Here is a 140,594-nt window from a genome sequence, read left to right as displayed (position 1 = left end):
CAATGGCCCGGCCTTCACGGCGCAGGTATCCAGGGTCTAGCCCAGGCATTGGGAGTAAATTGGAAAATTACATTGTACGTATAGACCTCAGAGCCCAGCTCAAGTAGAAAGGATGAATCGGACCCTAAAATTTAGAGACCTTAACCAAATTGTCCCTTGAGACAGGTGAAAATTGGGTTGATGTCCTGCCTTTTGCCCTTTTGCGAGCATGTTGTACTCCATTTGTCAAGGGATTTTCCCCTTATGAAATTTTATTTGGCAGACCTCCACCTATCCTGCCGAGGCTAGGAGACGATGTAATGGAACAATTGGAACAGGACCATTTGCTGGCTTCACTAATGGCCCTGCAACATGTACAAAAGGAAATAACCAGGGCCTTGAAAGAAGCCTTCACTCATCCTCCTGTTCTTCCTCACCCCTTTCAACCAGGAGACTTAGTCTGGGTCAAGAGGCACAAGCCTAAAACCCTGGAGCTGCACTGGAAAAGACCGCACACCATGATCCTGACTATGCCCACAGCCATGAAGGTAGATGGTGTCCGAACCTGGATTCATCACTCTCAGTTTAAGAAAAACTGCGTAAAGGCGGGAACACCCCAGACTGATACGAAACCAGACAACGAACAGCAATGGAAGGTCCAAAGGCACCCAGAGGATCCTTTAAAGCTAAGACTGATGCGGGCATAATAATTGTCTCGGTTTGTATAATGATAAGTTGGGGGGACTGTACGGAATTGCATCCCCTATCTTTTTGGCCATACCAATGGGAACTCAGGGACACTGTCACGGGGAAGGTGATAGCATCTAATACCTCTTCAACTGTGCCTTGTTTTTTGTTTGATTTCTATGACTTGGTGGAAGACTCATGGGAGACTTTAATTACTAATTATAAACAGCCAACGGGCTCCACTCCTCTGGTCCCCAAAAACCCCTATGTGGTTACCTATGGATGTGGACACAGGGATCAAGAACAAAAATTGGCTAACCTACCAGGGTTATACAGTTGCCCTGCAAATAGAAAGGTTGAATGTGAAGGAAAAGGCCAATACCATTGTGCAAAACGGGGTTGTGAAACGCTGGCTCCCTGGCTGGCAGGACAGGGCCATGACTGCTTAATCACCCGCCTTAGAACTCCAGATCCCAAACGTAAGACTCAAAGAAAATGTAACCCAACAAAAATGTTTAAAAAAGGTTTCTAGTTCCAGTAATCTTTCCTCTTCCTGGGACACTAGACACATTTGGGGGGGGGGGGCCTCAGAATATATGCTCCAGGAGATGACAAGGGCATTTCCTTTACTATACAAAGGGTTAAAAGAAAAACTCCACCCAATCCGGTAGGGCCAAACAAGGACATGATTTTACACCCCCCGCTCTTTCCGACTGTCCCTTCCCAACCTACCCAACGATCAGGTGCCCCCACAAAGTCAGAATTACCAACAACAGGTCATATCCAGAACCCTTTCTCCCATGAGATGCATTGGCTAGATGTAGTAGATTCTATGTATGCTTGGCTACATTCATCTCACACCGAGATTGTACAATATTGTTGGCTGTGTTTAAACCCTAAACCCCCATATTATGTGAGAGTGGCTACAAATGCCAGCATTGGACAAGACATAGAAAAGCATGTCATAACATTGCTAAATCCAAGCATGACATTATGCCCTTGGGGTTCACGACCAATTTTAACCCTAGGAGACCTCCAAGGGCAGGGTTGGTGCATAGTGTCCCAAGAATATAATTGGCATACCTCCCTTTACAAAAACTCTTGTGCAGAAGTGTATATTCCAAGTAGATCAGATACTGATAGCCCCCAAAAATGTAGCATACCAAGCCCTTACTGGAGCCTGGTTTTCTTGCTCATCAGGAATTACCTCCTGCATTGCAGCCACATACATTGGGGTTGGCACCCGAGAGATTTGTATCCTAGTTCATATTCTCCCACAAATATACCTATATAGTGAAGAAGCAGGGAGAGAAGAACACTTACTTCGAAGGACATTCCAGGGTGAAAAAGGCAGCACCAGTCCTCATTCCACTCCTAGTGGGACTGGGAATTGCGGGATCCACAGCTATTGGAACTGCTGGACTCATTGTGGGGGACCAAAATTTCAAAACTATAAGCGAGCAAGTAGACCGAGACCTAGGCTACTTGGAAATTTCAATTTCTCGGCTGGAACACCAAGTAGACTCTTTAGCCAAGGTTGTATTACAAAACAGAAGAGGACTTGATTTACTCTTCATGAAGGAAGGGCGTTTCTGTGTGGCCCTCAGAGACACGTGCTGTTTTTATGCCAACAATTCCGGAGTAATCTGAGACACTCTCCGTTTGGTCAGGGATAATAGGGAACGTGCCAGGGAGGCCAGAAATAATTGGTATTGGAGTTTATTCTCTTGGTCCCCCTGGCTCACGTCACTGCTCACCGCCACAGCTGGGCCACTGCTATTGTTACTTCTTGGGTTAACCATTGGCCCATGCATAATCAATTGGTTAGTCAAGAGGCGAGTTGGTGAAATAAAAATTATGATGATTAGGTCCCACGATGTCCTGTTAGTTCCTAATGATGAATCAAGGGATTGATTCACTGGCAAGAAAAGGGGGAAATATAAGGGCTAAATTGTAGTGTAGGGCTAACATGTAGCTTTAAAAATAACAGCTTTGTTCTGACACCGAAGGTCAAGAGAAAACAGCCTTACTTTACTCTTGTAAATCACGTTTCATACTCTTGTAAATCAGGCTTTACCAATGAAGGAAAACAAAAAAAGAAAGCATCAGAGGCAAGCATCAAGGAGATCCACTGGTTGCAACTTAGTGGCAGAAAGTCTAAAATAATCACCTCATTTGGCAACTGTTTCTAACTCATCTGGCAACTGTTTCTAACTCATCTGGGAACTGTTTCTAACTCATCTGGGAACTGTTTGTTCTGTTCCCAGGTGATGGGCTTTAAAAGCTCTGTACCCCGGCTGTTCGAGGTCGCGCTCTTATCAAGAGTGTTGGTCATGATCGGTTGGCCTTGCCTCTCATTGTAATAAACTGTTGTGACTGCCACCGGTGCCCGTAGCATTCTGTTTCAGGAGTCGTGTGGATGCAACAATATCACCTCTAGGGAATCCCAATTTATTCCTAAAAAAAAAAAACCAGAAATGTGTGCCTTACAGGGTGCTAGTGCTCAAATGAGATAATGTCTCCTTAAGTGCTCTGCAAAGTAATTACCATTTAAAAGTTCCTTTCCAGTGCTTCTGAGTTATTATCATCCACCTGGGAAAAAAATGTTCATTAAGTTTAGCACTGCAGCCACTCTATTTTGAGACTATTCATGAAAAGATTTAAATGTAACTCTAAAATATGTTCACTCAGCCTCTAAGCGTATTTCCAGTTGGGTCTCCTTTCTCTCTTCCTATCTTCTTTTTGATTCCATAAACCTGTTCTAGTTTTATTTGTGAATGATAGTTTTATTAGACTCAAATAAAATGTATTTGCCAGTTCACATATTATGTCATAAATATGCCTTATTTCACTAAGTTATTCATGTGGGCTTATTGCCAAAGTATTCAAAATAGAAGCAGAATGGTTTGGAATTTTAGGCCAGCTCATAGGTTGAAAAAGCCCATCACAAATGCCTTTCCCTTTTTTGATTCACTTACATACTACAATGGCATCGGTAATCATAATTCTGATACCCCTTCAGTTCTTTTCTTTACATTTTTTAAAAAAAGAACTGACAATGCCAGCAAGATGGCAAAAAAAATCACTATGACTACACACTGCTAAAACCTTATAAATTGGAATAATTCTTTAGAGAAAGCAAGGTGACAAATTATATCAAGATTTTATAAAGATGTTTCTATTTCTGGAATCAGTAATTCCACACTTGAAAATATACCCTAAGGAAATAATACACAAAGTAGAAAGTGATGTGTATAACAATGCTCAGTGCAGTATTATCTGTAATAGGAAAAGTTATTGGAAGAACCAATTAATAGCTAATGTCTCCATAAGATGTGGAACATCAAAACAGTGGGCTATAGTGGCACCATTAAAAAAAAAATTAGGAAGTCAATGCAGAAATGTGAGCCATTATAGCATTAAGTGAAGAAAAAAAGATAAAGAATAGATAGAATAGATAGAAAACGGTAAACTTAAGCCAACAATATCAGCAATTACATTCAAGATAAATGACATTAATACCGTGATTGAAAACAAAGATTGTCAGAGATAGTAAAAAACCCACTATATGTTGTTTACAAGAGACACCTTTACATACAAAGAAGCAAATAGTTAAAATAAGAAAGAAAGGGAAATATACAAGGCAAAGACTAACAAAAAAGAACTAGTATAGTTATGTTAATTTCAGAGAAAATAGACTTTAAAAATAAAAAATATATTTAATAATTAATTATAAATAAATAATAAATATGAGAGAAAGGAGGACACTTCATAATCTAAAACAAACGAATCAATTCATCAAGAAGGAATAACAATTTTAAGAGCCATAAAAATATGGGCATTTTTAGTAAAAGGGGCACTTATAAGCTAAGTTTCAAACTTTGTAAAGCAAAATAGCACTTAAAGCCACTGTCATCATGGGAGATGTTAACACCCCTTCCTCACTAACTGATAAGACCAGTACACCAAAAGAAGAAAACAAGACAAAAACAAAAACAAAAAACTCACCACCATAAGAATACAGGAAGTATGAACAACCCTATTCACCTAATTAACAAATGAAGAAAATTTTAACCCCAAACTGCATACTTCAAAATTTTCTCAGGTACACATGAACTATTTACCTAAATTGACCACGTTCTGGAACATAAAATGTGATGACATTATAGTTAAACTAGAAATTAACAACAGAATGTAACTTAAAAATTCCCAAAAGATTTGAAATTTTTTTCAAATAGCGTATTTCTAAGTAATAGAGTCAGGTGAAAAATTACAATAGCCATTAAGAAGTATTTTGAACTGAATAAAAATGGAAATTGACAAATAAAAACTTGTGGGATGAACTTAAGACAATGATTAGAGGGAAATATATAATTTTAGATGTGTATGTAAGAAAAGAAAATAAATGTTTGAAATCAATGAAATAAGTTCCCAATCAAGAAGCTGTAGAAAGGAACTGCAAACTAAATCTTAAAAAGTATAAGGAAGGAAATAATAAAGAAAAACAGGGAAAAAAGCAGACATGAATAAAATAGAAATCAGACCTACAATGGAAAAATTCAATGATGTTGAATTTGTACTTAAAAGTTAACTAAAATTGATAAATTCAGAAATAAATCAGAATATTTTTATGGCTCTTAAAGAAAGTTAATGTGTAACTAAAAGCTTTCTACAAAGATATCTTCAAGTCCAAATGGCTTGTGAATGCTTTCAAATATTTAAGGTAGAAGTGATATCAATTTTGCACAAACTCCTTCATAAGTAGAGGAGGTGGAAACGTTCACAACTTGTTTCATGAAGTTAGCATACTCATATACCAAAACCCGATAACATTTGTTAAAAGAAAGGAAAATTACAGGCTAAGATCTGTAAGAAGCATAGATGAAGTAATCACAAAATATCTTATCCAGCTAAATCAGTGATATATATTAAAAGGTAATATGTTGTTACCAAATGGAGTTTGTTCTAGGATTGCAGGAATTTGAAAATCAATCAATGAATTTTGGTATGTTAACATTCAGGAAGAAATTTATAATGTCATGGCAATTGGTATAGAGAAATACTTTCATAAAGTTCAACACTAATGCATGAGGGAGAAAGAAGGAAACAAACAAGGAAACAAAGAAAGAAGCCTCTCAGCAAACTAGGAATAGACAGAAACATCCTTCAGCTAACATCATGCTTAATAATGAAATATTGAATATTCCCCCTATGAAGTTATAAGTAAAAGTAGATTACCAATAATCACCACTAATGTTTAATACAGTTCTGATAGTTTAACAGTGCAATAAGACAAGAAAAAGTAACATTTATATTTGAAACATAAGTAACAGTACTATATTATATACTTGATAGTTTCTAAAAAAGTAGATCTTAAATGTTCTCACCACAAAAAAATAAATAGTAATTATGTGAAGTGATGGAAGTGTTAGCTGATACTTTGATGGTGATCATTTCACAGTATTTAAGTGTACCAATCAACTTGTACACCTTAAATTTACACAATGTTACATGTTACATTGTTACACAATGTTACATGTCAACTAAGGAAAAAAAAGTACAGCTCTCTGTGTGAGTAGATAATATAATTATTAAGAAATCCAAAATAATGTACACGTTATACGAGTTAATAAGTGAATTTGTCAAGGTTGCTGGATACTGGGTCAATATAGAAAAACAACTGTGTTTGTAACAAGCAATTTGAAAATGAAGTTAAATGCCATTTGTAATATCATCAAGCCAAAAAAATCAATATACTTATAATAGTCCTAATCAAGCTAGACAAACCTCTAGACTGAAAACTGCACAATATTGCTGAAAGCACAGATCTAAATAAAAGCAGAGATATATTAAGTTTGAGGGTTAGCCGGGAGCAATCCCATTTATACTCACATCAGACATTTTGTGTGTGTGCGTGGTAATTGAGGAGCTGATTCTAAAATCGGTATGGAAGTACAAAGGACCTAAAGCAATCAAGACAATTTTCAAAAAGAACAATTGTGGAAGACCTACACTACCAGAAGTGAAGACTTACTACAAATTCCTACTAATTACAAGCCAAAAAAGAAAAAAAAAAAAAAAAAAAAGAAAAACAAAATAGAGAGTCCAGAAAGAGACTCAAAGATATTTCATCGTTTCATTTACAAAAAAAGGAACCATTACAATTCAGTAGGAGAAAGGATGGTTGGCTCAATAGGTAGTTGCTAGAGCAAAATGAACAGTGCTAGAAAAATGAGTTTTCCCCCCATTTTACACCATATACAAATTAATGGTGGCACATGTACTTAAATGTGATAACTAAAACAATAGATCATCTGAAAGAAAACAGAAAAAATATTTCATGAACTTTAAGTAGGAAAATATTTCTTAAACAGGAAATAAAAAAAGATTAAAAAAAGTTATGTTATTTTAATGAAACTAAAAGCTTCTGTTTATCCAAAGGTCTCTGAAGAAGATACTAGCTATCTGTACCTATGTATAAAAAAAGAATCATATTTGGAAATATCACAAATGACTACGAGTCAAAAAAAATGAAATGTATACACAATAAAAAATGAGCAAAAGACTTGAACAGTCATTTTACAAAAGAGGATTTCCAGGATAGTATCCCACAAGGTGCTCAATATCATGTCATTAAGAAAATGCAAAATAAAACTACAATAACATATCACAGCCAGAATAGCCAAGGCAATCCTAAAAAAAGAACAAAGTTGGAAGACTTAACCAGATTTGAAGGCTTACTCTAAAATGACACAATGATAAAATGACACAACAATGATAAAATGACACGATGACATAGCCACAGTATAGCTAAAATGGAAAAAACTGATTATACCAAGTGTAGATAAAAATGTGAAGCAATGGTACTCATATACATTGTTTTGGGGAGTGTAAATTGGTATGAACGTTTTGAAAAACTGTGTTGCTAAAGATAGGATCACTCTATGAGCTAGTAACTCCATTCTTAGATTTTTACACAGAGAATTGTATATGTTCACCAAAAGATTTGCACAAGAATATTTGTATCAGTTTTATTCATAAGGGCCCCAAATTGGAAATAATCTAAAGGTACATCAACAAGAGAAAGATAAATATTGTGTTTTCGTATAATGTAACACTACAAAATAATTTTTTAATGTAACTTTTAATGCGAACAACAATAAATGTGAATTTCACATACGAGTAAATAAAGGATGGTAAATCAAGACACAATTCTATTTATAGGAAATGAGCAAAAATAACTGATAATAGAAGTCATTGAACTGTCTAAGATCAGTGCACTTTCTTGACACCACTGAATTTATATATGTCAACAAAAGGTAATAAAGGGAGGGTGTTTATTAGACACTCTGTTCCAAGTTGGTGGAAGTTACTTGAATTACTTTAATGGAGTTATATCGAGAAAGAGAAGATAACAGCAAAAAGTCACAGTAACTTTCAGAAATATGTAGCTCCTTGAGCAAAGATGAATAGAAACAATATTTTTGCTTCCTTGATAAATTGGCCTCATAACCTTGGTAAATTTCCTATCATGTCTGTTTTCCCAAAGGTTATAAGCTAGACGTGGGACTTGAAGTTTCGGTTGAATCATTCTTTCATCTGGCATTCTTTTAAATCAAATCCTCTCAGTCAGCTTGCCAATGTTTGTGTAATTTGAGTTTATCCTAGTGTATATCTCCATTTTGACCAATTAATCTCAAGTATAATTTTAGTGTTCTCAATGATTATTCTTCTGATGCAGTTAAGAGTCACTCAGATGTCTCCAAAGTACTGAACACCCGTGGGTACAATCCACTAAGAAGTGCAGGGTAGAGGAAGGAATATGTGTGCTGTTAAGAGGAAGGTAAATAGAAGCTAGAGGCCTCGTAAATGTAAAGACATTGGGAACAGACAGAGGAAGGATCGGAACCTCAAACGCACTACATGTAGTTCCTTGCAGTAAAGTGGCTTTTGCCGCCTATAAGCTATGTGACCTCAGGACTTACCTTCTCTAAGTCTCAGTTTCCATCTCTGTACGTAGGGGATAATAGCACACACCTGGAAGCATAGTTGTGACGAGTAATAGAGGTGGAAGGTGTTGAGCACAAAGGAAGCTTTCAATCAATGTTAGCAGGTGATGTGATAATAGGTTCAGCCAAAGGTGGAGAGAGTTTTTGGTTTTGAGTTGTGAGATACTGAAACAAGGTTGGTAATGGGAAGCGGCTGTGTTCCACAGGGTGAGGAACCCAGATCTACCACCTACTAGTGAGTTGAATAGCACAAATTTTCTATTCTCTGTTGCCAGTAATGTTCCCTCACTTTTTCGTTTCCTACTAGAATTCCATGCTCCCAATACCAGGAGAGGTACCACATTTCTAATGGTCTTTTCCTTGGCCCAAAATACAAAAGGAAGCAGCCTGGATTCAGAGTAACAATGAAATATGCACGTGCCTTTCAACAGAGGTTGCTGCTAAAGGGCACAATTTAGAGCCCTATCCAGGTCTACCAGCAGAGCCTCTGTTCTTTATACCCCACCCCATTGCCTTCTAGAAGCTCTCGCTTCTGCTCCTTGCTCCATCACTTACTAGTTAATACGATCTGGGTAAATGATTTAAGTTCACTAAATTTTTAGATTCCTCATGTGAAACTGTGGCTGCATGAGAAAACTCAGTTCAAATCATCCCTCTACCACTTAACCCCATATAAGTCCTTGAGCAACCCACTTTATTTCTTCTGATGACTCACTTTCCCCTTCCATAAAGGAAAATAACAGTATCTTCCAGGTTTGTTCCAAGAAACCAATGAGTTAATGCATGGAAAGCATTTAGCAGGGCTCTTGAAACATTTCAAGTATGTAGTATACATTAACGGTTAATATTAGCTTGAGTAATACACAGGTCAACAAAATTTCAGTAGATTAAAAACGGCTAGTCCCATTGGAGTCATTGTGAAATGATTTGACCACAGGCAATATCCAGAACTAAATGCTATTAGAGAAAACCGTTGTTGTATTTCTAAAAGTGATTGATCCAATGGCTTAAGTGGAATTTTTGCTTTTCCCACAGAGCATGAATTGTCAAAATTGAAGTCAAACACAGGCCAAAAAGAAAACTGCTCACCTTCGTGATACATGAAACTGGGAAAAGAGCTTTAAGATAAACGCCAAATTGATTGAAAAACTAGCTTAGTAACTAATATATAATCTATATATGAATCATGCATTAGAAATTATATGTACATATGTATTATATATGTATATATATGTATATATATATATATATATGAGCATACACACACACACACACAGTACAATCATCTTCACTCATACAGGAGGAAAACCGTGTAATAGGGGATCCTCCCCCCCCCCCCAAGGTAATGTGACTTTGCATATGTTACTTAACTGAGCCTCATTTTCCCAGTATAAATGTCTGAGTGGCTAGCTCATGGGGATTAAATGAGAACATACAATATGGAGTTCTAGTGCATAAAAGGCACTTTTAAAATCATTTTCCTTTCTTTTTTAAATAAGTAGGTCTTATAATTACCATCAGAGATGGAACTAAGTTTGGCCAAATTCCGCAGGAAAGGAGAGTTACAGGGTGCAGCTTCATCTAAACATTGTCTCTTCCCCCGAGTCCTCTTTTGGAGAGCTCCTCTTAGTTGGGTGCAACCATCCCCCAGCTCTCTGCTTATTTTTCTTCCTGAATTTTCATTGCATCTAGAGCACTAGCATTTGTGCATGACTGGTGTTGTGAACAGGTCCTTTTGCATTTTTGTAAACGCTTTTATTCTTATGCTCACCTTTCATGTGTTTATCTAAATATTTCTTTTCAGCAATGTTTAAAGTTTATTTTTATTTATTTTGAGAGAGAAGATAGAAAGAATGCAGGAGGGGCAGAGAGAGGGAGGCAGAATCTCAAGTAGGTTCCGCCTTGTCAGCACAGAGCCCGATGCAGGGCTCCGTCTGTCTAATGAACTGTGAGATGGTGACTGGAGCTGAAGAGTCGGAAGCTTAACCGACTGAGCCACTCAGGCGCCCCTACTTATCTACATATTTCTTGCGTACTTACCATGCACAGGCACCGCAGTATGTGACTCAACTGTTTTAGAATGGGTCTCTGGGTTACAGTTTGCAACACATTCACTTACTCAAACCCACATTCTCGCAGCACCAAGTCAGTATTTACTCAACCAAGACATAACATAAATAATTCTCAGTACGCTAATTACCCCTGGGAATGGCAATGCCAGTTTTTTGCTGTGAAGTGTTAAGCCCTTCCATGCAGAGGTGCTCCAATAGCCTTAGAGTAAGTTAGCTTTTTCTGGGCAGGCCTCAAGCTTTCCCTTGAACCATGGCCAAGGAGATGATACCTCTGAGTCCTTTTATGGGCCAAGAATTCATCGTGTTTGTCCTCTTTTTTCTCAAACAGCAATCACAGCACCATGTTTCCATTCATTATTCACAATCTACCCTTTGTCATCTTTATCTGGAGACCCAATTGTGTTCCTTTGTGTGATAGGTGAGTGAAGGTTCTCCTCTGCTCTCTTGTCTCCAACTCTGCCGTGTTCCCAGGTTCTTTTCTTTAATGTTAGGGTAAATGTCTCTGGTTCATGGATCATGTTAAAATTTTTAAGCCTACTTGTTAATTTTGAGAGAGAGACACAGAGAGCATGAGTGGGTTAGTGGCAGAGAGAGAGTGGGAGAGAATCCTAGGTAGGCTCTGCGCGGTCAATGCAGAGCTGGATGAGGGGCTCGAACTCATGAATCGTGAGGTCATGACCCGAGCCGAGATCAAGAGTTGACGCTTAACCAACCGAGCTACCCGGGTGCCCCAATTAATGGATCATGTCAGTATAGTCATTGTTCCTTACCCCTCTATTACTGCTTTCGTTTGGCCGCATGTAGTAATTTGTGTTAGTCATCACTGATTAACAAGAAATTTTAGTTATAGTTTCATATATCTTGTCCTGTGTTCACGCATGGAGTGTCCCTTGAGCAGGGGGAGACAATGTCTTGGGTCACTTTCTCTTTTGTCTGCATTTGGCAATCAGAGCTAACCTTTCTCAAGCACTTACTCAGGTACCATTCAATCCTCACAACTACTCCATGAAATAGGTGTAATTATTTATGAAAATAGATACTATTATTCACAGTACTTATAAATTATTGTTTGTAGATCAAAAAATTGAGTCTTAAAGATGTTCAAAATAATTATTGAAATAGGTCAACCTCTTAAGTTTTCCCTGTACGCTTCTTTCTGGAATAAGAAAAGCCCTTTCCTCTTTAGCAGTGTGAATCAAAACCCAATACCGAAGAGATGAACATATTATCACACTCAGCTCCAGACATTCCCATAAAGTCAACTACTCTAACAAAAGTGCTACTTCCTGGAAGTAAAAGTGCAAGTAAGGACTTTTGTTTGATGCAGCTAACAGCAAAAAAGCAGAAAGCGTGGGTCAAAAAGTAATGAGATGCATGGGCTAATCAGCAGAGGCCATTTCGAGAGCCAGAATTTGCCTTAGACCAGGACATGGGACAACATGGCATGTTCTGTTAAATTTTATTCCTGAAATGAGGGCATCAGTAATACAAGAGGGGTATCTCAGAAATGATATGGTTCAAATTCCTTTCCTGAAAAAAATAGCTATAGACCATCCTTCACAATGAGCATCCAGAGGCTACCAAAGTTAGGCTGCTCACTAATTTATAGGGCTATACCTTCCCTTGTTGGATAGCTGTGGTGTATTAGTTTTTATTGCCACATAACAAACTTAGTGGTTTAAAACAACACAAATCCATTATCTCGCAGTTTCCGTGGGTTAGGGGTCTGACTGTGGATCCTCTGCTCAGTGTCTCACAAAAAGATCAAGGTGTCCTCTGGGCTGTGTTCCTTTCAGAGATCAAGGACCTCTTTCCAGATCACACGGTTATTGGCAGGATTCAGTTGTTTCTTCTAGCACCGAGAGAGAGAGACCACCACCCCCCCTTCTCTTGCTGGTTGTAAACTAGAAGTTGCTCTCAGTTCTCAGTTCTTAGACACACTCAGAGCTCTTAACACACAGAGCTTTCCATTTTCAAAGATGCAATGGAAGAAGGTCCCTTGCATCAAGCCCCTATCACGCTCTGAATATCCATAACTCCAGAAAGAACGCAAGCTCTTTTCTGTGCTCACCTGATCAGATCAGGCCCACCTAGGCAATCTCCCTTTTGATTAACTCAGCTGAGTCTATGTTAATTACATCTGTAAAATCCATTTTGCCACACAACATAACATAGTCACCGGAGTTACAGCTCATCATATTTATGGGTTCCACCACACTCAACTGAAGGGAATTATACAAGGGGAAGAGTCAATAGAGAGGTATCATGTTAAGATTCTGCCACCACAGATGGTTAGGAAATTGTCCTGTAATGAAAATAAATCAGGCTGGATTCTGCCAACTTATACTCTGTTCTCCACATCAGCCTCTCAACTATTGGAAGACAAGTGCCTTGATTATTCTTTGGGTAACTATTCCCAATATCTTTTAAACGATTCTATTTTTTTTTTATTTTAAATCCAAGTTAGTTAACATATAGTGTAACAATGGTTTCAGGAGTAGAATTTGGTGATTCATCACTTACATACACCCAGCACTCATCCCAACAAAAGTGCCATTCCTAATGCCCATCACCCATTTAGCCCATCCCCCCATCCAACACCCCTCCAGCAATCCTCAGTTTGTTCTCTGTATTTAAGAGTCTCTTATGATTTGCCTCCCTCTCTGTTTCTTTCTTATTTTTCCTTCCCTTCCCCTGTGCTCATCTGTTTTGTTTCTTAAATTCTACATATGAGTGGAATCATACTGTATTTATCTTTCTCTGACTGACTTATTTTGCTTAGCATAATACATTCTAGTTCCATCCACATTATTGCAGATGGCAAGATTTCATTCTTTTTGATCACTCAGTGATACTCCATTGTGTGTGTGTGCGCGCCCACGTGTGTGTGTGTGTGTATACTACATCTTCTTTATCCATTCATCAGTTGATGGATATTTGTGCTCTTTCCATAATTTTAGCTATTTTTGTTAGTGCTGCTATAAACACTGGGGTGCATGTGCCCCTTAAAATCAGCCTTTTTGTATCCCTTGAATAAATACCTAGTAGTGCAATTGCTGCATTGTAGGGTAGCTCTATTTTAAATTTTTTGAGGAGCCTCCATACTGTTCTCCAGAGTGGCTACACCATTTTAAATGATTCTTGTTTGTGAAATCCAGATATCTTTCTAAATACACTATACTTCTTGTTTGATTCTTAGAATTAAATATAACTCCCTAGAAGTTTCCTAAATATTATAGATTATAATAGAACTGTTATTTCTTCTATTATGCTGAATGGGCTTCTAGTGAGACATCCAAGTACTAATTTTTTATAGCTATATCATAGTGGTAACTAAAAATTCAGCCATGACCAAATAAAGCACTTTAATTACTTTTTCACACATAGCTACGAAGCCCAAGTCATTGATATCCCCACCTTGTAGTTTGAGAGTAACTTTAAACACAAACTCAATACCAAGGCCTGTTATACCACATTGTCAATTTCTCTCTTACAATCAAGTCTAGAAAACTTTTTGAATCTTGGTTCTGTCGCCTATATTGTTACCTTTCCCTCATAGTGGGGCATCAGTCACAGATTAGATAAGCTTGCCTTCATCCAAGCTGTTAACATGACAAAAGACAGGAAAGAGGCCAATAGGGCGTGATTTTTGATTTTCAATTTTAATCCTTTGAGTAGGGTTTGTGTGTGTGTGTGTGTGTGTGTGTGTGTGTCTTTAAATTAAAGATGAGAAGTACATGCTGTTGTTTAAAATAATTCAGGGTCACCTGGGTGGCTCAGTTGGTTAAGCATCCAACTTTTGCTCAGGTCATGATCTCATGGTTCATGGGTTTGAGCCCTGCATTGAGCTCCACACTGGTGTGGAACCTGCTTGGGATTCTCTCTCTCCCTCTCTCTCTGTCCCTTCCCCCATTCATGCTTTCTCTTTCTCTCAAAATAAATAAATAAACTTTAAAAATATATTAAAATAATGCAGACGTTCCAAGTTCCTGATTTTTCGTACTAATTCATCACATACTGTTTGGTTTCGTAATGGTAGCTCTCAAACAATTATCACTCCCCAAGTTTAATCAGACAAAGGGAGGATATTTCCAATACTAATTTCACTTACTATTTGAAAATTTCCCATAGTAAGTCCTGCCTCCTTGGATGTAAATGAACTCCTTATATTTTCACAGCACTTTCCACATTTCATATATGGCACTCGCAAAACTTTCAAATCAGAGAGGTTAACGTGATATTGTTTTCAGGCAACTAGCAAGGCCCCAAAAGGTGTCCACACTCGTGGTTAATAGCAGGTCCTTGACTAAAGCCCAGATCTGTGGTCTTAGAGTCCAGGAATCCTTCACTGTTTCGCAGAAAACAAATTAATGTGAAGTGAAGAGCTCTCCTGTCAAAACTGTATCTTCCACACCAAGTAGCCCTTTCCTCCCCTGGAGCTGCTCCCAGTTGTAATGTTGACATTTAGTTGGCAGGCGTCAGTAAAGAGGGGGAGAGCACCAGTGGAAAGATTGGCTTTGCAACTCATGTGAACAAAGCATCTCTTGTCTCAGAGGCAGAATCAAGACCACCTTTAGAAAGCAAATGCAGCACGAATGGCCTAAGAGAACCCTGAAACAACGGCTGACATGCACACTGTATGCCTCAATACATGCCTGGCTAAGGAGAGAGACCTATGCCCCCCATGTGATTCAGAAAATTAAAACACTAGGCTACAGACTTTATAAATACATCACAGAGTTAGAGAAAAAATAAAGAGCGACCAAAGATTTTCATGAACAGTCATCTACGTGTTGGGGAAAAAAACCATCACAACTGGCACAGAGCTGTTTAGTAGTGAATACAGGTAAGCAGGTTTTAGTTCTTTGAATCCCTTCAAGATTTGAAGCATTATACCATTGTCCAGATCAGTGTGGTATGATAATAGAAGTCGCTGATGTGAACCATGTTTGTAATTGAAATTTCCTAGTGGACGCATTAAAGAAGTAAAAAGCAGATGAAATCAATTTTTATAACATATGTTATGTAACCCAACATATCCAAACTATCATTTCAAAGTGTAACCGATATAAAAATTATTAATGAGCTATTTTACTCTTTTTTCTTTCACTATCTTCAAAATCTGGTGTGTATGTTACGCATAGAGCACATTTCACTTTGGTTCCACTATGTTGCTAGTATTCAAGAACCATGTATGACCAGGGACTGCCTTCCTGAACAGTGTCGGTGTACATGAAATCACTTATTTTTATTAGGTTAACAAAGAAGGGTGTGGAGAGAGGGTGGGTGTGGATTTCCCACAGATCTCATGGGGAACTGGAAGACCAAGCAGGAAACTGACACCCTTCTGCTATGTGACCCACATCTCATGGGCCCTTTCCGTCTCCAGTGTTCCATCTCTGCCTGGGCCCCCATTCTCCTTCTCTCCCTTTGTCATTGCCTACCTGCAGACACTATTGCAGTGTGAATAGCAAAGAGTGTGAAGGGGGAAGAAGGGGGCTCGATTTCCAGCCTGTCCCTTGTAGACTGAAGAAGACCTTTTACAAGTTACTTAACCTCTTCGATCTCAGATTTCTTTCTATGAAATAGGATTAAGTCCTTCATCACTGAATTCTAAGCATCAATTAAAATAACAAATGTAAACTTGTCAGTCCCAAACAGACCCTGCAGTTTCTAAGCTTTTAATGATTATTTTTCAAGATGGCTATATGTTTGGTAGAAGAGGCAGTAGGGAAAGAGAACTGGAGAAGTGAAAACTTTTAAAAATATATATATATACTTAGTACCAGGCCACAATGTTCTTTTTTTTTAGTACTTGGTGCTTAAAACCTCTCTATACTTTTAGCATAACTTCAACCCAAAGCACACTAAGCTTCACTAATACAGATATACCAAAAACATAAGAATTAACAAAAAACTTTCAGGTTTTGCTCGAGTTTGTCCAAGTAGATGGAGACCCAGATGATGAGGGGGAGACCCCTTCCTGAGCACGATGTGGGATATACACTGAATACTCCACAAAATGTCTAAGAAGGAAAGTTCATTCTGTCTGATGCATATGGGGTTGGCAAGAACTCCATCATCTAGAAGACAGTCTTCTCAGCCCGTTCCCCAACTATAAAATTGTGCCCTTGGATCTCAAGGAGCCTTACAATAATTAAATCTCTGCAGTTCCTAAAGCCAGTACCACTACAGTTGCACCTACCATAGCCTCAGATACTTTGAGAAGTCTGTACTCCAAAAAAGGGAAGACTCACCTGTTCATTCTCCTCTCCTTGGTTGAGCAGAGCCCGGTGGTCCTTCTTACTCTTCTCCTCCATCTAAACCAGACTTGTTAGGGTCCCTCCTGACTAACTGGGGAAAAGTCAAAGCTGCTTGAGACTTATGTGAACTCAGAACAGTCACTACTTGTCACTGCTTTCTCAGGTGCTTTTAAAATCTCTTACCACAATCCTCACCTATTAGGCTAACAAAGAAAAGAGAGGAAATACTCTCCTCAGCCACAGGATTGGCCCATTCATCTCTCCGCTTAGTGTGTTTCTTTTTTTTTTCCCCCCTCCCTGGTGTTTATTTGCTGATGTGAGATGTGATAGGCTCTAGACTTAAGTTGTTGAACCAGAAAGGTTAATAATTTCGTGCACTGCCCGTAAGTATCTCAGCCAATGAATGAGAATGGCCACTTCACTAAAACCCCAAGGCAAAAAGATTAACTAGTTAGAGATGAGTAAAAACCCTGTGGAACTTCGGGATATGGATATGTTGGGGTGACAATGAGAATCTAAGGAAGGGGAGTTGGTTCATGATGGAGAATGTAGCAATCATTTTGGAATCAGGAAAACTTGAACTCTAGTACCTGCTCTACTGATGAACCTGAGCAGATCACTTAAAATCTGAATTTTAGGTTTCTAATATATAAAGTGTCAATAATAATTAAATAGTTGATATGACGATCTAAGATATTTGTAAAAAATCAACAATAGCACCTGTCACACTCAATAAAAGATAATCATCACCATTATTGTAACTCTAATGAAGAAAAAAGAAGTTTCTAATAATTCACTCCTTTCATTTTCTTTTTTTAGTTTGTAAAAAGTTTTCAGATAAGCATATAATGCAGGAGGAGCTAGAAAGGCTGATTATCGGAGATATCATCTAAATTTCCACAATTGTATAATTACCACTGAACTTGATATTTTTTTATCAAAAAATAGGTGCACTGGGATCCACTCAAAGTTTAAGTTGTTCATAAGAAAGAATTTTATCTTTTTTTTTTCTTTTTATTGCATCTAGTCCACTGAGAAAAATCCTTGCCACTTTGGCTATGGAAGAAAACTTACCAGGAGTGAAGGATGACACTTGACTCTCTCTTCTGCCTAAGAGAGTCATCGGTTGCCTTCAAGGGAACCAGTGCTGCCTTGAAGTTTAGGAGAATCCAACATGCTCTCTGGCCCAGGAGGAAGTGGTTGATGGAAACAATTATAGCTTTGCATGCCAGAGAGGCTGCTGAAGTGCCCACAGTAAAGAGAAATATGTGATCACAAATGTGGCATTTTAAGTGTTACCAATCTGAGGTAGAGCTCAGATTTGGAGAAAGTTGTCTTGGGTTTTAGTAAAACGCAATTAAAGATTTGAGGAGTAGCTGTCACTTACTTCTTATCCATCCACTATTCACTCATATTTCTGCTAAAAGAATAGCTCCTTTGTCTGGGCAGTCTGACTTCAGCTGAAAGCACCAGGATGAGTCACGATTTACCTAAGAGTGGGCATGTGACCCAGTTCTCAACAGTAACGTGCAAAAGAAAGACAACTAGGGACAGAGGTCTTCTGGAAAAGATGAACCTATTGATGAAAAAGAGAAAATAGCTTATTTTCTATCTTTTACTCCCTTCCTTTGAAAGCGATAGGTGAGGATGTGATGCTTGGAGTATGGCAGCCATCTTTCGATCATAAGGAGAATGAAAATCACCATGCCAATGATGGCAGAGCAAAGCGCAGAAGAGCTTAGATCCTTATGATACCACTGAGCCATGGCACTAAGCCTGGGACTACTCGCTCCAGACACCTTGTTCCAAACTTAATGAGATGTTCTTAATAAAGCTGCTGCTGTTTGTGGTTTCTGCTACGTACAGCCCAAAGACACAAAAATGTAACACCCATCACAACTCTGTTCAACACCTACTCAGTAATTACATGTTAAACAACAGATACTCCAGACATTCGTGCTAGGCCTTTGGGATTTAGTGGCAAAAAGGAAAGTCACTATCCTGAGGGAGTTTACGGTTTCTTGGGAGAAACAGACAAGTGAGCATCTGCTTAAGTAGAAAGGATCTAGAACTCAGAGTGAATGGGATAACAGCTTCCTGAAGGAAGTGGCATCTGTGCCGACATCGCAAAGATGAGTGGAAGTTAACCAGGTGGAAGGAATGGGGGATAGAGGTGGGTGGTGAGCACATGTTAGGCCAGAGAACAGAAGGACAGAGTGTGTGAAAAGATTCAAGAGAGGTGAGAAATATACCTGTGTGGGGTATCAAGAGAAATCAATGACTTCAGAAGAGAGGCAGAGAAGGGATGCACAGAGCAATGACGATGGAGATGTAAACAGGGGTGCACCTGGCCTTGAAGAGCTTATAAATCAAGTCAAACTGGTTGGTCCATTCTTTGAGTGGATTGCATGGGTGCCCGTGTATGTGTACGTGTGTGGGTTCATTTGTTTTGTTTTGTTTTGTTTTGTTTTGTTTTTGCTTAGTATGTGGCTAAAGAGTTCTCCTTACTAGCTAGACCCGAGACCTTTCTACTAATGAACATTCTTTCCATTCAACATAAAGTCTTCTTTGTTTTTCATGTTTACTTGCTTATTTTGAGAGAGAGAGAGAGAGAGAGAGAGAGGAAGAGAGTGCAGGGAGAGGCGGAGGGAGAGAGAGAGAGAGAGAGAGAAAATATCAAGCAAACTCTGCACTGTCAGTGCAGAGTCCGTTGTGGGGCTCGAACTCATGAACGGTGAGATCATGACCTGAGCCAAAACCCAGTATTGGATGCTTAACCGACTGAGCCACCCAGGAGCCCCCAACATAAAGTCTTCTAATAATTACAACTGTTCACAAATGGCCCACAGTTCATGAGCTTCCGAGCCCTAGCAGTGTGCATGCTGACATTTGGCCTGCTCACCATACAGATAATTGAGTCACCAGGTCAAAGTTTGTATTAGATGCTCTTGAGGCTTTGTAAGTACTGAGCTGTTGCTTCAGCCACCAGAGGACATGCTCTGCAGAGAAAATAATCACATCTGCCTTAAACCCTAACTCCCAGAAGATCTGCAACTGATAAAGGTCAAAGGATCCATTGTCAGATGTCCATAAGCCAGAGAAAGCCAGTCACACTCCTGTGGCTTAGCCAGCCCCTTGCAGGCCCACGTGTGGAAGAGTCACCAGTTGAGTTTATGTGTGTAGCAGGGAAGTGGGGCAAGGGTGAAAGGATCTCTGGTGCGAGAAGCCACATCAGCATTAGTAGGAATGACTTCCTCCAGGCTGCACAGCCATAGTGCTCAGGAGGTGATAACTTACGTTGGGACATTGGGACGTTAGGACTCTCAGATCCTTTCTATCTGAAGGCAGCAGATTCTTGATCCCCTGTGGCTGGAAGCAAAACACAGTTCATCCTGTGAACCCCGAAGGCAAACTCTTTACTAATGACAAGAAGTTGTCACCACCATATGCCATAAGGTAAGGCTTCCAGAGACAGGAGGGGAGGGAGGAGCAGGATGAGGAAATGCAAAAGGAGAGGGAGGGAAAGGCTCACCTCACACACAGTCTTGGAGAAATGATTCCCCTCAGAGGCCTAGTCTTAGACCTTACAAGGACTTACTGTTCAGAGTAAAGCCAGAGGAACTATAGAACTAAGAGAGTATCTCATTTCCTCCCACAGTCCCTGACTCAGAACGCAATTTGGTTAACTGTTCAACTCTTGGTTTTGGATCAGGTCATGGCCTCTCGGTTCATGAGTTCAATCCCTACACCAGGCTCTGTGCTGACAGCCTGGAGACTGGGATTCTCTTTTTTTTCCCTCTCTCTCTGCCCCTTCCCACTCATTCTCTTCTTCTCTCTCTCTCAAAATAAATAACCTTAAAAAAAATCCACAAAACTTCAATTTTAAAGATATTATTCAAAGTCAGCAATATATTTCAAGTATCAACTAAAATTTGCACTTACTATACAAAAATATTTCAGCTCACAACATGTACCTTGCTTTATTCTTTTTGAAGAGCCTTGGAAGAAAAAAAACTAGATAACCAAGTTGAAGCCGTGGATGGAAATCTGATCGAGCTAAGGAATTAGATTTTATGTGGTTGGCAAAAAAGCATCCCTTAGAGGTGTACAATGACTCACCGACCTGTTCAGCTCCATTCCATTCTGCCCACACATGTGAAAATCTGCCGTATGCAATGCACTGTTCTAGGCCCTAAAATGAGAATCTAGAGCTGAATGAGCCTCAAACCCTGCCCTTGAGCTCAGACTACTGGAGTCATGTTCCAGAATCTAAATCTGTATTTTCTGCTTTCCTCCAGCTGCTCTTGTGACCCATGTCACAAAAGGGCTTTGACAAGCTCGTCTTTCATCCACAAGCTCAGTTCCAACTAGTCATTGATATGTTAACCATTCACTGCTCAGCTAGATCCTTTGAGATGTCTTCCTCCTGTAGAAACTGGATGATTCAGAATCTGTTGCCAGAAGTTATAATGTTTGAAAGTCACTGATTGTTAGAATATCTGAACTTATAGTAGGAAACAAGGCAGCTCAAGGATTTCTGATTAGAGAATGTGAAGCAAGGGGGAAAAGGTATTCCACCTCCCCCACTTACAACTGACTCCTGATTCATGAGGTTCTCATTTCTGCTCTTGTTCCAGGCCTGGCTCCCCATTCAGCTGCCCTCTGTAGGGGACAGAGACACAAGTTAGGTAGCTGGGCCAGCTCTTCCATGGCCCTCATGGGGGTCAAGTATGAGAGCCGGCATCAAACCTTAGGATATTCTCGGTCTTGATTATAAAATTAGTTGGGGCGCCTGGGTGGCTCAGTCAGTTGAGCGTCCGACTTTGGCTCAGGTCATGATCTCGCAGTCCGTGAGTTCGAGCCCCGCGTCAGGCTCTGTGCTGACAGCTCGGAGCTTGGAGCCTGCTTCGAATTCTGTGTCTCCCTCTCTCTCTGCCCCTCCCCCACTCATGCTCTGTCTCTCTCTCTCTGTCAATAATAAATAAACATTAAAAACAGTTTAAAAAATTAGCTTCAGATGCATTGCAGATACCGTAATTTGGTGTGGAGCATTGAAAGTTATTCTTTTTCATGCACTTGCTTATGCTGTGATTTTAAAAGTATTGTATCTTCAGTCATTGAATAAGTATTAATTGATTTAATCTGTTTATGGAGTCGATTATATTTTCCTAACGGTTTATACGTCCAGGTTTGGTAGCCCTCGTGGCCCGAGGGTTCACCAACTTTGCTCTGGGGTTCATTCCCATAGCATTTTATATATGTATAAAATAAGTCAGTAACAAAACTCTTACCACATTCAAGGGAAAGGACCGTTCTTCAAATCCCAGCATTAAGTTCAGGGAGTGGCAGATATGGTAGGTGCTCAATAAATAATGTGTAAATGAATAAATCACTCTGTTCCTGCCTAGAGAATCTGCTTTACAATATTCCATTTTTCAGATTGGGCAGATGCGTACAGAGTTTTTCCTTTAGGATGGTCATTGGCAGAGTGGAAAACAGAACTAGAGCAGATACTATCTGTGGTCTGTTTAAATCCCTGTGGATGCCTTTGAAGCCTCAACAGGTGTTTGCATGTTCTTCTAATGACCTGCATTGGCCATTCTCTGCAGAGGATTGCCTTTGAGCCCCTTGCCTGTCCCAGCAAAGACCCCAAAGTGCCTGGAAGTTACTCCCCACCCCCACTCTCCCCAAGCAGTCCTGAGCCAATGATGAAGGCTGAGTCTGAGCCTTTTCTCCCTCACCAAGAGTTAGGACACTGTGGTGAAATTTGCACTCCCAAGCTCCCTGGCAGCATCAGGTTGAGGTTAACACTTTGCCAAAAATCACATTCTTACTTGTCTCTTCTTCCACTACTTTACCAGTTTCTCCTGGAACAGTTCCTTAATAAAATATTTGCACATAAATCCCTGTCCCAGCGTCTGTTTCTGGGAACCCAACTTCAGGAAAGAACGAAGGCTTCCTGATATTTGTATCCCCTGAATCTACGTAGGTACCATCAACCCATTTCTACTGGGGGAAGGAAACCACCGGCTATATAAGCAGATTTCACCTTCCCATGCTCTCACCTGGCTTTTACCCAGCAACCTCACCTCAAGGCCTCCAATTTCTTCTCTCCCTGCTGTAAAATTTTCCATAAAACACCTGAGTTTAGTTTTACCATTTTTTCTGTCTAAGGTTTTAAAAACTTTCCAAGAGAAGTCGTAACTTATTTTATGCTGCTGGAAATGGATTGACTATTGTCAAGGAACTTAAGCTTGCCAAAACTTATGCCACATTGCCCAGGGTACTCTGTGTATTTAGTAGCTGCATAAGAACAGAATGTCTGTGTAATTTAATATTTGGGAGGGCTTTCCTGATGACTGGTCACAAGAACAAATCTACACCGACTGCCAGTTGCATGGCTTGTCAGCTGAGCACAGTAAATGCCAGTGAGAATGATTGTCAAGTGTTAACTGTATTTGTCAGGTAAGTCACCAACTGGAATCTGACTAGTGGCCAAAAATGCCCCGGTGCTGTCAGATCACTACCATGGTGAACACTAAACCCCCACTCCTGCCTCCCTCATTGCTACTGACAATGCTGATGACCACTGAGACCAGTGATGGATGCTGAACAGAAGGGCAATAGCATTTCTGAAATTGATGTTGTCTCCGCTCAAAGATCAGAGTTTCGATTATATTTGTCAATCCAGGAGGTTTCCCTGGGAAGAAAACAGCCTGGATGAGGCCAGACGATTAAAAACATAGGGAATGGGGGAGCCTGGGTGGCTCAGTCGGTAAAGCGTCCCACTTCAGCTCAGGTCATGATCTCCCAGTTTGTGGATTCAAGCCCTGAGTCAGGCTCTGTGCTGACAGCTTGGAGCCTGGAGCCTGCTTCAGATTCTGTGTCTCCCTCTCTCTCTATCCCTCCCCCACTCCTGCTCTCTCTCTCTCTCTCTCTCAAAGATAAACAAACATTAAAAAATGAAAAAAAATCAAGGGCACCTGGGTGGCTCAGTCGGCTGAATGTCCGATTTCTGCTCAGGTCATGATCTCGCAGTCTGTGAGTTCGAGCCCCACGTCGGACTCTGTGCTGACAGCTCAGAGCCTGGAGCCTGCTTCGGATTCTGTGTCTCCCTCTCTCTCTGCCCCTCCCCTACTCATGCTGTGTGTGTGTGTGTGTGTGTCTCTCTCTCTGTCAAAAATAAATAAACATTAAAAAAATTAAAAAAAAGAAAAGAACAGAGGACTTAGAGTTTTAACAAAGAGCAGGGATAACTGGACTCATCTCAAGGGAGAGAAGTCTGTCAGTGGGGTTTCTTCCCACCAGAGTCTTTTATAACATGGAGTAGAGAATGCAGGGTGATAAACACAGTATTTCCAAAGGAATTACACCAAAAAAAAAAAAGTTCTCTCCTCACTGCTGGAGTTGGCAGGAAAATATTGTAGATGTATCTCTATGGGGACAAGGGCAAGATAGCACATTTAGGGACAATCTAAGTTATTCTTTTAGGATCACAGTTCCAACACCTGATTCATCATCAGAATCACCTGGAGAGCTTGCTAAAGATACAACTCCTCTGGACTCATCTCAGAGATTCCGACTGAGTACGTGTGAGGTTGGGCCCAGGACTTTATTCCTAATAAGCAACTTGGGGATTTTCATGATGGCTCAAGTTTGGGGACCAGGTTCCACAGGAAGCCTATAAATTGCTGTGAACTATTTCCTGGATAGAGTGAGCTAACACATAATGGGACGGCCAAGAGGCCAACTAAACACTACCTATAAATATGCCCCAACTTGGACTTCCTTGCGCAGGTCTTTGCATCTCATTTCAAGATCCAGTAGACTTGAAGGACCAATTGTAAAAAGCCTTCACCATAGTCATATGCTGGGATGACAAGGACACAAAACGAGGTCTAAAATTAAGTTGACTCTTTTGAATTGCAAGTGACTGATTCTATAAACCAAGGCTGGACGTTGGTCATTCTCTACCTTATTTTACATAACAATCAGGGGCAACTGGGTAGCTCAGCTACCTGGGTAGCTTCTTAGGTCAAGCACCTTTAGTTCAGATCATGATCTCATGGGATCCAGCCCTGGAGTTGGCGCTGTACTGACAGTGTGGACCTGGCTTGGGATTCTCTCTCTCCCTCTCTCTTTCTCTCTGCCCCTCCCCTGCTCATGTTCTCTCTCTCCCTCTCAAAAATAAATAGACACCTAAAAAATAACAACAAATAAATACATAAATAAATAAAATAAGAATCAGCAGACTACATAAAAAAGAATAATTTTAAATAATTAGTCAATTATGGATAATTACGTTTTAATTAAACTAGAATTACACTCAATGCCTAGAATTGTGTGTTCGTTAGTTTGTTCCTTCTTCATTTATGCATATTCTCTTATCCTCCTTTACTGATTCACACAACACATTGAAGAGCTATACTATGTGTCAGGCCAAGACTTAAGGACCCTCCTTAAAGTTTTAGAGATGAAGGAAAAGAAACTATTGCCACATTTAATTTTCTTTGACTTCTGCAGTTATGAAGAAGGGAGTAAATAATATTCACGTGCCAATAGTCAAGATGTAGACACAGTGACTAATTTGCTCAGGTCGCAAATCAGGAAAGTCTGGATTAGAGCTCAGAAGGGTGTAAGCTCGTACTCTTAACTGACATAGGCCATTGCCCAAAAGGAAATTTGAGGTTGATTTTCTCTATCCGAGTACTGTGTGGTTACTGGTAATGTGGTCAGACATGGGGCTCTGAATAAGAGCCAATGACTTCAGCTGGCACGACTGCTGTGCCAACAAAGCCAGCTCTGCCCTTACCCCAGCCCCAGGTGCACGCCCAGACTCCTGCTGGCTGGAGCCACCCCACTCTTCTCTGGGACACTTGTGAACTTTCCCCACTGTGCTAGGCTGAGCTGTGGGTGGATACACAAAGATTTGGCCTTTCCCAACTACGACTCTTGGCATCCAGACCAAATCAGTTTCTGGGATCCATTTAGGGAGGATCCAAACCTACAAAATTAGCCTCAAATCAAACCGGTTTCCAATTAGTCATGGATGGTGGCTTGATTCTTAAGACTGTCAAGTTCATCAAATTCTCAGGGCTAGCCTTGGGTTAGGTGAGGACAGAATTGGCTCAGCTTTCAGACCACAGGATCCAGCCAGTTGTGCAGTCACCTCCTCTTGTGCTTTGTTCTGTCCCTACGCAGGCCAGGGACAGAGTGGCTTTAGGGCTCTGTGGAGCTTTGTCAGAGTGTATCCCTCCTACATGTTCCTGTATGGACTTCTAAATAGGCATTCACCTAGGGGGGAGGAATCTTTCCTATCTTTATAAGTTATGTTTTCTGGTTACATAAACCTGGAACAACCTGGATCCCAGATGGCCTACCACTCTGAAGTCCCTCCTGAATCATTAAGAATTTCCACAGAAGCCCTCTGCAAGTGATGCTGCTTGCAGGGCTCCTACTCACAGCATGCTCTCCCCTCCTGCCACCAGGCTTGGCTCTAGGTACCACAGGTCACCACTCTGAGATGATCTCTGCTCCTGCCCGAGGCTTCTGTGGGCCTTGTCTGACCCTGAGATTGGTTGCCAGGGTCCCCAGACTTCTGTGACCGCATGGCCACTCTGTGTCACTTGTCCATTCTTCATCCCCTTCAGGCACTTTCTATCTCCTTTAGCCATTTGGAGACATGCTCAGACTGTCCATGTTACCTGTTACCTATGTATCTGAGCATGATACGATCAGCCATTAGCAACATGCATCTATGCTCCCACAGCCACGACACTGTCAGGATTCTCTCCATCCGCCTTTTATTGCACTGTGACACACAGAACACAAGACGGTTTAGCTCTTCCTCTCTTTCTCTCTCTCCCTCTCTGCACCCCCTCTCTCTCCATCACAGCTTCCCAAGTCCTTGCAAAAGTTCTGAAAGTTAGGGTGAAACCAGAAAACAGAGAGAATACACACCCAGTCGTACTCAAACTTCCCTTGTCCTCCAAAACCTTGTCCCTTGGTTTTTAAACAAAGTGCACTGCCCCAGTTTTCCCTCCCCTTGGGTTGAGCATATCCCTGAGAGAGCTTTTGTCCCTGCACACAAATTCACTCCTTGGGTCCCCTACACATTGAGAGTGTCTTTGCAACACATGCCTAACCCATCTAACTCCACAGCATACCTCCGCACTCTGCCATGTAAATGGGCAGCTGGACTGATGAAGCTTCCATGTTGGAATCACTATACTTTGCACTTTGTGTTTTTATTCACAGTCCTATTGTTTTAGTTCAGCTCCTTTGTACTGCATGGAAAGCAGACGTTCACAAAGCAGGAAAAATAAATCAACAAAATGTCCTAGTGTTTATATTTTTTATTCAATCATGCCACAGCTGCTTGCCGAGCCCCAACCACTGCCCTGTGTTAGGTGCCGAGTAGGCAGATGAGAAGAATCAGGCTTGGTCCCTACCCTCAGAGAATGCGCACTCTAGTTAAAGTGGAGTTGGGTGGGAGTTGGAGGAATCCAAAATGGCACAGGACCATTATGCATGATCAAAAGAGGTGCCTGCCACACAAAGGAGATATTTGAGGAGTGCGAGCAGTGTGTAGACAGAAGACATCTCCCTTCTGGCTTGCAGACCAGGTGGCATTCTAACTGGGTCTTGAGAATGGGTGGTATTTGGGTATGTGGGGATGAGAGTAAGAATTATCAATGCCCCCAAAGACAAAGCAGCATGAGCAAAGGTATCGAGTTGGGAAAGTCCCTGTATGCCTGGAGTGAGTGAGTTACCGAGTGCTGGCAATAATGAGCTACCGACTGGCGTAAGGGAGGTTAGCCTAAAGCCAAGACAGAGTCCATATGACTCGAAAATGCTGGACAAAGTGGAGGCCGAGCAAAATTCAAGCAAAGATATAAGTTTCTGCTTTTGGAGACCAAAATCACAAACCAGAGCTATATATGCTCCCGCAAAATAGGCTGTAGGGCTCTGGTTATTGGATTTTACTCCTCAGCAATGGGAGTTGACCTTCTGTGACTGATGATCAAATTCAAGAGAACTTCTATGAGAACTAAAATCTCTTTCTAGAAGCAATTACACTTGTCACGGCAGTCCACTGGATGGTTACCTTGCCTTGATTGCCTTCTTGTTCTTCAATGCTACAAAGATTTTATCCAGGAGAAACATGGGAGAGTGACAGAGCAGAGAACTCATTGGCAGAAGTCCTGCATCTGAACGCAGCTCCAGCTCCTACATGCCCTTGTACAAGTTACTGAGACTTTTGAAGGGTCTGGTACCTCATCAAAAGAAAGAGGATAGTAATCCTTGCCCTGCCTTCCTCTTTAGATTGTCATGAGACTTAAACAAGAGAATGAGTGCAAAAGTTTTTGTAGACGGTAGTGCCCTGTTACCAAGCGGAGAATAATGGTGTCTACAGCATTAGGAAATGTCTAAAACTTTGTAAAGATGTGATTTTGATTCCACATTCCTGGAGTATTAGCCACAGTGAAAGACCCACTGAAGAAAGGGAAAAAGGTTGATTTTATAACACAAGAATTACAGATTATGCTTGCCTCTTTTGCACAGAATTACTTATTACAGCATAAACTAAATACAGGACTCTGAATAAATACTTGCTTTTCTAGTCATTGCATCTGCAAGTGTGCACACGCACCCTTCTATGAGCTCAGAGGATGCAGATGGCACAGACCTCTTTCCATTCTCAGATCATTACGTGTTTAGTGAGAAGAACCCAGAGCCAGAGTTCCTCTCTGTGTGTCAGAGCTGCGTACCTTGGAGTGAACATACAGCGGACCTTTTAAATGATGTGGATCAGATGACTGTGTTCTTTTCTCCTCCAAGTCCTGGTCAGACAAGCGTATCAGGCGCAGGTACTCTGACCCCAGGTTTGGCACACTCTCCCATATTTTTTTTACTGAATTTTTTCAAGCAGCTCTTTCTATGAAAACACACACATCAGAAGTATGTCCCAGCTGTCAGTTTGGTGGTCAGGACCCATCAGTGGGTACCTGTATTCTAGAATCTTATCCCCAACCAAAGCCACCTTCCAAAGTACAGAGCAGTCAAGCCCATTTGACTGCGGGACCTCACAGGGCTATAAACCTGTCCTCCCCAGCCCATCTCCCCACAATAGGCAGCCTGATATTCTATGTGGGCAGTGACAGCAAGGGTTCACATCACAGCATAAGATTGAGACATGTGCGAATCAAGTCTGAAAAGGATCTGGCAGGTAATTGAATTCCATCGGAGAGTTGACTTCCACCTCTAATTGGCCTCTGAATATCCCCTTGTATTGCCAATGTCATGGGGCACACACCTCATGGGTCACCAGCTTCCACTGCTGTTTGAGCTGTTGGGGCAGTGGTCTTCGTGTCAGCCTAAAGCCATTCCCACTGTGCCCTTTACACACTGAGCATGCCACCAGGCACAGGTGGGAGCCTTCTCTCCCACAGGAACCCTTCAAGTATTTGAAAACAACTCTCACATCCCTTGACAATACCCCCCAACCCCATTTTTTCAAGTAAAGCATTTTCTCACTACCTCTCAGTTACAGTTAACTTCAAGTACAGTCTTCAGAATAAGACTCTTTTGACAAAGATTTTAGGGCTGTTTGGCTGGTGAGGAAATGGAGTTTTCCCTCTCTGTTTTCCTGCCGGTCTTGTTGAATCACTGAGGATGGAACTTAGGACCAAGGTAAGAGCAACTCAGAGTCTCAGAAAGACAGACACTCATTGGTTTTAGTTTAGTTTTGTTTTTAACCTGCCTCTAGCCCAAGCTTGGCAGGGTGCCTGGCATTCATTTGAACATTAGGCCCTGGTATTAGCAAAAGGTTGCTTCCTTCCACCTGGTGAATAAGAAACCTATTCTTTGTTTGACTGTGAGATCACCCCAAACACCCAGCCCTGCTGGAGCTTTGTAATTAGGAGGTATTGGGAAACAACAGAAGGTTTGCTCAGAAGATCTGTGTCTAAGGCCTGGGTCTGCTCTCCTTACTCTGAATCTCAGTTTCCTCACGTGTAAAAGTGGATGATAAGCCTTTCCTTGCCTGAGTCTGAGTGAATCGTGCAATGCAAATGAGACAAGAGAGGTGACAGCACCTGGTAAGGGGATCTTCTAGGTGGGAATGCCCTTGCCCAGGACTAGGTTGTAGACCATCTCCAGCTTGCCCTGTTGAAAAATGAGAAAACTACGAGTTTTAGAAAAAGACATTCAGAGCTACCATATCTCTGCTGTGGCTAACTTTGTAAAAGGAAACATTTCTTTCTGTACCAAGGAAGACAATGATTCTGCAGCCTATTTACATGATTCTTCACACCCTATTTTAAAACCAGAAGCAACAAGATACTTTCACGGCTGAGAAACACTGTGTTTCCAGAATTATCTGCAGCCACAGAGCCTCCAGCCATGCTCCGGAATTCAGCCAGGGAAGGCAATGCTTGCAGATGCTATTGATAAGGAGAAAAGCCAGCTTGGGACACACCCCCTGTCCAGAACCTTCACCTAGGATTTGAGGTTTGTAATGAAAATTTTGCTTTTGCTTTAAAATACTATCTGTGGATGTTTTCCTAAAACTCAGAGTTGTCTGCTGAGCTAACAGAAATCTGGATGTTTTCTATGCTAAATGAATCCGAGATAACAAAATTGTAATAGTGATAAAATAAGGGCAATTTCTGTTTCCTGAAAATTGAAGCCTTTTCAAACTTAAGAAATGTGTAGATTGCATAAGCACTTACATCAATTGATAACATATAATGTTGTGGTACAAGACTAATTTTTCTCAAAAATAATTTCCATTTTGTACTCAGCCCCACAAATTATGTAGTTGGTCCAGCTCGGGTTCCTGGGAGAGAAACTAAAGTAGCATGTATCAAAGAGCATCAAAAATTAAGAATTTCGAGATGGCAGCAGCAAAGCATTAAACCAAATGTGGGGCCCTTCTAAGCATGGGGCCCCAGGTGACTGCACAGGTCATGTGCCCATGAAACCAGCCCTAAACACAGGAGACTGTACTTCCCGGTTCCTTTGCCAAACCCTTGATTAATGAGATGTGAGTAGTGGAAGAGAGGCGTTCCACTTTTTGGGTGAGGCAGTGAAAAGCCTTTGTGCCTTCTCCAGTCTCTTCCTTTCCCATCATAGTGAACGTGGAGTACTCGTTTTCAGCCGGTGGAGCCAACAGATTGAAGCAGTCACCACTGAGGAGAGCTAGTCTACAGAGTCACCTGGACCACGAAAGAAGCTCTTGTGTGTTAAGCCATTGAGACAAGGGACTTGTTTGTTACTGAAGCATGAGCTTAGCCCATCCTTCCAAATATGTAGGAGAAGGCCAGAAGCAGAAGAAAATGTCTCAACTCTGAAAGTACTATGCAGGAAAGGAAACCAGACAGTGAGGACTGGTATAATGGCTCTCATGCACTTGTTTTTCCATCAATAAAATAAGAATTCAAAGGTGATCTTTCACATGTTACATTTCTATGGCTACACACAGTGCTACTTTCTCTCAATTCATTTAAAAAATGTTACCTAAGAAAAGAGATTATATACTCTCCTTGTCCTTTAGCCTCCCAGTCTCTGGGCTGATTGCCATCGTTGGCTCACTCTTGATTCACCAACACCATCAATACTTTCAGAATCAAGAGGAAGGCACTCTTCTGGGGGCAGTGTTCTGCTCTGTAGAAAGTATTTTATCAGGTAAACTTGAATTTGCGATCATGATTGGATAGTTTTTTTTATTCCAAAAACTCCAGCTGATTTTGTAAGAGTCCCATTGTTTGAAAATTACTGAACTGGTCCCTTTTGTCATTGTTTCTATGCTTTATCACCTTAGAGATCACTTTGGCTTCAGAGTTGTTCCTCATTGCTCTCAAACACCGGATTGCTGTAAGACACCCCCCTGCCACACTCTGGCATGTCAGAGTAGGACGTTTGGTTTAGCGGGGGCCAGCTGGGGTCATCTGCCACGGCCCTCTGCCATATCCGATACTGGCTTTTTGATTGATAGCCAAAACACCTTTTGAATGTTGTCCACAGGGCTCGGTTTTCAATAATGGCCTCCTGCAAAATAAGAGAGTTCTTCTTTACAACCAGAGGTTGGCTATGGTCCTCCATAGACCCTACGGAGGAGCTACCACATTAGCTGCTTAGATCCAGCTTGACAAAAAACTTGAGGCCTGTACGAACAAATCCAATGTGGTTTCATGAGATAGGTCTCAGCCTCTCAAGCTTTTCCACTCAAGGAACTCTTCTGGGAAAAGAGAGAGTTCCCAGTTTTAAGAATCTGGAAACATAGCTTGAAGTAGTCTGCCTCGAGGATGAAATTCCTTTTGAATCTCATATATAAATTAAATTTAAATTCCTTCAAATTCTGCAGTCCACTCCCTACCACACCCCATGGAATTACCTTATAGAAAGACGTGGCTTTGGTGTGCCCTGCCATAGGACTGCATAGTCCCGAATACAGGTCAATAAATTGGAATGTGGGCCACAGTCTTACACCTGGACAGATCTGGATTCAAGTTCCAGCTCTGACATCTACTATGGACAAATCAGTTACCTTATCTGAGCTTCAGTGATTAGAAATAATAATTCCTTCTTTGTGTAACTCTCCTTACAATGTAGGGCAGGGCATGGTATAGATGCCTCCCTCTACCACCTTTATGAATTATTTACTTAACAAATAGCTATGGGGGCATCTGGGTGGCTTAGTCAGTTAAGCTTCCTACTTTGGCTCAGGTCATGATCTTGTGGTTTATGGGTTTGAGCTCTGTGCTGACAGCTCGAAGCCTGGAGCTTGCTTCAGATTCTGTGTCTCTGTCTTTCTCTGCCCCTCCTCCCTCATGCTCTGTCTCCCTCTCCTTCAAAAATAAATAAACATCAAAAAACATTTTTTTAATAAATAAATAAGACAATAAGCTATGTACTGTGGCCCTATTCACTGTGGCCTCTTTCATCTACAAGTATTTCACTACAATGCATTTTTCTAAGATTACAGAAGACATGTCTCTTTGGAAACATTTTGGACTGCCATTTTATTTCATGAGTTAGACTGAGCCTCAAACAGATCTCAAGTTATAACATAATACAGAGTGTATAAGAGGTTATTGTGTTATTTTTTCATTTTTATCGTAAGTCATAAAAGTTAACCATCTTAGAAGTTATCTTGAGAAAAACAAAAAATATGAGAAGCCTGCTGTCCCACAGAATGAGAACTCATTTTGGTGTCTATCAGTGGTATCTTTGCTAGACTAGAAGAATCAATTCTGTGGGATTCTACAAGCACCTTTGCCAGGGTAGTAGTTTTCCTAAATTCCACCCATCTTTGATATTGGAGTCCCATTGCCAATGGAAATAACAGAGAACAGCTAGTCTGAATCTTTCTGCCTCAAAAAATGGATCATCTGTTAGCAGGCTGTTAAAGACCCACACAGCCATCTCAAGAGCATCTTGTAAACTTCAGGGCTCACCTAGCCAGACTTATTCTACTTTTTCATTTTGTACTCAGCCCCACAAATTATTACTTTCCCACAGCAGGTTGCTTTTTTGTTTTTTGTTTCGTCCTTCTTAATTAAAAAGAGAACAGTAGTTCTCCATCGAGCTGGAATAGGGCAGGATCATAGGTATCCAATTACTGGTCTTAAAGTCTAACTTACCTCTAGGATATCTTACCAGGTTTTAAACAAAAAAACAAACAAACAAAATGAAACAAAACCAAACACACATACAGACACACACACAGAGACTTTAGTGCTATAAGACATGCCTTGAGTGTTATCACAATTCTAGAAGTATAATGGCCTGTCTCACTTTGCTGGTCTGGATTGGGAAACTGAAGGACCGAGAAGTAACCTGTTCTGTCACTCTACATTATAAATTAAATGTAGAACTAGAAACAAAAGGAAACCCTTGAAGAAATATGATTTCTAAAACAAAACAAAACAAAACAAAACAAAACAAAAAGCATAAAACAAACAAACAAAAACTTCACCACACAAGCTCTTCAGATTGGCTACTAAAATAATTCACACATACATACATACATACATACACACACATATATACACAAACACATAAGTGATAAAAACGAGAAGAATTAAAGCTATCCAGATTAGCTCCTATGCCTTTCAGTTGGAGGTTAGATCATGAGAAAGCAAGGTGAGGATCAGATCCCATTCAAAACTGCTCTAAGATTAGGGATAGGCTTAGTCCTCTCAGCAGACCAGGAAATATTTGGAACTGTGCAACAGGAGGCCAGTCATCCCCCATGCCTGTCCCTTGAAACCTCTCTGGACCATCTTTGTCACAGGCTGGCCACCAATCTTTAGTATCTCCTGTCAGATATACCTAGAGCTATGTGAGGAAAACATCTTGCTGCATCCGTGATAGCCTGGGGTCTTTATCTACTCTGCTCACCTCATAGGGCATGAAATCTTAGTGCCTGTAATTCTCCATTACAACTTCCTTCAACCACAGACTCAAATGGCTTTGGTTTGTTCCTGAATGCCTACTGACAGCAGAAGGTAACTTCGAATAAGTGAAGACTGCCATGCAGGAGCCTGGGGGTGAGAGCTAGGACCCCACAGCATCATTTCTCAGTGTGAAAGCTGCTGGGAACCCCCACTGAACATCTACGCAGGTCTCCATTTCTCAGTGGACTCGAGAAACAAAGGAGAAACTTAATCTTTCATGAGTGTCAAATTATCCTCTCCATCTGCTGGAGGCGAGCAGCGTCACTTCTTAACATTTAATAATTGAACAAAGCTTTACCCAGCTTCTATTAGAATAAAGCAGGGTTTTAGACACTGTAGATACTGAGATGAGTTCTTGCCAGCGCCGTTTACACAATCTACACACAAATAACTGTAGCACTGGTCCTCTTGCTTGCTGTAGACTGTGAGCAGCACCCCTCCATCATCAGGATCTGCCTCGAATTGCACCCTAGGTCATGGCACAGGGTCAACAAATGTTTGTGGAGTGAATGAACAAATGAAAGCCTGCATGACTGATAGATACAAACTAAGAAATGCTAAGTATCACAAGAGATAACATAATGATAATAGTTTATGTTTATCAAACATTTACTACATGCTTTTCTGTGTTCACCTTTCATGCTCACAGTAACCCTGTAAGGTTAGGTACCCTTATATTCATGGCGTTTCAGATGAGAAAATGGAGACATAGAGAAGCGGAGTTGCAAGTGCTGCCCAGAGTCAGGCGGCAAGAAAGGATTCCAACCCAGGTGAACTACTTCCGGCTTATGCTTTCTTTTAACTGCAAACATGGTGACATTCGAATGGCTTCCTGCTAGAGGATTATGGGAGACTTTGTTGCTCCATTACCTATAGCACAATCCTCCCAACTTTTTCCTGCCCACCTAAGAGGAAAAAACTCACACACAATCTCAGCAAATCTGTCTAATGTTTGGCATAGATCCACTTTCCCAGAATCCTTTTCTCCTCAGGATGACAATAAGACACAGTTCTGACCAATGAGGCATAAGAGGAAGTCTGCAGGGTGGCTATAGAAAATGACTTTGTTTCCTTAGAAAAGTTTCATACTTAAGGGGAAAAAAGCTTGCTGGTGCCTCTCCTTCCATTTTTTTTTTTTTTCCCTGCATCAAAACACAGATAATGCCCAGCTATGTGGCAGCTATCTGGACACCATAAGCAATACATGCAAACATGAAAGGCCCGTATCTAAAGATGGGGAGGCAGAAGAGAGAAAGATTGATGATCCCCAATGACACCACTGAGTTGCTGAACCAACTCTATGGCCACTTACCTCGAATCTTCCAGTTAAGTGAGACAATAAATATCTTGACTGTTTAAACCACTGACTCACCCATCCAGGCTTTGGGAAAGATTCATGAAGACGATACTACTACTGCTGTGCCATAGAGCATGGAATAGCATTCCCATAAGGAGATATTGGGGGAAGCTATACCAGGCAGAGGAAATAATGTGATCACTGACAGGGACAAGGTACGAACACAAGATTATCCTTTAAAGGGCAAGGTTCATCCTTCTGCAGCTGGGTATGAGGACACTCATGCGATCCTCTCTTATTAATTTGGTGGCTTTGGAGACCATACGGGTTAGCACGGTACTTCACAGTGTGGTCCCTCCACCAGCAGTATCAGAATCACCTGACAAACACTTGTGCCTATTCTAGACCTTTGAATCGGAAATGCTAGGGGAAGGGCTGGGCAACCTGGGTTTTAATAAACCCTCCAGGTGACTCTGATGCCCACTCAAGTTTGAGAAGCCCTGGATATGCACACAGAGAGAGGCTCTAGTACCTTAATTCTATGTTCTTTTCTGCCACTGGCTCCTGTGTGGTTTTTGCCCTGCCTGTTAAGGAAGGTGCTACAGAGAAGTCAGGTTCCAGGGATTCCCCCCTCACTGGCATAAGGCTGTGTTTGCCACTGGAAACATTGCCGCCCAGATTAGGGACAGATGGAATCTGATGCTCACCTCCCCTTTGACACAGATGTCTTTTCTAGGAGTGACCCCTGTTCTCCAGGAGGCTTTGAAGAATGAAGCTTTGGTCTAAATAACAGCGCTGAAGGAGGAGAGTGAACCACATAGCCAAAGAAAGGAGACCACGAACTCATTTCACTGAGGAAATGGAGTAAATGGGAGATGAAGAATCCAATCTAAGAAAAGCTCACTATGAATCTTATTTCCCATGTGTAAAGTAAAAGAAATAGACGTTGTTAAGTGAAAGAAGCCAGACATAAAAGGCCACATATTCTATGATTCCCTTTATGTGAACTGTCCTGATAGGTAAATGCGTGGAGACCGAAAGTAAATTAGTGGTTGCCAAGGGGTGAAGAAGGGGGAAGGGGGAATGAGGAACGACTGCTAATGGGTACAGGATTTCTTCTGGGGTGATGAGAATGTTCTGGAATTAGTGGTGATGGTTGCACAACTCAGTGAGCTGCACACTTTTTAAGAAGGCGAATTTTGTAGTATGTGAATCATACGTAATTTCAAAAAAACGAATTGAGTCAGTTCTCTACTTGTGGATTTTAGAAACGAACAGGTCCTTAGACATCATAATCCCATCCTCTCCAGGTCCACCATGTAGACGAGAAAATTAACACCTTGTTTGGAGCTCACTAGAGGAAAGCACCATTGCTCATGTCACCAGGGCAGGGAACCTCTTGGACTGCTGACTCTTATCCTCTAAGGCTGTTCCTTTTTTCAGACTCCCAGAGAATGCCCCGTCCATCCCTACCCACAGTGATCAGAAGCCGGAGGGCACTTACCTCCACCACAAGGGACACAATGAAGTTGGAGCTGAGCATAATGATGATGTAAACCCTCCACAGAAGAGGAGTGCAGAGAAGCTGGTGGGAGATGGAGAATCACTGTTAGTTTGAAGACAAATAAATGTCAGAAAGCTTTTCACACATTCACAGTGTACATTTTCATAGGTTATAAATCACGTGTGTAATAGACATGCTTACATGTAGACATTACATGTATGCATATTAGAGGCACACACAAAATAACAGAAACTATGATTGCTGCTTTTGTTCTTTTATCTTTCTTTCTTCTCCTTTTTATTTTTTGGTGCCCCTGTAATTTCTCAATTTCCCCAAATCAATTCGATCAAAATTTGACAAATTTGATAAAAGTGTTTTTGTTTGCTTGTGTTGCTCGCTTTTACGAGGGAATACAGGAATGTGGCTCTATTCCCAGGAGGCTCTGATGATACACAAGTCGAATGTGACAGGGGCAGTGTGGCCCTTGTCTCTCTGGTGCCACATCTCCCCTCAGCTGAGCCCTGCTTTGCAGCCCCGAGCCAGGGCTTTACCCTCAGGGCTGTGTGCACAGCTGCACAGATGGTGCCATGACAAGGGTACTCACCAGTGGGGCAAGTGGAGCTGGATGGGAATGGATGTCTGGCTAGATAAATGAATGGATGGATGGATGAAATGACACCAAGTGCACACTGCTGTACCCGGCACTGTCTCATATACTGCCTTCTACACTGGGGGGATTATAAACTGGTACAACTCTATGGAGGGCAATGCCATTAAAATTAAAAGTGGAAAACCATTTCCGGGAGTTTATCCTAGAGACAGACTTGTACATGCCTGAAATGGTATATGTATAAAGTTATTTTATTGCAGCTTTGTTTGGAATAGCAAAACATTGGAAGCAACCTAATGTCTATCAACGGGGCTGCGTATAAATTATGGTACCTATATGCATATTGAAACAATATATTAACGTAAAAAGAGGAATGAGGAAGCTCTATGTACTGTCGTGGGACAATTACCAAAATACACAGTAACATGAAAGATCGTGGTGCGGAACCGTGTGTGGTCGGGGCAGCCATGGGCATGCCCCATGAGGGTCTCCTGCCAGGAGAGTAAGTAGCAGGTGCTCCAGTGCTACCCTTGGAATCTCCCACCACATCTACCCTGAGCCCACACTCCTCATGAGTTGCTCATAGCTAATACCTGAGGATGGCAGGTCTTCTAATCACACTCATTCTTATAAGATACTAGATACCTGTGATGGGCAACTGTGGCCGGGCTTTCTTAGAACTGCACTGCAATCTGAAACCCTACCCCTCTGGCCCTCCTTCCGTCACTCCTTCATGGGGGTCAGACCTACATCATAAGGTGCCACCCTCCCCTTCTCTTTGGGCTTCCTCGTCTTTTTGCCCCTACAGGCATTTCCTCCATAGCTTGCTCACACATCTCATCTCATTTTGCCATCTTCAGCTCAGAAGACCTGGACAAATTTAATAGTCTGCTATTTGTGTAAGAATGTGGCAGAATACACATATAAGAAATATATATATGGGGCGCCTGGATGGCTCAGTCGGTTGGGCATCCGACTTCGGCTCAGGTCATGATCTCACGGTCCGTGAGTTTGAGCCTTGCATCAGGCTATGTCTGTCAGTTCAGAGCCTGGAGCCTGCTTCGGATTCTGTGTTTCCCTCTTTCTCTGCCCCTCACCCACTCACGCTCTGTCTCTATCAAAAAATGCATAAACATTTAAAAAAATTTTTAAAAGGAAATATATATATGTGTCTGTGTGTGTGTAGGCATATGTATAAAATATGTGTATAAAAATAAAAGTGTATAAAATAAAGTGTTGTCATCAGTAGCCTCCAGCGAGGAGACCTGGTAGCAGGGGAAAAAGGATGAGAGGACAGAACTTTTTAACTTTTGAATATTAAACGTTGTGAATGTATCTCTATTTTTAAAAAAAAATGCAATTTTTTAAAGTGAGCAATAACTAGATTACAAAACAGCATGATTCCATTTAAAGTAAACTGGATAAATCAGTCAATGCACTTTTATAATATACAAAGTTTCAAAGATGGAAGGATAGAGTGAATACTGTTATAATTTTCTCTGCCTGCATATTCACATTTTCTAGAATGTACCCACAATTTTATGTAATAAGAAGAAAAATAATTATTTTTAGGGTGAGCAATAATTCTCTGCAGACTCCTTGGCAGTCATGTTGGCAATGACCCCACACAGGTCCCCCCAAAACTAAATAGGCTCCCTATTTTGTTGTACCAGAGGAATCAGCCTCTCTGTAAGACTCTTTCCTCTTAAAGAGTGTGACTAAACCCAACATATCTTAACCCTAACTTCTGCAGGATTAAGAAGTTTTAACTCACTTAGAAGTCTAGCAGCCAAAGACTATCTCCATGACTGCTTACTCAAATTCATGAACATATTTAACAATAGTGGCAATTACACTGTTAACCACAGTGATACAATTATCACGAGGAAAACCGAATGTAGACATGAGTTTGTATGTCACATGTCAAGAAGGGTTGGTGAAGGTTTTGCTGGTTTGCAATGAACTGTGAGCTTCCAGTGCTCATCTCCATTTAGGAACCTGATCTACAAGGATCAGTCATTTACTGCCCTTACGTGCCATGGGTTATGTTAGGCACTGGTAATATGAAACTGAATAAGATAGGACCTTGGCCTTCATGACACGTGTGTTTGAGTTGGAGAGGTGGGCAGGCAGGCTCACGTAGCACTAAGTAAAAAAAGTCCATTCCCTTTTACCATCTCTTCTGTATTCTATTTATTGGTCTAAAGGACATTTGGTAATAATAAACTTCTAATTCAAAAGTATAGGTTAAAGGAATTGAAATACACATTTCCCCTAGCTTGTATATGTAAAAATTGTCTCATAGATTTTGATATTTGCCTCAAAATTACACACTCTAAGAGAGTTCATGAGGTAAGTTATGGCTCTTTGCAAACAAGTTTTGCAGACATTAAGTATGAACATACAAACACATCTTTATTATAGAGATTTTTTTTTTTAAGATGTAAGTACAGATTTGAGAATTAACAGAAAAAGTGTTATAGGCAAACTGTTTTCAACAGCTTCAAAACAGAAGCGCTTAGGGGAAAAAAATTTCTTACGCTTGAAACAGTGTATGTATATAGATTTTTCCATTCTTACAGGGATCTTTTAAAAGAAAAATGGTCAATGCTTCTGAAATATTTGAAATCAAGACTAGACAGAATCTTATTTCCTGGCTGGCTTAAATTTAAAAAAAAATACAAACAAATGTAGTATTCTTTTTTAACTCTACTATTCCAAAAGGATAATCAGTGTCACGAGTCCATGTCAATTGCCACCGTGACCTGCTTCTTGCAGTCAGGGTATTCTATAACAGTAAACCATCATCATAGCCCAGAGATAAGACTTACATCCAAACGCCTGTATAATTCTGGAATATCAGCAAATAGAATGAATAGACACACACCCAGCTGTATGACCAGCACAAGGACAAACATATCTGAGGAAATAAGAACACAGGCTATCATTTAGAGAAATTGGAGTATATACGGAGTTTCACATCTATTGACAGACATATTCTAGATTAACACTGATTAAGCTTACTTGATTCCTACATCCAAACACAGCATAATAAATGGAAAGTACTCATTTCTATGCAATGGGTCTCACCTCCACAATTTCTATGCATGTCCTTGAAGCAGATGGAAATTTTCACATGCATGTTGTAAGTTTCAATTAATAAAAGTGGGAAATATAGAGAGAGCAATTTTGACCTAAAGTATTTTCAAAAAATGCCTTGAAGACAGTTAAGTATCCAAGGCTTTTTATGCAAATCCCCTGCTTCAAATTCTATTCTGGAAAAAAAAGAAGGCTGTAAATAAACAAATATTTAAATTGCAGTAATGTAGAGGTAAGCATTTGACTGCTTTCTCATCCCAAGAAGGAGAAAGGCAAAATAATTTTCTCTAAATAAACTAATTCTTATGAGGACATTGATCCTTCAACTTATGCTTCTAAATTTTCCCAATTAGGGGTGCCTGGGTGGCTCAGTTGTTAAAGCATCCAACTCTTGATTTCGCCTCAGATCACGATTTCATAGTTCATGGGTTCGAGCCCCACATCAGGCTCTGCACTGACAGCACGGAGCCTGCTTGGGATTCTCTCTCTCGCTCTCTCTCTCTGCTCCTCCAGTGCTCATGCTCTCCCTCTCTCTCTCTCTCTCTCTCTCTCAATAAATAAGTAAAGGTAAAAATAATTAACTAAATAATTAATTAATTAAATGTTCCCAATTTGAGAGGTAGGGATGTATACAAATGAATGTTCCACAGGGTAACCAGGTCACCCACTTCTCCTAACACACACCGCACTCCAGTCCAGAATGTAAGGAGGTAGCATGTACTTTGGCCAAGAGCCTCCACAATTACCATAGCCAGGTTCCTTCAGGCTGGACCCCCTCCCAGGCTGCCAACCACACAATGCCATCTTAACCATTGTCTTCATGGCAGGAGACATGTTCCAACTGAGTGTTGTGACACTTCTCTCTCTCCACCTCCTCCCAGATGAATTCCGACAAGTACTGACACGTGAGGAAATAAATGACTCGTCCCAATTTACAGTGGTGCCATGAAAGGACACCTGGAGACAAACTTCCGGTGAAGGAAAGAGGTAGAGGAAGAAGCCCTAGAATTTAATGCAGCTTTGAGGAAAGGAGCAAAGAATGAGGCTGCCAAATGTGTTTATAGAGCCCTGGAGTATAAAGTCAAGGGCTCCAGATAAGCATCAACTCCGCTGCTGCTCCCCGAGTGACCTGGGCATGTCTGTTCCTTCTGATGACCCATCACCTCTGATCTGGTACAACGCTACTCACAATTTTTATATATGGGCTGCCTAAATGGTTTTCCTTTAGAGAAAATAAGAGCCACGATGATACAGTTGATTGTTCCCAAGAACCATATGGTAGTGTTTTCGAAGCTTGTGAAGGCACCATTACTTCCAATTTTTTCTGGAGCAGTGGGAGAAATGGTTAACTTTGAGATGCTTTCATTTTGCACTGTGCAGGCACTAAAAAAGAAACAAAAAAGGTAATGAACGAAGATGACAGGTCTTTATGGAGCACTGGTAACTACAGGATTCCATGCCCTCAGTGCTTTTGTAATTACCTACACTTTGGGAAAGAATATACTGAGAAATAAGGGGAAAGAAACCAACACAGATAGATCTATATTTTGGATAGATGAATAGATAAAAGATAGATAGATGATAGGTAGATAGATAGATAGATAGACAAGTTATTTATTCAATAATTTGGGTACCCTTCATGTGTAGTAAGGTTATGTGGGAAAAAGATGAGTAAGCCATGAGTTTTTCCTCTTGTGGCTTAAGATCTTTGAATATTGATAAATAGGGTGACCATATAATTTATCATCCAACAGGAGCATATTTGAATGTGAAAGGAAAAGACTAGTAGCATCAGCAAAACCGGTAGTTGCCAGAGGAGACATGCGTGGAAGGGGTGGGAAAAATAGATAAAGGGGATTCAGAGGTCCAAACTTCCAGTTATAAAATGAATGTTATGAGGATGCAAATTACAGCATAGGAGCTGTAATCAAAAATAGCATATTAATATATGGTGACAGATGGGCACCACATATCATGGTAAGCAAGGAATGGTGTATAGAATGGTCGAATTGATAACTTGTTATTAATGCAACATTGTATGCCAAACATACTTCAACGATTAATTAATTTAAAAAATTTCACTGGGATATCAGGCTCAAACTGGGGCTGCCTGGGCAAATTATAACGCATGGTCACCCTAGGTGTAAAAGAAGGTCATGGATCATTATCACACAAGACAGGCAAAAGTAAGTGCCAATGGATAACATCCTCAAACTGTGCTACAGAGGAGAGAAGATCACTGGAAAATTCCCCAAGGGACTTGAAAGAAAGCCAACGCCTCCAGAAGAATGAAGAACCCTTTGCTTCTTGTCATAAGGGCCAGACCGTGTTTGATAGAAATTAGGATGTGAGAAGCCGGCATCAGAGCTGTGATAGTACCTGTGCATCTCCATGGAATACCAAGGCTGCCTCTGAACCAGAATGAAGCCCACAATGTGCATGGCTAAGCTGAGAAGAATGTTGAGAATCACAGAGAGCAGCAGAGGTGGGGAGATCAGCCGTCCTGCAGGCCTGAAGGGCACCAGCTTGGGGTAGGCACCATTCAAATTCACTACAAAATAAATTCAAGTGTTACGCTTGTGAGAGAAGGAAAATACTGTATTCTTCATCAGAAGAACAGTGTAAATTCTTGGGCCCACACAGCCAAGGAAACTGACAAACTGGAGTACATCAGGGTTTTGAGGGAACAAAATAAAATGAATGGCTTCAAACTCAAGTCATAGGAGCAATTCTTAAGGGAGAAGACAAAAACAATCATGAAATGCTTTCGGTTTGGGCTATTGTTTTTAATATATGAAATTTATTGTCAAATTGGTTTCCATACAACACCCAGTACTCATCCCAAAAGATGCACTCTTTAATGCCCATCACCTACCCTCCCCTCCCTCCCACCACCCATCAACCCTCAGTTTGTTCTCAGTTTTTAAGAGTCTCTTATACTTTGGCTCTCTCCCACTCTAACCTCTTTTTTTTTTCCTTCCCCTCCCCCATGGGTTTCTGTTAAGTTTCTCAGGATCCACATGAGAGTGAAAGCATATGGTATCTGTCTTTCTCTGTATGGCTTATTTCACTTAGCATCACACTCTCCAGTTCCATCCACGTTGCTACAAAGGGCCATATTTCATTCTTTCTCATTGCCACGGCACTCTGTACAATAGCCAAATTGTGGGAAAAGCCTAAACGTCCATCAACTGATGAATGGATAAAGAAATTGTGGTTCAGTTTTGCCTATTAAATAGGCAAAGTCCATCAAATTATAGGTGAGGGCATGATGATAATGTGCACTCTTATACACCGCTTCTGGAAACGTACACTGACACAAACCTTCTGCAGGGCAATTTGGCAATAAATATGAAAACACCGGAAAATGTTCATAACATTTGACATGGTTATTCCATTTCTGGAAATTTGTCTTAAGCTAAAAATATCAGAGATGTAGAAAGATGTTCTTTAGTGCATCACTGACAGTAAACTATGGTACATCTACATAATGAAACAACAGGCAGTCGCTAAGAAGCAATGCTTGAAAATATTCAGTGACAATGGGACACCTGGGTGACTCAGTTGGTTAAGCATCTGACCCTTGATTTCGGGTCAGGTCATGATCTCGTGGTTCGTGAGTTCGAGCCCCGCCTTGGTCTCTGCACTGACGGCGTGGAGCTTGCTTGGGATTTGTTCTCTCTCTGTCCCTCCTCTGCTCACTCTCTCATCCTCAGATAAATAAACTTAAGTAAAATAAATTAAATAAACTTAAAAAAATATTCAATGACAAAATGAGAAGTGACATTGGAAAAAATGGCAAAGCAGACAGCCCTAAGGTCCCATCCTTCCACAGAAACATTGAAAAACAAGCAGAAACTATCAAAACTAACTTTGTCAGAACTCTGAACAACAAAGGTTTACAGCAGTCAAACAAATGCTGAATCAAGAAAAAGGCAACTTAAAAATGGTAGGAAAGCTTTGTGACATCTGTACTTGCCGTTGCCCTACCCCTCCTCAGCTCAGTGGCAATCTCAAAGTCAGTCATTGGCCCTCCCAGTGGAGGACTCTGGTCTCTGGTCACAGAGAGGAAGAGCAAACTGTATCCATTGGGTATGTCCGTTCTAACCTGTCTGGGGGTACCTGAAGGACTGGTGCAAGGCGCTCATCTCTGTTTCACCTAATGCAAGACTGAACTCAGGGCAGCAGCATCCACTGCTTGAAAACAACTGTAAGGCTCACCAACTACCCACAATCACCTGGGGCAAAAGATGGCAGTTGAGACAAAAAATAATAGCTATGATAAAGAAAAGCTAAAGAACATTTCTTTGGAAAATTATGGCTTTCAAAAACATATGTGTATTTTGGGGACTATAGAAAACCATGCACACACCTAAGGCAAGTTACTCACTCAGGAAAGACTGGAACAGCCCCTCCGTTTTGAGCTCTGGATGATCTCTGCACTCAGCACAAGACTGGCTGAGTGTTGAAGGGCCCCAGCACAGAACAAATGTGCAAAGACTGGGAGAGGTTGGTCTTTGTTCATGGTTTTACACTCATGGAAGTCAAGAAAATCTCTGTCAAAAACACTAGCTAAACAAAAGCTAAAGGAACAGAGATTTCATTGACCATACATGGCAACTGATACAGTCTGCAAAAAATAGTTTAGGAAAGTCACCAAACAAATGGACTATGACAGCCTTCAAAAACTAGCAGAACAAAAGCCATCAAATCCTGGGGAAGGGGGATTTCCAGAGTTATCTGGATTTCCAGAGTTACGACATTATAATATTCAGCAGAACAAAATAAGTTCACAGAAATAACCTCTGAGGACACCCAGACATTGGACTTACTAGACAAAGACTTTGATTATTTTTTTCCAAATCCCAGCTTTTTTTTTTTAAATTTATTTTTAAAATTTACATCCAAGTTAGTTAGCATATAGTGCAACAATGATTTCAGGAGTAGATTCCTTAATGCCCCTTACTCATTTAGCCCATCCCCCCTCCCATAACCCCTCCTGTAAAGCTCTGTTCTCCATATTTAAGAGTCTCTTATGTTTTGTCCCCCTCCCTATTTTTATATTATTTTTGCTACCTTTCCCTTATGTCCATCTGTTTTGTATCTTAAAGTCCTCATATGAGTGAAGTCATATGATATGTTAGACAAAGACTTTATTTATTTATTTATTTTTTTAAATTTATTTTCAACATTTATTTATTTTTTGGGGGACAGAGAGAGACAGAGCATGAACGGGGGAGGGGCAGAGAGAGAGGGAGACACAGAATCGGAAACAGGCTCCAGGCTCTGAGCCATCAGCCCAGAGCCCGACGCGGGGCTCGAACTCATGGACCGCGAGATCGTGACCTGGCTGAAGTCGGACGCTTAACCGACTGCGCCACCCAGGCGCCCCTAGACAAAGACTTTAAAACAACTGTTTCAGGGGCGCCTGGGTGGCTCAGTCAGTAAAGCGTCTGACTTCAGCTCAGGTCATGATCTCGTGGTTCGTGAGTTCGAGCCCCACGTCGGGCTCTGTGCTGACAGCTCAGAGCCTAGAGCCTGTTTCGGATTCTGTGTCTCCCCCTCTCTCTGCCCCTCCCACGCTCATGCTCTGTCTCTGTCTCTCAATAATAAATAAATGTTTAAAAAAATTTATAAAACAACTCTCTCTTTTTTTTTTAATGTTTCTATTTATTTTTGAGACAGAGAGAGTCAGAGCATGAGCAGGAGAGGGGCAGACAGAGGGGGAGACACAGAATCCGAAGCGGGCTCCAGGCTCTGAGCTGTCAGCACAGAGCCCGACGTGGGGCTCGAACCCACGAACCATGAGATCGTGACCTGAGCCGAAGTCGGACGCTCGACTGACTGAACCACCCAGGCGCCCCTAAAACAACTCTTTCAAATATGCTCAAAGAAATTAGGAAACAATGTATGAACAAAATGAAAATGTCAATAAAAAGACAGAAAATATGAAAAGTAGCCAAAAGAAATTCTTTCTAAAGAATCTTTTTTATAATTTCTACCTCTTCATTGACATTCTTTCTTTTGTCCAGTAAAAGTAACTATTTGAGTGCACCTGGGTAGTTCAGTTGGTTAAGCATCTGACTTTGGCTCAGATCATGATCTCACAGTCTGTGAGTTCAACATCTGTGCTGACAGCTCAGAGCCTGGAACTTGTTTCAGATTCTGTGTCTCCCTCTCTCTGGCCCTCCTTCACTCGTGCTTTGTCTCTCTTTCTCTCTCTCAAAAATAAATAAAAATAAAAAATGAAAACATTTTTAAAAAGTAACTATTTGAGCAAATATAAAAGGCTGTAGGGGCACCTGGGTGGCTCAGTCGGTTAAGCATCCAACTTGGGCACAGGTCATGATCTTGCAGTTCATGGTTTCAAGCCCCACATTGGGGCTTGACAGAACAACGGAGAGCTATTACTTAATGAGTACAGAGTTTCTGTTTGGGGAGATGTAAAAATTTTGTAAGTAAAGAGTGGCAATGATTGCACAAAACTGTGAATGTAATTAATGCCCCTGAACTATATGTTTAAAAATGGTGAAAATGGCACATTTTATGTTATGTATATTTTACCACAATAAAAAAGAATTAAAATATTTAATGACATGAAAATTTATGACAAAGTTAAGTGAAGAAAATGTACGCACAACTATATACAGAACATAATTCAAATTTCTTCATCTATATACATACAGAATGCTTTAATTTGTTAGTTCTGAATGGTAGGATAAAGATGGATTTTTTCCTTTGTTATATCTTGCAATGTTTTCCGTCTTTGTTTTATAATGAATATATATTAGTAACCATAAGAAAAAAATAATCAAGTTATTTATCAAAATATAGAGGAAAACCTGGAGATGCTTGTTACTAAACAGAGAACAATTAGAGCAGAAATGAGGACTGTTTTCAAAAATGTGGAAGAAAGACTGATCTAGGGAGAAAACATAGATGGCTCTTTGCCACCCTAAATCGCAGAGCTGGGATGGGTGCAAGTTACATAGAGATAGGCTTGGCTTCATAAGAAGAATTCTGTTAATTCTTTCCAGAGATTTGAGTGTTCTTTCCAGAGGGTGTTCTTTCCAGAGATTTGAGCCCCTTGGATACACCTGACAGTCAGAATTACAGGGAACACAGCAGTAGTCAAGATAGACAAGGTGCTGTTCTCACAACGCACACACTCTGGGAGAGGGGAGGCAGGGAGAAGCAAATAAAAACACAGATAAAAGCATAACTTCAGATTGTGATGGGCACCCCCCCACACACACACAGAAATAGAACACAATAGTGCTTTCTGCCTCCACTGCCACCATGGTGCCCGTGAAAAAGTTTCTGGTGAAAGGGGGCCAAAAAAAAAAAAAAAAAAAAAGAAAAAAAGAAAAGAAAAAGGAAGAAGCAGCAAGTTATGAAGTTTGCCCTTGACTGCACCCACCCTGGAGAAGAGGGAATCATGGAGGCTGCCAAATTTGAGCAGTTTAGAGAATCAAAATGAATGGAAAATCTGGGAATCTCAGTTGGAGGGGCTCTAACCACTGAAAGGAACAAAAACAAGATTACAGTAACTTCTGAGGTGCTTTTTTCCAAATGGTGTTCGAAATAACTCATCAAAAAAATATTTGAAGGGGGCACCTGAGTGGCTCAGTTGGTTAAGCATACAACTTAGGCTCAGGCCATGATCTCATGGTTCCTGGGTTTGAGCCCCACATGGGGCTCTGCACTGACGGTGTAGAGCCTGCTTGGGATTGTTTCTCTCTCCCTCTCTCTCTGCCTCTTCCCCACTTGTGCATGCTCTCTCTCTCTCTGTTCCCCCCCTCTCTCAAAATAAAGAAATAAACATAAAAAATATATATATGAAGAATAATCCCTGTGATTCATTGCGAGTAGTTGCTAACAGCAAAGAGAGTTACAAACTGTGTTACTTCCGGATTAACCAGGATGAGAAAGAGGAGGAAGAGGTGGATTAAAACTCATTTATCTGGAACATTTTGTATGAATTCTTGAATAAAACTTGGGAACTAAAAAAAAAAAATAGACACAAATATGTGATAGAGAAAAATTGGCTTGGTGACTACTTAAAGTGAACTTCCTGAGGTGGTGACATTTGAGCTAAGATCTGAATAAGAAAAAACCAAAGCCATATAAAGATGAAAAGGGAGAGTGTTTTAGGCAAAGAAAAGAGCAAAAACAAAGGTACTGTGGTGATCACAAGCTTGACAACGCTCAAGTGACAAGAAGACCCTGGTGCTTGGGATAAGAATGTAACAATGTGGTTGTAAGTGAAGCAGAAGAAGGCAGGGGCTACAGCATTTTAAGCAAGTAGGTAACAATAAAATTTACTTTTCAAAATTAACACTCTTACTGCTCTTTGAAAGGTAAATGGGGAGGAGGGGAAGCAAGATGAGTTGTGAGGCTGTTGTGGGAATCCGTAAGGGAGGTGACATGGTTCTGTGTCAGGGGGTACAGAACTTCGTAAAGCAGAGCCAACAGGAGCTCCATCCAAGGGGATGTGAAGGATAAAGAAAAGAGAAACCAAGGATGGCTCCAGGTCTTTGAACAACCAGGTTGTTTTACCAGAATGCAAGGAAAGGAAAATTTTTTCCCTTTCACTGATGTGTTCTAAGTGCCTTAATAGGCACTTAGTAGTACAAATTAGGCACTCAATAAATAGCTAATAATTCTGGTAGAAGATAAGAAAATATATTTATATGCTGATCCAGCAGACCAGAGAAAAGTTGATGACAGTGAAGAAGGAGATTACAACAGAAAATCCCCAAGAAGGTAGGAAGAGGTAGGATAAACATATAAGTGGAGCTGTTGGCGTTTATATGTAACAGAGAAGAAAGCAGAGAATATGGTGGATGGTGGGGAGTGGATGGGTTGGGGTGAAAGCCTACAGCAGGGAAATTGGGAAGACGATTCATGTTAATCAAGAAGTGGAAATGGGAGTGGCCTAATGGCAAGATTATCTTTAATCTTCATTCAAAATCCCCAAAGGCTAGGATTTAAAGATCTAAAACAAGGGCACCGGATGGCTCAGTCGGTTAAGTGTCCAACTCTAGATTCCAACTGAGGTCATTATCTGAACACAGGTCATGAACTGTGGTTCATGAGATTGAGCCCTGTCAGCACTGACAGCATGGAGCCTGCTTGGGATTCTCTCTCCCTCTCTGTTCCTTCCCTAATTGCTCTCTCTCTCTCTCTCTCTCAAAGTAAATAAACTAAGAAAAAAAAAAGATCTAAAGCATAAAAGCTATCCAGCCTCTATAAACTGGGCATATATTAACTATAATTACACCTGAAAGCATACTGAACACAGCATTCCTGATTTTCAAAGTGCACTTGAGAAACTGAACAAGAAGACCATGGGAGAAGGGAAGGGGGGAAACGATAGTTACAAACAGAGAGAAAGGGAGGCAAACCACAAGAGACTCTTAAATACAGAGAACAAACTGAGGGTAGTGGGGGGAAGGAGTGGTGGACAGAGGGGAAAATGGGCGATGGGCATTGAGGAAGGGTACTTGCTGGGATGAGCACTGGGTGTTGTATGTAAACAATGAACCACAGGAATCTAACCCAAAAACAAGAACACATTGCACACACTGTATGTTAGCCAAATTGACAATAAATTATATTTTTAAAAAATGAAAAGCAATAAATTATCCCAAAATATAAACAAACAAACAAATAAATAAATAAGTTTAGTGACCATTATGGAAGCCCCGTATTTTGTGGAAAAAAGAAAAATAACTAACCAGCTTTTCCATGGCTAATACTTTTATTTCAATCCAAGACTCACAAATGGGGCTCCTATTTCCTCTTTCCCTCTCTGAATAGACCCTTGGGCATAAGTCCCATATCCCTGAGGCTGCAACTGGTGTCCCTTCTAGTGGACCAGCCCTTCTGGGAAGAGCCAAGAAAGTTTCAAAAATGTCTTACTTGTTACACCAATAAGAGTTGTGATGGCCAGATCCTGGAACAGAAACTGGTAATTTGAAAGGCTGTTTGTCTCCTGAAAAGAAAAAGGAAAGCAGGTCAAAAAGGTTGTGACCCTCTGGATGAAGTCTGACATCAGTTGCATTCATTTTTGTTCCTGCAACATGGGATTTTACAAGAAGAAGGTGTGGCCAGGGTCCAGTTTGTGTTGGTAGAAGTACCAAAGATAAGGCTGTGAAACCCTCTCCAACCAGGAGGCCACCTTTGTGTGCTTTCTAGGCTGGGTCCTTTGTACATCAACATCCTCCTGTTGAGGGAGATGTCTTACTCTACTAGATCCATCTCTGATTTCTTTTCTACCTGCTAGCAGAAAGTCAGGGTTTGGTCTGGCACAACAGGACAGTGAGTTCCCAGTAGTAACAAGAGACAAATGTGTGGTGATCTTACCCAAATTTTACCAGTGGAAAAAGAAAAGTGAACCCACTATTTGCAGTCTTGGGTGTTATTAACAAGTCCTGATAAGGCATCCTTGATATTCTTGGGGAAAAAAAGGTTAAGATCTTACTGATTTCAAGTAACTTGCTTCCTTGCCCCCCTTTTAGTGGAAAGGAGATCAAGATGACCCAAGTTCAACTCTAGTTTGTAGCATGAGTTGTTGGGATTCCAAAATAGGACCAAATTTCTGTGCACAGCCTCTCCTTCTCCATCTCATTCATTGTGAGCGGGAAAAGACATAAGCAATCTGAAAATAACAAAACTAAAACCTTCAGCCCAGAAGCAAGAGGGCAGGACATAGAGATGAATCTAACGAATCATCCTCAGGCTGCTTATACTTGCTCATGAGAGTCAATTGCAAAATTTTCAGGGATTTTTTTTTGAACTGGCTGTTAAACACAGCCATTATAGAACCTGAAATTATACAAATCTACCATTAAATACATTATGCTAAAACAAAGCTAATAAATACCCCCAATCCAGCACTTCCTAATCCTTTTCCTACATTGTGCTGTTATCTATGTTCTTTAAGATATTTACAAGTCTTCTATCTTGGGGGTGCAAGTACTACATAATGACATGCTATGTGCACATCTCTTCCCAACTCCATGCTCAGTGACGTCAGGCAGGCAGCTCGAAACCAGCCATGGTGGGCATATTTACACCACGGAAATCAGCAAACATGAATAACCAGGGCTTGCTGTCCCAGGGAGAGCGGCTCTGAAACATTTACCAGCTCCCCAGTCCCAGATCATCTCGCTACTGAATGGTACGCTCGGGTAGACTCACACTGGAACAGAGAAGATGGAGACCTCGTCCAAGCAGCCAGAAGCAACCGGGAGAAAGTGCTATGCCTTGATCGTCAGCTACTGCTACACACAAAATGTCTCTGTCAGAGAGTCAGAGAATTGACACCTTCAGCTTCTGTGTGCATCTATTTCTGATTTACTTTCACCATAAAGGTAGTTTCAGAGGGGCCCTTGGCCCTCCAAGCTCCCCCACGTGCACTCTTCCTCAAGAGGCACTGCAGATTGGGAGGATGCAACTCCTTGTTTCAGTTCTAACCAAGAGCTCGGGTCACCAGTCATACCCAGTAGAGCAGCAGAACACCAACATACTGGATCATGCTGTACAGTGCCATGTACTTGAACATGCAAAATGAGGTAACGAGAGCGGCACGTCCTTCCCTGTGTAAGCAAAGAAAGGACAGAGTAAGGAGATGGAAAGAAAGGTCAGTGACTCTGTTGTTCAGCTGAGCTTAGGAGAAACACTCCAAAGCCTGATTATTCAACAGTTTGTCTGACAGACTGGACAGCCTTGAGCCAGAGGGAGCTGCCTGTCAGTATGCTAAACGACTAGACTTTCAGGAAAGACCAATTCCGGGCCCAGATGCCCAGCCTTGGTCCAGTTCGGGAGCCCAGAGTGCATGGTAGCCTCGTGCTCTCTGTGGGCATCATGTCAGAGTGGAGTCAGAGGACCTGGGGATGCGTCCTAGAGCTCGTACCTACTCACAAGTGTAATTGGGAAGGTCATTTCCTTCTGTCAGTCACAGTTTCTTCATCTGTAAACTAAGGAATTTACATAAGATTGCAGGCTTGGGGGCTCTTTTCATGAAGGTGTTTCATTTCATTCAAATCATTTGGCCATCCCCGCTTTTTCTAAAACTGCACTGAAACAGTGTCTATGCTCAAATACATCATATATCGAATTTAAATACACTGAAAACAACGAACGTGTCTGTTTCCATTACTGTTGGTGGACTTTGAGTAAATGGTATATATTTAAAGCATAAAATAGATTATTTATGAGATGCCACTTTTATCACTTTCATTGGAAAGAAACGAGTTTAAATTTGCTTCTGGTCATAATGTTTTCCTGGGATTCCAAAGCCTGATTTCAGAGCGGGCTATTCCCTGTACTGGGGTTCAGCTGCTGTCATTTGCTCTACCAGAAGGTAGTTTCTCGTCATCTCTCACCTCCTTAGAAAGGGTTTTCGCATGCCACACACCTGCAGCAGCCAATTCCACCTCCCCAGCCGCCTTCTTACTTTTCCCATTACCCTTGATTTATCTGTGTATGTGTTTATTGCCTGACTTCTCCACCAGAAGAAAGCTTTATGAGGTCAAGGAATGCGTGATTTACTTGCTTCTGGGTCTCTGGTGTCTCCACCAGTTCCTGGCACTAAGTGCCTGCTCTATAAACATTTGTCAAACACACACATAAATTTTTAAAAATTTGGGAGGAGCCAGCGAAATCATCATTTTAATGTGGTGGGAATAGTATGACATTTGTAGAGAAAACATTTAAATAGCATCAGTTCTAACATAATTTCTAATCCTATATGGCTGTGTGAGCTTGGGAACCTCAGTTAAGTTCTCTAAACCTCCATTTCTTTATTTGTAAAAGGAAACAGTGACCACTCCGACATCTCCAGGCTGTTTGGAAGTATAATGGGTATTAAAGCACTTCACAAGCTGTAAGTACATGCTAGTTATAATCACCCAAAGCGGCCACAGTGCTAACCATCTCTATCATCCCAATAAAATACAGAAGTACATCTTCTGGGAGGCACAGATAAAGCACCAAGGGAGATTTCAGTAGAAGCAGCAAAGATGAGTTAATATTTTGAAAACTGGGCATGAGAAGGATATTCCAAAGAAGCATAAAGAGGCAAGAGGAAAAGAGGGCAATCGGGGAAGGGAAAGTTTGTCTCTACCCCCCATTATAAAGCACCTATGGAGATATATGTAAAAATAACAATAAGATCAACACTTTCAAAGCAGTTACAAGTTCCAGATTCCAGGGGTGCCTGGGTGACTCAGTGGGTTAAGCATCTGACTCTTGATTTAAGCTCAGGTCATGATCTCACAGTTTGTGACTTCAAGCCATGAGTCAGGCTCCGTTTTGCTCATGGAGGCTGCTTGGGATTCTTTCTCTCCCCCTCTCTCTGCCCCTCTCCTGCTTCTGCCCCCTCCCCTCCTCATGCTCTCTCTCTCTCTCTCTCTCAAAATAAATAAACAAACTTTAAAATTAAAAAAAAAGTCCCAGATTCCAATTTTCTAAAAATAACCTATTGAGTGGTTTTCATTATGCCACTACTCTCCCACAGTTATTTTTAACTATTGGTAAGTCCACCCAGGAGTAGAATGGCTGACTGCATTGTGTCCAGGGACACAAAATTTCCCTGTTGTTTCCCTGGCCGAACAATGGGATCTGAACTTACAAGTCAAGAGAGATTAAAACAGTGCTGGTGGAAAGCGTCTACTTGATAAGGTGAGGTACACACTCAATGTTTGGAGTTTTAGAAGTGAAAGGTGAGGCCACAGATGCCTCCTGTTCTGATAAAGAGATGCCCACGTGAGCCATTTTCAAAGCCTGAAAGCAAAGAGTCAGCTTACTCTGCTTGCACACTCACAGATGTCTCTCCTGAGGCCACACGGGAAAAAGCCCGTCAAGCTAGCTACAGGATGGCCCGTGGACCCAAGCATGAGCCAGGAGGGGACCAGAATTTGTTCTGCCTATTGCATAACAAAGAGACGGCACTGGGACATCTGGCCAAAGAAGTCAGTATACTGATCACTGAGTCATTGTGTGGCCTTGGTCAAAACCCTCCCAAACCCTCCACATCAGTTCCTCCATCAAGAAGAATGGAGATAAGTGTCTCCCAGGGATATTATGTCTAAAGGACTCCAGGCAAGTGCAATTAAGTGTAAGTCCTGGTGTGTCCTGGTGTGATCATGGCCCCACACACCGGCAGCTACTTACCCCGCAGTCATTGGCTCCATCACCGCATATACCTACAAAGTAACTAAAAGGGAGCCATGTCAATTGGAGGGGAAATCAAAGCAATTTTAACTGCTAATTTCTCTAATTAAAAAAATAATAAAATGAACTTCGTTACTTAGGGGACACTCTGATTCTTTATTTTAAGGGAGTTTTCTGAAGGGTCCAGTTTGACTAAAAGTAAAGTGTGACTCAGCAGCTCCCCGATGGATTAGGAAAGCCAGCACACCACCCTGACTCCAAGCATTTCAGGGAGACCCTGTACTTCACTGCTTAGAAAGCAGCTTTGTTGGCTGTAAAATGGGACGTTCACAATTTTATGACATAACACCATGGCACAGTGGAGAGGGCACCAGATTTGAAGCCAGATCAAGATCTTTGACCTGATCACTTGACCATTTTGGCCATTATTTTTCTCTCCTACAAAGTGTTATGAGTATTCAGTGAGATGCTGTAGGGAAAATTGTCTTCTGATTTCTAAAGCAATAAACGAAAATTACTTGGTGCTGTAAATAGTAACAGGGCAGGAAATTTGCCATTTTAGCAGTCACTCAACTAACAAATGCCCAGACTTTGAAGAAAGAAAATATATTCCTGCATCAGGATCGCTCTTTGAGGGTGAGTGCATCCCGCTGGCTTTAATTCTTGACAAAGATTATGGATAGTGTGCTTTTTAAGGTAGGAGTGCTCTGACAGTATTTATAGGATTTGCTGTACTTGTCTTCCACACTGTCCTATGAAGGCAACTAGTTTACTATCTAGGTTTTCAACCAAGTTAAGAAGACAGGACTTTCTGAATCAAGAAGCTTGCCTGGTGACTAAATCAGGGGGGATGAAGTGGGAGTGAAAAAGATTAGGAGTCATGTCTATATGGTCCAGCACCAGAAATGAAGAAAACTTACAGGACTCCATGGGTTCTGTTAACAGGAAATAAAGGGTCTCAAATGATGGGCACTTTATTTGAACTGTTCTCTATTGGAGAACCTATTCTCTAATGGAGACCCTTTGTGTTAAAAGCGAAGTATTATTCTGATTCAGGACAGAGAAGATACTTTGCCATATAAATATTTCAGTATTTTTAAGGTTATGTGAATCCCTTGCCATACGAATCTCCTTATATCACAGCTGTGATGATAATTTATAATGTCTAAATTCTCATTGTACCTTCAGGAGCTGAACTCAAACTATCCTTCCAGGTTCATTTCTCACCACACACTTTCACGTCCCATATGTTCTAGTCCAGTGGTTCTCAACTCGGCGCAAAATTGACTCATTTGAGGGACGCTGAAAAAACACTGATGTCCAAGCCTCACATGAACAACTGAATTAGAATATCTGGACAGTGGGGTCCTGGGATTGTTATTTTTTCAAAGCTCCCAGGGTGACTGTCATAGGCAGTTAGGTTCAGAACCACTGCCTTAGGGGACTTCTTGTACCTCTTACACTCTCCCTGACTGTCATGCTCCAGGCACTTCATACCACCTGAATTGGTAAAGAACCTACTCCAGTTTCTGAAATTCTTCCACCAGACTGGATTTCTGCCCAGGAGACATTCTTGCAAAGATTGTTCCATTTATCAGTATCTGTAAGGAACCCAAGAGAAACTTTATATCACGTCAGTTGGTCATACATGAGATAATTGATAATACTTAGAACGCTGACTGGAAAATAACATCCATGAATGGCAAAACACAATTTGTTTCCAAGAAGTCTTTTTTTTTTTTTTAAGACATTGAGACCTTGGTCATCAAGCAAGCGACCAAGGAGACCAAAAATCAGTCAAGATGACTGCTTAATAAAAATATTGGATGAAAATGATGACCTTCAGATATTTAGCTGAACTGCCATCAAGAAGGTGGTCAAAAAGTCCTGAGCTTAATGGAATCTTGAACCAGTAGAGTATGAGAAATTGCAAGATATCAAGAGGTCAGCATCCTAGGGAAAGGAAAGGAGGCAACAGCTTCTCAGAAAATTGTTCAGAACGAGCAGAAAAAACAGCCTCGTGATGAAATAGTGACAATTAGTGGTCTTGGATTTAACCATGCCATCTGGGCTTGACCAATTGTGGAGCTCAGCTGATATCCCAAGTCTAATTTTGGCTATGGAACATTGCTGGTTTGGAGATATAATAAATCTATGCCAGCTCCATCCACCTGAGCTTTATTCTACAGAGTCTGAATTCTTCTGTTAGATCTCTGTGCTCCTTGCTCTTCTTGAAAGTAACTCAGCTTAATGTTTGATCAGCCTCTACGTCTTTAATCTTTTTGTCTTAAACAGTACCTAAGATGATAAGCAATTGAATACAAATAACTTATCTTTGGATTACACTAGACACAATCTTTCTCTAGTTTGTCCACCTGTTATGTATATAACGTACCTGCCCCTGCTATGGGTTTATTCTTCATCAGAAAATTGTTAACTCTGACCTTTTCTTGTGTAGACTATCAAAAACCTAACAGAATTCCTTTCTTGGGCTGCTTTCCTCTATAATTGATGGATTTCCCCTTCACCGTTTGACCCCTCACCATGGCAGTATGAAGACAGACACCTTATGACTTGAGAAGCTCCTAATACTTTATTTCTCTAGATGGTGAGAAATGGGCTAATCAAATTTACTAATTTTAAACCTATCTAGAAATGAGACAACAAAATGTTTTTGCCCCTTTATGACATATTCAATAGGTATTTCTTACCTACTTAAAAGTTTGAAATTACTTAAGAACATGCTCTGTAAGTGACTTCATTGGCATCTTTATTGGGAGAGTGTGGGAGACTGATACCCTCTTAGAACTTACCTTTGGGAGTAGGCTACTGAAATGTTGACTTATAACCTGAAAGGATTTTCCACTTAAGGCAAAATGGTAACTTCCCTCTCTGCCATGATCAGAGACTTCTTCCTTGATATTAATGTAATTATCCTGCAAAAGCAAAACACAAGTTATTTTAGACACTTGATAGAGTGGTAAAGGACCACAAGTATATCAGAGTCAGTGACGACTGGCCTCTCTCTTTAAGAGAGACTGGGGTCTCTCTTTAAGAGTCACACTCCAGCACCAATTCCTCAGAGAAACACTTTGTCTTGGCTGGATCAATCTTTGCACATCACAGCCTCTAGTGAATAGGAGAATAACACTCATGTCCTGTTCTCATCCTGATTTGATCTTGGTGAGTCCCAGAGAAGAGCACATTTCACACATTTCAAGTGTAAAATACAAAGCACTACACCTTAACAAATCTCTCCCTGAAGTGAGAACTTACCATTTTTTTTTCTTACAGAATTAATATTGTTCCACAAGGACACAATAGAGATAGGATACTGAATGATTGGGAATACATGGATAAAACTTTTTTTTCCCCAGCGCAAAGACATAGTCAAATTTTCCAATGTGCACAGCAGTTTCTCTCCCAGGGACTAAATCTCCTTAGGACCCAGTGGGATGGTTAGCAAGCAAGAGGAGGATGAGTAATTAGATTCACAGCCCCCCTTACTACATTCTTTCTCCCATAGGGCCAACAACATTATTACACTTAAAATAATGGATCCTTTCCAGGACCCACGACGGCACTATACATTAAAGCTCAGTAGGAACAGTGTGAGAAATGGATATGAATTCTTCGAACTGCATAGGTATTAGACATTTGGGGAAATATGTTGACCCTAGGTCACCTGTACATCTCTGCCAGTCAAAGCTGCTCAGAAGCCGACACTATGAGTCAACTTAGATAAGTCTGTTTTTAGGTGTACCTGATTGCTGTATGCAATGGACTTCTCTTCTACTAATTTCCAAGATACAGATGCTGACGAAGACCCAGTGATTTCATTCGCTTCAATCAGAATGACTTGTTGGCTTTCAGAAACCATTCCAGACTTTCTGGCCACTGTTATTGCAGTCTGAAGATTGTCACCTATAAGAAAGGAAGGGTATAGCAAGGTGAGGTTGAAAAGATAGAACCAATTCATGCAGGGCCTGGAAAACTAGGGTAAGGAGTCCAGAATTTATTTTAGGTGTGAAAAGAAATAATTTCTAAGTCTCTCTCATGCTGATTCTCCATGAATCCATGATCCCTTTCGTGATTCTTATTGCTTTTTATCTGGTTCCTTCATAACCCACCAGTTTTTCCAGAGAGTGGAAAGAAAAAACAAAAAGGCAAAATTCAAATCTATTTCCATCATTTTTCAGCTTGGTAAACATTTATCAAAACCCTACTGATTTAATATAGTCCCAGGTGTTTCCACTTTCAGCCGAATTGGAGTAAGACCACTAAAACCTATCTCTCCCACTGATTACAATGGGAAACTATGGGAAAAATACAAAAAGCAACTATCTGAGGACTTTGAAAAGTAAACAAAAGCAGGTAGAATGTGGAAGGGAGTCAAATTTGGAGAAATAATCTACAAGGTGGTGATATGGTTGGTTTTATTTTTTTCTCACATGTGTGACCTGAGTGTGAACCCCAGTCCCAGCGCTGTGAAGGATGCTAAATACAACTCCAAAAGACACTTAGTCTTTCTGACCAGAGAAACTAGAAAAAGAAAAAGCTTGAAGGCTGAAGAACTATGGGGCAGACCCTGGAAAGGAGACAGCTAGACAACAAGACTAACTTACTGTGTGAACTCAACCCAGAGCTGTGCATGTGCAGAACAAACCCAGGGAAGGAGAGTAGAAGCCTCAAGAATTGAACTAGGATATGAATCACCTCCCATGTCCTAGAGTTTTGCTTGCTCAAACAAACAAAAATCACCCTCACCATTCTCCAGGAGATTTTAACAAGATCCGAAATCTCACACTATAATATTTTAAATGTTCAAGAAAGTCAACCTACAAAACACCTGGAAAATGTGGTCAATTCTCAAGAAAAGAAAAGACAATCAACCATTGCTTGTACCAGGATGACCCAGATGCTAGAATTACCAATGTTCTTAAAGCAGCTGTTATAAGTGTCCTCCATGAGGTAAAGGCTACCATTCTTAAAATAAACGACAAGATAGAAGTTCTTAAGAGAAATAAAATATATATACTCTATAAATAAGAACCAAATGACTGCTTTACAATTGAACAATATAATAACTGAAATAAAAAATTCCTTGGATGCTCTCAAAAGCCGAATAGAGGTGACAGGAGGAGGAGGCAGTGAATTTGAAGATAGGTAAGTAGAAATTATATGATCTGAAAAACGGAGAGAAAATTAAAAAAACAAAAGAACAGAGACTGGAGAATGGCAACAGTCATGTGATTAGAGTCCAGGAAGGAAAGGAGAAAGGAATCAAAACAGGAGAAAATATTTTGAAGACATAAAGCAGATAAGTTCCCAGATACGGTAAAAGATTTAAATTCATAGATTTAAGAAGCCCAGCGAATCCCAGTAAGATAAACTCAATGAGAACCATACCCAGAAACATTACAATCAAACTTCTAAAAACAAAGATAAAGAAAATACCTTAGAAATGGCAAGAGAAAATAACACATTATATATTAGGGAATGATTATTCAAATTATTACAGATTTGTCATCAAAAAACATGGAGGCAAAATGACAGTGAAATATCTTTGAAGTGCTGAAGAAAGAACTGTGAAGCTCTGAAAGTACCCTTCAGAAAGGAAGGAGAGATAAGACATTCTTAGAGGAAGGGAAACTAAGATAATTTGTTGCTAGCAGACATACTCAAAAAGAAATGCTAACAGTTCTTTAGGCTGAAAGGAAAGGACACCAGAGGGAAACTTCTAACATTAGGAATAAAAACATAGCAACAGAAATAATGAAGATCTCGGTAAATATAAAAGTCTATTTTTCTTCCATTTGTGTGTAACTCGTGCCTATTGAAAGTGAAAACCTTAGCATGGTATGGTGGGGTTTTCATTGTCATATACGCGACAACCATAACATAAAGGAGAGAAGGCAAAGGACGTTCATGGTTGTAAGCCTTCTTGACAGGGTAGGTACAGATGTGATTCCTAGAGCAACCACTGAACAATAAATAACATCTGACTGCCTATCCCTAACATGGCTTTCTTCAGGTCTCTACCAAAGTACGTATGAGGAAGCCCAGAAGAGCTAACAGTGGGCAGGAGTTTCTCTACCCTGAGGCCAGAGCCCTGAGAGCTAAGAAGTGTCCACAATGCCTCAGCAGGTCACCAGTAGTTGGGCTGCTTTGCAGCACAGGACACTTTTGCCATCCACTACCTGAGAAGTTCCACGCCTGAGCCTCAGTCATCTGACAGAGAATATAACAACCTATTTTAGAAGTCTCAGAAGCTAGACAGGAAAATATCAGGCAGAACAACCAGAACAACACATGACAGACAAAATAGAGCAGTTGTTGGAGATAGATAAAACCTGCAGTAACTCCGGGAGCCTTGCGGGGGCTCAATCTGTTAAGTGTCCGACTTCATCTCGGGTCATGATCTCACCACGGTTTGTGGGTTCAAGCCCTACCTCAGGCTCTGTGCTGATAGCTCAGAGCCTGGAGCCTGTTTCAGATTCTGTGTTTCCCTCACTCTCTGACCCTCCCACGCCTGCTCGCATGCACTCTTTCTCTCTCTTTCAAAAATAAATACACATTAAAGAAAAAAACTTTGCATTATCTCATTAAAAATAATAAGTGCACTTAAGAAAACTCAAATGTAGCCCTTCTCCTCTAATGCCCCCCCCTTAAAAAAGGTTTTCTAGAGCTATTCCCACCCCAAAACGTGATTTCAGATCTCAACATTAAGAGGTAATTTGAAGAAGATAATGGTCATCTTTGGAACCTGAGTTTATGGTTTGCAAAAACTGGATGCAAAAAAAATCTTAAAACATGGAGGCAAATTATAAAAATATGAGAATAACAAGAAAAAAGATAAGAGACTGAGAAGATAAATCCAGAAAGCCTATCATGTGAATAACAGAAATTCCAGAAGGGAAAAAGGAAGAGACAGAGCAAAGGCCATAATTAAATGAACAATAGAAGAACTTTCCTTGACAGGAAGAAGATAGATTAAAAGTGTTTACTTTTAATTAATTAATGAAATCAATGGGACAAAAAGACAAACATATAGACATACTCTGGTAGTATTTGTAAACTCCAAAGTTGAAGAAAAGGACAATATACAGAAGAGAACAAATTACCTACAGTGGACTGGCATTGGACTTGTAATAACACCTAGAGATCATTAAGGAAAAAACAGGACTCTAACCCCCAAATCCTACACCCAGACAAGAGGGCATTCACCTGTCAGAGCCAAGAAAGATACTCCAGGGTATGTAAGAAATTAGAGAGCATAACATCCTTCTATCCTATCCAAGGACAAACCTTGAGAAGAAAAATTTAACCCAGCAAGCAAAGAAACAGAACAGAAATTCCAATATGAGTGAAGAAGTGAAGAAGCGGGGTACAGAGTGATGTGTCCTTATTCTATCTAAATCTCAATACTAAGGATAGATTACGGAAATGTGTAAAATAAGTGCTAAAAAAAGATTTTTGAAACAGACGGGTCATGATGTAAGGGCAATTCTAAGTAATAAATTAGCTCAGCAATACCTACAAGTTGGATTGAGGGACTAAAAAGGAAGAAGGTAAAAGGGACCCCTAAGTCTCTTGTATTGTGGGGTAGAATGGGAGATGGGAGGTACAGAGGAGAAAGTAGAAGTATCCTAGAGCTTCCCACAGTGAAGCTGGATTCAGGGGAAATGGGCTGGGGAATAAGGGCTCTGGTGGAGAAATAGTGTACCTTGGCGACACAACTATCAGAGTTCAATGCACCTGACTGGAAAGCCGGGAAAGAAAGGCACACACTTAAATTTGAACACATGAGGAAATGATCTATTCTCCACTAAGAAGCATTCATTAAGAAATTTCACACACTTTTCTTGCATGATCCTTTCTCACCACTCCCTTGATTTGGGGTTTGAGAGAAGCACAGGGGACAGTTTTTTGTTTTTGTGTTTGTTTTGTTTTTGTTTTTTTTACCACCAGAACAATAAATGGGCCTTCAGGGTAGTTTACACACCATGCTGACTAAGCATTTCTCTTCCTACTAACATTTAATAAAAATTGTCATCTGTGCCTGACCCACATCTTCTTGTCAGTCAGGGGTTATTTCAAATGGCCTTTCTCAGAGAGGACACCACATATAAAGTAGCCAGTTAAGACATCACCCTGTTTTGTTTTATGTACCTCATAACTCTTATTGCCAGCTGCTTGTTTGATCAACTGATTGATTTTCTATCTCATCCCACCTGGATAGAAACTTGGTGAGAGCAGTAATTTTGCCTTTTCTGTTGCAGATCTCCAACACCTAGAATGGTGTCCCACCCACAGTAGGTAGTCAACAGTCTTTGTGAAATGAATGGATCTTGTCTATTTCTACATCAAATTCTTTCTGTTTCCATGTACAACTTTGTTATATACCTGTGATCATTACAGTCCTTATCCGGGCAGAGATGAGCTCTTCCAGAACTGGTTTTGTTTCTTCTTTCAACCGATTCTCCAAGATGAGCAATCCCAGAAATATCAGGTCTGATTCTACTTTGTCCCTGGAAACATATATATAATTGAACAGAAATAACACAATATGGGGGCGCCCGGGTGGCTCAGTCAAACATCCGACTCTTGACTTTGGCTCAAGTCATTGGTTCATGAGATTGAGCCCCACGTTGGGCTCCACACTGATGGCATGGAACCTGCTTGGGATTCTGTCTCTCCCTTTCTGTCACCCTCTCCTCTGCTGGTTCTCTCTTTCTCTCAAAATAAATAAATTAAAAAAAAAAAAAGAAATAGCACAATGTGGTCTTTCTTAGGGGAAGCAAAACCAAAGCAAAGGCAAATATGATTCTATCAGAAGTGGTTCCCATTCACCCACTTAAGCACCATTCCTTAAAAACCAAATATGTGCCCGTAAATCTGCAGAAAGAAGACAGGAAGGGACATGAAGGATACTGAGACATTTGCTCTGACTGAATCAATTGGAAGAGAGAGTATTTATTAAACAAAACATTTGCTTTAACCTTCCTAGAGAATGAACTAAATGACCCCAAGTCTTCTTTCTGCTGTGGCTAGTCTGGTTTCCAACACCTCACCTGTTAGCAACCCCCAGAGAGGTATTCTAGAATGGAAACATGAAAAGCAAGTGAGACTCAAGAACAATAAAACAAAATGCTAGTCTCTCCTGAATCCAAGCCTATATGCAATATTATTTTAGCCCCAGGAGTTCTCAGACTCAGAAAACAGCCCCTCTTTTATTTTTATTTATGTATTTATTTAGTTTATTTATTTGAGAGAGACAGCACAAGTGGGGCGGTAGGGGCTGGGGGAGAGGAGAGAGAGAGGACCCCAAGCAGGCTCTGCACTGCCAATGCAGAGCCTGATGTGGGACTCAAACTCACAAACTTTGAGATCATGATCGAGCCAAAACCAAGAGTCAGATGCTTAACCAACTGAGCCACCCAGGCACCCCAAAAGAGCCCCTATTTTAAAGCCAAGCTCCTCCCTCTCTTCCTCCCTCAGCAGAGAGCATTGTTCTTCTGCATATGGTATGAATGTTTCTGGAAAGAAGAGGGGCTTCTGAGGCTCCCGTCCACCTCAGTAAAATTTCCAAGACATTCCACAGGATTAAGTGCAGGGAAGTATATCTGGGGTTGGAGCTCCAAAAATTCTGCCATGATTCATTTATCTGAGACCCAGACACCTCTAGCAGACACAAGAGCAACATACCAGCATTGCCTAATTCTGTCTGAAATATGGGTGAAAGCAGCACCCAGCAGGACCCACCTTGCCCTACTTGCCACGGGCGTCTCAGAGCTGGGTCTCCTGTCAGCCAGCGGCATCAACTAGAGTTAGTCATGCTTCTAGGACCCTGCTAACACCTCCACCAGAGTGGTCAGAAGTGGGCACAGTTTGCACTACTCGCCCCAGGCATTCCCCAGTCTTCTGAACCTGGCATTGAAATCTCTCCATAATCTGGTTCCAAACTACCTCTCCAGCTTTACCTATCACTAAATTCTTCACCTACCCTAACCTCCTGACAAGGTGGACCAGCCACCATGGCTATGTTCTGTACTCAACCATCTCTAAACATTGGCTCTGAACTGCCATGAGACATTCTTTCTTCACGGAAAAGGTTGTAAGTTCACCATGATCTGCCATTGAAGAAACCCTGCCTGTTTTTATTCCGAGGCCCAATTCACAGGCCCGTCCCCATAAAAACCTTCCCATGGGGGTAAATATAATTGCTCCCTCAGGATCATACCTCTAGCACAGCGTAGCACACATTTTGTTTGTTTATATACCTCTTGCCATTCTTTGTTATCTGATCTGTCTCAACAACCTGAGGGCAAGCCTGCCTAGTTCAGAGACAGGCTCAACAACACGTGCGCGGTGCCCAACAGAGGAAGTGCTCAGCCAGGGTTCCCTTAGTTGAAATGCTTTGATGCCTGATGTGACCTTTTTTTTTTTCTCTTTGACAAGCAGCCGAGGAAAATGTATTTTCTCTTTCAGAAATTCTGCTGCCAGAAGAGTTTTTATGGAAAGCAAAGCCAGTCAGTTTGTCAAGTGAATGACCATAAATACCTAAATGAACACTGAATACCTAAATGAGGGCAAGGAACAGGGCTAAGGAGAAGGGGGAGAGAATGTACAGAAACTATAGTAGCCCCTAATTCTGGGGATTTCACATTTAACCAGGAGGAAAAGATTAGACTTGATTGCCTCGTTTGTATGGAAGGCTGGGAAAAGTACCAAGAGGTACAAATAATGGTCCTATGGAGTCAGATAGGAAGGTGTAATCATGTCTGGGTACAGTGATTGGAGAAACTTTCCTGGAACAGGGGATATTTGCACTGCTCTTTGAAGGATAACTTAGTTGATGACTGAACGAGGTCCTCCAAACTTTCTAGTGGCCCTCGTATCCAAACCTCAGGCTTTGGCTATTTTCAGAGATATGACATAAGCCAACCACAAGGCACCAGGTTGGGTCAAGAAAATGGCCACAGAGTCAGCCACCTGATGTAGTCTGCAGCCTATCCCGGCACTCATGTTTCTGGTTCCCCCGGCACATGGCCTTCATAGGTTTCCATGCACAGTAATCAGGATATTAACTAGTTCATAACCCAGATCTGCCACTACCTTTGCTGTGTGATCATGGGCAAATCACTTTCTCTGTCTGGTAATCTACTTCTTCTTTTGTAAAAGAAGGTAGTAAAACTAATGGATCTCCAAGATCTCTTCTAGCCCTAACACTACATGATTCTTCTTTTCATGAGTTTCAATATAAATCAAGAAGTAGAGAAGAAGTGGTCTCTTGAGGGATCTGAAGCTCTGCAACCTGGAATAGTGAGCTATTTTTTCCTACTTCCTGAACAGACAGTATATCTCCTCTTGATGCATCTAAAAATAATCAAGAATGGGGAATGTGATGCAAAGGGGATATTGTCATCCATGAGATTACATTTCCTGTCCTTGGAATCCAGGCTGTTTTTAAAGGTTGAAATATGCAAAAAGTGGGCTGAGAACCCTCAAAGAAATTATGGTATCAGGGTTGGAAGCACTCTGCACGCATGCACGCACACACACACACACGCACACCCTAGAAAAAATTTTCTGCTCTAATTAGAGATTAGCAAAGTTTAGGTAAATTAACGAAGCTAGGAGTAGATGTATGGTGATGTGGCTTTAGCACAGGAGGGGCAAATTGACAACCTAAGATTAGATCCTATGGGATCCTATAAGGGTTTAGATCTTGCCAGACTTTGAAACGTTGGAATTTCAATGCTGTTAGCCCAGGCATGTACTCTCCTGTGTGCCACAGCCCTCACAATTCCCTATTGGTTATCCGTCTTCACCATTAGTGCATTGTTATACGCACCAGCTCAAAAATCATGAGTTTGAAACTGGTAGATATGCAACTATTTATCATCATTAGAAATGGCAGCATAATAGCCAGAGTCTTAATATATATCTGTCAATGGGTTCTCAAGAAACAAAGTTCCATTCCCAATTCTGCCACAACCTGACCCCAAGTTTGTTTGTTTCTTTCTTTCAAATGTGAGATCCAGTCTCAAAGTTCACACTCTTAGCTCTCTGACTTGAGTAACTTTAATGGCCCGAGTCAATTAAATTACAACAAATACCCAGAGTTGTAATAGCCCGAGTTTTCAGGATCAATCTAAGCCGGCCTCAGGACTCCAATACTCAGTAATCTTTGATGAGCCATTTCCCCCTCTGGACCCCACTATCCATTCACGAAGTGACACAGTTGGACCCTGTTGGTGGTTTTCAGCAGGAGGGGTGCTGCCTCTAGAAGGCATTTTGGAAACCTTGTAGGCATCCAAGCAAGATTTCCTGCAATGACCAATGCACCATGAAGAATTCCCCTGCATCTCACATGCCTCTTGAATGTTTTACAGGTCATCCATTCATGGACATTAAAAAATCATTTATACTTTCAGTACTGGCTTATACTGTTTATAATGTACTATTATTATACTATATGGCATACTGTGTTATTATAGCATATCTAATACTACTAATATTATATTAAACAAATATAAATTGTTATACTTCCCCCGTGCTGTGTTTTACATATAAACACAAAGTATTTTTTGCACACTTTTGTTATTCTATTGAATTTTTCAGAAATGTAACTGCCATGTAAAGTGAGAAGAGATTGTACTGTTTGATTCAGTTTTACCAAGTGTTTGTAACCATTTCAGAGTCACCTCGCTGACAGCAAGCAAGACTGCTGGCAGTATTTGCAACTCCAATATGTAAATGCACCTGTATCAGTCATCCCAGTGATTCCGCACACAGGGGCAAGCAACATATCGCTTCATTTAGATTTAGTGGAGTCAGCTGAGCATTCACTGGAATATGACTTTTTGTCATGAATTGCACGTTTGCTTCTATGTTTACTATATCACAGGGCATGGTCTTTATTTCTATTTTTTTTATTTTTATTTATTTATTTTTTTTACATTTTTATTTATTTTTGAGAGACAGAGAGAGACAGAGTATGAGTCGGGGAGGGCCAGAAAGAGAGGGAGACACAGAATCCGAAGCAGGCCCCAGGCTCCGAGCTGTCAGCACAGAGCCCGACGCGGGGCTTGAACCCACAAACCGTGAGATCATGACCTGAGCCGAAGTTGGACACCCAACCAACTGAGCCACTCAGACGCCCCAATTTTTATAGAAAATACGTGCCAATCAAATTACATATGAATTTCATTTTAAAGGAAGTGGTACAAAATATAATGACAATAGGAGTGTTGAATCTGATAGGATTGAGCACAAGTATGTTAGACCTCCCAAATTCAAGATTCAAAATAACAAAATAAGTCCTGATTATCTCCACAGCAGTGTTACCCCCAGAAGCTGACACGGAGTACTGGACATGGCAGTGAAGGTGAAATAAACAAGGTAGCCTATAAATGGTGGAAAATACAACAACAAATTTGAGCGCATAAATACTTGAGTCCATTTTAGTTTTTAGGCACCTCTTTTACATCTCAAAACTACCTCCTGAATGGCTCTTCTGATTCTGTGTAAGTCTAAGCTCTGTTCATTTGTTTCATTAAGTTGCAAATTTATCAATTGTTTTTCAGACAGATGTTATGTTTTCTAGCAACTAATTTGCTAACTCTAACAAAAAATGAGCTACTTGTATTTGTTTCAAAACAGGGTCGTCACCACCATTTCAAACTCTCTGAAACAGTTAATTTCCTATGTTTATTTTTACAAAGCTGTACAATGATGTCATATTTTATAGTTTATACAGTTTTTTCTCAGAAATTCTCCCAGTGTTCACATCAGCTTTGTGGCTGAGGCAGGACAGGGATGACTATATCCCTGTTTACCAAGTTTAGAGACATTTTATGCACACCAATCCAGCAAGCTGTGTTGTTCAGTCCACTGCCCAGTCCACTGCCCAGCAACCCATTCCGCTTTATCAAATCCTCCCTACTTACCTGGTGAAGGCAGTGGTGTGATGATCCATTTCTAGCTTCTTGTAGGCCAGTGCTATGACCCGGAAGCCCTGTGTCGTGTAAATCTGAAGTTCACTAACAAAACTAGTTGGTACTGTTCAGAAAATAAGGCAAGATTAGTATGCAACATTTATTCCGCTGATACCGGTGGAAAAATTCTTTACAAACAGATCCAACTCTTTCCCAAGAAAACACACCTCGTAAAAGATACACAAATAAGTCAGTGAGAACCCTAGATATAATTATACTGTCAGGGTTGGGATCCAGTGAAGCTGAAATGAGAAAAAAGCAGGACCAAAAAAGAAAAAAGAAAAAAAGATGGGAAACGTGTGTAATTCTTTTTTCTCCAGTTTGACCAGCAAGCATTCATTGAGAGTCTACTTACCATGTATGTGTCAGATACTGGCTCTACAGAGACTGAACGGCAGACCCTGCTTTAAAGATCTCTGTCGGGTTAGTAACAACCAGTGGAATGAGATCATTGCCAGTGCAATGAGATCTAAGCAATTGCTGTGTGCTATAGAAACATTTCGAGGTGCTTGTATCATACTGCCGGGAAGTGGGTAGATGAAGGAAGGGAAAGGCATTTTGGCCAAGGGAGCATCATATGCTCAAACATAGAGACACAAGACAGCAAGACTTGAGTAGTGAGTTCAGCTCGGGGGAAGCATGAGGAGAGAGGATAGGAGTGGCAAGGCATATCTGGAAAGTGTGATAGGATCCAGATCATGAAGGACTTATGTGTGATCCTAAAGGAGTCTGAGACTATCCTGGAACCTATGGGAAGTGACCGAAAGAATAGCAGCATGAAAGTGACAACACGGTTATACTATGTGGTGGAAAAACCTATCTGGCCACAGTATGAAGGGTGAATCAGAGTAGGGGAACCTGGGACCAGGATTCACCAAACACTGAAGTGATCCAGGGGAAAGGTGATGAGGGTCTGGGTGGATGGAATGAGAGGGCCATGGATTAGCAATTGATAAAATAGAGGCTCTGAAAGAGAGGGAGGAATCAGGGTTGAGTCCTAAATTGGGAGTAGCGGCAGAAATTCTTAATACCATTCACCAAGATGGAAAAGACAGGAAGTGAGAAAGAGAAGTATTGAGTTTGGGATGCCAGTTGGGTTTCCGAATTAGCAACGGCCAGTAGGCAATTAAATTTATAGATCATGTGCTGATGGGACACATTTAGGCTGGAAATAACAGATCCGTCTGTTGAATCACAAGTCTATTCGCTTACCTGTCTCAGGTTGGCAAAAGCTGGCCACCCTTTCCGGTGCACCTTTCATGAATGCCAGCCGGTCACCCCCCATCTCTTGGACAATGACTGTCATCCTCTGCAGTGCTGATGAGAATGGGAACAGATGCAGGATTGCAATTCCTTCCACCGGGACCTGGTGAGGGAGGGGGAATGGAGAGGGACATACCAACATAGCTTCTAGCTAGTCAGAGTTCACTACTCCCTCAATTCTTATTTTAGCAAATACGGGAAGCAAGGTCTTAGCAATTTCACCTATGGAATTTAAAGAAGACACGTCTGTCTTCAAAATTTTCCCTTCAAAAATTTCCCTTTGAGTCTGGGCATTTGGGGGCAGATAGCAGGCAAGGCTTACCTGGCTGGCTGTTTTGCAGGGCTTAACCACCATGGCATGTGCTGGCACTCCCTTGATGTGGAAATCGTCCCCAGAAACCGCCATCTCCTGTTTCACAAATGGGATATTTCTTTGTAGAGATTCAGTTCTTATTCGTCCACTGATACCACGCTCAAACCCCCTCTTTGAGAAAATCCTCAGGCCACCTTGATATATTCTCAGTGTCACCTCCCTCAGTCAGATGGAGGTGAACCAGACTTATTCTGCCACGGGGCTGGGGGGGGGGGGCGGAGTGCATTGGAAATGCCACAGAACTTGCAAGGCAGACACCTCTGAATTATTCATGCAATTTATCCTGCTTTCTCTGTTGGAATGTGCTGCATAAAGGTTCATTCTCCGCTTCTGAAAAGCTTAACTTGAAAATAGTGGGCATGAAGAGGCAGGCTTGTGTGAGGCAAGCACCATACTGTCTTTGTTTTCCCGGAGTTCGACACTGTTCCCACCCTTCCTTCTCTGTCTAATTTGAATCGATAGTCCTCAGGGCCAGGCAGGGCAGGGACTGTGATGTACATGGCTAGCGTTCAGTAAACGCTCAGTAATTGGTGTAATAATAACCCTAAATTATAGTCAAAGGAACCTTTTACCCAAAGATGTCAAAATGCTTTGTAATCATATCATCCAGCAGCTGAAATAATCTCAGAAAGGAAATGGTAATTCCTACTTAAAGATACAGAAAAACAGTAACCCAGAAGAAATGGGGGGACTGGCAGAGTGACATCAGACTGCTACAGAGCCATATCCCACTAGCGCTGGAAGGGACCCTAGAGACTGTCTCCTTTAGCAGGGTAGCACGCGGGGATCACTGAGGCCTAGAACTGCACAGGGCTTCCGGGAGTAGGAGTGGGCTTGTGGCGAGTGTTTCCTGTACTACACAGAGTCTATCTTCTATGTCAACCACAGCAACTCCAACTGTTGGTTTTTTAATAGAATGTTTCTGAATAGGTTTCCTTTGGAGAAAAGATTCCAGCTCTGTTATTTCATTTTGTTTGTTTGTTTTATATGAACACTGCTGATCTAATGCAAACCCTTTTGCTTTAAGGTCATGGGAGCCAACACTTTAACAAGAGGGATGCCTTCACAGGGTCAAGCAGTCAGAGCAGAGCCAAAACGGGAACCGGGAAACCAGAGACCTGGTCCTGAACTATACGTTTTGCTCTTAAATCTACTTCAAAATCTCAACAAAAGCTCTTTCACGGTTTCCCTTTTTATTTCTTCCAGTCTTAGAAACAAAGTCAATATTCAATTAATAGGAATAAAACTTTTGGTAACAATGAGTTATCCTAAGCAGTGGAGACAGTGCTGTTTCCTAATCCCCATGTTCTAAAAAACTTTACAGCCAGACATTGCTCAAAAGTTGGAAAATAATTATACAGCAATTATGTTGTCTCAAGAGTTGGAAGATATAGAGTAATTGCATGAATATGGTTAACTTACAATGTCCCAGGCATACTATCAGGGATTTTTTTTTAAATGCATCATTCCATTTATCCTCATAATAACGCCACAATGGAGATACTGTTATTAGTTAAATTGTACAGATGAGGAAAACAGACTTAGATTAGTTTGTCCATCACTACTGCATGTACCTCTCTCTATATTGAAAGTATTGAATATGATAAAATCTGTGTTGCTCTGGCATTGAAGAAGCTTCTTAGGTTCTCTGCAGAGCAGGATCTTACCCAGGTAGTGGCTTCAAACATCTTGAGATCCAGAGGATCTCCCTGGATGGTCCCATCAAGAAGAATCAGAGAGTGGCAGCTGGCCATGGCCGCACACAGCGGGCCCCATGGCAAAGACCTGCCGGACACAAAGCTGTGGACTTCCTGGAACCTGAAGGAGAAAAGGGAAGGGCCTTCAGTCTATCCATCCATGCTCAAATGGAGCTTGTGGAAGTAAATATCTGTTGAAAACTTACTGCAGCATGCATGGTTACACTAGCATGCATCTTCTAATGCCCCCAAATTAATCATGCTTTATTTAGCCATTATTCTTCTATAAATTCAGCAAGCGTGAGAAAGGTCTTTGAGGTTTGTTTCAAACTCTTTCTTTTCCTTGCTCTTTCTCTGGCACTGATTTAATCCCAGAGGTATAGAAAAAACTAGAAGTATCACCCTTAGTTTGAAACACATCCACTACCACCCCAACTACCAGACCACTTCATTTCCAATGCGGTGAGAAGCACAGGCTAGCTCATTGTATGGCTGTGTGTGTATATGTGCATCTCCTTCACTCAACCCTTCGGGGCAGGCATACATTTTTCCATCTTTCTCTCCAACATATCTGATGTTTGGCCCACAGCAGATACTCAACAAATGTATGAGTGAATAAATGAATGAGTTAGTTACTGGAAAACCGAAAGACTTTAATGATAAAGAACTTTATTTATTTATTTATTTATTTTTTCTCAGCGTTTATTTTTATTTTTGGGACAGAGACAGAGCATGAACGGGGGAGGGGCAGAGAGAGAGGGAGACACAGAATCGGAAACAGGCTCCAGGCTCTGAGCCATCAGCCCAGAGCCTGACGCGGGGCTCGAACTCACGGACCGCGAGATCGTGACCTGGCTGAAGTCAGACGCTTAACCGACTGCGCCACCCTGGCGCCCCAATGATAAAGAACTTTAAAAAAAAAAGCATTTTTGAAAAGGACATTGTGTCCCCCTCTTCCATCCTGACATCTAGCGTCCATCATCACCATCATTTTTTTATAGAAAGTAGCCTCGTCTAAAACCTACTGAGGTACAACTCCAATTGTCACATGCAGGGTTCTTTCACTAAGTCAGAGATGAAGTCAAGTGTGGCCTCAGGTTCACTAGATGCATGTCCTTTGAAGCCTTGCTGTCGTGTCTTACACGTGGAGTATCGTAGGTGGTCCACAAAGCAGCCCATCGTACATGGGGGACCTCAGAGGGGCAGGTGCTTCCAAGCGGCCAGAGTCTACATGCTCTTGTTTCAGATTTGTGGACCAGCTCAGCTGTGGCCCTATTATCTCTTCTTCCTCTGGGGTTACCATAGGGCCTCTAGCTGTGCCTCCAATGTGCAGTTTCCAGACCTCTCTACCACCCTAATTACTCATTACTGGAAAAGTTTTTATGTGTCACATTTTGTCTTAAAACATGTTCTCCAGGATCAGATTATTATTTCCCATGATATGGACACTGAATTTCTTTACATATGGCCTTAGTTTGCTCTAGCCTTTTATTCCTGAAAGCCTCCCCATCACAGAGCTAACTCATAATCCAGGCGTATTTCTTCCTGTCTTCCTCATTCAAGTTTCCCTACAAGTTCAAAAACCTCTTGGCTGATTACTGACCCTGTTGATTATATTTATTATTATATATCAGTAGTTCAAGTGGTCTTAGTGGTTTCCAACACGTCCCCCAGTATTTTAGTACACATTAAGCAATCACCAGCAGCGTGATTAACACAGATGCTTAAGCTCACACTGAAAAGCAAACACAGATTAAGGGAAAAAAATCTTATTTTTAAGATGGCACACATATTGTCATTGCTACGTAATTCTGAATATATAATTCTGAGTTCCTGGGGACTGGGCCAAACTCTTGTTTGTATAACAAATAAATAGAACTCTCTCTCATCCTTGTCCTTGTATTTTTATTTGAATGTTTATGATTGATCCTGCTCAAGTAGCCCAGGTGGCCTTCTAATGGTTCTTGAAGTATCTGGCACATTGGGCAGGACTTTTTGGAAAAGAATTATTAAAGATGAGCTTACCTTTTACAAGAAGATATTTAATAGCCTGTAAGTCAGATGCTGACTTCTACCTAGTATTGAGTAGGTTTTCTCTGATGTTATCTTTCTTTTCAAATTTTAAATTTCCCTTTTAGGAAGCAAGAGTAGCAGGCTTAATTAATCAATAATAAACATTGTATCAATGTTTTTATTTCAATTTGACAGGTTACTTTTACTTATTTATTTATTAAATTTTTTTAACATTTATTCATTTTTGAAAGGCAGAGAGAGACAGAGCGCGGACGGGGCAGGGGCAGAGAGAGAGGGAGACACAGAAACAGAAGCAGGCTCCAGGCTCCGAGCTGTCAGCACAGAGCCCGACGCGGGGCTCGAACTCACAGACCGCGGGATCACGACCTGAGCTGAAGTCGGCCGCTTAACCGACTGAGCTACCCAGGCGCCCCTGACAGGTTACTTTTAGAAATAGAAAGTTTTGTGAATAAGAAGATGCCTGAATTCAATAAGTGGAAAAGCATTCAAAAGATGGAACATAAAAAAAAAAGGTGGAACATAGTAAGTTCATTTTAATTAAACTTTTGCTGAGCACCTCTTGTGTGTGCCCATGTGCCTAGTATTGTGCTACAGCACTAGAAACACAAATATAAATAAAAGACCAACTACTCTCAGGATGCTCACGCATTTGAACAAAAACATACATTTTTTGTGGAAGCTGAAGCGGAAACATACAAATGAACAGGAAGACCAGGTCTATATCTAAATCTATGTTTGAGACAAAATGAAAAGAACTTGAGAACGTTTAATATTTATAAGAGGTTTCTCCTGTGGACCAAAGTGGCTAGAAGCACTGAGATCTATTTGTTAACCCAGGAAATAGACTTGCTTATAAATAATATTTTCATATAAGACTGTATTACACACATGTAATTAAAATATTTTGTGGATAAATTATAGGTCACCTGCATATAAGAAGAACCACAATGTACCTTTTATGTATTAGATGCTTTTCTGATGGAGGATGTGAGGATACCGGGGAAATACTTTCGTTTAAAAAAAAAATGTAAAAGTCAGATGGTTCGTGTTCTGTTCGCAAGTAGAGGTAGTGACCACAAAAAGCAGACGGGGGGGGGGAGGGGGTGCAATGTCAGACATGCCCACAAGAGGGCCACACAAGAGAGCCATGCAAATCATACCACCCCGAGCTGAAAATTGCCAAACACCGAGTCTTTTCTGGCCAGAAAGGAGGAGTTGCCCTGCACCCAAAAGGTGGAGTTTCCAGAACTGCAATACCAAGGAAAATTAGTGCATTAGCTACGGGTTCACGGCTGCTGCTCTTCCTGAAACTCACTGTGCACAAGTCAGTGCAGTGTTCTCCTTCCAGGCAAACTGAAAGGCTTCAGTTTGTAGAAGGAATGTTACCTCCCTGAGGGACCGTGTCCTGGTATTCTCCAAATCAGGTACACTGGGTCAACTTCAGGCCCCTCACTAATATGCTGACAGCAAATTACAGTTTTAGGATTTTTTTGCAGGGTGCCTGGGTGGCTTAGTTGGTTAAGCATCTGACTTTGGCTCAGGTCATGATCTCGGGCTCTGTGCTGACAGCTCAGAGCCTGGAGCCTTCTTTGGATTCTGTGTCTCCCTCTCTCTCTGCCCCTCCCCTGCTCTCTCTCTCTCTCCCTCTTGCTTGCTCAAAAATAAATAAACATTAAAAAAAAATTAAAAATGGTTTTACAAATCACATCTTAGCAAAGACGCGAAACCCCTGTCTCCTAGGTTTGCGAGTGGAATGGGGCAGGGGATAGGGTGTAGGGAGCTATGCATGTTTCAGTAAGACTTGGAAGTGCTCCAAAGAGACATTACATGAAGCACTCTGGCAACCGACTGCTCTGAAGCCAAAATGTCTTCATTATTAATTTTCAGGAGAAAATGCAGAGTATTTTCTCTGGGAAAAGAGAAACTCCAGTGCATTCAGTCCCAGGTACTCACCCACTCCTATCGCAGGGCACAGCTCCCCAGAGATCCAAACCATCCCTTGTTAAGGTGCCTGTCTAAACAGAAACGAGAGCTCGGTTTACTCTGAAGCGACAGCCCCTAAGGTATGTTTTAACAGGGAAATACATGTCACAAACACGTTACTGAAATCAGCACCTCAAGGAAGGACACAGTCAGGTGGGAATCCTGGGGTCCTCGGCAGAAGCTTGGACGGCTCCTACCAGTTGTACCACCCACCAAGCTGGCGATAAAGGAAGAAAACGGTATCTGTCTTACAGACTTCAGAGGCTGGTTGTGAGGATCTAATGGGAAAGTCTTGGTAAGCCTGTAAGAGCTATAAAATGGGTGAGTCCCAGGTTTTACAGCAGAAGATAAAAGTAGGTCATCAGAAATAAGTAATGGGAGTAGACTTTTTCCCTGCTCTAAACAGGTGGTTTGCTCTTTGACACCTGTTAGGTTAAAGAGGGTGCTTTTTGGTATTTCTCTCCGTACAAGATAATGATGAAGAGCTTGGACTCGTTTAAAACACTAGCTGTATGACCTGGGAGAGTTATTTAATCCCTCTGAACCTCAGAGCCCTTACCTGTACAATGTGCTTATAATCGGATGAGGTTATTGTGAACGTCAAATTGGATAATACAAATAAAGTGCTTGATTTAATGTCTGACAGAGTAAGAGCAAATTATGATAATTACCCCTAATTATTACTTATTTTATGCAAATTCATGTCATAATGATTTGTCCCACCCCTGCTTCTTTTGCCAAGTGCAGGGATGAGATGACCCCACAAATAGAACATTCTTCTTTGTTATGCTAATTGGATCACAAAATAATTCAGAAATGCTGGCAAGAGCCATGTTAGCCTTCTGATCGTGGTAGGTCTCTCTGATAGTCCAGTAACCATGTAATATAGCTCTGATCCTATTACTTTTCTGTCCTCAAGAACTTCAATGTCCTGTTTAATGGACACAGGGTTTCCATTCGGGAAGATAGAACAATTCTCAAGATGGATGGCGGTGATGATTGCGCAACAATGTAAGTGCACTTAAAGCCACTTAAAGATGGTCAAAACGGTAAATTTTATGGAATGTTCATTTTGCCACAACAAAAGTAAGAAAAAGGAGAACAACAATTAAAAAAGCAAAAACAGAACCAAAAACCACTTTCAAAGGTTCAGCACTGCCTGAAAGGTATGTACAAATGTCTTAGCCAGATAGCAAAGGTGTACAAACCTCTCCCATTACTGACGTCTTGCTCTGGTCAAAACCACCGGCTCTATTGCTTTCCTAAATCCACTCATTTGCCCATATTCACCTGCCTATTATACCCTTGTGTTGTATTAATTTTCTATATATTATGATGATTTGACATCTTAAAAAACCTTTCTAAGGAAAGACTCCATCTCCTGGGCTAGCCAATTCTTAGAGATAGTAAGGGACTCTGCGTGCCTTTGACATGCAAACTAATCATCTACCTGGCCCCTACTCCTCAGGAGGCAATAGTCCTCTGCCTTCATCATCCTGGGGCCAAGGGCCAGAGACCACCCTGCAGCCCAAAGCTCACCCAAATCGTTCAAACTAGCCAGTCATAAGCTGTTTACCCTGCCCTGACCTGCCTTCCCCGTAGAGACCCCAGTAAAGGCCCTGGTCTAGGCATTTCCTCAGATCCCTTATCCAAACTTGCCATTCCTCCCATGGCCCATAGGACTGTGCCTTTCCTTACCAGGAGAACTGTAATGTTAAACTCCTTTCAAAGGCATTGACCTCTGTCTGCAGTCATCAATCCCCTTTATAAATGAAGACCTGGACACAAAACAGCCCATCATCCCTGCCTTACCCTCTCACAGCCCCTCCCCTCACTCAGTATAGGCAGACACCAGACCGAAAGAATATATTCAGGAGGAGGTAGAATAAGAGGCTGGTTGGGAATAACTGGCATATAGTCAAGAATAATTTTAAGCAATATACTACAGATGGGAAAATACAGTAAGGATTTGATTGGAGCTTTCCTATAGCCAAGTGCAACTGCCCAAGGAAAATACAGTTAAATAAATTCTTCCCTTTTTTATTCATTATTTATTATGATTAATTATTATTTATTCATCATTATGCATTATTCATTATTCATCATTGTCTATTATTATCCATTATTTATTTATTCATTATTAAACCAATAAATATTTATTGGGCACTGACTATACGCTAGGCAATATTCTTGACCATGGTAGTGGTCAAGCAGGGACCATAGTGAAGGGTTTAAGTTTTGTTCCTTGTATGTGGTTTTGTCTGGGGAGGGACAGAATGTTACCTTAATTAACTGTGTTTTAGAAAATACTAGAGCTGGAAGGACTTTCAAAGACCCGCTTATTCAGTACCTACTCTCCCTCTTCTAAACCCCAGAATCTGGAAGCTCGAGACGTGCCTTTCCTAGATTACGCATCCAACCAGAGATAAAAGGAAGGCAGATAACACATCCTGTGTTTCCTGCCCCAGAAAAGTGTGAAGCGCCTCTACCCGATGACAACGATGATAAAAATGGCAATGATAATGAGGGTGAAACACACATACCTTGTCAAAGCAGACAAGGTTTAATTGTCCACATACATTGATCCTCTGGGGGCTGATGCAAAAGATGCCTCTCTTCTTCAGCCTCTTCTGGGCATAGATAATACCTGTGGTCAGAGCAGCAGGTAGAGCAGGAGGGACCGCAATTGTGATGACATCAAGGGCTTTCTTCACCACCTCATCTGGAGGCTCCTGGGACATAAAGTCACTCTGACTGCTTTATCTATCACTGGTAGATAGTTTTTTCCTACAGTAACATTACAATTAATGTAGGAGAAAAGATAAAAATAGAAAATCACCATTTGGCAACCATCAAAGTAATAATTTAGCCAAGAAATAGCAACGGGTACTACAACTAGTGGGTAAATTTAATGAGGATAGTTTATTTATATCGTCTCAAAGTATCTCTCAACAAAATATTTATTAATTACAAAGGGGAAAAGAGTAAATTTATAGTGGAGAAACCTGGCCGGTACTATTTAGCAAAGTAATCCAAATTAACATCACCAGTAATAGGACAAATTTAAATTATGTAGCACTTGAGAGGAAGCAACAAGGACATAGCATCACTTCTGTGATATCCAGCCAAAAATGCATAACCTGAATGTAACTATTAGGAAATATCAGACAAATCCAGATTGTGAGACTTTCTACAAAATAATCAGAGTGAAAGGAATCAAAGTCATGAAAATCAAGGGAAGATTGAAAAATAAAGAGATATGTTGAACAACACCATTGTGTGATCCCAAATCCTTTTCTATTAAGAACATGATTAACCACTGGGAAAATTCGAATAGGGTCTGAGCATCAGTTTCTATTAATATATCAATATTAACTTCCTGATATTGACGGCTACACTGTCATTTATGTAGGAGAATGTCCTTGTCTTTAAGAAACACACACTAAACTATGTAAGAGTCATGGAGCCTTAGTTTGGAAACATACTCTCAAATTGCTCAGGGAAAAAGTTATTTGAACTATTCTGGAAACATTTCTGTAAGAGTCACGTTATTCCCTTAAAAAAGAAAAAAAATAAATACATATAACATTGCCCATCTATCTAGAAAAATCTAAAAGTTTGCCAGCATAGTCTGTTGACAAGGCCATGAAGACACAGGCACTCTCACAATTTCTGGTGCAAATGCAAGTTGGTACCATCTCCATGGAAAGAAATTTAGCAATATGTACCTAGCAAAAGTGCATACACACAACCATCCTTTAACTCAGCAATTTTACTTCTCGAAATCAATGCCAAAGATAAATTGGGGGCAATATGAAAAGACATATGCACAAACAAGCCTTTTTACTTCAGCACTATCTGTAATAGTAAAAACTAAAAAAACAACAATAAAAAACATACTGCAATAGAGAATTGGTTGAATAAACAATGGCTCCGCCATACACAAGAGTACTATACAGCTGAAATCACACACGAAAACTATTTCTGTATCCCATTATGAAAGACTCTCTATGAAACACAGTTAAGTATATAAATACACTTGAAACTAATATCGCATTCTATGTCAACTATACTTCAATTAAAATAAAGCATGTAAAACATACACACCAGGAAATATAAGTTAAATGTGTATGGTATATCCCTGTCATCTAAACAGCAGTATAAATATATATAATCTTCTGTATACATGCGATACAGATATGGATATTGTATATAATTTTTGTATCCGTTAAATGTAAGAATAAATCAAAAGCAAACAAAAATGATTCTTCTAGAGATTACACAAGGTAGATAAAGAGGGATAGGGGGCGCCTGGTTGGCACAGTCCGTTAAGCGTCTGACTTCAGCCAGGTCACGATCTCGCGGTCCGTGAGTTCGAGCCCCGCGTCAGGCTCTGGGCTGATGGCTCAGAGCCTGGAGCCTGTTTCCGATTCTGTGTCTCCCTCTCTCTCTGCCCCTCCCCCGTTCATGCTCTGTCTCTCTCTGTCCCAAAAATAAATAAAAACGTTGAAAAAAAAATTAAAAAAAAAAGAGGGATAGGAGCCTGACTCTCCCAAATGTCTTGTCTTATGGATTTAAGACCTTTAAGATCTTTTGAACCATGCAGATAGTTTATGTAATCATAATACACATTTTATCTAATTTATAATTTATACATTATATATATAATTTTATTAAATTTATAAATTTATATTTTATACAATATATATTTGTGTATAATATCTACATAAAGGAATACAAAAAACAAATTTGAAAAGCTAACACTAAAAACCTAAGGCAAAATGAATGGGATGACCCTATCAAATTGTTGACATAAACAGAGAAGAATCATTTTGAGTAACTCTGAAACATAATTTTTTTAAAAAAATGTATAATTTGTACATTTGAAACGGCATATCATAAGTGGGAGAAAAGAAGAATTCCAACAAAACATGAAATTGTTTTTAGGAATTATATTCCTGCAGGGTGTCTTGGTTTGCTAGTCTAAGATTAGTGTGTATAAGGAACAGAGCAAATGAGTAATTTGTTGCTATCATTGAGAATCAGGACACTTGAGATAGAGAAAGGAGAGACAATCAACAATCAACAATCAACAAAGTTAAGTAAAAAGCCCATAGCTCTAAACTTGAATTAGAAAGGCCAGTATGAACTCATAATGTATTGTATCTTTAAGAAATTATTTCCTGGGTGCCTGGGTGGCTCAGTCAGTTAAGTGCTGACTTCGGTTCAGGCCATGATCTCGCGGTTCGTGAGTTCGAGTCCTGCGTTGGGCTCTGTGCTGACAGCTCAGAGCCTGGAGCCTGTTTCGGATTCCGTGTCTCCTTCTCTCTCTGCCCCTCCCCTGCTCACACTCTGTTTCTCTCTCTTTCTCAAACATAAATAAACATTAAAAAAAATTATTTCCTACCTCTGTCTCTTAAAAAGGCCTAGCAACAGTGACTAACACGTAGAAAAGAGCACTTCTAGTGCACTGTTTGAGGTCTCTAACTACCATGACTAAGAGCTCTTTGGAAAAATGGATGTGTCCAGGTTTAGAGCAGAACTGTTCCAGATGAACTTGGAATATCATACCATATCAGAAAGCAATAAAATTTTCAAAGACTGCTGAAGTCATGGCAAAAGAATTCAGAAGCCAACCTGAGGAGGCACTCAACGGCCAAAGATGAGACAATTTGAGCACAGTAAGAATAAAAATTGCCATGGAGAGAAATGTACCAACAACGTTTAACATTATACATCCAGGGGCGCCTGGGTGGCTCAGTCGGTGAAGCGTCCGACTTCAGCTCAGGTCACGATCTCGCGGTCCGCAAGTTCGAGCCCCGCGTCGGGCTCTGGGCTGAAGGCTCAGAGCCTAGAGCCTGCTTCCGATTCTGTGTCTCTCTCTCTCTGCCCCTCCCCCATTCATGTTCTGTCTCTCTCTGTCTCAAAAATAAATAAACGTTAAAAAAATTTTTAAAAAAACATTATACATCCATATTGACTCTAAAAAAAATCCTTTGGATAATGCTAGAGGATCAACCCATTATTTTGAAAGCTGGTACATAAAAAAATAATCAAATATTAATCTTTTATTTCTTAAACAAACTGAATCTCAGGGTAATGAAATAGTTGAGGAGGGTTTTTCTTTACTGAAATATTCCACTTAGTATGTGAAGATGGTATGATACAAGTAGAAATTTGAAACTCCTAATGAAATAGTAAATCTAGGTCATAAACATTTGTTTGCTAATGTCACAAAAAGAAGATAATCAGATAGTATGCACCTCCCATTTTAGAAGTTCACAATATCAGAGTGCCTGGGTCGCTCAGTTGGTGAAAGGTCTGACTCTTGATTTCAGCTCAGGATGATCTCACCACCCTGAGATTGAGCCCCACATATGCCCTGACAGTGTGGAGCCTTCTTGAGATTCTCTCTCTCTCTCTCTCTGCCTCTCCCCTGCTCATGAGTTCTCTCTCTCCTTCGCTCTCAAAATAAATAAATAAACTTAAAAAAAAGAAGTTCACTATATCAACTATGAAGTATTCTTGCCAAAAACTCAAGCCTTGGATCTAACTACCAATTTACAGGAATTGCAAGCAATAGAAAATCAAGTTAAATAATTTTATGAATATGCAATCAACATAACCCACACTGTAGAACCCACAGGATGAACCACTTCCTTTCTTCAACAACAACAAAAAAATTTGCAAGGAAAATATAAGATATGGAGGAGGGAATGTGTAGAGTTAAAATAAACTTGAGACTTGGGGCCCTTGGGTGGTGTAGTCGGTTAAGCATCTGACTCTGGATTTGGGCTCAGGTCATGATCTCACAGTTTGTGAGAGTCGGCTCCATGCTGAAAGTGTGGAGCCTGCTGGGAATTGTCTCTCTCTCTCTCTCTCTCTCTCTCCAATGTTCTCTCTTTCTAAAAATAAGCATTTAAAAAATCATTTTAAAATAAACTAAAGGAGACTTATCAATCAATTGCAGTATGTGGACTTTACTTAGATCCTGATTTGAAGATGTATATACATGTATAAACACACACTGGTGATTCAACTAAGAAAATTTGAATACTTCTGTATATTTGATTTTTTAAATTATGGAGCTATTTTTTTAGGTAAAGAAATTTAAAAGGAATTGTTATATTTTGCATATATACTGAATATTTTTCAAATGAAATCACATGATATCTGGAATAGCAACAAAATAAATCTAGAGTGAAGGGTTCCTAGAGAGAGGGGTTCCTGGGTGGCTCAGTAGGTTAAGTGGCCGACTTCAGCTTAGGTCATGATCTCAAAGATCGTGGGTTCAAGACCCGCGTCGGGTTCTGTGCTGACAGCTCAAAGCCTGGAGCCTGCTTCGGATTCTGTCTCCATTTCTCTCTGCCCCCCACTCCCCACTCATTCTCTGTCTCTGTCTCTGTTTCTGTCTCTCAAAATTGAATAAATATTTTTAAAAAAGAAAGAAACTGTTGTGTAAAAGAACTATCTGGTTCTAGGTGTTAAAACTCTTAATCATCTAATGTATTCATGTTTTCTGATTTTGCCATTTTGCCAATTTGCCCCCGTACCTCCTAAATTAATTCATTTATAAATCTGAATTATATGTCCTAAGAACAAGTAGAGTAACACATAATGAAAGACAGTGTTATTAATTTATCTTTTTATTCATTTTTTCATTCACACAGCGTTTATTACACAAACTCCATGTGACAAAGACTATGCTAAGAGGTCGAGATAGAATGTTCAAAAAAAAAAAAGAAAAAGAAAAAAAAAAGATGTAGTCCATACTACAAGGAATTTACAACCCACTGGGAGAAATATATTTAATCAAATAGTCTTAAACTTAAATGTATCATTACAGTCCATAATTAAAAAACAAAATGCTTTTGGAGCATATACAGCCCATAGAAACAATAACAGAAAACTCTAAATAAGTGACTATGAATCAAATTGGTTGTTGAATCTTTGAGTCTCAAACCCAAAAGAAATGTTTGGGACTGAAATATATACAAATTTGAAAGTCATTTTAGAACTCATTGGTATATACAGCTAAGAGAACAGTGAAGAATCTCTCAATATACACACATGAAAACGCCATGAAGGCATACTATTACGAATAATAATAAAGCAAGGTAGGAGATTAAATGATGCTACATTTTACGTAAGAAGGAAAAACAAGGTTCATATATTTGCATTTGCTTGACTTGCCTAAAAATTTCTTCTGAAGAAAACCCAAGAAATAAATGTGGTTGCACAAGTGGAGGGGAAGAGAAAGATAGAAGATACATTGTATATGGTGAAGAGTATACATTGTATAGTTTGCATATTGTTTTTCTTTTGGGACACTGCTTCCCCCACAAAGGCCACTAGAGGAGGAAGAACTATAAAAAAGATTGAAAAAGAGCAACTAGAGAGGATAGTGTGTTGTCTCTGAAGTCTAAGGGAAAGAGCCCTTCAAAAAGAAGTAACAGAGCATTTATCTATCAAATGCAACTAAGAAGTATAATAAAAGCAGTATCGTGAAAAAAAGTGTCCGCGGTAGGAGGGGGACCATGAAATCAACAAAAAAAGGTGAAAAGTCCAATAAAAATTGAAGGACACGAATACATTTCACAGTGCAAGAAATTCAAACAGCTTAAAACATGAGCAATTACTCAAATTGTAATAGAAAACATGTTGTTGAAGTTATGCAATTCTATTGTCACTTATATTGGCAAAGATAAGGATAACCAACACTCTACTGTTGGGAGAAGTGTAAATTAGTATTACTTGTTTAAGATGACTTTTGAGGATGCTTATGAAAACACTATACCTAGTTTACAATTAATTTCAGGTGTAAAAATTTTATGTCTCTATGTCAATATATATAAGCACACATATGTGTACTTTTTATATCCATATGCATGTGTAATATAAATACATAAAATTTATATATATTTATAAACACACTTATATGGTGTTGTGTTAAAAGATACATGTGCAAGAATTGTGATTGTTTTAACAGCAAAAGACTAGAAATATTCTAACTATCCATCAACATCAGACCAGTTTAAAAAGTTATGGTGCATCTAGAGAAAACATATTTGGACAGACATGAAAGATATTTCCAATATATTAGGTGACATATGGGAGCAAGCGCACAACAGTGCATCCAGTGTTTCTATTTATGTGGAAAAAATTAGTGCAAATGCGTTTAATACTGCTCAAGGTCATAGAACTTTTGGTCTCAGTGAATGACTTTGGAAAGGGAACCTGGATACTGGGAGATCCAAACTGGGAAGGATAATTACTTTTTATTTATACGGTTGTGTCTATTTGAACTTGTTAAAAATCATGTGCGTATATTACTCTTTCTATTAAGAAAAAATTAGTTTAAAAAAAATGAAGTTTATAATTTTTATTTTAAAAAGTTTATGTATTTATTTTGACAGACAGTGAGAGAACACGCACGTGAGCAGGGGAAAGGCCGAGAGAGAGGGAGAGAGAGAATCCCAAACAGGTTCCAGTACCAGTGCAAAGCCCAACACCGGTCTCAAACCCATGAACCATGAGATCCTGAACTGAGCTGAAATCAAGAGTCAGATGCCCACCTGACTGAGTCCCCCAGGCACCTCTAAAAAAAGAATGTTTTTTTAAACTGTATAATCACCTATGGCCTTAAGATTATAATGATCTTAACAAGTGTTCTCTAATGGAGTCACAAGACAGGAAATCAGGTCAGTAGGGTTAGAAGAGACCAGATCAATAACTGACAAAATCATTCACAAAGAAGTTTGCTAGCACAAATTACACTTATTAAAAATAGCATTCTTGATTGTTTGACTAGAACTAAACTCCTTTGTTCTCTAACGCCAAGAGTAAGTCTTGCTTACTTCTTTAATGAGTATTTTCCAAATTGGTGTGATTTCAACACCGATACTATTAGTCCCAAATATTAACCTTCTGCAAAGAGAGATCATAGATATGTCAGTTACAACAAAAAAATAAAGCTCATTTTTCACTTATTCGAAAAAAAGCATATTCACTTTCTCCCAGTCAAGGTAAGCCTCCCTTGTTACATATTTCAATCGTTCTCAAAATGAGTGGGGCTGTGGTTCCCAAAGGACAAAAAATATAAAGATGATCATACTGCATTTACTAAATTAGATTATTCCTTAGGTCTAAATATTTCCCTGATGGCATTTTGGGTAATTCATATTAGTGGTTGCCTCATTCAAGTACTTTCCAGATTGGTACTCTCTCAACTCTGTCCCCAACTGTGGCTCTGTTGATGTGGGATGGAGAGATCTTGGCAAAAAAAGTTTTATTAGTAAAAGTACTAGACTTACCTTCCTACTCCTGTTTAGATTGTGAAGCTGCATTCGTTTTAGTGTAAGCAAAAAGATGTTGGCATAGCAAAGACAGCTCTCTAAAAAATTTATACACCCTTTAACTGAAAACCTAGAGGTATAATTCTTAGATTATGCAGAGAAAGGACTCTTTATGAGCTATTTTGCTGTGGGGAACACTAACTATGATCTCTGTGCCTCCTATATACATATTCAGATCAAGAATCTTGGCCAAATGTATTAGAGCAGTGTCTCCTGAGATTTTGCGTTCATACACATGACTTCCTGATCTTGGTAATGTGAAGATTCTGATTCAGAGGGATGATGTGTGGTCTAAGAGTCCTCATTTCTAACAATTTTCCAGGTGATGCGGATGCTGATAGGCTCTGGGTCCCTTCAAAGTACTGGAAAATGGGGGTGCAGGGGAATACAAGTATCACAGAAACTTAGGACCAGCAAGGTCTTTCCAAAGTCCTCCTCCCCATTTTAACAACTAGGGAACCAAAGCCCAGAAATGAGAAGTTCCTTGCTAAAACCACACAGTGAATTACTGATAGACTTATTCAACACTGTGCTCTTCCTCAGTCTCGTTCCTCTGCCCTGGAACTGCTTTGGAATCATGGAGCTGTAATTCTTGCAAAACAGTTTCTGCTGCTCTCCAATTATTCCACTATGTGATCGTGGCATAAAATATATTTCCTGATTACAACCAAAACTGATTCAACCCCATTATTATAACTTTGAGAAGCTCTGTGTAAAGTAGAAAGAGAGACTAAACCTGTGAGATTCAGCTCTTCTATCACCTCCCATCCATGTGACCTTTGCTCAGGCCATCAAACCTCTGTGAGCCTCAGATTTATCATGTATTATGTTGGAATGATGAGGATGTTCATTCTACTTCCCCACAACGCTGATCCGATGAAGCAAGAGAAGGTATGTGCATATATTGAATTTAACAATACTGAATAGAGCATTACAAAGTTTTCTGATATTGACCAGCTAATGATTTGCCAGCCTCTCAATTTGGCTGAAGGCAACCGTCTTCTTGAGCTGATATAGAAAACAGTAGGCATGGTACCTATTCTCTTGATCTTCTCTTAGACATGATCCAAATTTCAGATGTATCTTGGCAGAACTGAGCCAGTCTTCCAAAGAACTGAAATAATGACAAAAAACTATTTAGAAATATTTTTGAGATAACTTTGTTTCAGATGAAATTCCTGAAACGACATACCCAATTTTCTGGAACTGTCCTTCTAAGTTGTTCCAAATATATCCTATTTTCTGCAATTTTATACATCTCACCTGCAAAAGAACTAAGAAAGTCTCTCCTGTAGGGATCAGAAAATACATAGGAGTTTTTTGGATAAAGTGCCTGAAGAAGAAGAAAAATAGAGCTCTAATACACTTTTCTAAGATTATGATTTCCTAACTTACTGCAACTTTCCTGTTACTCAAGTGGCATCCTTTCTTAGTTTTCATTCAGTCGAAGTGTATCATGCATGGCCTTGCTATGCAGATGAGTATATATGATAACACACTGTCTCTGTGTTCCAATAGGTTATTGGTAACCTAACAAAGGAAGAAAATCTGTTATAAAAGTGAAAAATATATCACACACTCCAAAATATATGTCAAAGAAATAAAAATATGATCAAGATGTATGGTATTGAAATGCCATAGAAATGTTGAGCGTGCAAATGGCCGAAGACATCATGGAAGTGACGGCATCCGAGCTGCAGCCATGAAGGGCTGAAAGACTTCTGCCCAGATAAGAAGGAAAGAGGGCATGTCGAAGAGAATCTGCACAAGTCTGTTGTGAGGAGGAGCAAATTAGTGGGTCTACTTGACTGCAGACTGGAGAATGAGGCTGGAAAGATAAAGATCAGAGTATACAGTCTTAAATGCTAGGGTGAAGTATCTAGGACTTTGTCTTCTGGGTAATGGACTTTCAGAGAAAACTATAGAAGAGACTGAAACAAAATTAGGCTAGCAGCACGTTCTAGGAGAGAGTGAGGAGGTTTTTGCAAGAAAATGTTCTCCAGGTCATAAGCGTCAATGTCAGCAGTGAAAAGGAAAGTTAAGGTTAACATGGCAATTATGCCTTCTGGTTTCTGATTTCTTTAAGCAACTGTATATGTCAATCTGAATTCCCACTAACTGGTGACTTAACTGAGCACAAAGAGATATAGTGGCATGTTGTTATGGGGCAATAGGTATAACCTCTTTTTGCCCATTGGAATTAACTGGAAGCTTTAAAATACTAATGCCAAGGTCTCACCCTCAAACATTCTGATTTCACTTGTCTGGGGTGCAACCTGGGCTTAAATATGTTTACATTTCCTCAAATAGTTCTAATGTGCAATCTTGAGAAAAATTGTCTTCCTTTTATAGCTACTCTGAGATTTGTGTCCTTGAGAAATTCAAGTAAATTTCTCTGCACCATACTTTCCTCATGAATAAACTGAGGCAACTGAGCAGATTTTCTCTAATTTCCACTGAACTCTTCTGGGTAAGTTCTATACCTCTGAATAGTATAGTCAGTATTAGATAAATTCTAGAACTGAGAAGAGTATACAGCTGAAACCTAAATAGTGTTCAATACATTTTTTTGGTAAAGAAATGAATGAAGGCTTTTACAACCACATGAACATCTAAAAATAGAGGTGAAATACCATAGCTCCAAGACGTGGGAGACACCAAATCAATCGGAATCCTGTTCGATAAACACATGGGCATGCACACGAATGTGCACACACGCGCGTGAATGCACACACACAAACACATAGTGACCCAGTGAGAGCAATAAATGCTGTATATTTTATTTTACAGAATCAATTTATTTCAATGAGATCGGTTGCAGAGTAACTTAAAAAAAAACTTATTTTCCAATTGATTTTCTGTATAAAATTGGAGTGCACGGCCACTGGGAGTGATTATTCCTTCACCAGCTGCAAGTTGGAGAGAGGAAAGAATATCTGAAGCAGATTGGCTGCCATAGTCCACTTTGCAACCTCATGTTTCCTGCCTCACACCTGCTTGTCTTGTTCAGACCCTGCAATTCTGCAGAGCTGAACTGTAATCACAGCTTGTTGGGTACGTGGGCTTTTGACGTATCTTTTTCATCAATCTCTGGTAGACAGATATTCTCACCTTCACTTCATACCTGTAGTTCACTTTAGGACTTTTGTCCAAGATCGTATTAAGCAGTGATTGAATTTGGACTCAAGCCCACCTGGCTCCAGAGTCCAGTCTCTCAAAGGATATGATATTCAAGCTAGTTTCAGAAGAAGGTAAAAAAATCCCATAGCTGCCAGGATTCAAGTTGAATTGAGGGCTGCCTCCTTTGTTCCTTCTGTGGGTTTAGAAATCTGGGTTAGAACATTTAAAAAATTTTTTTTTTCAACATTTATTTATTTTTGGGACAGAGAGAGACAGAGCATGAACGGGGGAGGGGCAGAGAGAGAGGGAGACACAGAATCGGAAACAGGCTCCAGGCTCTGAGCCATCAGCCCAGAGCCTGACGCGGGGCTCGAACTCACAGACCGCGAGATCGTGACCTGGCTGAAGTCGGACACTTAACCGACTGCGCCACCCAGGCGCCCCTGGGTTAGAACATTTTTAAAGGACAAACTGTGGGAGGATATGAGGCCCCTGCTCAATTAGAGAACTTAATCCAGAGGATTTGAGAGCACAGAGATTGAGAGGCTTATAAAACATAACAAAAATGAAACATCAGCAGATGAAGGTAGAAATAATGAGGAATAAAGATGTTCCTGCTAAGTTTTAGCTCAGGACAGAAAATATAAGATTCCATTGTCTCCTTATAATTCTGTTTTTTTTAAAAAATTTTGTTTTCATTTATTTCAAGAGAGAGAATGAGTGAAGGAGGGAAGGAGAAAGGGGGAGAAAGAGAGATCGCAGGCAGACTTTGGTCTGCTGTGGAAGCTCTGACATCATAACCTGATCTGAAACCAAGAGACAGACACTCAAAATGAGCGACCCAGGTGCCTCTATTTGTATTTTTAACATTTCAACATGGCTTTTGGTATAGCTTTAGTGAAACTTTATTGTCTTGTGTAGACACTCATGGCACTAAAATTGTGTAGGAGCCTAATAACTGTCAATTGGTTTATTCAACAAATGTTTACTGAGAACTTACAATATACCAGGTCTAAGCTAAAAAATTACGTGATCTCACTGTAAAGGAAAATGTGTAACCCATGAACCCAGTTCAAGAGGTGCTAATATTCAGATGGAGGAATAAGACCTTTAATTCATTACTTGACTATGGGAAACACACTCAAATTTGCTTCCACCAGGATTGCATTGCCTTAAAAAAATCCTGCAAACCCTCTAAAGCCAGCAAAAAACCTACTTCCTTCAAGAATCCTTAATCCTTATTCTGTTCGGCCAAAATAAGTGTCTCTTCCATCTCTGTTCTCCTCCAGTTTATGTAGTAATTCTGTGTGCATCTCTTTCCTCCTTTTGTTTTCATCTTCTTGAAGGAGAGACACGGTATCTTATCCATCTCTCGATTCTCCAGTTTGGCTAGAACAGTCATTTTCATGAAGGAAGCACAGAATAGGTATTGAATTGAAGTAAACTTTACGACATTGAATAGTTCTCTCTGAGATTCCAAATACAAGTTTCTTCTCTTACAAAACAGGAAGATTAACAGATGCAGTAGACTTTTAGTTAATAATATTAATTTGGAACAGAGTTCAAGTAATACAATGTTAACAGAGTATTTTAATTACTTTTTAAGTTTATTTTGTGAGACAGAGGAGAAAGCACATGGGGGGAAGGGGCAAATGAGGGAGAAAATATCCCAAGCAGGCTCTGCATTGTCAAAGCAGAGCCCAACACGGGGCTCAATCTCCCCAACTGTGAGATTGTGACCTGAGCCAAGATCAAGAATTGGATGTTTAACCTGAGCCACCAAGATGCCCATCTACAAACTATTTATTACTGGCTGCGTCTGGGGAAGTGTGGGTGGGGTTACAGTATAGAAAAGCAGGAATGTCAGGGATAGGAGTTGAGATCATGGGAAGTAAAGATGGAGTAGGAGAGCCGTGAATGGGAGGAAGATTTGGCACTGGATGCAACATAGAACAGGAGCCAGTCATTGAAAGGTCTAGCTGTCTGTGGTTACAGCTCTTCATGCCCCTTCGTGGGTCATAGTTTCAAGTGGTTAGGCTTAGGACAGTGCCTAGAAGACTCTACATCGAAATTAATCACTTTCAAAAATTAAATGGTAAAAATATGTTCTGGGAAAACAAATAAGCTAACCAATGGATTAAAAGGAAGAGAGCTTGGGACAAGAAACACAGGAGCAGCTCTTTCTGTTCCAGTAAGGGAAGAGGGGTGGCAAGGGGGTGAGAGTAGATAGTAGGACAGAAGAAAGGAGAAGGGACAAGAAATTCAAGCCCCAGACAGCTGAAACTGCTCCATTGGCTGAGAGGTCAAGTGCCCTCTGCAAGCCTTTTCATTTACCAATGACTCTGGGGCTCCTTTGGATGGTAAACATGCTTTGATGGGGAGGGTGCTAGAGTACTGAGGTATGAAAGATTTCTTCAGTACTTTGCAAGAGTTTCCACACAATGACCGGAAAACATGTTCACATGTGCCCAAGCCAAAGGCTTTTAATCTTTGGCCAGAAAAGCAAACGAAGGATATCAAATAGTACCTGAAGAACTGGCTCTTCCCTTCTAATGAGGGAGAAGCAATAGAGACCTAAATGTTCTCACCACGTTTTGTAAATTTCACATTTTAGTACCAGATGTCATTAACTTACTAGAAATGTCTGAGCTAAAGTTCATTTGAGGTAACGTTTTTGGATTTATTTCATTTTAGTCCATTCCTTTGTTTTCAGAAAACAAAAAATATTGAAATACATGGAAAAAAAAGAGAGAGAGAATATTCAAGACAACAATTAAAAAAAGCAGCTGCATTCAATTTTGGAATTAGGATCTTAAAAAAAGACAAACTGTTAAATTCTAGTTGTTTTTCTAATATAACATGTTGAGAAATAGAGTCTGGTCATTAAATCCAGAACTAAAATTATTTTCAAATAATTATTCTTCCACTATACACAGTTCACTGAAAATATGCTTTAAGCCTGATATTTCCCTGGTAACAAAAGGTGAAATGGTAATATTCAATAAAATGTGATCCTGAGGAGTATCTAAACAGAATATATTGGCCTCACCATTGAGGGCTTTTTCTCTCACACCAATACAATTTTCCTCCAGCAAATATCCTTTGTCTGGGTTGATGGAACATCATTCTGCCATTTTTCATGAGTTGTTACGGAGTCCGTTGAAGCACACAGACTGTATTGTGACAGACTCTTGTTACTTATACAAGGTATAAATTAGGGAAATTGTAGACTTGGGCATTTTAAGGTTCCACAACCCATTACTCATTCATCCTTATTTCTTCTCCATTCCAAAGCCAGTACTTTTCCTTCCACCAAGGTTCAGGCTTAGTTTGTATTCAAATTGTCCCAAAATTCATGGGAATTTGCTTTTGTGGAATCGCCTCCTAAAAATCTTGAAGTTTATAAATTTTTCAATGATAAACGGTCCCAGGTCCTGTTCCCTTTGGCTTTCATACACGTTTTTCCTATTCTGAATCTACTATTTCCCTAAAAATGGCAAACATTTTATAAGCTTTCTTATAATTCTCTTGCCAACTCTTCTAATCCCCCATATTGAATACATTTTCCTTAAAAGGACTGTTTGACTTCATCTTGGTAACCTATTATGTTCTTTAGAAGCCAAAGAAACATAAATGTAAGCATCTTAAATTTCAGTTACTGCAATCCAGAGGACTCTGGTGAACTTTATTCCTGCAACTCAGTTTGATCTCACTTGGCGTTGCACAGCCCATCTAAAAGCAGGCTAACTGTCCAGTCCACTCTAATAGCGCCAGTTCAGTGTGGGTTAAAATATTATCAGTTCAAGATTCTCCTCTCCTCTCTTCCTCCTATGGGGATGGCATTTGGACTTCAGGAGAAGTTCATTGCAGGGAGCACTGAAGGTGAGCTTGTGGTCCATGACAACATCCCCATGGTATCTTTTACTAACATAACACAGAATGTGTCCTCTCCCGCTGGGTCTTTCACGGTGACCACTCTGTGGTGCGTTGATACTTAAAAGATTTCAGCGCCTCAGTCCCCAGCCAGTGGCTGAAACCACACCTTTCTTTAGTGTATGTTTTCTTCACTTCTTTGAAGGAACTTTTTGGCAGATAATGGCTCTCGCTTTCAATAAATTTCCATATTCTATTCATGAGTATGAAATTTTGGATCTCTTTCTTACCGTTTGTGAGATACCAGGAAAATTTAGGAAGGGGCTGTCCTCAGGAATCTGCTGTCTGTATTCATTTCTGTCACCTTACTGCTCCCTCCCATGGCCGGGTGATAAGGGGACTGTTGCCAGAAAGGAAATTGTTCTCAAAAATCTTCAGCTGGAAGCTGGTCCTGGGATTCCCCAATTTTTAATTTGTTTTTTTTTTCAATTCTGTTATTTTTAATTCTGTTATTTAAGCACCTAACCCTCTCCTCGACTCTCTCCTACCAGGGATATTTTTAATAAAGAAGGTGAGGAAAAAGTAACAGAAAATAATTAGTTCAACTGGATGCAAACTATTTTAAAATCTCCACCTCACATCAAAATCATGGACTGTTTACCAAAAACTTCTCCCTCCCAAATTTGATGTTTTTGTCATTATTCTTGGCAACTTCTTTTTCATCCATCATAGGGGCCCAAGTGCTTCTGGGTTCAAAGGAGAGGTCATAGAGGAGAACTGCATGCTAATTAGTGTAGTCAGAATGTATACTCTGCTCCCAGCTGGGGTTTCTGGTAGAACTAAGGTTGAGGTGCTGGTGGTAACAATGGAGTACCACAGGATTCAACTGAATGTCCGAGAAAGTAAAGGTTTCTCAAAGTGTATGATGAGTTTTGACTGCACTTGGGCCTAATTAGGAGAACATAATTGTTGTTTTGGGGAGCTAAACTGTGTCTCATACTTCAAAATGTCAACCCAGTGTAAGCTGTTAATCAGGGAAGTAGGACAGCATTTTGCATAGAACACCAGAGCAGACTCTAGCCACACAATGGCAGAAAGACTGCATGAGAGGACATCATAAATCCACTAGGTACTAATAGCATGTGAAAACTCCTTTCAGAAGAGCGATTTTGCACACAGAGCCCCGAGGGAAGAGATGGAAATGGAAGCATCCATCAAGTAAGGAAAGGGTGTTTAGAAAATTGCTCTTCTGACTTCATCTATCATACTATCAGAGACTGCTGTGTTAATCCATTTACCACCATTGAGTATGAGCCCAAAGACAAAATGCAGAAATGCTCCTTGGGGAGAGCGTTCACCAAAACTTCTGCAGAGGCTAATGTGGACAATGGGGATCATCCCCATATCATATCCAAGGAGTATTGACTGCAACTTACACACCAACATGCAGCTGTGGGTGGTTTTTCAAATGAGTCATTTCTTACTTCTTTGGCTTAGGGAGCATGTTTTTGAATATATGTGAATACATATATTCATGTGAATACATGCTGTAGTTCTATCCCTGACTCTTCAATGGTGTTTGAACTTGTTAATTCTCCAAGGGTTAAAAACCAAATAAGGTCTTATTTCTCTGAATGCTACTGTGATGTATTAGTTCTCCATGTATATATATAAAAAAAAAGAGTGTTAATTAGAAATGCTGCAATGATTATGGAGAAACTTTTACAATATTACACTCTTAGCTTTTATAATTGCCCAAAGGAAGAAAAACAAATGCCAAGTGCTCACTGTGCTGCTATATGTTACCAATTTCAATATTAACACCTTGATAATGAAAATAATGTCTTTTGTTTTTACAGTGCTTTTCTCTTTCTGTAGTGCTTTCAGAACTTTTATCCATCTGGTTCATTTTTATGAACATTCTGAAAGCTAAACACTTCCTTACCCTATTAACTATTAGTTCATTCAAATGATTGAAGAAATCCCAGTTTTTGTGAAGATCATGTGAAATTACAAGATGGAAAGTGTTTTTAGGCCCATTATGCTTTGGTGGTTTCATTGGAGCCTTAGTGACGTGTGATTCTGAGTGATAAAGAGGCCATCCTCTGTGGAAGGACCAGGAGTTGCAAAGGCAGCTTAAGAGAGCAAACTGTGCAGCCAGTGTTACACTAAGAGGGATCATTCCCTATAGACAATGGTCTAAGAGAGTCATTCATTTATGGTGAGTGTTGATGACCAAAAAGGAGACTTAGCTTTGAATCTCTTCAGGAAATGCATACACTACTACAATTCACTTGTGATAAGGATTACAACACACGTTTATGTTAGTGATTTCAATCTTTGCTGAGCAGAGCCTGTTTTGAACATAAAATATTACACAGATGGGGTGCCTGGGTGGCTCAGTCAGTTAGGTGTCCGACTTCGGCTCAGGTCATGATCACCTTCGTGAGTTCGAACTCCGTGTCGGGGTCTGTGTTGACAGCTCGGAGCCTGGAGTCTGCTTCAGATTCTGTGTCTCCCTCTCTTTGCCCTTCCCCGCTCGCACTCTGTCTCTGGATCTCTCAAAAATAAATGAACGTTAAAAATTTTTTTTAAATATTACACAGATATAATAATACTTGCATTTATATTATTTGGACCCAAGTCCAACGTTCCCAGGGAGAAGGACCACATCTTTTTAATTCAGTGACCCATACCTTCATAAATATTTGGGTTTTTTTAAATCATCACACCATCATCTACATACACTTTAGGTAAAAGTACCGTGTCTTTGGCTATGCTTGGTTAACATGCAGATTCTTATTATAGATCCAAAGACCTCAGAGATTTTCGACTCATCAGCTCAGAGCCTCTATCGTTCAACATCAAGTTTATATCCACAAATCGATTCATGTATTTATTAATGTGTTCTTTTCACAATTTTAAAGTATTTCTTTTTTTTTAATTTTTTAGTGTTTATTATTGACAGAGAGAGAGAAAGAAAGAGAGAGAGACAGAGCATGAGTGGGGGAGGGGCAGAGAGAGAGGGCGACACAGAATCCAAAGCAGGCTCCAGGCTCTGAGCTGTCAGCACAGAGCCTGAGGCGGGGCTCGAACTCACAGAAAGCGAGATCATGACCTGAGCCGAACTCAGACGCTCAACCGACTGAGCAACCCAGGCACCCCATAATCTTAATGTATTTCACATGATATACTTTGCATTGCATGATATTGGATGCCAGGGAGGATAGAAATTGCAGATTTAACATAAATGGGGGGAAAATCAGTAAACAGCAAGTAGAAAAAAATATTCAAATGCTTCTCAGAGAGAAAAATAGAAGTTCTGAGAGTGTGAATAAGTGATATGGAAGAGAGTGAACAATTTGGCATATGTCTACCTGAAGTTATAAAAGAAGAGCATAGACGCAGCAGGAGAGAGTCAATATGTGAGGACTTAGTGTCCAAAAGTATTTCAAATGTATTAAAAAACTAGACCTTATTTCAGAAAACTGAACAAATGTTGAAGAGTATAAATAAGGATAAAAAGAAATCCACAAGTAGATGTAGTACAACAGAAGACAAAGACAAAAAGAGAGAAGACAGATTATATCCCTATAGAGAGAAAAGGCAGATTTTCTAAGAGGAATTAGTAGTGAACTGGAAGCAGCTGGAAAATTTATATATATATAATATCTTCAAGGTATTGAGAGCAAAACCTATCAATCCAGAATTGTATACTTCATAAAAGTATCTTCCAATTAAATAATTTTAGGAAAAAGTCCTGAGAAAAGGTGCCAATAACTGACTCTTACTAAAGACATTCAAAAAGACAGAAAGTTTAAGGTGCAAGAAGGAATAATGAGCAAAGACAGATAAATATATGAGTAAATCTAGACAAAAATCAACAGTATAAAATAATAGTTATAATGTCTATTTTGTTGAGTTAAATAGGTAAAATAGAACCAAAATTCTGTACAATAGTAGCATGTAAATTGGGAGCAGCTGATCAGCGTTAAAGTCATCTGAGGTCCTCGCATTGTTTATGAAGAAGGAAAAAATCATGACTTACTTTAAACTTTGCACATTGAAGTTTTTCAAGTGAGCACTAACAGAATAAAAGTATAACTTTCAATTGCTAGAGGGAGAAGTGAAATGAAAGAAAAAATACAGCAAACCCCAAACCTTTTGTTATTAGCTATGTAACAAATGATCCCCAAACGTATCCCCTTAAAACAATCATTTATTGTCACTCATGAACCTGTGTATTGCTCATCAGGCAGTTCTGCTAATCGGTGCTAGTTTAATGGTTCTTGGGTGGGATCATATATGTGACATCACTGGGGGCTTGGTCTCTCGGGGCTGGCTAGTGCGAGCTGGACTTATCCAGGAGAGTTCATCTCTGCTCCACATGGACGCTCATCTCCAGTAGACTTACCTGTTCTCATACACATGGCAACTGGACAAGTTCCAATAGAATTAGTGACAGTCCTCTTGAGACCTAGACCACAGGTTGGCACACTTTTTCTGAACAGGTCCACACAGTAAATATCTTAGGCTTTCTGGGCCATACTACTGAAGAGTTGGAACTACTCAACTCTACTATTTTTCAAGAAGCATTCATAACCAATTCATAAATGGATGAGTGTGGCTATGTTACAATAAATCTTTACTTACAAAAATAGCATGGCAGATCTGTCCTATGGGCTGTAGTTTGCTGACTCCCAGCCTAGACTTAGAACTGGATTAGTTTCTCTTTCACCTCGATGGAAGGAAATACAGTCTTACTGCCAAAGGGATTTGCATACAGGAAGAGAAATAATTGCATCCCATTTTTAACAACAGCAACAACAAAATCCACCATAATGTCAATAAATCAGAAAGAAATCTAGGAAAGAGGGGGAAAGTCCACAGAAAAAGTAAAATAAGACAATATAAGGCAATATAAATAAATCCAAACATCATTATTCAGAAATTCACAATGAATGTGAGGGGAATCATCTCTCATTTTCAAGCTATAAAGCGAAAATTGCTAGAACTGCAAAGAGGAATTTTAAAATTCATCATCACTGCGGGAGATTTTAGCTCATTTCTCTCAGTAATTGATTACGCAAATGACATTATGGAGTGAGGCTGAAAACATACACCCTGCATAACTCTGCAGTTCTTGTCCCAGATATATATTCTGAAGTTATTCTTATCTGTGTTCACCAAGATTCATGTACGAGGTGCCCCACAGAATCAGTGCACGTAAAGCAAAATAACTGGAAAGAACCAAAATGTCAGTCGAAAGGAGAAAGAATGAAGAAAATAGGCTTCAGGCCTAAACTAGAATCCTACATGCTAGGAAAAATGAACTTCACCGCACAGATGAGTCTCAGGAACTAAGACTAGAGTGTCCAAAGCACGTTGCAGAAGAACACACACTATCTGACGTCATTCATCTAATGTTCGGAACATGCAAAACCAAACAATGTATCTTTAGAACTAAACACATGTATGACAAGACTATTAAGATGGCGCCTGCCTTTGTAGGTTAGGGATGGGAATGGGATGGCGGGGGAGGGGGGGCATGTAGAAGGCTTCAAATACCTCTTAAGGAGAGGATCCATGTTATATTATCTCTTTCCAATATAAACCAAGTAGGTTTCTCTGAGTTTCCTCTCCTCTCATCCATTACTTCATTTGCATAATACAGACCCTGTGAGGCTGCACTCCTCTTACTGAAGGAGGCAGAGAAAGAGGTTATGTGGCCTGTGACAGATGAGACCATGGGTTTTCATATAAAAAAAATTCTCTTTCACCTTATAATTACATTATCCAGAAAGTAGAAATTCTGCTAAGCAGAAAAACTTTAAATACCGTTTTTCAAACCTCATTACAAATTATATTTACGCTCAGTAAAATATAATTTGATTTTTATCCTTTGTTACTTCTGGTCTTTATATTTGACTTTAATAAATGTGCATTTATGAATTTTTGTATGACTTAATTTAGACTCTTCAAGCTAAAGTCTACCAACCACGTGTGATTGTTTAATCGACCAGGTAAAGTGTGTTACTGTAAAATTTACTCTGGTGTGGGTATTTTCCCTAACCTGATGCCATTAAATCAAGTGGTCCACCTATGAACCTTGAATCCTTCAGGAAATAAAATTGAGTCCTGGGCACGCAGCCCTCCCCCCTGTTGTTTGTCTGGAATCCTCTTATTCACTCTTATTTGAGTGGGGTGGAAGGAGAGAAGGAAATTTTTCTAATCTCAACCAAGCCCTCCCTGCAGAGGCGACACCTAGGGAACAGAGGGACAGGGACCACTGTCCTGAGAGATGATTGAGTTCACTCCTTCCCTTGTTTTGTCCCTAGTACCGACACAGCTTTATTTTTTTTTTTATTTTTTATTTTTTAAAATTTACATCCAAGTTAGTTAGCATATAATGCAACAATGATTTCAGGAGTAGATTCCTTAGTGCCCCTTCCCCATTTAGCCCATCCCCCCTCCCACAACCCCTCCAGTAACCCTCAGTTTGTTCTCCATATTTATGAGTCTTCTGTTTTGTCCCACTCCCTGTTTTCATATTATTTTTGTTTCTCTTCCCTTATGTTCATCTGTTTTGTCTCTTCAAGTCCTCATATGAATGAAGTCATATGATTTTTGTCTTTCTCTGACTAATTTCACTTAGCATAATACCCTCCAGTTCCATCCACGTAGTTGCAAATGGCAAGATTTCATTCATTTTGATTGCTGAGTGATACTCCATTGCACATATATATATACCACATCTTCTTTATCCATTCATCCCTCGATAGACATTTGGGCTCTTGCCATACTTTGGCTATTGTGGATAGTGCTGCTATAAACATGGGGGTGCATGTGTCCCTTCAAAACAGCACACCTGTATCCCATGGATAAATGCCTAGTAGTGCAATTGTTGGGTCGTAGGGTAGTTCTAGTTTTAGTTTTTTGAGGAACCTCCATACTGTTTTCCAGAGTGGCTGCACCAGCTTGTATTCCCACCAACAATGCAAAAGAGATCCTCTTTCTCCACATCCTCGCCAACATCTGTTGTTGCCTGAGTTGTTGATGTTAACCATTCTGACAGGTGTAAGGCAGTATCTCATTGTGGTTTTGATTTGTATTTCCCTGATGGTGAGTGATGTGGAGCATTTTTTCATGTGTTGGTTGGCCATCTGGATGTCCTCTTTGGAGAAGTGTCTATTCATGTCTTTTGCCCATTTCTTCACTGGATTATTTGGTTTTTGGGTGTTGAGTTTGATAAGTTCTTTATAGATTTTGGATACTAACCCTTTACCTGATGTGTTATTTGCAAATATCTTCTCCCATTCTATCAGTTGCCTTTTAGTTTTGCTGATTGTTTCCTTTGCTGTGCAGGTTTTTATTTTGCACAGCTTTAAACCTCGTGGCCTTGACCCTAGTCCTGATTCATGCTTGCCTGTGGGAGTTGACATCAGAGGTGAATTCCCTGGGCTTGCTGCTCAGCACTCCCTAGCCTCGGGGTCCTTCTGTATGTGATATTTTGAGCACCACCCTGCCTGACATGGATCTCCCAGTGAGTCAGAGCTACCGAGAACCCCTGCAAGTGAAGTTTACATAATATTACGGCTAAATCTTCATTTATTTGTTCACGCATTAAATTACCACGGATGGTTAAGAATGGTGCCTCTAGAGCAAGACTGCCCTTGGGTCCCAATCCTAGCTCTATTACTTATAGCTGTGTGATCTGGGACAGGTTTTCATGTCTTTGTGCTTTGGCTTCTTCTTTGTGAAATGGATAGAATAAAAGTACCCATTTCATAGGTTTATCTGAAGGGATTAAACTAGTTAAAATATTGTAAAGCATTTAGGGCATGCCTAGAATGTAGTAAACACTCAATTAGTGTTCACAATTCTTACCATTGTGTTTTAAAGAAAGTTCGAGGTACAAAGGGGATTTTATATCTAGAGGTCAAGTATGAATTTGAGAGTGTTAACATTAATACTGAGCAGTAGTTCTCAAACTTTTCATCCCAGGATGCTTCACATGCTTAAAAATTATGTAGGATCCAAATAACTTTTGTTTTTGTGAGCTTTATCTATTGACACTTATCATTAGAAATCAATATAGAGTGATTTTTAAAATATCTATTAGGGGCGCCTGGGTGGCGCAGTCGGTTAAGCGTCCGACTTCAGCCAGGTCACGATCTCGCGGTCCGTGAGTCCGAGCCCCGCGTCGGGCTCTGGGCTGATGGCTCAGAGCCCTGAGCCTGTTTCCGATTCTGTGTCTCCCTCTCTCTCTGCCCCTCCCCCGTTCATGCTCTGTCTCTCTCTGTCCCAAAAATAAATAAACGTTGAAAAAAAAATGTAAAATCTCTGAGCACAGGAATGTTATCTTTTTTTCATAACTACCTGTTTCCTGTGCCAAGAACAGTGCCTGATTCCAGTAGGCCATCGCATTCTTTCGTTGCATGCATGAGTGAAAAAGATGTCGCTTGAATGCTATGACACTTGATTTCTTGTTCTACGTGATGCGGGAAGGTCAAAGGGGTCTTGTAGTTTTTGTTTCAGAATCAGGACAGAGAAGTCATTTCGCTCACCTCCAGGTCTGGGTCAGAGGATCCCCGAAGATCTCCCCCCGCACTCTATTACGTTTGTGGTGACAGTTGTTACAAAGAGCTTGCTTGCTTTTTTCTGAGGAGTGTCATAGCTCCGGTGCCTAGCCCAGGGCCTTACCACATAGTGGATGCTTAAGCAGAGTTTGATAAATGAATTATTGCAAGAGCAAATAACATGGAAAACAAGGTTTCTAAAAGTAATACATGGTAGCATCTGACTCTTGATTTCAGCTCAGGTCATGATCTCACAGTTCATGAGTTTGAGCCGCCTATTGGGCTCTGTGCTGACAGTGCGGAGCCTGCTTGGGATTCTCTGCCTCCCTCTCTCTCCGCCTCTCTCTCTCGCTCAAAATAAATAAATAAAGCACTTCAAAAAAAGAAAAGTAATACATGGTTCTATGCATATTTAAGCTGTTGTATGAGGAAAGAGGGCTAACCTCTAAAATCAGACTCAAACTGGGGGAAGTAGAGGAGAAACAGAGACCATAAATAGCGGCAGTTGCATTTCAACTGATGAAGACTGGAGTAGAAAACAGAACAAAACACTACAAACTATTTCTGATCCCAGTTACATAGCTGATCTATAGCAAGTGCTATCATACCATGAGTCGCAATTGTTCTTTTAGGAGCAAATCATATTACGGTTCTTTTAGTTTTTACTTGTTATCGATAAATAACAAATTAAAACCCACAGCAACATCACTTGCTCTCAGCAATATATATTCTTTCCTAATGAACTGAACTGGCTAAGGAAGACTCTCCCCCCACCCCCCACCACCCCAACCTGTGCAAGATGGCTCTGTGAACACACTTCAGTGAGAAAAATCTGGCTGGATCCAATGTAATCCACACTTCTTTATTGAGAAGAAGAGATCATACAACATCCTCAGTCGGCAGTTCATAGCCTACCAAACTATCAGTCTATTTTGGGAAAACATGTCAGATTTGCTTTTATTCTCGTAAAAAGGAAAAAAAGGCATTTTTAAATTTTTTAATGGAAAACCTACTAATCCTGGAGAGAATGCTCCTGTCTAGGCGTTGCAATTTACTAGCCATGTGAACTTGGTTAAATTATAAACACTCTGACTGTAATTGCTTCATCCAAAAAAAAAAAAAAAAAGAGGAATTGTAAGAGATAACTCCTGTGGGTCTCTAGCCCACCAGTTCCTTTCCCCAGCACCTAGAAAAGTGCCTCAGACCGGGAGCAAGCTTGATGAATGTTTCGAGAATTAGGACATGTGATACAGAGAAACTGTGATCTTTCATCTTGTGAATTTTCAGAGTATCCACTCCTAGCACATCAGTGGAGCTTAGAACATGTTTATTAAAAAGGAAAGGATTTTTTAGTAGTAATAAAAAGATTAAGATGATGCCATTCAGGTTGTGGGTAATTGAGCCCAAATCATTTTTAAAATATATTATTTGAAAGAAATAAGTAGATGTAAGCAAGTCGGTAAATGTGACTTGTTCTTTCCCAATCTTCCCTTGAGAGGCTGGCCAGGCAGTTTTCAGTAACGTGCCTTAGTAAGGGATTTTCTTCACACAGAGGAGCACCCAAATGAGCTCAAATCTGAAGATCTCAGGACATAGTTCTCAACATGGAAATTGGTGGGAAAGTGAGGTTTTGGGTCACTTGCTTTCAGATTCAATAATACACGTGTCACATCCACAAAGAAGCTCTCGCACCACCAGCAATAGAAGGAAGGAACTCCCTTACGAGATACTATCCTCCAGGAGAAGAGCGACTCCTGTGGCATTGATAAAAGGCATCTACTGTCCGGCCCAACCAGAAAACTTGACAACCCTTCAGGTAGACACACAGCACAGCTAGAAGGTTGTGAGCAGAAAGCACTAATTAACAGTGGCTTCGTAGATACAAGAGTTTTTTCCATATATCTTGATCTCTAGATAAGGCATATGAAAACTCTGTTTATGTCAATCTGCTACACAAACGTGTTTTCCCCAAGATGACCTTCTCACTCACAGATATAAACCAGGTGGGATCTATGAGGCCCTCAGCACTAAACCATTCATCTTGCTGAGAAAAGAATACTCCGAGAATGTTCTACAGATGAAGCGTGTCATTCTCATGTATGAGAAAGTCTATTTCTGTGTATCCAACTGCTACTCATCCTTCAAGGTCCAGCTCTCTGGTCAACCCTTTCTGTGAATCCTCCCCTAATCTCCCAGCTGAACATGAGTTTTCTCTTCCCTTAGAACTCTGTTTCTCAGGGCGCCTGGACAGCCCAGTAGGTTAAGCATCCAACTCTTGATTTTGGCTCAGGTCATGATCTCATGGTTCCTGGGATTGAGCCCCGATTGGGCTCTGCACTGACATCATGGAGTCTGCGTGGGATTCTCTCCCTCCCTCTCTACCCTTCCCCCACTCTCTCTTCTCTCTCTCAAAATAAAAATCAAACATTAAAAAAAACTCTGTTTCTTTGGCTTTGAGAATTCCTTTTTTTATTACAGACACTGTGTTTCCTTTTTCCTTCCAGTTTTACTGAGATATAATGGACACATACATTGTATTAATTTAAGGGGAACAGCATAACGATTCAATATTTGTATATATTGTGAAATAAAGCCCACAATAAGTCCAGTTAACATCACTTCATAAAGTAACACATTTGTTTTCTTCTGACAGGAACTTTCAAGATCTACTCTTATAGCCACATTCAAATATGCAATACAATAGTCTTATCTATAGCCACCATGCTGTACATGACAACCTCAAGATTTATCTTACAACTGGAACTTTGTACATTTGACCACCCTCGTGCTTTTGCGCACTCTCCACCCCTTCCTTTGGCAATCAGAATTAATTCTTCAGATTTATGTGTGTTTTTTTGCTTGTTTTAGATTCCACATGTAGTGAGATGGGCCTGTTTTTTATTCCTCCGCTATACCAAGGAGCTCCTCAGCAGAGCCAATTGCCTGCCAAAGGCCTGTTTAGCATGCAGTTAATAGTAAAAGGGAATGAATGAAACGTTAATCTAATATTCAGAATTAACTATTGCCTTCTCATTTGGCTAGATCTATTTGATACAGCTTTAGGAACTAATTATACAGAAGCCCTACATTAGTAGCTGAAGTTAGACCTGGAAGTTGGGAGATAATTCTTACTGCTCGTTTACTAAGGACCCTTGAGGAAAATACATTACTTATCATTTCTCTCCTGGAATACTAGAACTGAAGGTGTCCATAAAGGTTATTTAGTCTATTTCCTAAGACACCCAGAGGAAGAGAGACTTACCCAGATCAGCATTGTATATTAATGATCCAGTCAGAGCAGAAGCCTGCTCCAGACCCTACTCTATGCAATACAAAGTGGAGGTTACTTTGGTGAGGGATTGGCTGGTGAGAGGGGCAAGGAAACTATCTTAGGGGACAGAAATACTCTCTATCTTGATCTGAATGGTGCTTGCTGGAATGTATACACATCCCCCCAGTTCTACACTGAAGATTTGTACATTTTACCAAGTGTAACATTATACTTCAGGCAAAAAAAAAAAAATTAAGCATTGTAATGAAACTAGATAGTTCCTCATCCATTATTTTACTATTGCTATTTATTTCTTTCTTTAAACTAATAAGAGAGAGACCCAGAGGATAAGAGAACTTCCCATCAGCATTGTATATTAATGATCCAGTCAGAGCCCTATGCATACAAAGTAGGTTACTTTGGTGGGGTGGTGGTGAGAGGGGCAAGGAAACTATCTTAGGGGACAGAAATACTCTCTATCTTGATCTGAATGGTGCTTGCTGGGGCCCCATCCCCCCACTGAAGATTTACATTTTTGTAACATTATACTTCGTACATTTTGCTTCATAGTTCCTCATCTTATTTTTTTTATTTTTTCTTCTTTCTTTTTTTTTTGAGAGAGAGAGAGACAGAGCATGAGTCGGGGAGGGGAAGGGGCTTGAACTCGGAACGGCGAGATCATGATCTAGACCAAAGTCAGATGCTTAACCAACTGAGCCACCCAGGCGCCTCCCTCACTATTGCTATTTCTTACATGTCCACAATTTTTTCTGATTACAAAATAATACATATTTAGTAAAAATTCCAATGTATCAGAAATGTAAAAACCTAGAAAATGATTACCTTTCAAAGAACCACTCCCCACAGAAAAAACAGAAAACATTGTGTTTACTCTACAACCCAGGTTGTATTTTTATATTAAATAAAAGCAGCTCTTTTGAGAGCTTGAAAGTGCTACATGTTGTCACCTGCTCCATAATCTATAGGACATATTGAATAGTTGTGACATGCTATTATCTGTGACCACACTGTCCCCCTGCTCCTTAAGCTTCTTAAACCCAGAGCTCCTTTTAATCCCGGACAAGCTTCGGTTTGCTCGTTAGTTTTTCCCCATTTCCAAGATTTGGGGCTTGTTTACTTTTTGGGTGACCTCTCCAGGCTACCTTTTTGTGTGTGTGCCCACCTCCCCAACTCACATTAATATGTCACCAATTCTTTGGTTACAGAAGCTCCTAAAACATCCGTGTTACTGCTCTGTTTCACAAATTCATTGCCAAGCCCTACAGAGGAATGAACAAAAGGTATAACATAAGTAATCAACCCAGGAACCAAGGAAGTCTCAGGTAGGTGTAAAGACAAGTCTCCCTGATAATAAACATATGGCGAAGTTTTAATTCCCTCATGCTGCCACTCATATCACAGAGGGGAAGCAATGATTCTGTCTCCTTTTAAGTCCTACACATTGGATAAGGAGGTAAGGGATATCAAAATTAACTTGTCTGCTTTAGCTGGAAACTTAGCTCTTCCTCTTCCCTCTCTTGAACATTTCAGCCCTGAAACCATTGGGGCGGGGGGGGGGGGGGTTGCTGAGCCCAGTGGGTGGCAAAGCCTGAGGCATCTGGTTTTGCCAATAAAGCTAAGAGCTCAAGGCACAGTCATATCAAAAGGACACTGAACATCAAAATAAACAACGATAATAGGGACACAGAGCATCAAAACAAGCAATGATAGCAAAGGATTATACCCCACTGAAAAATAGGAATTTGAGTCAATAAATGAGTAAGCCAAAAGTGTGGGGGAAGAACAGGATATTTACATAGTTTCAAAGTAACTCCCCACACAATACCTGTTAATGAAAAAAGGGGGAAGCAGAACTTTACAGACTTTAACTGAGTAATCAGAGTAAACATCGTCAGTAAGCAAACTGAAAATCATATGCCACCTGATCAGAGGCAATGAGAAGAACACGGCATGACTTCTGTGATCTTCCTGCCAGAGATGAATAACCTGGATCTAATTGTGAGGAAACGTCAGGAAATCGGAATCCAGGAATATTCTACCAAATAACTAAGTGCATTCTTCAGGAGCTTCAAGGCCATGGAATCATTCCAAATAGAAATAATTAAGGATGCAAGCCCTGTGTGATTCTGAACTGTATCTCTTTGCTATAAAGGACATAATTGTGACAGTTGGCAAAATCCGAATGGCGCTGGAGGATGAAATAGAGGCCCTGTATTGATGTAAATCTCCCTATTTTAATGTTTGTGCTGTGATCCTGGGGGAGGATTTTCTTTCTTTCTTGGAAATATGACATGTTAAAAGTATTTGAAGGTTAAAAGGTATCATGTCAGCATCTCCTTCTCAAATAGTTCAAAGAGGGAGTTCTTGTAGCATATGTGAAACTGTCCTGCAGATTTGAGATTATTTCAAAAGTTAAAGGGAAAAAAATCCTTTTTCTCTTTAAGTTATTTTATTTTATTTTAATTATTTTTGAGGGGGAGGGCAGCGAGGGGGAAAGAGAGAATCCCAAGCAGGCTCCTCACTGTCAGCTTCCGAGCTCAATGCAGGGGTCAGTCCCATGAACTGTGAGATCATGACCTGAGCCGGAATCAACAGTTTGACTCAACCGAGTCACCCAGGCGTCCCAACAACAACAACAAATCCTAATGTGACACAATGATTTAGATAGTCCCTTCAGATGACATTCTGCTATAAGGCAAAATACCTTACCTGCATCTCCCTTCTGCTTCTCGAAAGATTGTATGGGAGTTTGAAGGGCTTTGTCTGGATGGACGGAACCAGATTATGGGACATCGTGATAGTGAGAAAGGCAGAGAAATCAGATCCACAAGGATTCCTTGGACCATCTGCTGGTCTCTGAGGCATTGTCTGGTCACTGGTTGCAGTTAATGTCTGTCTATAGTCATCTGGTCTCTGGGTGTGGTTAAACCTAGTGATGCTGATGAAGAAGCATAAAGCAAGCTGACAACCCCTTCCTTGTCACCTCCACAGTGGGATACGTGTGACATTCCTCAGGCATTGCTGGCTACCCAAGAACAAAGGAAAGGGGAAAACCAATGGTTGACTGATAGAGATCACAGTCATGCAGCACATGGGTCTCCATCAGTTTACATATGTCTTAGTGAATTACAAGAAAAAGGCAATTTTATCAATAGCTTAATCCCCAGAAACCTATAGACAGTTTCCTAGAGCCCTAATGTCACCCTCTCCTCCATAGTGATGTGGAGAACAAAGGCAAGGAGAAAATGTAAATAACATTGCATTTCCTTAACCTGCAGCCCACTGACAAATACTTGAGGCAAATACAGAGTATAATATGTCTCCAGTAACTCTGTACTGACTTAATGTTAATGCCTAACTAGAGGGAAAGTAGCCTTAGCTTGACAGTACAAGACCTCCTATCTTATGAATCCTCTTTAGCATATGGAAGTCCTTCTGGAGGCTTCCTTTTGCCTTTATCTCCCCCAACTCCGTAGTATATAACCATCACTCTTCACTGCCCAGTGCAGCTCTTCCTGCCCACGGATCCTGTCCCCATGCTTTAATAAAATCACCTTTTTGCACCAAAGATGTCTCAAGATTTCTTTCTTGGCCATCAGCTCCGGACCTCCACCACTCCAAAACCCCAATGGTCCCTGGATGTCTCCACCTTATTTGAGCTCTCACTAGTATTTCAGACTCTTCTGGATCTCTCCTCTGCCATATCTTCTCCCTGGCCTCTGAAACAAGCAGTCCAGCCTCTACTATGGAGTTTCGCCTCCTCTTGCTGTATGTCACGTGCCCTGACAATCAGCCATTTCTGAGATTTCCCTCTAAGAGGCAGTGCAGGTCTGCATGTGTATGGGCATCTGGCCTCTTGAGCTTCTTCAGATCATCTAAAAGTGCTTAACATTTAGGCAGAAATAATGTGGTGTGTTCTAGACCTGTTTGGGGGAATTTAGAGCTGTTTAGGTACAACAAATATCAAGGCCTCCTCTTATCTAATCATGTTGCCAAATTTATTTTGACATGGTTGGTACGGAGAGTTCAGCCCACTGGAGATCTCTTTCCAGAGTCTTATGTGGGAATGGGACATTTGCCCTGCTCATCTAATGCACCTCCTTTCTACAGCCTGAAGTCCAGAGTGAGAAGTCAGGACACTTGGCCTGTCCACTACCTCCACCCAACTGTGTCTCTGCCTTGATACCTTCCTTTCCCCCACCATCCCTTTGGCCAGGGAAGAGCAGACTTTTCTCCAGGTCGCATTCTTCAGTCGGCCCACTGTTGCCACAGACTAGCCATTCTTGGTGGTCCAGAATCTTTCATCCATGCAGGAGTCACCCCTGGGTTTAGCTGCTAAACCCTTTGGTATAGAGCTTAATTTCCTGCCCTGGGGCAATTCAACTGCAGCTTGATCTAAGATGTTTAAAGCAACAAAGGAAAGATACCATATATGAGTCTGTTATCCCTGGATGTCAAATTCTCTGTAATTAAGACTTATGGAAATCAATAATCCTGTTAGAGTCCAGAGTCCAGGTTGGCCATATGGTGCAGTAAACAAAGGATGGGCCCCATGTTCTAGTCCCTGTGCTATCATTGAACCTTCTATCCTGTCAAGCTGGTTAACATTCCTGAGCTTTGGTTTTCTTACTGGCTAAATGGGAATATTAAGGATAAAAATCTAGATTTACAAAATACCTTTCTCGATAGTCTCTTGTTAAAAAGAATAATTAACTTGAATAGACATTAAGTGATGTATCATGATTCAGTTAAAAAAAAAAACAGAGCTGGGCAGTAGGAGAATCATAGTCACCAACAAACTTTGGGACTTTAAATAATCACTTTCTGGACCTTAGTTTCATCATAGGTCAAGTGGCAAAATATCCATCTGTGCCTATAAGGATACAATAGGATTATGAGGTTTAAATGAAATGGATTTTTTTAACAATTATTTATTTTTGATACAGACAGAGAGAAAGCATGAATGGGGGAGGGTCACAGAGGGAGACACAGAATCTGAAACGGGCTCCAGGCTCTGAGGAGTCAGCACAGAGCTCGTTGCAGGGCTTGAACTCACGGGCCGTGAGATCATGACCTGAGCTGAAGTCGGACGCTTAACCGACTGAGCCACCCAGGCACCCCAAATGAAAAGGATTTTAAAATGATTTATTTGCCATAATAATATAACATTATTAAATTTACCAATTTTTTCTACAAAATCATCCTTCGCGTCTATGCATAACACTTTGTCTATTGAGAATGATTGAAAATAGGGCTCTATAATACAGATTAAAGCCCCTGGGTAGAGTCAGACCCTTACTGAAGTCTGCTCTAGAGCTAAGAGTATAAGAGGACTACGGCAAATTGACTCTCAGATGTCTGATTAAATTGAGGATGGCCTATGAAAGTAATAAGCAAAATATTCAGGGAATGGTATATGATGTATGTATGTGGTGTAGGTGCAGAGGTTGGGCAGTGGAAGAATTTTAAGACAATATTCAAACCAAACCAGAAGTCATTTTTTATTATTACCATGCACTAATGATGGTAAACCATGTTAATGGGAAGATAGTACCCCTTTCAGGATGGACCACGGCTCTCCCCAACCCCCCCCCCCCGCAACTTTTTGTGTCTGTCGCTGTTCAAGAATAAAGATAGAGGGGCGTCTGGGTGGCTCAGTTGGTTAAGTGTCCAACTCTTGACTTCTGCTCCAGTCACCATCTCATGGTTCATGAGTTTGAGCCCCACATCGGTCTCTGTCCTGGCAGTGCAGACTGTGCTTGGGATTGTCTCTGTCCCCATGCCTCTCGCTGCCCCTCCCCTCCTTTTCTCTCTCTCTCAAAATAAATAAATAAAAACTTCAAGAAATTAAAAAAAAGAATAAAGATAGGACTTCTTCCTGCGAGGAGAATCCACAGGCTAATGATACAATTGCTCTACAGACACCCACAGACACACACACACACACACCATTCAGCAATACCTGTTTGACTTTCCTGACCCAAGATTTAGAGGACCTTACAAGATTTCTGATAGAAGCTAGTCCATGAAAGTTGGAGGTTCACCATACTGACCTGCGGTGTAATACGGAAAGATTAAATCTAGAGAGACAAACGTCTCCTGGAAATGTGAAGAACTGGTTTTGATTGAAGACAAAATTATATAAAACTCCTTGTATGTGGGTGACCATCTTTATGACTTGCGCTTGCTTCATATTTTAGTTTTGAAATATTTTCTCTCATTGCTTCTCACTAAGGAAACTATTCTTTTTGACTTCCCATAGTTGAACCAGCTAATGAATCATTTATAACTTGTCGTTAACAGCCAAGTTCTAATTTTTGTATCTGTATATTTCTACGTCTTTTCCAGTCACACTTACTGGATTTTTTCACTGCTCTAGGGGTTCTTTCAAATCGTCAGAATCTGCAAAATGCAAGGACAAAACCTAAACATGAAGCTGTAAACTTTCTTATAGAGTGTAATTAATCACTAGATGTTTTTAAAGTATTTTTTGAAAGGAATAATGTATATTTGCGTGCTTATTGGAGATTTCTTGGTTTTATGTCAAGTATTATTTTTCAGTTTTTTCCATTTGTTCACTTATCGTGTCCATCTTCCTTTAAATCTATAAACATATGTATGTTCTATAGCGGTTTTTTCTTTAAAAATTTTTTAACGTTTATTTATTATTGAGAGACAGAGACAGAGCATGAACAGGGGAGGGGCAGAGAGAGGAGGAGACACAGAATCCGAAGCAGGCTCCAGGCTCCCAGCTCTCAGCACAGAGCCCAACGCGGGGCTCAAACTCACAAACTACGAGATCATGACCTGAGCCAAAGTTGGACACTTAACTGACCGAGCCACCCAGGCGCCCCTGTTTTATAGCCGCTTGAAGCACTCATTTGCTAATTCCAGCACCTTGGTCATCTCTGGGTCTGTTCCCATTGTTCCCCTCCACACCCACCACCTCCTATTATGGGTCACATCTTTTGGTTTAAAATTATATATATATATATGGAGAGAGAGAGAAGAGAAAGATATATATTATATGCTGGACATTGGAAATGCTTCATTTTTAAGAGTCTGGATAGTTTTTCTTTCTGGAAGGAGTGTTGAATTTTGTTATGGAAGTGACTGAGTGGCAGATCAGCTGGATCCTTTGGAGGCTGTTTTTTAAGCTTTGTTAGGTGGGATTTAGTGCAGCCCTTAGTGGAGAATGAGAGTCTGGCTGGCTCTCAAGGGAGAGCTCACAGCCTGCAGCAGGGTCTCCTCAGAACGGTGGGGCTCTAGTCTCCCAGCACTGTGGGAAATCCAAAACCTTCCAGGAGCTCATAGCCACCCCCTACCTCTTTTCTTCTGGGGTGGCACTGAACTCCCCGGTGCATAAGTGTTGGATTTGGCCAACAAGAGGACCGGCCACTAGGTAGATTTCTGGAGGTCCTTCTCTGTGCAACTCCTTCCTTCTGACACCCTCTCCCACAGTCCAACGTGCCTACCACCAAGTTCAGTCTCTACTCCTCAGCTGAGTGAAACTGCTCTGTTTGGGTTCCCCTCCCTGCACTCTGTCCAAACAGGGTCCCAGCCTAAAGGACAGCTGGCCATGGACTCACTTAAAGCATTTTTCTTCTCTTAGGTGTCATACTCCCAGCTGCCTGTTGTCCTATGTCTGAAAACAGTTATACTTCCTATATTATGCTCACTTTTGTATCTATCGAAAGTAGGAGTCTAGGACTGTCAGTATCAGTAACAAAGGCTAGTTTTCTTGCCTTTACCTCCGTTGTTTGAAATGTATGCATATTTTTTCAATATTTGTTCTTGATTTTTTTAGAAAGTATTACGTATGACATTGTTTTCCAAAATATGTTTCATGAAAAATTAAAAAGACTCAGTGTTAAAATAGCTTGGGAATGTATTTGTCTTGACAGCAGGACATCTCAGAACCATAAAAAGCTAATACGGATTGTAAATTTTCAAGGGACTATATTATTTGCATTTTTCAAATTCATTTGACCACAGAATCCATTTTTAACAGATTGTCTTATGGGATTACCAGACAATGGACCACTTTTGGTTAATGCTGCTCTGCAGTTGCTATTTATTAATTTTATCAAAAATATATATGCCTAACTAAAAAGCAATCATTGGTTACAACTATCTTTTAAATTAATTTTTAGATGGCAAATAAGCTTAGCTTCTCCTTCCTCTCCTAATACCCTTCCACCCAAAATTATTTTGGAAAGTCCTCAAAAAATACGTGGATATGTATGTATACATACACGTAGGTTCCCAGTGGTGAGTTTGCAGGTGGGCCCTCCCATATTTTATGTGTCATGAAAAGAATTTTAAAGGGAGAAGTGAAACTGTACATTATGAAAACATGTATTTCATTTTGACTTTTTCCCCCCCAAAAGATAGAGGTGGATAATTTTTTTTAGACATGGTAAAATAAAGTCAGCATTTTTCATTCTGCGAAGTTATCATCCTATCATGCTCTTTGATAAATGAGATGTCACTAAAGATGTAAGAATGATTGGCCGTCAGTAGCAGCAGCAGCTGCCAGATCTCGTCTTTACCATTAATAATTCAATTTTAAGTGTTTCTCGCGAGCAGTCCTCCTCCTTCAACACACTCACACAAAGCTCTGGGTGCAGCTGGTGGGGGCAACTGCCCGCCACCACATGTCTAAGAATTATACGGAAACAGCAGAGAGGCAACAGAAGGGAAGACAATTGACTCGGTGAGACTCCAGGCGTAGGGTGCCATTTGGCTCTTTCATTAATCTCTGTCCAGCAGCTCCCTTCTCTGGACCCTGGTTTCTCCAATGGGACAATGAGTTCTTTGGACTGAGTGATTTCAGTTTCCTTCTGGCTCAGTTCCTGCATTCTACAGATCTTGTGGAAGAGCACCCCATTAACCAAAAAGTGGTAAGAATGCCATTTCTGTAAAGCATTGCCTCTCTGGGCTGGGAGAAGAAGAGATGTGTTCTGAAAAACAATAGAAAATATGACTGTCAAGCAATTGATGGCTTTCTTTTAGCTTTAGACCTGGGAACCAAAAAATTCTTACCCTTCAAGTTTGGCCTTCAGGGCTTAAATAACTCCCCTAATCACAATCAATTTGTCATCTGTCAAAGACGTTATAGTTCTGGTTGAGTGACAAAGGTGATGGCTTTTCTCCTGGAACTTTATTCCATGTTAGCTTCTTATGGATGGTAGAAGATTATGACAGGAGAGAGACATTCTCACCAGAGATACAATGAAATTTTGCAGAGAACCAGAACAAAAAGATTTTGAATCTCTAAATGAAACCAGGAGAAACAAATTGAGTCATTCTGATTTGGGTTTGCTAACAAAGGCAGAAAAAGAAAAAGCCAGTTGCTGTGTTACTTCTCCATAAGCCAGGCTCAACACAAAATCCAAAAAGATTCCCTGACACAGCTCTACATTACCTTCCATCGCATTATTGATTTCGATTATAGCAGGAGGGAAGAACCGAAGATCAAAGGTTTTGTTTTACCTGGAGCTTCAAATGCGTCGGAGAGCGTTATCTATCTATAGGACCATTGTATATGGACACCCATGGGATGCTTTGTGCTCTTGTCCTACCCAAGGGCCAGGTGAACCTGAAGAGTTTCGGGATGTGGTTCCTGGGGTTGTACTACCTTAGGCAATGTATTTACCTGGAGCTATGGAGAGCAGTAATAGAAGGAGGTCCTGATGGGAAACTGGGGCTCTTAGGTGGAAATACAGCACTTAGGTGTAGGCCTGAAGGCAAAGCAAATCCATAAAGAGGAAAGGAGTCTAAAGCAAGGAAGATGGGGGTACTTGGGTGGCTTAGTCAGTTGAGCGTCCAACTTTGGCCCAGGTCATGATCTCATGGTTCCTAAGTTCGAGCCTGGAATCGGCTGGCTGATGGCAGCACAGAGCCTGTTTCGTATCCCCTGCCCCCCTCTCTTTCTGCCCTTCCCTGCTCATGTTCTCTCTCTTAAAAATAAATTAACGTTAAAAAAATAACAAAGCAAGAAAGATGAGGGACAGAGTGGAAAACGGAATATGAGGTGGGTTAGGGAAGGAAACTGTGAGGCAGATGCCCATTTTTAAGTATTGTCCCGGTTAACTAGTCATGGGCCTTAAGTGGGACTTCCCACTCTTCCTTCTACTCCTGACTTGCCGACCTCTTACTTAGCCTTAGAAGGGGAAGAAGAGATGCCCTTTCCTTTTGCTGGGCGATGGGGTGCAGCTTTCTAGTTGTGCAACTTTTATAGAGAACAGTGGCTCAGCACACAGACGTGGCGAGATAGCCACTTCCTAACCACATCATCTGGGACAAGTTGCTTAATTCCTTTGAACTTCAGCTTCTTCCGCTGTAAGATAAGGATCATACATTTAATAAAAATCAAAGAGGGGAGGATAATAACCTTCCCTATGGGGTGGTGATGAGTATTAAATTAATGAATAGAAGGAAGGCACTTAGCACCTGGCACACCACAGTTAAATGTTAGAGCTGCTATAATTACCTCCTGCTCCTTGTAACTCCGCCTATGTCCAGCTATCCTGAGTAGCTCCCAGGATACAAGCTCCAGGAGGGCGCAGATCATGCCTTTCAAGTTCACACCTGCATTGCCAGCCCAACAGCGTGCCTGGCACTCAGGAGCCCTTTATGAATATTTGTTGAGTGGATAAATGATCAAACAAATAAAAAGAACTTCTGATAAGCACTCCCGGGCAGCCTGGCTCAGTGTCTGTGAGGGAGGTTTGGGCAGCCACCAAGCACTAGGACACTCCAAGGTGAAGGGTCTTGACCCTGCCTGGTTTGGCCAGGGGCACTGACACATGCCTGAACGTTCACTTTCTATGGCCCTCGTTAGGCAGGTGCACGTCTTTGCTTTTTGTTACTGTCTCTAGCACCTCAGTTCAAGTCTTTTTTATATGTGTGTGGGAGTGTAGCATGTATCCAGTTTTGGTATTCTCACAGAAACATTGTTAAACTCATGGTGCTGGGTCAATAGAGTAGTAATGTTACTTTGTCCCACCTCCCATGTCATTCCCTAAAGAGAGCAATTACAGCTGGTATTTCACTTCATCCGCTTTTCTATAATAGTATATGTACACAGACAACTCATTATCCCGACACACATTTTTCCATCCTGAGAGTCAGCCTCTCAAAATCTGTTTTAAAAGCCCTTCCCATGGAATGACTGACACATTTTAATAGATCTCTTGTGGGGTCTCACTTGGTATGCAAGGAAAAGAGGGAGTAGGTGGGTGGATAAAAGGAGGCCTGTCGGTGGTGATGCACACAGCAGGCTCAGGAGCTGTGTTGGGGGAGAATGATGTACAGGATCAGAGGAGTCACAGCAATGAAGGAGATGGGAAGCAAGGCGGCTAGTTGCCAGCCCGTTTTCACAACATGCTGTTTCTACTTCTTATTATAGCATACACCACATTTTATGCGATTTTCTTTTTTTAGAAGTTGTTCTCCACCACTATATTGTAGACTTGATGATGTAGACCCTGTCTTATTCCAAGAGTCTAGCAGTCTTTGGCACATAGTAATTCTTAAAAATTTTGAATGGGCGATTTGGCTAAGTGGGTGGATGGTTGGATGGGCCTTAAGAAGAGATTATGAGAGGAAGAAGTTATGAGAGAGGGAGAAGAGCGAAGGAAGTTATTAAGCAGGAGTCCTCAAAGTATCGAGTACATCTAGCACTTCCTAGGGCTGAGTCTCCCTGTGATAGGACGGAAAGACCCTCTCCCCCGAGACGCAGAATTTGGAGGGAGACCTTCCATCGGAAGGCTGAAATCAGTAAGATAGAAGAGGCCAAATATATCACTGCTTGGGAACAAGAATCAGCATTTAAACCTGGAATTGGAGGCTGTGGCCTAAAATGGAAACGGGAAGACATTCAGCGTCCATACTTGAAATGTTCCTCATGAGCAAATAAATGGGTGAACACTTAAATGTTCATCCTTGCCAGCATTTTCTGTTGTCACTATTTTTTTATTATAGCGCTTCTGATAAGTTTGGAGTGTTATCCCATTGTGGTTTTAGTCTGCACTTCCCAAGTGGTTAATGGTGTTTAACATGGCTTACTTGACATCTGTGTCATTTCTTTGGTGAAACCTCTTTGTGTCTTTTGAACTTGCTCTAATTGTATTCTTTGCTCTTTTACTCTTGAGTTTTGAGAGTTCTTTAGGTGTTCTCAATACTAGTCCTTTCTCAGATATGTGTTTTGCAAATTTTTTCTCCCATTTCATAGCTTGTCTTTTTGAGCTTTTAATATCATATTTTGCTGTGTAAAATATTAAACTTTGAGGATGTCAATTTGTCAGTTTTTTTTTTATGGGTAGTACGTTTTGTATCAAGACTAAGAACTCTGTCTCCTCTAGACCCTGGGGAGTTTTTCCTATAGGCTCCCCCACTTCTGTGTTTTATAGATTTATATTTAATTCCATGATCTGTTTAGAAATAATTTTTGTATAAGATGTGAGACATGTGGAGTTTTTGTTTAGTTTTTTTTTTTGCAATGAATATTTAATTGCTCAGGAAATTGTTTTTTAATTATTTTAAATGTTTTATTTATTTTTGAGAGAGAGAGACAGAGCATGAGCAGGGGAGGGGCAGAGAGAGAGCAAGACACAGAATCCGAATCAGGCTCCAGGTTCTGAGCTTTCAGCACAGAGCCCGACGTGGGCACACAAACCGTGAGATCATGACCTGAGCCGAAGTCGGACACTCAACTGATTGAGCCACCCAGGAACCCCTGCTCTGGCAACTATTGAAAATCTTTTATAAAATAGTATATGACTTTTGACAAGTCAAATTACCTGCCTGTTTCTATTTCTTCTGTCTTGAAAATGAGGGGCTTCTGCTAGAACTAGATGGTTCTTATTCAAGCTCCATTCCTAGAATTTCTCGGGCCCCAGACAACCTCAGAAACAGCCGCAGTGAGGAGTAGTTGGGGCTCTCACGCTTTTTCCTGACTTCGTCAAGGGCAGAGCTACTTTTATGTTTTATATTTTTGTGGGCCCATCTGATATTTGGTTTAATTCAGGGCTCTGATGCTAAAAACAAGTTTGGAGAGCAGTGGATTAGGTAATGTCTACAGTACTTTTCTGGAATAAATTGCTGTGATTCTAAGCACTTGGTGAGCTGCATTCACTTTCCCTGTACATCTTAGCCTCCAGTGTTTTCCCTTAGTTTCTTGAGTGGTAACTCACAAGAAATATTTCCTTTTCTTGTCATCCTTCATTATAAATAGGATAGGCTTCAGGAAATCAATTAGCTAACATTTCATTAATCGGTTTGCAAACCATATGCCAGAATGGAAAGTGTTAAATATATTAAAAGTGGGCAGAGGAATTACCCATTCCACAACATTATTGTGGCTGAAAGTCTAAGGAACCAAAATCACACAAAATCCATGAACCACTGTGGCAACATGTACAAAGAGCCACTGCTAAACAGCCACCTGTCTAATTCTTGCCAGTTCACAAAGCACTTCTGACAACTTTTAGCAAGTTCATTTGAGGTACTTGCCACAACCTTTTGAGATAAACTGATATTCTTATACGTGCCTGCAAGGTGGAGAAACTGATGCAAAATATGTCAGTCAGAGAAAGACAAATAGCGTATGATTTCACTCGTATGTGGAATTGAAGAAAGAAAACAAATGGTCATGGGGAGAAAGAGGGAGAGAAACCAAGAAACAGACTCAACTATAGAGAAAAAGCTGACTGTTACCACAGGGGGATGAGTGAACTAGGTGATGGGGATTAAGGACACACTTGTCATGATGAGCAACGGGTGAGGTATGGAAGTGCTGAATCACTAAACTGTGCACCTGAAACTAATACTACGTTGGATGTTAACTAACTGGAATTTAAATTTTTTTAATGTTTACTTCCGAGACAGAGAGACAGAGCATGAGTACGGGAGGGGCAGAGAGAGAGAGAGAGACAGAATCCGAAGCAGTCTCCAGGCTCTGAGCTGTCAGAAGCTCCAGGCTCTGAGCTGTCACCCCGACGCGGGGCTCAAACTCACAGACTGTGAGATCATGACCTGAGCGGAAGTCGGATGCCCAACCGACTGAGCCACGTAGGCGCCCCTAACTGGAATTAAAGAAAAAAAACCAGGAAACTGTGACACAGACATTTTGCCCAACTATTGCTATTTTTTTATAGCAAACAGACGACCTGAGACAAGAGCTCACATCTTTAACACCCGTTGCCATTATTCCCGCTCTGTATTTATAATATAAATGGTCCCTGACTCAGCGATGGTTTGGTTTATGATTTTTTTTTTTTTTTTTACTTAAAATGGTGCAAAACTAATATGCATTCAGTAGAAACCATACTTTGAATTTTGACTTTGGATCTTTTCCCGGGCTAGTGATACATCCAATCCTGTCTCCGGCTGCTGGGGCAGTGGTGCTGAGCTGTAGCAACTACAACTGATATGCTTAGAACCATTTTGTACCCTTATAGCCATACAACCACATTTTTCATTTTCAGTACAGTTCTCCATACATTACATGAGATGTTCAATACTTTATTATAAAACAAGTTTGGGATGATTTTGCCAACTGTAGGCTAACATAAATGCTCTGAGCATGTATAAGGTAGGTTAAGCTAAGCTAAGCTGTTTGGTAGGTTAGGTGAATTAAATGCATTTTGACCTATGATATTTTCAACTAACGATGGGTTTATTGTGATGTAACTGCAACATAAGTGATTTGTATGAAGCTTTCAATGGGTATTTTCCAAAAGTTGGCATTAGCTACTATATACTTTTTCTATACAATGGAAAGATAATCAAAGTAGAGGTAGGTTTTAAAGAAGTTAAATAAGGTTATTTGCAATAGTGCATTTGAAAAAAAAAAGTCATACTACAAAGTGCTTTCTGTTCAAAGGTGATTATTATTGTAAGCTTGCCTACCTAGGTCGTTGAATTCTAGTAAGCAGCTGTGTGTGCTTGCTGCATCCCATTCATGGGAAATGTGTTTGTTTATTTCATAGTATATTATCTATTTTTCCTTTTGGTGCCCATATGGCCAAATTCTGAATCCCATATTAATAAGACTCAAACATATTTGAGAGAGTGGTTAGACTTAATGGTTCCTATAAAGTTGTTTTAATAGTTATTTTTCAACAGATGGACAGCGAACATTTGTCCAGATTCCTGTGACAGTGTGGTGATTGAAGTTTTCCACAGATGATGAGAAACTCTACTGTCAATTAGAGATTCAACATGGATATAGCACTAAATCTCCTTTTGAGTATTGATGAATATCTGTAACATCTGCCTGCTGAGTCATTCTACTCCCGTGCCATACATATGTAGAAGATGTAACTTTTCATAAAAATCGACCATGAGACTTATGTGTTCTTTTTGAAAAATAGTGACTTAATAGGAAAAAAAAAACTCACCAAGCTTAGAATTTTCAGACATGTTCATCAACATGACGAACTCCCCAACCTTCCAAGTTGTTTCACTTCTACGGTGGCCACCTTAACCCTGTTTCTGGAATCAGTAAGTCAGGAATCAGGCAGTAAATGGGGCAGTAGGGGAGAGGTGGAAATCTGTGTGGATATTTGTGGTTGTCACATGACAAAGAGCATTTACTGATATTTAGTGGGTAGAGACTGAAGTACCTAGATTGCACAGCAGTTTGGCACAAGGAATAAATGTCCCGTGTATTACAGTATGACTGAATATGTGACTGGCCACTCCTCTGAGTCTGGAACTTCTTTCTGCTTAAGTTAAATGAGAGAGTAAGTTTTGCAATACAAGGTATTTTTTCCACGTAATATCAGTGACAGTCTTCCCATACCTTGTTTTTTGATTTTACTTATTTGAGAGGCTGAAAGGCTTCTCATCTTCTGCCACTGACTGTTGACTCTTTCATGCTACGTAAGTGCACACTTATGGATACTTTATTGTATCTTTTTGTATAGTCATGGACCGACTATTTACATAAGTAAAATACGTACTATTGTAAATTTACTTCCCCTTTCTGTTCCAATAGGGCACCATATTACTATTTTTGAAATGTTGTGTATGGGTAAATCATATTATCTATGAATATCTGGATTTAAAGAACTATAAGATGCTGATTATCGTAAAGGAGCCCTGGGGTTGATCAGGATGAGAAGCATTGCTACAGAAAATTAAACAATTAGCAGAAAAATTCTTTCCCACTTGTTTTTTCACTTTTGCACACATAATTCAGTGTTGGAATCATACAAAGAATGATCATACAAAGGACAGTGGTGTGAGTTTAAGTCTTTAATAAGGAATGCAATCCCAATAAATTCTGTATCCTTATACTTCTGTGGAGGTCTTAAACTGATTTTCTTTTGGCAAGTCATGTCAGCTAGATTGCCTTTGTGTCTGTCATTGCAGATGGCGTTTAATGATTGCTTTAGTTTGAGCTATCCTGGTAACCCCCAGCCGGGCGACTTGATTGAAGTGTTTCGTTCTGGCTATCAGCACTGGGCACTGTACCTGGGTGATGGTTATGTTATCAACATAGCACCTCTAGGTAAGTTTTGTTTCCCGCAACTCCTGGAGGTTTTGAACTCTCTTGTTATAAGAAGGAATCATGAATGAAATCATAAAAAAAAAGAAATAAAATGTAGAAAGTAGATAAATCTATCTGAAATAGGTTTAATGAACGACATAGTAAGACCAAAGTGGCTTTGGCTAAATCAAAAAGACATTAAAATGTTAACCAATTAACATTAGAATCCAGTAAAATCTCTGGATTTAAAAAACATAATTAAAAAGGAAATAATCCACTGGGGAGAATATTGCTCACAAACATAAGCATCAGTGTCTTTACCTGTCACACAAATCATTTCAATTTGTTCAACATCTATTTACAGATTACCCAGTATGTGCCAAAGGCTCTGGTAGATGCTGGGGATACATAAACAGCAAAATCCCAACAAACATATGGGTAAAGAACTATGAACAGTATGTAGAAGAAGAAAAGCACAAGTCAATACCCATCTTTAAAGGGACTGGTCTAGGAATTGTACAACAGAATAACACATTTTATGCCTATCACATTAGCAAACATTTAAAAGTGGTAACAGTCAGTGTTGATAAGGGTATAATGAAACCAAAGCAAGGATATTGTTGAAAGAAATGAAAGTTGATAACATCATTCATGAAAACAATTTAATATGGCACAAAAACAGACACATAGACCAATGGAACAGAACAGAAACCCCAGAACTAGACCCGCAAACGTATGGCCAATTAATCTTTGACAAAGCAGGAAAGAATATTCAATGGAAGAAAGACAGTCTCTTTAACAAATGGTGCTGGGAGAAGTGGACAGCAACATGCAGAAGATTGAAACTGGACCACTTTCTCACATCATTCACAAAAATAAACTCAAAATGGATAAAGGACCTGAATGTGAGACAGGAAACCATCAAACTCTAGAGGAGAAAGCAGAAAAAGACCTCTCTGACCTCAGTCATAGACCTCAGTAATTTCTTACTTGACACATTCCCCAAAGGCAAGGGAATTAAAAAAAAAATGAACTACTGGGACCTTATGAAGATAAAAAGCTTCTCTGCACAGCAAAGGAAACAACCAACAAAACTAAAAGGCAACCAACGGAATGGGAAAAGATATTTGCAAATGACATATCGGACAAAGGCTAGTATCCAAAATCTATAAAGTGCTCACCAAATTCCACACCCGAAAAGCAAAAAACCCAGTGAAGAAATGGGCAGAAAACACGAATAGATACTTCTCTAAAGAAAACATCCGGGTGGCCAACAGGCACATGAAAAGATGCTCAACGTCTCTCCTCATCAGGGAAATACAAATCAAAACCACACTCAGATATCACCTCACGCCAGTTAGAGTGGCCAAAATGAACAAATCAGGAGACTATAGATGCTGGAGAGGATGTGGAGAAACGGGAACCCTCTTGCACTGTTGGTGGGAATGCAAATTGGTGCAGCCGCTCTGGAAACTGTGGAGGTTCCTCAAAAAATTAAAAATAGACCTACCCTATGACCCAGCAGTAGCACTGCTAGGAATTTACCCAAGGGATACAGGAGTACTGATGCATAGGGGCACTTGTACCCCAATGTTTCTAGCAGCACTCTCAACAATAGCCAAATTATGGAAAGAGCCTAAATGTCCATCAACTAATGAATGGATAAAGAAATTGTGGTTTATATACACAATGGAGTACTACGTGGCAATGAGAAAGAATGAAATATGGCCCTTTGTAGCAACATGGATGGAACTGGAGAGTGTGATGCTAAGTGAAATAAGCCATACAGAGAAAGACAGATACCATATGGTTTCACTCTTCTGTGGATCCTGAGAAACTTAACAGAAACCCATGGGGGAGGGGAAGGAAAAAAAAAAAAAAGAGGTTAGAGTGGAAGAGACCCAAAGCATAAGAGACTCTTAAAAACTGTGAACAAACTGAGGGTTGGTGGGGGGTGGGAGGGAGGGGAGGGTGGGTGATGGGTATCGAGGAGGGCACCTTCGATGAGTACTGGGTGTTGTATGGAAGTACTTCGATGAGCACTTTGGATGAGACTGGGTGTTGTATGGAAGTACTTCGATGAGCACTTTGGATGAGACTGGGTGTTGTATGGAAAACAATTTGGCAATAAACTTCATATATTGAAAAAAAAAGAAAACAATTTAATAGTGTGTATGAAGAGTCTTAAAAGAGTTCCTATGCTCTGACCCTGTAATTTTACTTCTCTGAGTCTATTCTTCAGAAATATTTATAAAGATGTAGAATAACATTCAGCATAAAGGTATTCACTTCTATCTCATAACAGTTTAAAAAACAAGCAATGGCAGAATAACAAATGATGGTGAGGATGTGGAAAAAAGAGAATCTTCCTGCACTGTCAGTGGGAATATAAATTGGTGTAGCCATTGTGGAAAACAGTATATTTCCACAGAAAATTAAAATTTCCTCAAAAAAAACCAATGATCCAATAATTCCACTATTGGATATTTACCCAAAGAAAGTGAAAACACTAATTCGAAAAGATGTATGTACCCCTATGTTTATTGCAGCTTTATTTACAAGGGCCAAGATAAGGAAGCAACCTCGGTGTCCACTGAGAGATGAATGGATAAAGAAGATGTAATATATATACTCGCACACACACACACACATGCACACACACACAAATATATATATACATAATAAATTATGTATATGTATATACACATACATATATACATAATATGTAATATATATATAATGGAATGTTAGCCATAAAAAAGAATGAGATCTTTGCATTTGCCTTAACATAGATGGATCTAGATGGTATTATGCTGTGTGAAATAAGATAAGGACAAATACCATGTGATTTCACTTCTATGTGGAATCTAAAAAAAAAAAAAAACACCAAAACCCACAAAATCACAAATGAACAAACAAACCAGAAACAGACTCACAAATACAGAGAGCAAATGGGTGGTTGCCAGAGGGGAGGGGAGGGATAGGTGAAATATGTGAAGGGGATGAAGAGGTTAAAAAAAAAAAAAGCCAACAATGGCTTAGATTCAATAGTAGACTAGTTAAGTGAATTAAGACTTTGTCACAGAATATTGACAGAATTCTTTGGTTGCAAGTAACAGAAACAAACAAAAGTTAGCATAAGCAAAAAGGCAAATTCATTGCTTCACTGAGGAAAACTACAAAAAGGATAAAGACGGTTGGTGCTGGCTTCAAGGATGCCTGGATGTAGGGGTATAAGCATGAGTATCAAGACTCACATCTGCATTTCCTTTCCAAGTATTGTCTTAATTCTCCCAGACTATGCCTCTCTAGGAGACTGAACTGATAGTCATCAACATCCTTAGGCTCTCATTCTTATAGTCTTGTGATCTAATAAGAGAGGGTCAATCCCTGCCTGTTGCAGTTAGAAATAACATGGAGAACAATCTAATTTGGGCGAGTGTGGATCCCATGCCCATCACTGCACCATCGTTGTGCCCTGGAGAAGGAGATACTGTGATTAGCCCACACAAAATCATTTCCAGAAAGAAAGAGGCAGAGGTGGGATGGGGTGCTAGATAAGCCAAAACAATAGCTATTTAACGGCCCTTAAAAATCATATTTCTGGACATGCTTAATTGCTTGAGAAATAATCTTGCATGATATTTACTTGAAAAAATCTAGATTAAAAATGCAGTGTGTCATATTATACCTACTTTGCAAAGAAATAATATATACCCATGTGAATGCACACATAGGTATGCTTCAATATACATGTGTTAATAAAAGACATAATAAAAGGATATAATATTATCAAAATAATAACATGATTATGGTTGGGCAGATAATGGGTGATTAAATTTACACATTTATGTTGTTTTTTTATATATTTCCTAAATATTTAGAAATAAGCACAAATTAATTCATTTTTTAAGAAAAAAAAATGTATGCAAATAACAAGTAGCCTGGAGATTTTTTTTTCTTCAAGTTACGTTTAGAAAGAAGTTTTAATAACCTTGGTCTTACTATCTTGGAGATGTCTGAGAATTTTTAATGTAGTGACTTTTGCAACATCTTGAGATATTTGCCTCTTGTTCTAGAATATTGGAAATGGAAATGGCAAATAAAGTGACATTTACGATACACACCCATTAGTTTCTGCAGAGTCTAGTGATTAACAGTAAGCAATGCTGCAATATCTCTGCAGTTTTCACGTCCGGAAAACAATAAGAGATTTTTCTGCTCTTCCCTTATTTTCATGTGTTAAGCTCCATTTTAACATGGTTCTAGTACTGAGCTCTGATCCTGTAGACTGAAACGCAGTTTTCTGGTTCTATTGTTAACTACTCAGGTGGTATTTTGCAAGCCAGTTTACCTCTCTAAGCTTCAGTGTCCTCCTCTCTAAATTGATAGCATCAGACTAGTGTAAATAAAACTTTAGTAATTCTAACTAGGAGACCTCTGCTCTAAGGACTTGTACAAGAACTTCCAATGTGTAAGATATTAACTGGAAGTGCTGCTTGAAGGAAAAGGAACTTGGAAGGTAGGAAAAAAAGGGAGTGGAAAAGAAAGTTAGCTTTTAGTTATTACAAAAAGGAAGACTCTCTACACACTGGTTACATGGAGACTCTCTCTCTCATGATTGACTTGAACACATAGCCAAGCATAGCAGTCTTGGGCAGATGGAGAGGGACCAGGGCCAGGTGTTAGAGCTGAACACTGAGCAATCATCTGTCCAACCTCAGATGCTGGCAGTAGCAGACCAGGAGACAAAGGTATCTAGCAGTCTAGGCAACTGTTTGCCAACTGAGGCCGTTAAAAGGGAGTTGCAGGGGTGGGACATGTAACAGGTGGGTGTGGCATTGCATGGGGCTGCATCTGGTGGACAGGGCCTACTAGGTTAGATTCAGTTTCAGGACTTAGTTTCTTGGCCTAAAGGAACTGGCAAGACAAAAGCAGGGCCCCAGCTTGACCCCAGCTGACCCCTTGGAGGGGTTTCAAATTGGAACCAAATTGAAGCCAAGTGGAAAGAACAAGTGTAAAAAGGAGAGAAAGGGGTAAGGAGCACACTTAGACAACAAGGACGAGCTTATCAATCACAATGCACACAGCTGAGGCCCAAAGAGAGTAGTTGGGAAGGGTTCAGATTCTGAAAAAAAGCACATTTTATGGGAAAAAAAGGAAACAATGGTTTTATCTGTACTATGTTAGGAACACATACCAAGATCTCTAATAATAATGCCAATTGATAGAGAACTTGTTCTCCAAGAATGGGTAGTTTTCTCACTCAATTTTCTCTACGGGCAGATACAGGTTTCTCTTCTATTTTCCCTCATACAGTATGAAGTGTCATTGATAAACTACCAAGTGAGTTATTAAGCCTGGTATGATTAAGTAGCTTCTGGTTTGGTGCTAAGTTGGGAACCGAGCTGGGTTCACTTCCAACATGTGGCATTGCAATACTCTGGCATTGGGGTTCTCTGAGCTGGGTCACCACATCTTGCTAACCAGAATTCTCCTTATAGAGGATGGCATTCCTGCAGCATTTACAAGCGCCAAGTCTATATTTAGCAGGAAGGCCCTGGTGAAGATGCAGCCCCTGAAGGATGTCGTGGGAAATGACACATACAGAATAAACAATAAATATGATGAAACTTATCCTCCTCTCCCCATGGAGGAAGTCATGCAGCGGTCAGAGATTGTTATTGGACAGGAGGTGGATTATGACATACTTGTCAACAACTGTGAGCATTTTGTGACTTTGCTTCGCTATGGAGAAGGAGTTTCAGAGCAGGTGAGTTTTCTTTAGAAGACATAGAAGTTTCTTACCTTGGGAAAATAAGCACTACTGACTATAAGATTCTCAGGCCTAAAACAAAATGAAAAGAATGGAGAAAAGGTGAGAATCCTGAAGGATAAGGACAGGAATTGAGGTGTCCAAGATCAGGTAGCAGTTATGACCACATTAATGCGTGAACGTGGACATTTTGAATTTGGGGCTGGAAGGAGCTTGAAGCCGAATCAAGACCATAGCTTTTCTGTCAGTCCTGTTGCGTTCTGTCCTTCAGGGTTCCTTCCTTCCGTTTTTCTGCCATACAGCAGCCTCACATGCTGAAAGGGACATTCTGAAAAGAATGTTGAAATATTTAAATGGAAGTTCATTTGCCAGAAATAGAGATGGTAACTCTGAGATTCTTCTCCATTACCTGACTGAGAGAGGCCAGCTAATGACAGACATGTTTCGGTGGCTTTGAAAATTGTTCCTGTCTCCTTGCAATGCTAGTTTCAGAGGAATCTTGTGCTTTTAAGCAGATCCTTTGATTGGTTGAGATTTTGGATGATTTCTTAAAATGGATCAATTATTTTTAAAGTAGCATGCATTGTTGTCGTCTCTCACACTATTTTGTAGCGTGGCAGATTCCTAACTAAAAGCATGCTTGGTTCATTTGCCTTCTTTCTACCTATTGTGGCACCATTCCAGTTCCAACATTGATGTTCTAACCTAAAGATTTATTAAAGGGATATTGAAGAATGAATAAAGGCTCCCAGTATCCTGAAATGGTTGAATCAGTTACAGAAACATCTGTTCTAAGGAATTAGTTTCCAATTCCCCTCACGGAAGCTTGGGAAGATGGGACAGGGAACATAATGAAAGGATACATTTGTTTTCATTAGGAAATAATTTAATTGGAAATGCATTTTTATTAGGAAATATATTAACATAATGAATGTGCTATTCCCATGTAACAATAAATCGCTTCTGAGCCAGAGCACAGAAGATATCCACACAAATTCCTGTTCACCTTCGCATTAAAAACTAAGGGTGTAACTAGGAAGTGGAGTCCATTCCTCTCCTTTGTAAATGATAAAGTTGTCCACTGTGTTCAAGAAGCAATTTTTTTTAATGTGGCTAAAAAAAAAGGGGGGGATCAGAACCATCTTCTTGCTTTGGCTCTAATTTACCATCCCTCATCTTTTCCCTTTTCATACCCAGAATCAAGACCCATGAAAAATTAATCATTCCTCAACAACTAGAACTGTTCTCTAGCTGGTTCTGTTGCAGGAAGTACAGTGACAGCCCTAAGAACTCACCTAAGCTTTGAAATTGTGCTTACCTGAGCTACAACCGCATCTTCCCCAGTTATTAGGTTGGTGGCTTGGAGAACATTGTTTATCAGTTTCCCAACCTATAAACTGAGGCTCTGTGGGGGATTATACTAGATATTTGAAGTCTCTTAGTGCACTGTATTACATATCATCCATCTCAATAAACAATGTGTCTTAGATGAATGTTATTTTTAATAATAGTAATTAAGAATTTTAGGGGCGCCTGGGTGGCGCAGTCGGTTAAGCGTCCGACTTCAGCCAGGTCACGATCTCACGGTCCGGGAGTTTGAGCCCCGAGTCAGGCTCTGGGCTGATGGCTCAGAGCCTGGAGCCTGTTTCCGATTCTGTGTCTCCCTCTCTCTCTGCCCCTCCCCCGTTCATGCTCTGTCTCTCTCTGTCCCAAAAATAAATAAACGTTGAAAAAAAAAATTAAAAAAAAAAAAGAATTTTATAGCTGTATTGGTACTCCTCGATAAAATTTATGTTGATCTGATAGAAACTGTAGCACATTATTATTATTTTCATGACTATCAATAATTGATAATATTACTACCAACAATAGCTAGTGTTGGATTAGTTTTGGGGTCTCCTCAGGGATTAAGGGCCTTTTTTTGAAAGTGTCAACAAATTTATTTATTTATGTATTTACTTATTTATTTATTTAAATCTAATTTATTGTCAAGTTAGCTAACATCAGCATATATAGTGTCCTCTTGACTTCGGGAGTAGATTCCCTTGATTCATTGCTTACATACAATGCCCAGTGCTCATCCCAACAAGTGCCCTTCTCAATGCCCATCACCCATTTTCCCCTCTCCCCCACACCCCCCACAAATCAACCCTCAGTTTGTTCTCTGTATTTAAGAGTCTTTTATGGTTTGCCTCCCTCTTTGTTAAAAGCTATTTTTCCCCATTTGCCTCCCCCATGGTCTTCTCTTAAGTTACTCACATTCCACATATGAGTGAAAGCATATGGTATCAGTCTTTCTCTGAGTGACTTATTTCACTTAGCATAATACCCTCCAGTTCCATCCACATTGTGGCAAATGGCAAGAGGTTGTTGCCTGTTTTCTCCTCTAGGGTTTTGATGGTTTCCTGTCTCACATTTAGGTCTTTAATCCATTTCGACTTTATTTTTGTGTATGGTGTAAGAAAGTGGTCCAGTTTCATTCTTCTACATGTTACTGTCCAGTTCTCCCAGCACCATTTGCTGAAGGGACTGTTTTCCATTGGATACCCTTTTCTTGCTTTCTCAAAGATTAGTTGGCTGTACATTTGTGGGTCCCATTCTGGGTTCTGTATTCTATTCCATTGGTTTATGTGTCTGTTTTTGTGCCAATACCATACTGTCTTGATGATTACAGCTTTGTAGTAGAAGCTAAAGTCTGGGATTATTATGCCTCTGGCTTTGGTTTTCTTTTTCAACATTAGCTTGGCTATTCAGGGTCTTTTGTGGTTCCATACAAATTTTAGGATTGTTTCTTCTAGCTCTGAGAAGAATGCTGGTGCAATTTTGGTATGGAATGTGTAGATTGCTTTGGGTATTATTGACATCTTAACAATATTTTCTCTTCCAATCCATGAGCATGGGAATGTTTTTCCATTTCTTTGTGTCTTCTTTAATTTCTTTCTTAAGTGTTCTATAGTTTTAAGCATACAGATCTTTTACATCCTTGCTTAGGTTTATTCCTAGGTATTTTATGGTTCTTGGTGCTATTGTAAATGGGATCAATTTATTGATTTCTCTTTCTAGTGTTTCATTATTGGCGTATAGAAATGCAACTGATCTCTGTACATTGATTTTATAGCCTGCGACTTTGCTGAGTTCATATATCAGTTCTAGCAGCTTTTTGGTGGAGTCTTTTGGGTTTTCCATGTACAGTATTATGGCATCTGCAAAAAGTGAAAGTTTGACTTGTTCTTTGCCAATTCAGATGCCTTTTATTTCATTTTGTTGTCTGATTCCTGAGGCCAGGACTTTCAACACTATGTTAAACAACAGCGGTGAGAGTGGACATCCCTGTAGTGTTCCTGATCTCAGAGGGAAAGTTCTCAATTTTCCCCCGTTGAGGATATTAGCTGTGGGCTTTTCATATATGGCTTTATGATGTTAAGCTATGTTCCTTCTATCCCAACTTTCTTGAGGGTTTTTAAGAAAGGATGCTGTGTTTTGTCAAATGCTTTTTCTGCAACTATTGACAGGATCCCATATGGCCCTTATATCCTTTCTTCTTTTAATGTGATGGATCACACTGATTGATTTGTGAATATTGAACCAGCCCTGCAGCCCAGGAATGAATCCCACTTGGTCATGGGGAATAATTCTTTTAATATACGGTTGAATTCGATTTGCCAGTATCTTGTTGAGAAATTTTGCATCCATGTTCATCAGGGATATTGCTTTGTAATTCTCCCTTTTAGTGAAGTCTCTGTCTGCTTTGGGAATCAAGGTAATGCTGGCTTCATGGAATGAGTCCGGAAGTTTTCTTTCCATTTCTATTTTTTGGAACAGCTTGAGAAGAATAGGTATTAACTCTGCTTTAAATGTCTGGTCGAATTTCTCTGGGAAGCCATCTGGCCTAAGACTCTTATTTGTTGGGAGATTTTTGATAACTGATTCAGTTTCCTCGCTGGTTATGGGTCTGTTCAAATATTTTATTTCTTCCCACTTGAGTTTTGGTAGTGTGTGGGTGTCCAGGAATTTGTCCATTTCTTCCAGGTTGTCCAGTTTGTTGGCATATATTTTTTCATAGTATTCTCTAATAATTGTTTGTATTTCTGTGGTATTGGTTGTGATCTCTTCTCTTTCATTCATGATTTTATCTATTTAGGTCCTCTCTCTTTTCTTTTTGAAAAGTCTGGCTAGGGGTTTATCAATTGTGTTTATTCTTTCAGAAAACCAGTTCTTTGACGCGTTGATCTGTTCTACTGTTTTTTTCAGTTTCTATAATGTTTATTTCTGCTCCCATCTGTATTATTTCTCTTCTTCTGCTAGATTTTGGGTTTCTTTGCTGCTCTGCTTCTAGTTCCTTTAGGTGTGAGGTTAGGTTGGGGATATTTCTTGTTTCTTGAGATAGGCCTGGATTGCAATGTATTTTCTTCTCAGGACTGCCTTAGCTGCAAGGGATTAGGGGTCTTGAACATAGAACAGTTTTCTTGGGGAATGGCTATGTATTTCTCTGAAATTAAAAAACCTCAACTGCATTTAAAAAGATTAGAAAGGTGGAAGGATCATGGTCCATCTTTTTCTTCTTCGTGCTTTTTTGTGTTAAAAAAGTTAATAGGCTTCATTTTTTTTAGAGTAATCTACAGTTCACAGCAAATGTGATCTGGAATTTTAGAGAGTTCCCACATACCCCCTCCCCATCACCCATATACACGGCCTCCCCCACCATCACCGTTCCATATCAGTGTGGTATATTTGTTACAAACAATGAACCAACACTGACACATTATCCACCAAAGTCCATAGTGAAGGAAACTAGAATATCACCTCAAAATATGTGGCATAAGGATTATTATTTATTATCAAGAGCTGAAGGCACTTGAGAAGAAGCAGGCCCTGCTCTCCACATATTTGCCTAAAAGTGGGAGATACATTTTTGAAAGGTGTCCCTCTTCCCTTTGCTAGCAGGAAGGACAACAATTAATCATCACAGACAACCAGTAGAGGAATCTAAATAACAACACTTACTGGGGCACCTGGGTGGCTCAGTCGGTTGAGCGTCCGACTTTGGCTCAGGTCATGATCTCGCGGTTTGTGAGTTCAAGCCCCGTGTCGGGCTCTGTGCCGACAGCTCAGAGCCGGGAGCCTGCTTCGGATTCTGTGTCTCTGCATCTCTTGGCCCCTCCCCTGCTCATGCTCTGTGTCTCTCTGTCTCTCAATAATAAATAAATGTAAAAAAAAATGTTATATAACAACCCTTACTAACTAGCCTTTGCCTTTAATTTCCCATGTTTACCTTACCGTGGTCTGCCATCCTTGGCAGCCTGAAACTGCTCTCTTTTGTCCTGCCATTACTCTACAAATGTATTGATCTTTGCTGAAGATGTGCTATGTAAGCCTGAATTCTAAGCCACCTCTTTGAATTACTCTTCCCTGAGTTTCTCCTGTGTATGTTTGAGATGTACATGTTAATAAACCTCTGTTTTTCTCTTGTCAATTTGCCTTTTATTAGTGAGCCTCAGCTGAAAACCTAAGATGCACAAAGGAAAAATTTTGCCTCTCCTAAAATAGTTTACATTAGAGTTTAGTCTTAGTGTTTTGCATTCTATAAATTGTAACTGTATAGTGACATATATCCATTAGTACAGTATCATACAGAATAGTTTCCCTACCCTAAAACTTCTCCGTGCTCTGCTTGCCTATTCGTCTTTCCTCCTCTCAAGTGTCTGGCAACTGCTGAGAAGAATGCATACTAAGCAACATGCATTTAAAATTCCTCCATGTCTTTTCATGATTTGGTAACTCATTTTTCTCTATCACCAAGTAACGCTCCATTGTCTGGATGTACATTCAGCAACTAAAAAACATCTTGGTTGATTCCGAGTTTTGGTAATTAGGAATAAAACTGCTAGAAACATTTGTGTGCAGGGTTTTGTGTAAATACCAAAGGGCATGATTACTCGATTGTATGGTAAGAATATGTTTATTTTTGTTAGAAACCATGGAAGGTCTTACAAAGTGGCTGTGCCCTTTTGGATTCCCACCAACAATGAATGGAGAGTTCCTGTTTTTCCATGTCTTCTTCCACATTTAGTATTGTGAGCATTTTGGGTTTTAGCCATTCTAATAGGTACACAGTGGTGTCTCACTGTCTTAATTTGCAATTCCCTAAACATGTATGAAGTTAAGCGTCTTTTCATATGCTCCTTTGTCATTTGCATATTTGACGATGTGTCTCTTGAGATCTTTTGCCCATTTTTAAACTGGGTGGCTTGCTTGTTTTCTTTTTGTTGCGTTTTAAGAGCTTTTTACATATTTCGGGTAACAGTTCCTTGTAAGATTTGCCTGTTGGAAATGTTTTGTTTTGTTTTTTTCTAGTATGTGGCTTGTCTTTTCTTTTAGAAAAGATTTTAAGTAGACATGCTCCACTGGTATAGTCTTACCAAGGTATTGAAATGTGCCTAGCTTTGTGGAAGATGGCAGCATTCTTGCATAGGCCTGAACAAGCTGATCTACAATATACTCTGACTGTGCTCCAGTGCTCCAGTGCTCCAGTCTCAGAGGAAAAGGAATTTTGGTAGACCTTGTGGTCATCTGTGACCCAGCTATGCTATGTTAGGATACAGCACTCCAGATTCAACTAATATTTCCCTGGTCATGTTTAGATCCTCAGAATGAGGCTTTTATTATGGCCCACAGTCAGAAAGCCCTGTAAAGGATAAAAGTATGAAGAGTCAGCTTAGGTGACTTTATAATCCTAAATAAGTTGTGAAATAAAAGCTCGTGTTCATATAGGTTCTGAGAACATTCTGAGCTGTTACAATCTTGCAAGTCAGATCCTGTTACTCAAAACGCCAAGGGATTGTCCCAATCACACAAGGTTTTGCCATCTAGAATGTAACTTGAAGTAAGTGTTTGGGATTTGGGAAACCGCGTGCACTATAGGAAATAGTTTCCTTGTAATTGTATCTGGCCTGTGTGCTCTCAGGGGATTTTGGCTTAGGATCACATTGCTTTCCCCAGGCCTCTTAGATTTGTGGGATTTCTTTCATCTCTTGTATTTCTACTGGCTGAAAGATACCCAGTGAGTTAGGTCTGCGTTTAGCAGATCCCATTACACAAAACGCCAAGGGATTGTCACAGGATTTTGCCATCTAGAATATAATTTTAAATAAGTGTTTGGGAATTGGGAAGCCCACAGGATCTTCCCCAGGGCTGTACCCTACTGCCATTTGACTCCTCTCTCTAAAGATACCAATTGCATCTTCTTATTTGTTCATTGCCCCGCCACCACCATATTTCCCTGTATCAGATCTTGGGATCTCAGCATCTGCCTGGAATTATATGAGAGTTAGGCTTGATTATTCGATTGACTATCCGATTATTGATTTTGCCTCTCTTTGGAACTTTGTCCTCTGTCTTGTATCTGCCTGTCCCCCTGGCTCCCCATGGGTAGTTCTGGACTGCAGCAAATTGTGACTCTTTCCCCGGGAAATAACTTAGGTGGTGACTAATTAAAAATTATGAGTAAAATAATCAAGCAACCAAATAAAGTTAGGATTGTAAAGTAAAATAGCATTTGTCATTTCTTCGCCAGCTGCCACTCTCCCTGGCAGCTGGGGATGGTGGCACAGCAGGGAGTTTTGGTGACTGGCCTTGTCCCTGCAGACCCCAGGGTGATATAAATGGAGTAAATGCTCCTGTCATTGGCCAGGCCCTTGCAGTCTGGTTCCCACAGGGAAGCTGCAGGTAGGGAGGCAGCACTATGTGGCAGTCACGTGGGGGTGGCAGGCTCTGTGGTGGAGACCTGTGGGTTAGAGAGAAGGCATGCTCAAACGTGATCTGGGTCAGGCTTTCCAGCATTTGGGTTTGTCCCTGGAATCATTTGGGGGAAATGTTTTGCTTTATTTGAAAGCCTGATTCTTCAATCCCAGAGAACAACTGTTGTTTTCAGAATGTCTGATGACTCTGAAGCATCTGAATATGACCTTTGGGTCATAAAACTGCACGCAAACTCATGCAGATGGAAGGCAGTATTAGCTGAGTGCCATGAAAATCATGAATATTTATTAGATGCCTCATCATGATGATTAATACCCTTAAAGCTACAAACGTCTGAACTCCTTTATGGACAACTGAGCTCGAGAGTAGTTTATTTTAGTTTGTCTACATGACAAATTAATTTGTGACACAATAGTTAACATCAGTAGTGACCTCTTTTGAAGTTTGTTTATCAAAAGAGAAATTGTTGCTACCAAATAAGAGCATATAGGTATTTAGTTTAGATTACATCTGTGAATTCTTTCTCTAGTAGACATTCTTGAGTCAGGAACACACACACACATGATATTCACTCTGGTATAGACCAAACTAGGGTGTATTAAGGAGGTAGGGATTGTTTGGAAGGGAAACACATGGTTCATGGCTCAACCCATATCTAAACATGTTGGTGGTATGACCTCAGGCAAATCACTTAACTTACCAAGTTTTCCCAAATAGGAGTAGCACTACCTCCCAGATGTACTATGATGATTATTAGGAATTGTGCCATAATGAGTTATAAACTATTGGGGGCCATAAAAATATGAGAAACATACACCTACGTGTATTTAATTATCTCTTTGTCATAATTACAAAAATTATAAATTTATTCATCTTCACACAGAATTTAATTTGGCATGAAGCTTTAAATTTTTCCGGTGTCATCGAAAGGGTCTTCAGTTTGCTTGGATTTAGGACACTGAGGTGCCTTTAGAATAAGCTGTGGTGTTTTTTGTTTCTCATTTCTCTATAGGCCAACCAAGCAATAAGTACCATTGGGTTTGTGACAGCTGCTGCTGGTGTCTTCTCACTCCTGGGCTTGTTTCCAAAAAGACAAAGAGCAAAATACTATTAACAATTTACTGAAGAGATATTGGAACTGAAGGAATTTGTGAGGAGGGAAAAAAAACTGGGAATACTTATTTTCGATGCATGATTATTGTTCAAAATTCCAGTGATGGATGGCAGTCTCTTTAATAAATTGCTTACTGATGTTATCTCATTATTGAGCCGTGGAAATTTTTCTCCCTACCAGCAGAGATTTGCCATGGCAGCTTACACAAGAAGCAGTAGCCTTTTTTTTTTTTAATTTTTTTTTCATTTTTTATTTATTTTTGGGACAGAGAGAGACAGAGCATGAACGGGGGAGGGGCAGAGAGAGAAGGAGACACAGAATCGGAAACAGGCTCCAGGCTCTGAGCCATCAGCCCAGAGCCTGACACGGGGCTCGAACTCAGGGACCGCGAGATCGTGACCTGGCTGAAGTCGGACGCTTAACCGACAGCGCCACCCAGGCGCCCCAAGAAGCAGTAGCCTTTTGAGCAAGACAGCGGAAGATCTTAACACAATCACATCATATTTTATCTTTTACCATAAATATTGGTTTCCTTTCTCCTGAGGGTGGGCTATTTTGTACTTGCCAGAGGAATGAAGAGCCATTTGTATGTGGTTTTAAAAGAAATGTTAAGATTCCCAAATTGTTGAGATTGACATCTAACTGAACAGAAAAGAAACTGGGAAATTGATGGGCATTGAGGTGGCCACCTGTTGGGATGAGCACTGGGTGTTGTATGGAAACCAATTTGACAACAAATTTCATATTAAAAAAAAAAGAAACTGGGAAATTGAGCATTTGGTTAGGCAGTTTGAGGAGCTTTGATTCACAATCCATTTGAGGGTGGACTCCTAGCTCCTAGTTCCTGTGCAGATGGGGGTGGGGCATATGGGAGTTGGGATCCTTTGCTCTGGTGTTTGGGATCCAGATTTCCCTGGAAGTCACTCATTTGTCAGGAGTGTGTGTCAGGAGTGAACAGCAAGAGTGGGTTGTTCTGTTCTATGGAGCTACATTGTTTCCTTTGAAGTATTTCGGGGGTTTGACCCTTTTAACCCTAACAAGAGATCATTAAATGTAGGTTTCAAATGCCATTTTTAGAAAACAATATCTCGTGTTACTGTTTAAGGCTTTTACTGTAAATCAAGGAGTGTCATGATTTTATTCTTTCATTTTGTTGATTATATGTTGAATGAAACAAATTACTTTTTAATATGTTCCCAATGCAATTCCTGTTGGCAGCAGGTGGAAAAAAGTGAATGCAGGTCTCGATACCCTAGGATTGTATCAGACATTGTACCATTACCCTACCAACCACACTGCTAAGCAATGATATCCTTCTTATGTCATAATTAAAAGCATGACATTAAATAAAGAAAAAGTTCAATTAAATGGGGGTGAGAGGGTATGATCAGGGAATAAGGAACGTGGTAGATAAAGTAACTAAACTGAAGACTCAATGAATAGATAGGGTCTAGGACCCTATCAATGATAGGGACCCCATCTCTCTTCCTTGTTCCCTGTCTAATCCGTTCCCTTTCTTATGACACCAGTTCTGTCTCCAGATAACCCCCAAAATCCCTCTTCCTCCACTTGTCCTCTGGGAGGGGTGGGTGTCTTCTACCGGATACCGTGATCCAAAGTCACCCCTTCATTTTTATTGTACATTAAGTTTCTTCTTCCTTTTATGCTCTCCTTTCAAGTAATAGTAAAAAAAAAAAAAAGAGGAATTTTTCTAATATTGTCAAATTAGGGTGAGATTGGCATCAGCATAATGTGTTACCTTTCCCAGGGTGTGCTTACCTTTTAATAAAGTATGACTGCAGAGGGCAAATTTTACCCAAAGCAGGAGACTCGGGTGTGGTGGGATTACCATGCCAGCCGATGGGAGAGGGAAGGGAAGTGGAGACAGAAAGGACCTCCTGAGGATCTTCAGGTCAAACCTTACTAGTGAATTCTAGACCCCTCCACTCCACAAGGCAGTCCCAGCTATGCTGGGTCACAAGTGCACTTTAATTGAATTCGATGATACCTTTCCACATAGGTCGTGTTCAGGCTCCAGTGGTGTTCACCCTGAGAGGAAAGCTCACAAAGTTAGTCATCAGTTTTCCCATAAAAATGCCCATTCTTCATGATGGGCAGCTTAAGACTGTCCAGGGTCATGCTCATTGTGCTTTTATCAAACATTTCTTCCAAAACTACTAAGCCCTTCTCTGAGAGTACTTTCAGCAAAGTCAAGCATAGAGTTCAACTTTATTATGTGCCCTCCCTACACACACAAAAAAAAGACCTATGAAATAAATATCATCATCTATCAGATAACTAATAGGGTGTTGGAAAAACTGGGCAAGGGAGGCAGTACATTTATTGAATAAAGATTTTTTAAATCTTTTTATGTTATCTAAATGTCATAGTGTGTCAATTGAATCTTCTGATTCTGAAGGTCAAATTACTAAATACTAATATGCCAGTTCAAGAAATCTGAGCTGCCATATATTTTAGGTTGGCATATATTTCTTAATCTAGAACTCTGCTTTGTCTTTTCATCTTTCATTGGTAGTCACTAAATTAGACACGTTATAAAATAATCCCTCACTAAAGCCATCCACCCAAGAAAAGGTTAAAAAGCAAATAAAATGCAAATAAAAAGGGTTTGTTTTTATAGGAATTTGCATTTATGCTGCTGGTGTGTATAACAAAGTATATAGTGCTATATACAGCAATGCATTGCTGAAATGTTAAAAACATTTTTTCAGCTCTAAGGATTACAGAATTATAAAGGCATTATTGAATGCATCCATCACAGTATTAGGCACATAACTGGAGCTCGTGGGATAGAACTGGTTAGCTAATTGCCTATGAGCCATTAAAGATCTGTTAAATTAGCAAAACTTAATTTATGGTCACAAGGAAAGCCTACTAGCTAATTTAAAAGGTTCACTAGAAATGTATGTCCTCTCAAGGTCACCGAGAAGGTAGATATATATTAAAGGTAATAACGTACAGAATATATTTACAGAGGATATACCTTTTCTTGTGGCCATTAGTGCGCACATAATGATTGAGTAAAATAATGAAAAGATGAAATGGGACTTGAGGTCGTTCAGCAGCCTGATGCTTGTCATGCTGAAGACACAAACATAAGGAATCCTTTCCCCAGGGTTGTGTTTTAAGATGAGCAATGCTGAGTTTGAACCAACTTTTTGACTTAGAACCTGAGGGTTTCATCTGTCCATAGCAACAAATAAATAAAAGTGTCATGCTTCTTTAAGTGAAAAGTATATTTTAACATTTATCCCATTATCTTTGTGCTCTACCATGGACGTTCAGGACACACTGTCCCCAAAACAATATACTTTGGGTGATGCCAACATCAGTGGAGTTGGCTTAGATAGAAGCTGTGTCCAAGCCAAGATTATAGGCAGTTAACAGGCACCTCCATCATTCTCTACTTATTACAGAGTTAATTTTTCTGAAGGAAATCTCAGTTCTTCTTTCTTTATTAAAGCCATAAAAAAGAAGCAAAAAGAGGAATTTTGTGACCTTTGGAAAATATAGGTACATAAATGGTCTTCTCAAGTGAATATAAGTTTCAGTAAACTTGTGACAATTTATTGATAGAAAGACTTTTTCCCCCCATATTCTTTTATTTGTCTGTGACTTAAAGATATATTGGTGAAACTTTCAAAGACCAAACTCTTCTTGAATTTTCCTTCTACTGATGTTCATACCAC

The 140,594-nt window shown here is 40.3% G+C and overlaps 3 protein-coding genes and 1 pseudogene across 3 annotated transcripts in view; 2 read left to right on the top strand and 2 right to left on the bottom strand.

The window, feature by feature from the left end:
* Nucleotides 1-28,511: 28,511 nt before the first annotated feature.
* LOC122478531 (probable cation-transporting ATPase 13A4) lies at nt 28,512-79,257 on the bottom strand. Its single transcript, XM_043572083.1, has 19 exons — nt 79,060-79,257; nt 76,487-76,548; nt 72,470-72,620; nt 70,752-70,838; nt 70,379-70,532; nt 69,119-69,230; nt 63,570-63,694; nt 58,927-59,087; nt 57,977-58,099; nt 56,685-56,764; nt 55,164-55,206; nt 54,664-54,773; nt 52,489-52,585; nt 50,907-50,979; nt 43,362-43,533; nt 42,172-42,365; nt 40,715-40,803; nt 37,274-37,354; nt 28,512-32,061 (listed from the first exon to the last, which is right to left on the bottom strand). The coding sequence occupies exons 1-19, from the start codon at nt 79,255-79,257 to the stop codon at nt 31,849-31,851; spliced, it is 2,325 nt and encodes a 774-aa protein (XP_043428018.1). The 3' UTR covers nt 28,512-31,848.
* LOC122478529 lies at nt 48,282-48,986 on the top strand (annotated as a pseudogene).
* A 42,835-nt stretch (nt 79,258-122,092) lies between the features above and the next one.
* On the top strand, nt 122,093-137,032 carry LOC122478530 (phospholipase A and acyltransferase 1). The gene is made up of 3 exons (XM_043572082.1): nt 122,093-122,257; nt 127,741-128,009; nt 136,783-137,032. Exons 1-3 carry the CDS (start codon nt 122,119-122,121, stop codon nt 136,882-136,884), a joined length of 510 nt encoding a protein of 169 aa, XP_043428017.1. The 5' UTR covers nt 122,093-122,118; the 3' UTR covers nt 136,885-137,032.
* A 3,414-nt stretch (nt 137,033-140,446) lies between these two features.
* LOC122478532 (probable cation-transporting ATPase 13A5) overlaps nt 140,447-140,594 on the bottom strand; it is an 11,070-nt gene continuing 10,922 nt past the window's right edge. Inside the window, exon 4 of the mRNA XM_043572084.1 lies at nt 140,447-140,594. This exon is cut by the window's right edge and continues 554 nt beyond it. The gene's annotated coding sequence lies outside the window, so the exon portion shown is untranslated.

The sequence above is a fragment of the Prionailurus bengalensis genome, unplaced genomic scaffold (assembly GCF_016509475.1).
Source record: "Prionailurus bengalensis isolate Pbe53 unplaced genomic scaffold, Fcat_Pben_1.1_paternal_pri Un_scaffold_75, whole genome shotgun sequence".
Classification (NCBI taxonomy): Eukaryota; Metazoa; Chordata; class Mammalia; order Carnivora; family Felidae; genus Prionailurus; species Prionailurus bengalensis.
Note: the sequence above shows the minus strand (reverse complement) of the source record. Positions and strands in the feature narration are given on the sequence as shown.

Coding starts and splice junctions, on each gene's coding strand:
- LOC122478530 (XM_043572082.1), top strand. CDS start 122,119: ATGGCGTTTAATGATTGCTTTAGTTTGAGCTATCCTGGTAACCCCCAG. Junction 122,258..127,740: donor TATCAACATAGCACCTCTAG/GTAAGTTTTGTT, acceptor TTCTCCTTATAG/AGGATGGCATTCCTGCAGCA. Junction 128,010..136,782: donor GAGAAGGAGTTTCAGAGCAG/GTGAGTTTTCTT, acceptor ATTTCTCTATAG/GCCAACCAAGCAATAAGTAC.
- LOC122478531 (XM_043572083.1), bottom strand. CDS start 79,257: ATGTCCCAGGAGCCTCCAGATGAGGTGGTGAAGAAAGCCCTTGATGTC. Junction 59,088..63,569: donor AAGGACTGTAATGATCACAG/GTATATAACAAA, acceptor CCTTTCTTATAG/GTGACAATCTTCAGACTGCA. Junction 37,355..40,714: donor AATTATACAGGCGTTTGGAT/GTAAGTCTTATC, acceptor ATCTCCCACCAG/CTTCTCTGCACTCCTCTTCT.